The 143,749-nt window shown below is 39.4% G+C and overlaps 22 protein-coding genes across 22 annotated transcripts; 14 read left to right on the forward strand and 8 right to left on the reverse strand.

Moving 5' to 3' along the window:
- Window positions 1-21,755: 21,755 nt before the first annotated feature.
- LOC142150853 (histone H4-like) lies at window positions 21,756-22,043 on the forward strand. Its single transcript, XM_075206028.1, has one exon. It carries the CDS (start codon window positions 21,756-21,758, stop codon window positions 22,041-22,043), a length of 288 nt encoding a protein of 95 aa, XP_075062129.1.
- A 588-nt stretch (window positions 22,044-22,631) lies between these two features.
- LOC142150253 (histone H3) lies at window positions 22,632-25,368 on the reverse strand. Its single transcript, XM_075205462.1, has 2 exons — window positions 25,262-25,368; window positions 22,632-23,163 (listed from the first exon to the last, which is right to left on the reverse strand). The coding sequence occupies exon 2, from the start codon at window positions 23,148-23,150 to the stop codon at window positions 22,740-22,742; it is 411 nt and encodes a 136-aa protein (XP_075061563.1). The 5' UTR covers window positions 23,151-23,163; window positions 25,262-25,368; the 3' UTR covers window positions 22,632-22,739.
- LOC142150252 (histone H1B-like) lies at window positions 24,534-25,351 on the forward strand. The gene has a single exon (XM_075205461.1). The coding sequence runs from the start codon at window positions 24,557-24,559 to the stop codon at window positions 25,148-25,150; it is 594 nt and encodes a 197-aa protein (XP_075061562.1). The 5' UTR covers window positions 24,534-24,556; the 3' UTR covers window positions 25,151-25,351.
- A 1,434-nt stretch (window positions 25,369-26,802) lies between the features above and the next one.
- Window positions 26,803-27,351, forward strand: LOC142150254 (histone H2B 1.1-like). The gene has a single exon (XM_075205463.1). It carries the CDS (start codon window positions 26,823-26,825, stop codon window positions 27,201-27,203), a length of 381 nt encoding a protein of 126 aa, XP_075061564.1. The 5' UTR covers window positions 26,803-26,822; the 3' UTR covers window positions 27,204-27,351.
- A 1,335-nt stretch (window positions 27,352-28,686) lies between these two features.
- Window positions 28,687-29,018, forward strand: LOC142150255 (histone H4). Its single transcript, XM_075205464.1, has one exon. The coding sequence runs from the start codon at window positions 28,707-28,709 to the stop codon at window positions 29,016-29,018; it is 312 nt and encodes a 103-aa protein (XP_075061565.1). The 5' UTR covers window positions 28,687-28,706.
- Window positions 29,019-30,298: 1,280 nt separating this feature from the next.
- LOC142150256 (histone H2B 1.1-like) lies at window positions 30,299-30,736 on the reverse strand. The gene has a single exon (XM_075205466.1). The coding sequence runs from the start codon at window positions 30,730-30,732 to the stop codon at window positions 30,352-30,354; it is 381 nt and encodes a 126-aa protein (XP_075061567.1). The 5' UTR covers window positions 30,733-30,736; the 3' UTR covers window positions 30,299-30,351.
- Window positions 30,737-31,030: 294 nt separating this feature from the next.
- LOC142150854 (histone H2A type 1-like) lies at window positions 31,031-71,632 on the forward strand. Its single transcript, XM_075206030.1, has 2 exons — window positions 31,031-31,341; window positions 71,481-71,632. The coding sequence occupies exons 1-2, from the start codon at window positions 31,047-31,049 to the stop codon at window positions 71,630-71,632; spliced, it is 447 nt and encodes a 148-aa protein (XP_075062131.1). The 5' UTR covers window positions 31,031-31,046.
- Window positions 71,633-75,122: 3,490 nt separating this feature from the next.
- Window positions 75,123-75,434, forward strand: LOC142150855 (histone H4). Its single transcript, XM_075206031.1, has one exon. It carries the CDS (start codon window positions 75,123-75,125, stop codon window positions 75,432-75,434), a length of 312 nt encoding a protein of 103 aa, XP_075062132.1.
- Window positions 75,435-76,022: 588 nt separating this feature from the next.
- Window positions 76,023-78,759, reverse strand: LOC142150258 (histone H3). The gene is made up of 2 exons (XM_075205468.1): window positions 78,653-78,759; window positions 76,023-76,554 (listed from the first exon to the last, which is right to left on the reverse strand). The coding sequence occupies exon 2, from the start codon at window positions 76,539-76,541 to the stop codon at window positions 76,131-76,133; it is 411 nt and encodes a 136-aa protein (XP_075061569.1). The 5' UTR covers window positions 76,542-76,554; window positions 78,653-78,759; the 3' UTR covers window positions 76,023-76,130.
- Window positions 77,742-78,742, forward strand: LOC142150257 (histone H1-like). The gene has a single exon (XM_075205467.1). It carries the CDS (start codon window positions 77,855-77,857, stop codon window positions 78,539-78,541), a length of 687 nt encoding a protein of 228 aa, XP_075061568.1. The 5' UTR covers window positions 77,742-77,854; the 3' UTR covers window positions 78,542-78,742.
- Window positions 78,760-79,321: 562 nt separating the features above from the next.
- LOC142150259 (histone H2A type 1-like) lies at window positions 79,322-79,932 on the reverse strand. The gene has a single exon (XM_075205469.1). The coding sequence runs from the start codon at window positions 79,915-79,917 to the stop codon at window positions 79,525-79,527; it is 393 nt and encodes a 130-aa protein (XP_075061570.1). The 5' UTR covers window positions 79,918-79,932; the 3' UTR covers window positions 79,322-79,524.
- Window positions 79,933-80,212: 280 nt separating this feature from the next.
- Window positions 80,213-80,762, forward strand: LOC142150260 (histone H2B 1.1-like). The gene has a single exon (XM_075205470.1). It carries the CDS (start codon window positions 80,234-80,236, stop codon window positions 80,612-80,614), a length of 381 nt encoding a protein of 126 aa, XP_075061571.1. The 5' UTR covers window positions 80,213-80,233; the 3' UTR covers window positions 80,615-80,762.
- Window positions 80,763-82,118: 1,356 nt separating this feature from the next.
- Window positions 82,119-82,430, forward strand: LOC142150856 (histone H4). The gene has a single exon (XM_075206032.1). The coding sequence runs from the start codon at window positions 82,119-82,121 to the stop codon at window positions 82,428-82,430; it is 312 nt and encodes a 103-aa protein (XP_075062133.1).
- Window positions 82,431-83,703: 1,273 nt separating this feature from the next.
- Window positions 83,704-84,141, reverse strand: LOC142150261 (histone H2B 1.1-like). The gene has a single exon (XM_075205471.1). The coding sequence runs from the start codon at window positions 84,135-84,137 to the stop codon at window positions 83,757-83,759; it is 381 nt and encodes a 126-aa protein (XP_075061572.1). The 5' UTR covers window positions 84,138-84,141; the 3' UTR covers window positions 83,704-83,756.
- A 294-nt stretch (window positions 84,142-84,435) lies between these two features.
- Window positions 84,436-84,895, forward strand: LOC142150262 (histone H2A type 1-like). The gene has a single exon (XM_075205473.1). It carries the CDS (start codon window positions 84,452-84,454, stop codon window positions 84,842-84,844), a length of 393 nt encoding a protein of 130 aa, XP_075061574.1. The 5' UTR covers window positions 84,436-84,451; the 3' UTR covers window positions 84,845-84,895.
- Window positions 84,896-99,665: 14,770 nt separating this feature from the next.
- LOC142150859 (histone H4) lies at window positions 99,666-99,977 on the forward strand. The gene has a single exon (XM_075206033.1). It carries the CDS (start codon window positions 99,666-99,668, stop codon window positions 99,975-99,977), a length of 312 nt encoding a protein of 103 aa, XP_075062134.1.
- Window positions 99,978-100,562: 585 nt separating this feature from the next.
- On the reverse strand, window positions 100,563-103,302 carry LOC142150264 (histone H3). Its single transcript, XM_075205475.1, has 2 exons — window positions 103,196-103,302; window positions 100,563-101,097 (listed from the first exon to the last, which is right to left on the reverse strand). The coding sequence occupies exon 2, from the start codon at window positions 101,082-101,084 to the stop codon at window positions 100,674-100,676; it is 411 nt and encodes a 136-aa protein (XP_075061576.1). The 5' UTR covers window positions 101,085-101,097; window positions 103,196-103,302; the 3' UTR covers window positions 100,563-100,673.
- LOC142150263 (histone H1-like) lies at window positions 102,285-103,285 on the forward strand. The gene has a single exon (XM_075205474.1). It carries the CDS (start codon window positions 102,398-102,400, stop codon window positions 103,082-103,084), a length of 687 nt encoding a protein of 228 aa, XP_075061575.1. The 5' UTR covers window positions 102,285-102,397; the 3' UTR covers window positions 103,085-103,285.
- A 562-nt stretch (window positions 103,303-103,864) lies between the features above and the next one.
- Window positions 103,865-104,475, reverse strand: LOC142150265 (histone H2A type 1-like). Its single transcript, XM_075205476.1, has one exon. It carries the CDS (start codon window positions 104,458-104,460, stop codon window positions 104,068-104,070), a length of 393 nt encoding a protein of 130 aa, XP_075061577.1. The 5' UTR covers window positions 104,461-104,475; the 3' UTR covers window positions 103,865-104,067.
- A 2,185-nt stretch (window positions 104,476-106,660) lies between these two features.
- On the forward strand, window positions 106,661-106,972 carry LOC142150860 (histone H4). Its single transcript, XM_075206034.1, has one exon. The coding sequence runs from the start codon at window positions 106,661-106,663 to the stop codon at window positions 106,970-106,972; it is 312 nt and encodes a 103-aa protein (XP_075062135.1).
- Window positions 106,973-108,288: 1,316 nt separating this feature from the next.
- Window positions 108,289-108,697, reverse strand: LOC142150266 (histone H2B 1.1-like). The gene has a single exon (XM_075205477.1). The coding sequence runs from the start codon at window positions 108,691-108,693 to the stop codon at window positions 108,313-108,315; it is 381 nt and encodes a 126-aa protein (XP_075061578.1). The 5' UTR covers window positions 108,694-108,697; the 3' UTR covers window positions 108,289-108,312.
- A 294-nt stretch (window positions 108,698-108,991) lies between these two features.
- Window positions 108,992-109,716, forward strand: LOC142150861 (histone H2A type 1-like). Its single transcript, XM_075206035.1, has 2 exons — window positions 108,992-109,302; window positions 109,598-109,716. The coding sequence occupies exons 1-2, from the start codon at window positions 109,008-109,010 to the stop codon at window positions 109,714-109,716; spliced, it is 414 nt and encodes a 137-aa protein (XP_075062136.1). The 5' UTR covers window positions 108,992-109,007.
- Window positions 109,717-143,749: the final 34,033 nt, after the last annotated feature.

The following is a 143,749-nucleotide window of genomic DNA, read 5'->3' on the forward strand; positions in this document are numbered from 1 at the left end:
CCTGCAGTCCAGAAATATTAGTACTGCAATATTTACCTACGGTCACTGTTCCTGCAGTCCAGAAATATTATTACTGCAATATTTACCTACGTTCACTGTTCTTGCAGTCCAGAAATAATAGTACTGCAAAATTAAAATACATTCACTGTTTTTGCAGTCCAGAAATATTAGTACTGCAATATTTACCTATGCTCGCTGTTCTTGCCGTCCAGAAATATTAGTACTGCAATATTTACCTATGTTAACTGTTCTTGCAGTCCAGAAATATTAGTACTAAAAAATTTAAATACGTTCACTGTTCTTGCAGGCCAGAAATATTAGTACTGCAATAATTACCTACGTTTACTTGTCTTGCAGTCCAGAAATATTAGTACTGCAAAATTAAAATACGTTCACTGTTCTTACAGTCCAGAAATATTAGTACTGCAATATTTACCTATGTTCACTGTTCTTGCAGTCCAGAAATATTAGTACTGCAATAATTACCTATGTTAACTGTTCTTGCAGTCCAGAAATATTTGTACTGTAAAATGTAAATATGTTCACTGTTCTTGCAGGCCAGAAATATTAGTACTGCAATATACACCTATGTTCACTGTTCTTGCAGTCCAGAAATATTAGTACTGGGATATTTACCTACGGTCACTGTTCTTGCAGTCCAGAAATATTAGTACTGCAATATATATACCTATGTTCACTGTTCTTGCAGGCCAGAAATATTGGTGCTGCAATATGTACCTACGGTGACTGTTCCTGCAGTCCAGAAATATTAGTACTGCAATATTCACCTACGGTCACTGTCCCTGCAGTCCAGAAATATTAGTACTGGAATATACACCTATGTTCACTGTTCTTGCAGTCCAGAAATATTAGTACTGGAATATTTACCTACGGTCACTGTTCTTGCAGGCCAGAAATATTAGTACTGCAATATACACCTATGTTCACTGTTCTTGCAGTCCAGAAATATTAGTACTGCAATATTTACCTATGGTCACTGTTCCTGCAGTCCAGAAATATTAGTACTGCAATATTTACCTACGTTCACTATTATTGCAGGCCAGAAATATTAGTACTGCAATATTTACCTACGTCCACTGTTCTTGCAGACCAGAAATAATAGTACTGCAAAATTAAAATACATTCACTGTTTTTGCAGTCCAGAAATATTAGTACTGCAATATTTACCTATGCTCACTGTTCTTGCCGTCCAGAAATATTAGTACTGCAATATTTACCTATGTTCACTGTTCTTGCAGTCATGAAATATTATGCAAAATAAAATATGTTCACTGTTCTTGCAGTCCAGAAATATTATTACTGCAATATTCACCTATGCTCGCTGTTCTTGTCGTCCAGAAATATTAGTACTGCAATATTTACCTACGTTCACTGTTCTTGCAGGCCAGAAATATTAGTACTGCAATAATTACCTACGTTTGCTTGTCTTGCAGTCCAGAAATATTAGTACTGCAAAATTAAAATACGTTCACTGTTCTCACAGTCCAGAAATATTAGTACTGCAATATTTACCTATGTTCACTGTTCTTGCAGTCCAGAAATATTAGTACTGCAATAATTACCTATGTTAACTGTTCTTGCAGTCCAGAAATATTTGTACTGTAAAATGTAAATATGTTCACTGTTCTTGCAGGCCAGACATATTAGTACTGCAATATACACCTATGTTCACTGTTCTTGCAGTCCAGAAATATTAGTACTGGAATATTTACCTACGGTCACTGTTCTTGCAGTCCAGAAATATTAGTACTGCAATAATTACCTATGTTAACTGTTCTTGCAGTCCAGAAATATTAGTACTGTAAAATGTAAATATGTTCACTGTTCTTGCAGGCCAGAAATATTAGTACTGCAATATACACCTATGTTCACTGTTCTTGCAGGCCAGAAATATTGGTACTGCAATATTTACCTACGGTCACTGTTCCTGCAGTCCAGAAATATTAGTACTTAAATATTTACCTACGTTCACTGTTCTTGCAGTCCAGAAATATTAGTACTGCAATATTTACCTACGGTCACTGTTCTTGCAGTCCAGAAATATTAGTACTGCAATATTTACCTATGGTCACTGTTCCTGCAGTCCAGAAATATTAGTACTGCAATATTTACCTATGTTCACTATTATTGCAGGCCAGAAATATTAGTACTGCAATATTTACCTACGTCCACTGTTCTTGCAGACCAGAAATAATAGTACTGCAATATTTACCTATGTTCACTGTTCTTGCAGTCATGAAATATTATGCAAAATAAAATATGTTCACTGTTCTTGCAGTCCAGAAATATTAGTACTAAACAATTTAAATACGTTCACTGTTCTTGCAGGCCAGAAATATTAGTACTGCAATAATTACCTACGTTCACTTGTCTTGAAGTCCAGAAATATTAGTACTGCAAAATTAAAATACTTTCACTGTTCTTACAGTCCAGAAATATTAGTACTACAATATTTACATATGTTCACTTTTCTTGCAGTCCAGAAATATTAGTACTGCAATAATTACATACGTTACCTGTTCTTGCAGTCCAGAAATATTAGTACTGTAAAATGTAAATATGTTCACTGTTTTTGCAGGCCAGAAATATTAGTACTGCAATATATACCTATGTTCACTGCTCTTGCAGGCCAGAAATATTGGTACTGTAATATTTACCTACGGTGACTGTTCCTGCAGTCCAGAAATATTAGTACTGCAATATTTACCTACGGTCACTGTCCCTGCAGTCCAGAAATATTAGTACTGCAATATTTACCTACGTTCACTGTTCTTGCAGTCCAGAAACATTAGTACTGCAATATATACCTACGTTCACTGTTCTTGCAGGCCAGAAATATTAGTACTGCAATATTTACCTACGGTGACTGTTCCTGCAGTCCAGAAATATTAGTACTGCAATATTTACCTACGGTCACTGTTCCTGCAGTCCAGAAATATTATTACTGCAATATTTACCTACGTTCACTGTTCTTGCAGTCCAGAAATAATAGTACTGCAAAATAAAATACATTCACTGTTTTTGCAGTCCAGAAATATTAGTACTGCAATATTTACCTATGCTCGCTGTTCTTGCCGTCCAGAAATATTAGTACTGCAATATTTACCTATGTTAACTGTTCTTGCAGTCCAGAAATATTAGTACTAAAAAATTTAAATACGTTCACTGTTCTTGCAGGCCAGAAATATTAGTACTGCAATAATTACCTACGTTTACTTGTCTTGCAGTCCAGAAATATTAGTACTGCAAAATTAAAATACGTTCACTGTTCTTACAGTCCAGAAATATTAGTACTGCAATATTTACCTATGTTCACTGTTCTTGCAGTCCAGAAATATTAGTACTGCAATAATTACCTATGTTAACTGTTCTTGCAGTCCAGAAATATTTGTACTGTAAAATGTAAATATGTTCACTGTTCTTGCAGGCCAGAAATATTAGTACTGCAATATACACCTATGTTCACTGTTCTTGCAGTCCAGAAATATTAGTACTGGGATATTTACCTACGGTCACTGTTCTTGCAGTCCAGAAATATTAGTACTGCAATATATATACCTATGTTCACTGTTCTTGCAGGCCAGAAATATTGGTGCTGCAATATGTACCTACGGTGACTGTTCCTGCAGTCCAGAAATATTAGTACTGCAATATTCACCTACGGTCACTGTCCCTGCAGTCCAGAAATATTAGTACTGGAATATACACCTATGTTCACTGTTCTTGCAGTCCAGAAATATTAGTACTGGAATATTTACCTACGGTCACTGTTCTTGCAGGCCAGAAATATTAGTACTGCAATATACACCTATGTTCACTGTTCTTGCAGTCCAGAAATATTAGTACTGCAATATTTACCTATGGTCACTGTTCCTGCAGTCCAGAAATATTAGTACTGCAATATTTACCTACGTTCACTATTATTGCAGGCCAGAAATATTAGTACTGCAATATTTACCTACGTCCACTGTTCTTGCAGACCAGAAATAATAGTACTGCAAAATTAAAATACATTCACTGTTTTTGCAGTCCAGAAATATTAGTACTGCAATATTTACCTATGCTCACTGTTCTTGCCGTCCAGAAATATTAGTACTGCAATATTTACCTATGTTCACTGTTCTTGCAGTCATGAAATATTATGCAAAATAAAATATGTTCACTGTTCTTGCAGTCCAGAAATATTATTACTGCAATATTCACCTATGCTCGCTGTTCTTGTCGTCCAGAAATATTAGTACTGCAATATTTACCTACGTTCACTGTTCTTGCAGGCCAGAAATATTAGTACTGCAATAATTACCTACGTTTGCTTGTCTTGCAGTCCAGAAATATTAGTACTGCAAAATTAAAATACGTTCACTGTTCTCACAGTCCAGAAATATTAGTACTGCAATATTTACCTATGTTCACTGTTCTTGCAGTCCAGAAATATTAGTACTGCAATAATTACCTATGTTAACTGTTCTTGCAGTCCAGAAATATTTGTACTGTAAAATGTAAATATGTTCACTGTTCTTGCAGGCCAGACATATTAGTACTGCAATATACACCTATGTTCACTGTTCTTGCAGTCCAGAAATATTAGTACTGGAATATTTACCTACGGTCACTGTTCTTGCAGTCCAGAAATATTAGTACTGCAATAATTACCTATGTTAACTGTTCTTGCAGTCCAGAAATATTAGTACTGTAAAATGTAAATATGTTCACTGTTCTTGCAGGCCAGAAATATTAGTACTGCAATATACACCTATGTTCACTGTTCTTGCAGGCCAGAAATATTGGTACTGCAATATTTACCTACGGTCACTGTTCCTGCAGTCCAGAAATATTAGTACTTAAATATTTACCTACGTTCACTGTTCTTGCAGTCCAGAAATATTAGTACTGCAATATTTACCTACGGTCACTGTTCTTGCAGTCCAGAAATATTAGTACTGCAATATTTACCTATGGTCACTGTTCCTGCAGTCCAGAAATATTAGTACTGCAATATTTACCTATGTTCACTATTATTGCAGGCCAGAAATATTAGTACTGCAATATTTACCTACGTCCACTGTTCTTGCAGACCAGAAATAATAGTACTGCAATATTTACCTATGTTCACTGTTCTTGCAGTCATGAAATATTATGCAAAATAAAATATGTTCACTGTTCTTGCAGTCCAGAAATATTAGTACTAAACAATTTAAATACGTTCACTGTTCTTGCAGGCCAGAAATATTAGTACTGCAATAATTACCTACGTTCACTTGTCTTGAAGTCCAGAAATATTAGTACTGCAAAATTAAAATACTTTCACTGTTCTTACAGTCCAGAAATATTAGTACTACAATATTTACATATGTTCACTTTTCTTGCAGTCCAGAAATATTAGTACTGCAATAATTACATACGTTACCTGTTCTTGCAGTCCAGAAATATTAGTACTGTAAAATGTAAATATGTTCACTGTTTTTGCAGGCCAGAAATATTAGTACTGCAATATATACCTATGTTCACTGCTCTTGCAGGCCAGAAATATTGGTACTGTAATATTTACCTACGGTGACTGTTCCTGCAGTCCAGAAATATTAGTACTGCAATATTTACCTACGGTCACTGTCCCTGCAGTCCAGAAATATTAGTACTGCAATATTTACCTACGTTCACTGTTCTTGCAGTCCAGAAACATTAGTACTGCAATATATACCTACGTTCACTGTTCTTGCAGGCCAGAAATATTAGTACTGCAATATTTACCTACGGTGACTGTTCCTGCAGTCCAGAAATATTAGTACTGCAATATTTACCTACGGTCACTGTTCCTGCAGTCCAGAAATATTATTACTGCAATATTTACCTACGTTCACTGTTCTTGCAGTCCAGAAATAATAGTACTGCAAAATAAAATACATTCACTGTTTTTGCAGTCCAGAAATATTAGTACTGCAATATTTACCTATGCTCGCTGTTCTTGCCGTCCAGAAATATTAGTACTGCAATATTTACCTATGTTAACTGTTCTTGCAGTCCAGAAATATTAGTACTAAAAAATTTAAATACGTTCACTGTTCTTGCAGGCCAGAAATATTAGTACTGCAATAATTACCTACGTTTACTTGTCTTGCAGTCCAGAAATATTAGTACTGCAAAATTAAAATACGTTCACTGTTCTTACAGTGCAGAAATATTAGTACTGCAATATTTACCTATGTTCACTGTTCTTGCAGTCCAGAAATATTAGTACTGCAATAATTACCTATGTTAACTGTTCTTGCAGTCCAGAAATATTTATACTGTAAAATGTAAATATGTTCACTGTTCTTGCAGGCCAGAAATATTAGTACTGCAATATACACTTATGTTCACTGTTCTTGCTGTCCAGAAATATTAGTACTGGAATATTTACCTACGGTCACTGTTCTTGCAGTCCAGAAATATTAGTACTGCAATATATATACCTATGTTCACTGTTCTTGCAGGCCAGAAATATTGGTGCTGCAATATGTACCTACGGTGACTGTTCCTGCAGTCCAGAAATATTAGTACTGCAATATTCACCTACGGTCACTGTCCCTGCAGTCCAGAAATATTAGTACTGGAATATACACCTATGTTCACTGTTCTTGCAGTCCAGAAATATTAGTACTGGAATATTTACCTACGGTCACTGTTCTTGCAGGCCAGAAATATTAGTACTGCAATATACACCTATGTTCACTGTTCTTGCAGGCCAGAAATATTGGTACTGCAATATTTACCTACGGTCACTGTTCCTGCAGTCCAGAAATATTAGTACTGCAATATTTACCTATGGTCACTGTTCCTGCAGTCCAGAAATATTAGTACTGCAATATTTACCTACGTTCACTATTATTGCAGGCCAGAAATATTAGTACTGCAATATTTACCTACGTCCACTGTTCTTGCAGACCAGAAATAATAGTACTGCAAAATTAAAATACATTCACTGTTTTTGCAGTCCAGAAATATTAGTACTGCAATATTTACCTATGCTCACTGTTCTTGCCGTCCAGAAATATTAGTACTGCAATATTTACCTACGTTCACTGTTCTTGCAGTCCAGAAATATTAGTACTGCAATTTTTACCTACAGTCACTGTCCCTGCAGTCCAGAAATATTAGTACTGCAATATTTACCTACGTTCACTGTTCTTGCAGTCCAGAAACATTAGTACTGCAATATATACCTATGTTCACTGTTCTTGCAGGCCAAAAATATTGGGACTGCAATATTTACCTACGGTGACTGTTCCTGCAGTCCAGAAATATTAGTACTGCAATATTTACCTATGGTCACTGTTCCTGCAGTCCAGAAATATTAGTACTGCAATATTTACCTACGTTCACTATTATTGCAGGCCAGAAATATTAGTACTGCAATATTTACCTACGTCCACTGTTCTTGCAGACCAGAAATAATAGTACTGCAAAATTAAAATACATTCACTGTTTTTGCAGTCCAGAAATATTAGTACTGCAATATTTACATATGCTCACTGTTCTTGCCGTCCAGAAATATTAGTACTGCAATATTTACCTATGTTCACTGTTCTTGCAGTCATAAAATATTATGCAAAATAAAATATGTTCACTGTTCTTGCAGTCCAGAAATATTATTACTGCAATATTCACCTATGCTCGCTGTTCTTGTCGTCCAGAAATATTAGTACTGCAATATTTACCTACGTTCACTGTTCTTGCAGGCCAGAAATATTAGTACTGCAATAATTACCTACGTTTGCTTGTCTTGCAGTCCAGAAATATTAGTACTGCAAAATTAAAATACGTTCACTGTTCTCACAGTCCAGAAATATTAGTACTGCAATATTTACCTATGTTCACTGTTCTTGCAGTCCAGAAATATTAGTACTGCAATAATTACCTATGTTAACTGTTCTTGCAGTCCAGAAATATTTGTACTGTAAAATGTAAATATGTTCACTGTTCTTGCAGGCCAGACATATTAGTACTGCAATATACACCTATGTTCACTGTTCTTGCAGTCCAGAAATATTAGTACTGGAATATTTACCTACGGTCACTGTTCTTGCAGTCCAGAAATATTAGTACTGCAATATATACCTATGTTCACTGTTCTTGCAGTCCAGAAATATTAGTACTGCAATATATACCTATGTTCATTGCTCTTGCAGGCCAGAAATATTGGTACTGCAATATTTACCTACGGTGACTGTTCCTGCAGTCCAGAAATATTAGTACTGCAATATTTACCTACGGTCACTGTCCCTGCAGTCCAGAAATATTAGTACTGCAATATTTACCTACGTTCACTGTTCTAGCAGTCCAGAAACATTAGTACTGCAATATATACCTACGTTCACTGTTCTTGCAGGCCAGAAATATTAGTACTGCAATATTTACCTACGGTGACTGTTCCTGCAGTCCAGAAATATTAGTACTGCAATATTTACCTACGGTCACTGTTCCTGCAGTCCAGAAATATTATTACTGCAATATTTACCTACGTTCACTGTTCTTGCAGTCCAGAAATAATAGTACTGCAAAATTAAAATACATTCACTGTTTTTGCAGTCCAGAAATATTAGTACTGCAATATTTACCTATGCTCGCTGTTCTTGCCGTCCAGAAATATTAGTACTGCAATATTTACCTATGTTAACTGTTCTTGCAGTCCAGAAATATTAGTACTAAAAAATTTAAATACGTTCACTGTTCTTGCAGGCCAGAAATATTAGTACTGCAATAATTACCTACGTTTACTTGTCTTGCAGTCCAGAAATATTAGTACTGCAAAATTAAAATACGTTCACTGTTCTTACAGTCCAGAAATATTAGTACTGCAATATTTACCTATGTTCACTGTTCTTGCAGTCCAGAAATATTAGTACTGCAATAATTACCTATGTTAACTGTTCTTGCAGTCCAGAAATATTTGTACTGTAAAATGTAAATATGTTCACTGTTCTTGCAGGCCAGAAATATTAGTACTGCAATATACACCTATGTTCACTGTTCTTGCAGTCCAGAAATATTAGTACTGGGATATTTACCTACGGTCACTGTTCTTGCAGTCCAGAAATATTAGTACTGCAATATATATACCTATGTTCACTGTTCTTGCAGGCCAGAAATATTGGTGCTGCAATATGTACCTACGGTGACTGTTCCTGCAGTCCAGAAATATTAGTACTGCAATATTCACCTACGGTCACTGTCCCTGCAGTCCAGAAATATTAGTACTGGAATATACACCTATGTTCACTGTTCTTGCAGTCCAGAAATATTAGTACTGGAATATTTACCTACGGTCACTGTTCTTGCAGGCCAGAAATATTAGTACTGCAATATACACCTATGTTCACTGTTCTTGCAGTCCAGAAATATTAGTACTGCAATATTTACCTATGGTCACTGTTCCTGCAGTCCAGAAATATTAGTACTGCAATATTTACCTACGTTCACTATTATTGCAGGCCAGAAATATTAGTACTGCAATATTTACCTACGTCCACTGTTCTTGCAGACCAGAAATAATAGTACTGCAAAATTAAAATACATTCACTGTTTTTGCAGTCCAGAAATATTAGTACTGCAATATTTACCTATGCTCACTGTTCTTGCCGTCCAGAAATATTAGTACTGCAATATTTACCTATGTTCACTGTTCTTGCAGTCATGAAATATTATGCAAAATAAAATATGTTCACTGTTCTTGCAGTCCAGAAATATTATTACTGCAATATTCACCTATGCTCGCTGTTCTTGTCGTCCAGAAATATTAGTACTGCAATATTTACCTACGTTCACTGTTCTTGCAGGCCAGAAATATTAGTACTGCAATAATTACCTACGTTTGCTTGTCTTGCAGTCCAGAAATATTAGTACTGCAAAATTAAAATACGTTCACTGTTCTCACAGTCCAGAAATATTAGTACTGCAATATTTACCTATGTTCACTGTTCTTGCAGTCCAGAAATATTAGTACTGCAATAATTACCTATGTTAACTGTTCTTGCAGTCCAGAAATATTTGTACTGTAAAATGTAAATATGTTCACTGTTCTTGCAGGCCAGACATATTAGTACTGCAATATACACCTATGTTCACTGTTCTTGCAGTCCAGAAATATTAGTACTGGAATATTTACCTACGGTCACTGTTCTTGCAGTCCAGAAATATTAGTACTGCAATAATTACCTATGTTAACTGTTCTTGCAGTCCAGAAATATTAGTACTGTAAAATGTAAATATGTTCACTGTTCTTGCAGGCCAGAAATATTAGTACTGCAATATACACCTATGTTCACTGTTCTTGCAGGCCAGAAATATTGGTACTGCAATATTTACCTACGGTCACTGTTCCTGCAGTCCAGAAATATTAGTACTTAAATATTTACCTACGTTCACTGTTCTTGCAGTCCAGAAATATTAGTACTGCAATATTTACCTACGGTCACTGTTCTTGCAGTCCAGAAATATTAGTACTGCAATATTTACCTATGGTCACTGTTCCTGCAGTCCAGAAATATTAGTACTGCAATATTTACCTATGTTCACTATTATTGCAGGCCAGAAATATTAGTACTGCAATATTTACCTACGTCCACTGTTCTTGCAGACCAGAAATAATAGTACTGCAATATTTACCTATGTTCACTGTTCTTGCAGTCATGAAATATTATGCAAAATAAAATATGTTCACTGTTCTTGCAGTCCAGAAATATTAGTACTAAACAATTTAAATACGTTCACTGTTCTTGCAGGCCAGAAATATTAGTACTGCAATAATTACCTACGTTCACTTGTCTTGAAGTCCAGAAATATTAGTACTGCAAAATTAAAATACTTTCACTGTTCTTACAGTCCAGAAATATTAGTACTACAATATTTACATATGTTCACTTTTCTTGCAGTCCAGAAATATTAGTACTGCAATAATTACATACGTTACCTGTTCTTGCAGTCCAGAAATATTAGTACTGTAAAATGTAAATATGTTCACTGTTTTTGCAGGCCAGAAATATTAGTACTGCAATATATACCTATGTTCACTGCTCTTGCAGGCCAGAAATATTGGTACTGTAATATTTACCTACGGTGACTGTTCCTGCAGTCCAGAAATATTAGTACTGCAATATTTACCTACGGTCACTGTCCCTGCAGTCCAGAAATATTAGTACTGCAATATTTACCTACGTTCACTGTTCTTGCAGTCCAGAAACATTAGTACTGCAATATATACCTACGTTCACTGTTCTTGCAGGCCAGAAATATTAGTACTGCAATATTTACCTACGGTGACTGTTCCTGCAGTCCAGAAATATTAGTACTGCAATATTTACCTACGGTCACTGTTCCTGCAGTCCAGAAATATTATTACTGCAATATTTACCTACGTTCACTGTTCTTGCAGTCCAGAAATAATAGTACTGCAAAATAAAATACATTCACTGTTTTTGCAGTCCAGAAATATTAGTACTGCAATATTTACCTATGCTCGCTGTTCTTGCCGTCCAGAAATATTAGTACTGCAATATTTACCTATGTTAACTGTTCTTGCAGTCCAGAAATATTAGTACTAAAAAATTTAAATACGTTCACTGTTCTTGCAGGCCAGAAATATTAGTACTGCAATAATTACCTACGTTTACTTGTCTTGCAGTCCAGAAATATTAGTACTGCAAAATTAAAATACGTTCACTGTTCTTACAGTGCAGAAATATTAGTACTGCAATATTTACCTATGTTCACTGTTCTTGCAGTCCAGAAATATTAGTACTGCAATAATTACCTATGTTAACTGTTCTTGCAGTCCAGAAATATTTATACTGTAAAATGTAAATATGTTCACTGTTCTTGCAGGCCAGAAATATTAGTACTGCAATATACACTTATGTTCACTGTTCTTGCTGTCCAGAAATATTAGTACTGGAATATTTACCTACGGTCACTGTTCTTGCAGTCCAGAAATATTAGTACTGCAATATATATACCTATGTTCACTGTTCTTGCAGGCCAGAAATATTGGTGCTGCAATATGTACCTACGGTGACTGTTCCTGCAGTCCAGAAATATTAGTACTGCAATATTCACCTACGGTCACTGTCCCTGCAGTCCAGAAATATTAGTACTGGAATATACACCTATGTTCACTGTTCTTGCAGTCCAGAAATATTAGTACTGGAATATTTACCTACGGTCACTGTTCTTGCAGGCCAGAAATATTAGTACTGCAATATACACCTATGTTCACTGTTCTTGCAGGCCAGAAATATTGGTACTGCAATATTTACCTACGGTCACTGTTCCTGCAGTCCAGAAATATTAGTACTGCAATATTTACCTATGGTCACTGTTCCTGCAGTCCAGAAATATTAGTACTGCAATATTTACCTACGTTCACTATTATTGCAGGCCAGAAATATTAGTACTGCAATATTTACCTACGTCCACTGTTCTTGCAGACCAGAAATAATAGTACTGCAAAATTAAAATACATTCACTGTTTTTGCAGTCCAGAAATATTAGTACTGCAATATTTACCTATGCTCACTGTTCTTGCCGTCCAGAAATATTAGTACTGCAATATTTACCTACGTTCACTGTTCTTGCAGTCCAGAAATATTAGTACTGCAATTTTTACCTACAGTCACTGTCCCTGCAGTCCAGAAATATTAGTACTGCAATATTTACCTACGTTCACTGTTCTTGCAGTCCAGAAACATTAGTACTGCAATATATACCTATGTTCACTGTTCTTGCAGGCCAAAAATATTGGGACTGCAATATTTACCTACGGTGACTGTTCCTGCAGTCCAGAAATATTAGTACTGCAATATTTACCTATGGTCACTGTTCCTGCAGTCCAGAAATATTAGTACTGCAATATTTACCTACGTTCACTATTATTGCAGGCCAGAAATATTAGTACTGCAATATTTACCTACGTCCACTGTTCTTGCAGACCAGAAATAATAGTACTGCAAAATTAAAATACATTCACTGTTTTTGCAGTCCAGAAATATTAGTACTGCAATATTTACATATGCTCACTGTTCTTGCCGTCCAGAAATATTAGTACTGCAATATTTACCTATGTTCACTGTTCTTGCAGTCATAAAATATTATGCAAAATAAAATATGTTCACTGTTCTTGCAGTCCAGAAATATTATTACTGCAATATTCACCTATGCTCGCTGTTCTTGTCGTCCAGAAATATTAGTACTGCAATATTTACCTACGTTCACTGTTCTTGCAGGCCAGAAATATTAGTACTGCAATAATTACCTACGTTTGCTTGTCTTGCAGTCCAGAAATATTAGTACTGCAAAATTAAAATACGTTCACTGTTCTCACAGTCCAGAAATATTAGTACTGCAATATTTACCTATGTTCACTGTTCTTGCAGTCCAGAAATATTAGTACTGCAATAATTACCTATGTTAACTGTTCTTGCAGTCCAGAAATATTTGTACTGTAAAATGTAAATATGTTCACTGTTCTTGCAGGCCAGACATATTAGTACTGCAATATACACCTATGTTCACTGTTCTTGCAGTCCAGAAATATTAGTACTGGAATATTTACCTACGGTCACTGTTCTTGCAGTCCAGAAATATTAGTACTGCAATATATACCTATGTTCACTGTTCTTGCAGGCCAGAAATATTGGTGCTGCAATATGTACCTACGGTGACTGTTCCTGCAGTCCAGAAATATTAGTACTGCAGTATTCACCTACGGTCACTGTCCCTGCAGTCCAGAAATATTAGTACTGCAATATTTACCTACGTTCACTGTTCTTGCAGTCCAGAAACATTAGTACTGCAATATATACCTATGTTCACTGTTCTTGCAGGCCAAAAATATTGGGACTGCAATATTTACCTACAGTGACTGTTCCTGCAGTCCAGAAATATTAGTACTGCAATATTTACCTACGATCACTGTTCCTGCAGTCCAGAAATATTAGTACTGCAATATTTACCTACGTTCACTATTATTGCAGGCCAGAAATATTAGTACTGCAATATTTACCTACGTCCACTGTTCTTGCAGTCCAGAAATAATAGTACTGCAAAATTAAAATACATTCACTGTTTTTGCAGTCCAGAAATATTAGTACTGCAATATTTTCCTATGCTCTCTGTTCTTGCTGTCCAGAAATATTAGTACTGCAATATTTACCTATGTTAACTGTTCTTGCAGTCCAGAAATATTAGTACCAACAATTTAAATAATTTCACTGTTCTTGCAGGCCAGAAATATTAGTACTGCAATAATTACCTACGTTCACTTGTCTTGCAGTCCAGAAATATTAGTACTGCAAAATTAAAATACGTTCACTGTTCTTACAGTCCAGAAATATTATTACTGCAATAATTACCTATGTTAACTGTTCTTGCAGTCCAGAAATATTAGTACTGTAAAATGTAAATATGTTCACTGTTCTTGCAGGCCAGAAATATTAGTACTGCAATATACACCTATGTTCACTGTTCTTGCAGGCCAGAAATATTGGTACTGCAATATTTACCTACGGTCACTGTTCCTGCAGTCCAGAAATATTAGTACTTAAATATTTACCTACGTTCACTGTTCTTGCAGTCCAGAAATATTAGTACTGAAATATTTACGTACGTTCACTGTTCTTGCAGTCCAGAAATATTAGTACTGCAATATTTATGTACGTTCACTGTTCTTGCAGTCCAGAAATATTAGTACTGCAATATTTACCTACATGCACTGTTCTTGCAGTCCAAAAATATTAGTACTGCAATATTTACGTACGTTCACTGTACTTGCAGTCCAGAAATATTAGTACTGCAATATTTACGTACGTTCACTGTTCTTGCAGTCCAGAAATATTAGTACTGCAATATTTACCTACATGCACTGTTCTTGCAGTCCAGAAATATTAGTACTGCAATATTTACCTACATGCACTGTTCTTGCAGTCCAAAAATATTAGTACTGCAATATTTACGTACGTTCACTGTACTTGCAGTCCAGAAATATTAGTACTGCAATATTTACGTACGTTCACTGTTCTTGCAGTCCAGATATATTAGTACTGCAAAATTAAAATACTTTCACTGTTCTTGCAGTGCAGAAATGTTAGTACTGCAATATTTACCTACGTTCACTGTTCTTGCAGTCCAGAAATAATAGTACTGCAAAATTAAAATACTTTCACTGTTCTTGCAGTGCAGAAATATTAGTACTGCAATATTTACTCACGTTCACTGTTCTTGCAGTCCAGAAATATTAGTACTGCAATATTTTCCTACGTTCACTGTTCTTGCAGTCCAGAAATATTATGCAAAATTGAAATACGCTCACTGTTCTTGCAGGCCAGAAATATTGGTACCAGAAATTAAACTATAATGGAGTACACAAATTTGGAGGATAAAGTAGGGAAAGATCAAGACCCACTTCCTCTTAATGCTGAAGCTGCTGCCATTAGTCATGACATAGACGATGAAATGCCATCAACGTTGTCTGCCAAGGCCGATTACCAATCTCCTAGTAGAGGGCATGTAAAATCCAAAAACCCAAAGTTCACTAAAATTAGCAAAAAAAGGAAATTAAAAACATCTGAAAAGAAACGTAAACTTGCCAATATGCCATTTACGACACAGAGTGGCAAGGAACGGCTTAGGCCCTGGCCCGTGTTAAGGATAAATGATTTAGCTTCACCCAAGGATCTAAGCCCTCCTCCTCCCCCCCCTCCAAAAAAAAATTAAGAGAGTTAAGCTGTCATCAACAGCACAGCAAACAACTTTGCCTTTTAAACAGATGACATCACAAATCCCCAAGGCGAGTCCAAGGGTGTTAGTGGTTGTGAAGCCTGACCTTCCCATCACTGTACGGGAAGAGGTGGCTCCTACCACCATTTGCAGCACGCCCTCTGCATATGCTGGAAGGATCACCCACAGTGTAGATCCAGGTTTGGATAATGAAGGTGTCAATGTTGTACACCGGGATAAGGATATTGATGTAGCTGGCGCTGAGGAGGAACTTAACGAGGAGGATGCTCAATTGGTTATCTTAAATGAGCCACCAGGGGGGGGGGGGGGGGGGACAGTTGTTGTCCATGGGAAGAAAAAGCCCATTGTCATGCCTGGCCAGAAGACCAAGAAATCCACCTCTTCGGTCTGGAATTATTTATATCCCAATCCGGACAAGAAATGTATGGCCATAGGTAAAGCTCAATTAAGCAGGGGTAAGAATCTTGGCCACCTAGGGACACCCTCCCTCATATGTCACCTGAATAACCTTCATAATTCAGTGTTTAGTTCAGGAACTGTGGCTAGGACCGTCAGCAGTCTAGGGACACCTAAATCCCTTGGTCCTGATGTATGCACACCAGCAAAACCCTCCTCGTCAATTTCCAACACAATCTCGATCAGCTGCATTGGATGCTGTCACAAATGAAAAAATGGTAGAGGATTACTTTGCTGACACCATCCAAGTAGACATGTCACACAGTCCATATTCTTACTGGCAGGAAAAAAAAGGCAGTTTGGAAGCCCCTGTACAAACTGGCTGTATTTTACCTTAGTTGCCCCCCCTCCAGTGTGTACTCGGAAAGAGTTTTTAGTGCAGCGGGAACCTGGTCAGTGAGCGGCGAAGGAGGTTGCTTCCTCAGAACGTTAAAAAAAATGATGTTCATAAAAATGAATTATCAATTCCTCAATCAAGTACAGCACTGCCCTCCAGATAGTACAGAGGGACCTGTGGTTGTGGAGTCCAGCGGGGACAAATTGATAATGTGTGAGGAGGAGGAAGTACACACTGTAGGGGGAGAGGAATCAGAGGTTGAGGATGAGGACGACATCTTGCCTCAGTAGAGCCTGTTTAGTTTGTACAGGGAGAGATGAATAGCTTTTTTGGTGTTGGGGCCCAAACAAACCAATCATTTCAGCCACAGTTGTTTGGTAGGCCCTGTCGCTGAAATGATTGGTTTGTTAAAGTGTGCATGTCCTATTTCAACAACATAAGGGTGGGTGGGAGGGCCCAAGGACAATTCCATCTTGCACCTCTTTTTTTGGCATTATGTGCTCTTTGGAGCCTAGTTTTTCAAACTGCCATCCAGTCTGCCACTGCAGTGCCACTACTAGATGGGCCACGTGTTTGTGCCGCCCACTTGTGCCGCTTAGCTTAGACATCCAGCTATCTCGGTGCAACCTTTTGGCCTTAAAACAATATTGAGAGATGTGAGGTGTTTAGAATAGACTGGAAATCAGTGGAAATTATTGTTATTGAATGTTATAGAGGTTAATAATAGCGTAGGAGTGAAAAACAACAAAAAAAAAAACAAAAAAAAAAACAGTTTTTATTCTTAAAAAAAAATAAAAATTCAGAGCCGAAAACCCTAAATCAGAACCAAAACCTTGAGTCGGGTGTTTTGGCAAAACAAATCAGAACCCAAAACCTAAAGCTAATCAGAACTCAAAACACTAAAAGTGGCCGGTGCACACCCTTATTATTAAATGTGAATTGTATTCATTTTACTTAATTTCAAATGTAGGGCTGGTTGCAGGGAGGGAGGCCTAATTATTAAAGGGGGTGCTATGGATTTATTAATGGAACTGTTTGGGGACTCCTAAACTTTATGTACCCGTTCCCCCCCCCCCCCCCCCATATAGGGCCCCGACATCCCAGAATCCACACAAGCAGCAACTGATCTAAAGACACCAGCAGCCGCAGGTGGTGGAATGTGACAAGATCAGGTAGGAGAGAGCACGACCATCTGCCAACTGTCCTGAAGATGATGGGGCAGCGCAGAATTTGGGTGACTGTCTCGCTTAGTCAGAATTTGGTCTGTCTGCAAGGACAGTGGGGAGGTAAGTCCTGCTTCACACTGTACTGCTCGTGATATCAGAGATGCGTGCACCTATCAGTAGTGCACACAGTATTGCCTGTTTATTTGTCTAAAATGAAGACCATATCAGACAATAGGGGACACCCCTGTCTTAAGTGCCCCAGGCCCACCAGAACCTTAATCCAGCTCTGACCACAGGGATATCCGCAAACAGGCACCACATGGGGGTGTATTAATTATCTTTGATTCCTCACGGTCTTGCCATACTCAGGTTCACCTATCCATAGGCACCGATCGGCACAACACCCTGCCAGAAACCAGCACAAAACACACAAGAACAAACAAGCAGCAAAGACAGAGACCACTCACCTGGAGCGTCATGTCTCTTTGATGGCCGTGTACTCTGCTTCTCAGCAGCTGTGAGGGCAAAACACAGAAACACAAATAGTACAATTGGGGTAACAGTGCGTATACCCCTCTTACTTACATGCAGACAGCTTGGTGTAAACATGGTGGTGACAGTGGATTCTATGCTAGTGGGCACGTATCTCTAAACGGATCTTACGAGCGAGGGGAACAGTCCCTGGTGGTTAGTGGTGATACAGACGTAGGCATAGTGCCAAATTATTATATGGCTACAGGCTCTAAGCCTGACTCACGTGCCCAACCTAGGCTCTAAACCTAATAAATGCAGGACAGGCTCCAAGCCTGAATCCACCCCGGCCCCCAGGGTCATGGCCTGGCCAATTGTACCCCAAATATTAATGTCTTGAAATACACCTAAAAAGCCCCCGGGCCTTGTACATGACTATCTACTCCACGGTCCTAGTGCCTATAGATGTGCCCACATTATGTAAATCATAGTTACCTGCTCCGCGCAGGAATCAGATGTTCTCCAACCGTTTCCACTTCTTCCAGTCCTTCCAGCCAATGGTGCCTCTTCTCCTGTTCGGTGCTGAAATTGATTGAAGTGACTCTGTCCTCTTCAGGCTGCGCTGGACTCAGCAAAATTCAAATGGTCGACTAAGAGCCGGGACTGGCTGGTCATTGATTGGCTGACCGCTATCATGTTCAGATTCGCTGTTGTCAATCCCGGTGAGAGCGTACGGGAGCCCAGACTTACCTGCCCTTGATCAGAGGTCTAGTAAGCAGAATCCTCTTCTTTTTTAACCTCCTTGTTGGCTCCAGTGCTGTCTTCCTCAGGATACCCTTCTACACTGAGACTTACAGTACCGCAACAGTTTAATTTGTGTATCTCTTCCCTCAGTTTTGAATTTCAGTAAAGGAGAGTTTGGTGGTCTGGGTATGATGGTGTATTCTTCAGCCTCATCAATGGTCCATCCAAATGCAGCCCGAATTAAACTTTTATTTATTTCAGTGATAAAAATTGTAAATACAATATTTAGATTTAGCAGTGAATTAATGGGAAGAAAAAAACTAGAAGAGTATTTCTATACCTCTTAAACATGAAATTAGTATAAATAATGTGATACTAAAACCCTTCCTCTCCTGTTTTGTGTCGTCTCTGAAACTATATTACTTTGCTTTTAAATGGAAAAAAAAGTGTTGTTTAATTTTATAATGGTGCTTTAATGCTTATAAAGTTCTTGTGAAACTTGAAACAAACACGTTATAAAGTAGAAACACCATTCATGAGAGAAATTACTTCTCAGCTAGTTTAGTATTACAACATCGCCACCTGCTGTCCAATAAGCTACTTGTGGCTGAGATGTCCGCTTTATTATAGAGCCCGCTTTCCCGGCAACCCTTGTCAATGCCGAGCTGCATTCTGGGAGATGTAGTTTGGATAGAAGGCGGAAGGAATTGGAAGCAGGTAATGTAATAAAGTGTTATTGTGTGCGCACAAGGAAGGGCCATGGTCACCTCACATTGGGGCACATTTATCAATCATCGGCAAAAATGAACAATAGTTATCAATCCTTATCGGATGGATAAGGATTGAACTATTTCTCAGATTTATTAAAAACGGATCACAGAAGCAGCAGTTGCGATAAACTGCTGTTCCTGTGATAAAAAAAAATCACACTTACCCCGCCTCTTCCGAATGCGGTGTCCACGGATCTCCTCCAGGTGTTCTTCATTTTTCTTTACTCTGGAACTGCGCATGTGCAGTTCGAAAAACTGCACATGCGCAAAAAAAAACATCCCCGATCTGTCTCTGCAACTATAGTTGCAGAGACAGCGGTGAATGACAGCGAGGGATCATGTGATCCCTCCACACATGCGCTGTCCAGCTCTGCTCTTCGGACCAGAGCTGACAGCACTGAAATCTGACAGCACTGAAATCTGACATTTATGATAATAAGCGCCAGCTTCAGCTGGCGTACATTATCAAGACAAGTTTCCCCCCAAAAAATAGTTTTTTTCGGAACATGTTAGATTACGGCCAAGAGAAGTCACCATACTATTCGGTGACTGCTCCCAAAAACGTAGAGGAGTGCAAAGCAGCATATATCCACGATATCTGCTACGATGCACCCTTTATAAATATGCGGAGGACACAGAGGGACCTTAATTTCACGGTAAGAGCACTATTGTGCTTTCTTAAATATGCCCCATTGGCTTTGGAAGTGCTGGGACGTCCCCAGCCTGCTCCCCTAAAAACATCCCTTAGGTGCTGCACACACCGGCCACTAGTACTTGTGACATTGAAGGGGCATCACTCAGTGGGACATATCTCCCAACTGTCACCGAATCAGGACAAAAGTCCTTAAATGTGGGACGGCAGGACTGTCCCTCCAGAATCAATTGCTTCCATGGTGTTGGTGGTTATCACGTTGAACAACCCGGCCAGTGTGGTAAACAGCCCGGCTGACATGTTGATCTCATCTGGAGGGACAGATTGCTGCTCGGTATGTTCTTAGTATGTTGATCACTCCCATGTGAAACAGGCTTGTAAAACATGACAGGTCCTCTTTAAATTACACCCTTCATGTATGCAGTGAGGCAGCCATGTTGTTTCCTGAACTAATATTCATGAGAATACAAGATATCAAGTGACCAGTAGGTAGTGACCACTGAGGCCTGAAGTACAGAGATTCCTCTTGTTCCTAATTAATTGATGTTGCACTGAAGGCTGCATTGTTCATGTATATTGGTTTACCCCCAACATGTCTGTATCCACTGTGTGCAGGTGGAGACCACTGTAAGATGCAGTTTGACTTGTGATCAAAAACTTGTTTATGTATCTTGAGAGATCTCAAGCTATAACATTAATTAAAAATAATATATAGTAATATGTGTTTGTTACTTTGCAGCCTGTGTTACAGAATGAATGGACAGTGCTGAGTCAAGGTACCTTCAATATGGGCATGAGAGGCTGCAAGCAGACTAAATATACATCTCAACTATGCCCAGCACCCTGCTCTTGGTGTTGAAAAATAATTAAGAGAAGGAATTTGATAAAGCCAGAGAAGTACACAGATGCCAGCGAACATATTTTGCTCAGCTTACTTTGTAGAGGATTAGTCTTTGGGTTTTTACTACAAATACTACATTGTGAACTATCATAATGATTATCTTGTAGCTTAAACCACTAGAATGTTTTACATTTACATAATATGCAGTCAAACAACCAAAAACCGCGCACACAGCCATGTACAATCGATCAACTAAAGGAGACATTAAATTGCTTTACTTCGTAAGCTATACACTGCAAACAATAGGAGCGACTGAGCGGGAATTTTAAATTCGCAAACGGTTGAGCGCTCAGCGAATCAGTGATAAGGGGGGAACCGAAGCCCGCGTCACACAACGTACAAAGAACCGCTGCCTACTGGACACGCCCCCTTCCTCTTATGTCCCCTATCAGGTCCGACCCAGCTGCATAAAAGAAGCTTGTTGCGCAGCTAAACTGTATCAGTTGGAACATTTTTGACTGAAAGTTACATCATGTCTGGACGCGGTAAAGGAGGCAAGGGGCACAGGAAGGTTCTCCGTGATAACATCCAGGGCATCACTAAACCAGCTATCCGTCGTTTAGCTCGTAGGGGAGGTGTGAAGCGCATCTCTGGGCTCATCTACGAGGAAACCCGCGGTGTCTTGAAGGTCTTCCTGGAGAATGTGATCCGTGATGCCGTCACTTACACAGAGCACGCAAAGAGAAAGACTGTCACAGCCATGGATGTCGTGTATGCCCTGAAACGTCAGGGTCGCACTCTGTACGGATTCGGAGGCTAATTTCTTTGTCTATCCCATTACAAACCACAAAGGCCCTTCTAAGGGCCGCCCACTATGTCTGTAAAGAGCTGTACGACTAATGTCCAGGACCGTGAGAGGTTTAGCTCCCTAATATCACGTTACACACACACCTATGATTACTTGTTTCTGCACAATACTGTGATTATCGACGCCATCGTTCAGTCTGTAATTTATATTAGCTATAATGGGGCCACATCGATTTCATCCCGTGTATAAATTGAGCGGTCTAATCTGTTTACAGCATGCGTCTACTAATTTATACCCCCACATGCTGCTTGCCATATTTGGGTGGATGTGCAAGTGAATCACTACCCCGGAACCCGCTTGCTCTTTGGAGCCACCCACCTTTTCCCGAGATATTGTGTAAAAGGCTGTTGGCTTTGGGAGGGGAATGTTGACGGATTCCCGTGAATTGCACAGTATTACCAGAGGGAACAAAGGAAACGAGTCAGACGTGGACAACAACGGCCCAGTGTTAATTATCTAATCGCGCTGATCATATAGAATATGTGTAATTAGAATCCACATCGGCAAACAAAATGCAGAGATTTTACACATAGATAATAACTTCTGATTAAAATGTTACTACACAGAATAATGCTGCAGCTCGTTTAGAGAAAGATTTGGTGGCTCTGAAAAGAGCCTTTGTGCTGTGTGTAAGTCAGTGCCGAGTCCTTATGCCCTCTCCCCTCGGATCCTGCGGGCCAGCTGGATGTCTTTGGGCATGATGGTCACCCTCTTAGCGTGGATGGCGCACAGGTTGGTGTCCTCGAAGAGCCCCACCAGATAAGCCTCGCTGGCCTCTTGCAGAGCCATGACAGCCGAGCTCTGGAAGCGCAGGTCGGTCTTGAAGTCCTGGGCGATCTCCCGCACCAAGCGCTGGAAGGGCAGCTTGCGGATCAACAGCTCAGTGGACTTCTGGTAGCGGCGGATCTCCCTCAGAGCGACGGTGCCTGGCCGGTAACGGTGAGGTTTCTTCACACCACCGGTAGCTGGGGCGCTCTTCCGGGCGGCTTTAGTTGCCAGCTGCTTGCGGGGAGCTTTCCCACCGGTGGACTTACGAGCGGTCTGCTTGGTCCTGGCCATAGTTCTACTGATTCTATAAAGAATATAAGATGCAGATTCTTAACAATCCTATTTATACAGTGTGCTGCAATGCAATTGGATGAGTTAAGAACGCCCTTCAAATTGATTGGCTTAAAAACTGCGTCTTAACTTTCAAAATGCCCGCCTAAATTCTTTGCTTATTACTTGACTCGTAATTTTTAATATTATATATTATTATAACTTAAGAAGGCCTGGCAAGCTCTCGAATTAAATGATGTGTAATAATAAAAAATTAAGTGTTTCCAGTCACGATAATTACAATGTATGTAAAAAAGCTATCCACATTGACCACACGGGGGTGCCATTGCATCACATTCAGCGAAGACGAGAGGGATAATAACTAGGGATAGTAAAAGGATTCGAACCACGTCAGGGAATATAATCACTTTTGTAGATCTATATTTATGCCTTGTTGATAATGACAAACACGGGTTTTAAATTATCGATCTGAAATCACTGTGCAATTATTTGTATTTGTGATCCAATGTTTTCCTGCTCTTCTTGGAGTCTCCACGGCCGAGGCCTCTGCTGGAGGCTTTGATTGTTTCAGACATTTTTCCCGCACAAAACCAAACCACTGGTGACCTGGGGTCACTATATATCCGAATACGTAGGTGGCTATAATAGCCCTGGACAATGCCTTTTCATTACATCAGGTGGTTTGCTTAGCAAAAATTCGATTAATGTCCCCTTCCTCCCAATGCCAACTGAAGGGGATGAAGGGAAGCTGGACAAGTTACCAGCAGTTCCCGCAGACCGCAAGGGGTTGTTGAGATGACCTGAACACAACAAGCTGTGTTTGTCTGTGAACATCTGCAGTCGTTTCTACCTGTGGCAGCTGACTATCTCAAGCTCTAGGCTGCTGGTAATCATCTATTGAGAGTTATCTGGTAGGACCCTGCCATTAATGTATGGATAAGAGAGATGAGACCCGTTGTAGATGGTAAAGAGGTCGGATATGTTTTTAGTACCTTTGATAAGCTTACTCAGCAGCAAATGTCAGCACATGATTTACAGCTGACAAGCTGGAGAACGAGCAGACACTATCATATGTCCTATAAAGGTCTCATTACTTCCCTCAAAAGAAACACAAAAGAGATCGCAGACATCCTGGAACTGCAGAGAAGGAATAGTGGGCGTGGCTTCGCTATCCACCAATAAACACAGCGGCTGGTTCTTTATCTCAGCCAATGGCCGCATATCCCTGAGCTGTATATAAATTCTTGGTTGAACAAGTCCTACAACTAAACGTGTCAGTTTGAGCATAGAGTCATAGTCATTTGTATTGGAGGATGTCTGAGCCAGTCCCAGCCGCAGCGCCTGCTGCTCCAGCAGAGGCCCCCGCCAAGAGTAAGCGGCCCAAGAAAGCAGCTTCAGCAGGATCCATGAAGAGCAGCAAAGCGTCCGGTCCCAGCGTGTCTGAGCAGATTGTAAAGGTGGCAGCTGCATCCAAGGAGCGTAATGGGATTTCCCTGGCCGCTGTGAAGAAAGCTCTGGCTGCCGGAGGATACGATGTGGAGAAGAACAACAGCCGCCTGAAGTTGGCGATCAAGAGCTTGGTGACCAAAGAAACCCTCATCCAGGTGAAAGGCAGCGGTGCCTCCGGCTCCTTTAAGCTGAACAAGAAACAGTTGGACAGCAAGGACAAGGCGGTGAAGAAGGCAGCAGTGGCCAAAGCCAAGAAAGTATCCAAGTCCCCCAAGAAGGCTCCGAGCGCATCCAAGAGCCCTAAAAAGGCGAAAAAACCGGCAGTTGCCAAGAAGGCTGCAAAAAGCCCAAAGAAGCCAAAAGTCGCTGTGAAATCCAAGAAGGTGGCCAAGAGCCCGGCCAAGAAGGCAGCGAAGCCTAAAGTGACCAAGAGCCCGGCCAAGAAGGCGGCTAAGCCTAAAGTGGCCAAGAAGGCAGCGAAGCCTAAAGTGACCAAGAGCCCGGCTAAGAAAGCAGCGAAGCCCAAGAAGACAGCTCCTAAGAAGAAGTAAAACTGCAGATCCGCACTCCGGTGCCCCGTTACACAAAGGCTCTTTTGAGAGCCACCCACTCGGTCTTGACTGAGCTATAATGTACCCCCCCATCCATCCTCTATCTTTTACCCTGTGGTGGTGACTGCTTCTGGCTCAACAAAGCAGATGTGAACCCCTTATGGTCCCCGGTAACAAATACCTCCAGACATCTGACTAGTTTACACACACATTGATAGTTACATACACATGACGTCAGTGCACCGTGACAATGGTTATTTTCTATAAGCAATTATGTCGCTCTTCTACACCCCGTGTGTAGCTTCATAAACCGTTTACTGCCCCTGAACAAAATGAGCAAAGGACGGAAACTCCTTATGTTTATATTACGGGATTATTTTCTTACTAGGTCATACGCTATACAACTGCTACCTATTGGACGGTTATGTCAGATTATTTAAATCCAGTGATTATCATCAAGTATTTGTTATCGACACCATAGGAAGCTTGTATTGGTCTCCGATTCACTGTGCTGACAAGTGTCATACACCGTAGTAACGTATCTCTTATATACTATTACTGTGTGTAAATCAATACTACCACCGTGTGATCAGTAGTGACGTCTGCCGTTTATCAGATACATTGTAATTTTTAAGATTGTTTACAATAAATGGTTTTCTAGTCTTTCAACTTTAATTCGGGAGCCTGTCAGGTCTTACGTAGGTAAAATTCTAATAGTAATATTATCGCTTCAGATTTAAGTGGTAAGCAAAATATAAAGCAGGCGTTCTGAAGGACGCAAGGAATATTAAATGAAAGTTTGAAGGACTGAACAGCAGAATCTGAGGAGAAAAGGCTGTTTCTCGTCTAGCTCAATAGTAAAACTGTCAGTGAGCTTCCGACTATCCAGATAAAGCAATAAGTAATGTATAAAGCTCTCGCAAGAAAATGTGGGTGGCCCTGAAAAGAGCCTTTGTGTTGTGGGGGTGTCAGTGGGGAGTAAATCACTTGCTCTTAGCTGCCTTGTGGCTCTCGGTCTTCTTGGGCAGCAGCACGGCCTGGATGTTGGGCAGGACGCCTCCCTGGGCGATCGTCACCCCACCGAGCAGCTTGTTTAGCTCTTCATCGTTGCGCACAGCCAGCTGCAGGTGGCGGGGGATGATGCGGGTCTTCTTGTTATCACGGGCGGCATTTCCTGCCAACTCCAGAATCTCAGCCGTTAGGTACTCGAGCACGGCGGCCAGATAGACAGGAGCTCCGGCTCCCACACGCTCGGCATAATTACCCTTTCTCAAAAGACGGTGAACACGTCCAACTGGAAACTGAAGCCCAGCCCGAGATGAGCGAGTCTTGGCCTTGTTTGCCTCTACCAGACATTTTCAGTTGCGTATTTCGTAATAAACTACTGTGATTAAACTCCTCCCTCATCCTTTTATTTATACCTTTCAGTGACAAACTCCTGCATCTCTGATTGGTCTGTTTTCGGACTAGCCAATGCAGCTGATGTTCAGGTATCCACCAATCCGTATAAGATAGAGGTGGGTATGATATTGAAACACATCACATGACATGACTAGCCAATAGCATATAGAGCTGGATATAAGTCTTATTTACATGGGCTGCCTATAAATAGGGCGATTGTGGGAGGTGCAAGTAATAGTCGCTGACTCACTGACCAGTATTTGTTTTAAGAATGCCTGATCCAGCAAAGTCTGCTCCTGCGGCCAAAAAGGGCTCCAAGAAAGCCGTGACCAAGACCCAGAAGAAAGACGGGAAGAAGCGTAGAAAGACCAGGAAGGAGAGTTATGCTATCTACGTGTACAAGGTGCTGAAGCAGGTCCACCCTGATACCGGCATCTCCTCCAAGGCCATGGGTATCATGAACTCCTTTGTTAATGACATTTTTGAGCGCATCGCAGGAGAAGCCTCCCGCCTGGCTCACTACAACAAGCGCTCCACCATCACCTCCCGGGAGATCCAGACCGCTGTGCGTCTACTGCTGCCCGGTGAGCTGGCCAAGCACGCCGTGTCTGAGGGCACCAAGGCCGTCACCAAGTACACCAGCGCCAAGTAATCTGCAAATTCCTCCTTTCCGAGTTGCCACAAAGGCTCTTTTAAGAGCCACCCAAATCTTCTTAATCGAGGCTATGACACTTGTTGGATCCCGCTGCTCTTTGTGTTCCTTGCAAACACAAGCCCACGTGCAGCTCTTACTGTCCGGGTACCCGTCTATAAACATAACGTGTTCGCTTTCAGCAAACATGAATGAAATGCCTTTTAGATCTCGTATGTCAGTAAATCATTCTGTCCTTACCTTCTGTTACCAAACTGCACCTGGCTGCTCTCTAACTGCCCCGTGCTCCCTGCTGCATCTAGGCGGCTAGAAGGAACTCTGACCCGACTAGTATCAGCTGCCTGACCGGTATTTAGCGCCTCTAGAGCAGGCTGTGCTGTCCGGGCTTCTCATTAGAAATCTGTTGACCACTGGCTATAGTTCTTCTGCAGACCAGGTACCGGTGCCAACACAACATATTTAATTCTGTCGGCTCTCATAAAGCATACAATATACATTAGTAACAATACATTGTGGCACATACACTGGCGAAACTAAGGGAGGAATAACCTTTATTAAAACACAGTGGTGGTCACCTCCCAGTCATCTGCGGACTAAATGGGCAATCCCGGATAGCCAGCAAGCACAGAAAGGTCTCAACCTGGACACATTTAAGAATTCTAAATGCGTGAAATTAGACATTACAAACAAGGTACTTTCAATATGGGGTACAGGGATTGCTGAACAGTCAGTACTGCCCAGCATCCTGCTCTCGCCACATGAGAGCGTTACTTCACCAGAGCTTGCGGTGTTTTGAAAATAACCATTGAAGTCCAGTTGTTTTTTTTTATATCTTTATATCATTACAGATGTTGCTGTCATTTGACATACACTAGGCTGGTTCTACGCTTTAAAAAGTCAATTTCAGGCAGAAATCCTCATTCTAATGCATTATTCAAATAAGTCATATTATATTTAGTGTTTTTATTTGTGGCTGCAGTTAAAAATGTACAGAGCCTGTCACTAGTAAATTCAAAGGTATTTAAAGGAATACAAGATTAGATCCAACTGAAACACGACAGATAACTACACTGCTACCACCTTATATTACAAATATATTATTACTTTCATCATCAATATATGTTAACAACCGACCAGTGTTATAGATTGCAGATTAAAACTCTAAAATGTGTAATTTCTACATAATAAAATGCCGTCACACAACTTGAAAAAAACAGACAGATAACCATTCAGCTAAAATGAGAAACTAAATTAAATAAGATCATAAGCTAAACACTACAATGACTATAAGCGACGCGGCGGGAATTTTAAAATCTTTAACGGCTGCTCGTTCAGCCAATCGGCAAGGGGAACGAAAGCCACATGTAGCAATAATTATCAAATGACACGCCCATTTCTTCCTCTATACTTTGTGTCCTTTCAGGTCCGACTTAACTGTATTAAAGAAGTTTGCTGTACAACCAATTCACATCAGTTGATTAGGCAACGCCAGCAGTGCAAATCATGTCTGGACGCGGTAAAGGAGGCAAGGGGCTCGGGAAAGGCGGTGCTAAGAGGCACAGGAAGGTGCTCCGTGATAACATCCAGGGCATCACTAAACCAGCTATCCGTCGTTTAGCTCGTAGGGGAGGTGTGAAGCGCATCTCTGGGCTCATCTACGAGGAGACCCGCGGTGTCCTGAAGGTCTTCCTGGAGAATGTGATCCGTGATGCCGTCACTTACACAGAGCACGCAAAGAGAAAGACTGTCACAGCCATGGATGTCGTGTATGCCCTGAAACGTCAGGGTCGCACTCTGTACGGGTTTGGAGGTTAATTTCTCTGTATCCCATTACACACAAAGGCTCTTTTAAGAGCCACCCACTCAGTCTTCAAAGAGCTGTAAGTTTACTATTATGCCCATGATTACTGGAGGAATAGGTCTGTAGCATTTTAAGATACTACAGCATATCACCCCACGGCTTTGTTACACGTAGATCCAATACATGAGTGAATAGTGACACCATCACTCGCAGCCTGTTCTGAGTGCGGGAGTTACACCGCAGACATCCGTCTCAACCATTGTATAAAGTAGGCGAAGACCACTAATCTATGCTTTTACAACGTGTAGTCAAATGAGCGTAAATCCCAGCTGTGGAACGGGTTTACATGTTGGGGGACGAGTACAGGGAAACGTAACCAGGAGACTTTCAAAAAATACAAAGCAACATAATAAACGGGGTAATAATACAAAGGGTGTCATAGCATCGATTGAGAAAGACATTATATTCTTCCTGCCCCATACCAGCCAAAATGAAAAAATATTGATTACCACCTCGTATCCAGAAGCAGTGGTTCTTTCAGGGTGGGTTTCCCACAGGAATTGAGAAATACGTATCCTGGGGAAATTATAAAGACTCTACAGGGAAAATCTTGTGGCAAGACCCTAGCGTACCATCCCCCTATCCACGAACTAATTGGTAATGTGAGTGTTGCAATGGTGCGTTAAACATTTTCTCTGCACATATGTCAGCACGGAGGGAGGAGACTGGGAGAAGACCCTGCAACAGCTCCTCTTTACATTTAACGAGGTATCTCAGGAGTCCACCAAGTTTTCTCTATTCAAGAGTCTATATGGGCGGCGAGTGATGCATCCATTAGATACGAGAAAGCTGGGAAAGCCCCTTTTTCAATCGCTTAGGTCTCCACTATGTACGGTTTCGGAGGCCAATTTCTTTGCCATGTTGAAAAACAAAAAGGCTCTTTTGAGAGCCTCCCACTCAATCTTCAAAGAGTTGTAGTATGTCCATGTCCTAGAGCACAAACATACCCCCATATACCACTTATTTCATCTAGATTCTACGCATGGCAGTTTTAGAACATCTATTACTCAAGACCTGTTATTCACGTTATTAAAAGACCTTGGGCTGCACAGCGTTACAAATATCGGCCCTTACATGATCTGAAGGGAAATGCTAGGCAGTGATTAAAGCGTAAGGAACAATATGTGGGGTATTGCAAGAACGAGTAGCTTGAAATGTGATGGTTTCGCGGAGATAAAAAACACCACAAAGAACATGCGGGATCTAGCAAATGTCATAGCCTCGATTGAGAAGATTTGGGTGGCTCTTAAAAGAGCCTTTGTGTTATCTTAGAACAGAGATTGCAGATTACTTGGCGCTGGTGTACTTGGTGACGGCCTTGGTGCCCTCAGACACGGCGTGCTTTGCCAGCTCACCGGGCAGCAGTAGACGCACAGCGGTCTGGATCTCCCGGGAGGTGATGGTGGAGCGCTTGTTGTAGTGAGCCAGGCGGGAGGCTTCGCCTGCGATGCGCTCAAAAATGTCATTAACAAAGGAGTTCATGATACCCATGGCCTTGGAGGAGATGCCGGTATCAGGGTGGACCTGCTTCAGCACCTTGTACACGTAGATAGCATAACTCTCCTTCCTGGTCTTTCTACGCTTCTTCCCATCTTTCTTCTGGGTCTTGGTCACGGCTTTCTTGGAGCCCTTTTTGGCCGCAGGTGCAGACTTGGCTGGTTCAGGCATTGCAATAACAAGATCTCGACAGAGTGTAAAGAAACTATTGCTAGCACCGCCCACAATCGCTGTATTTATAGGCAGTCTATGTAAATTAACCTTATCTTCAGCTCTAGGCGCTATTGGTTAGTTCTGTCACGGGATCTTTAGAAAAGCTATACCCCTTCTCCCTGTGCTGATTGGTGAGTGCCCGAACATTTTTGTCACTGGCCAGTCTGAAAACGGACCAATCACAGATGCAGTCGTTTGTTTTTCGAACATATAAATAAAGGAATGAAGGCGGAGTTTGCTACTCGTGTGTATTGAATTAACCTGAGCATAACATGTCTGGTAGAGGCAAACAAGGCGGTAAGACCCGGGCTAAGGCCAAGACTCGCTCATCTCGGGCCGGTCTTCAGTTTCCTGTTGGCCGTGTTCACCGTCTTTTGAGGAAGGGGAACTATGCTCATCGTGTGGGAGCCGGAGCTCCTGTCTATCTGGCCGCCGTGCTCGAGTACCTGACGGCTGAGATTCTGGAGTTGGCTGGAAATGCCGCCCGTGATAACAAGAAGACCCGTATCATCCCCCGCCACCTGCAGCTGGCTGTGCGCAACGACGAAGAGCTAAACAAGCTGCTCGGTGGGGTGACGATCGCCCAGGGAGGCGTCCTGCCCAACATCCAGGCCGTGCTGCTGCCCAAGAAGACCGAGAGCCACAAGGCAGCTAAGAGCAAGTGATTTACTCCCCACTGACACCCCCACAACACAAAGGCTCTTTTCAGAGCCACCCACGTTTTCTTACTAGAGCTCTATACACATTACTATTCGTTTTATCTGGGTAATCAAAGGTTCCCTGGTAGTTCTACTTTTGAGCCAGATACGGTTTCCCACAATTTTCCCACAATTTAGCTGTCCCGTTTCATACACATTTTCAGCTCTAAATTATGCACGTAGCCTTTATTCTCATTGGAACTGCTCCATGGATCCTTTCAACCACATATATCAGCGGCTTCGTGTAGTAGAAAGCAGTGAGATGGGGTCTCACTTGCTGTAGAGAGAGCATTAGGTGGCTCCGAGAAGAGCCTTTGTGCTGTGTATAAAGGAGTGACGAGAAGCTGCTCTTTCCCCTTAGATTTCGAGGGCCAGCCATTCAAAATTGATTGATTTAAACACATTTCATTGGCTCTTTCAAATGCGTGTAATTTTTGCTTACTAGATAAATCTGAATTAATCCGATTACAGGCAGGCTCTCGAATTAAAATTGGTTACAGTATAAAGTATTATACATGCTACCAGACCTAAAAATGACGATGTATCTGAAAAGGAAAAACACAGGCAGCTATCAATACTGACCACACGGTGATGCTATTGTTCCACATAACTTTTATAGATGAGAGAGATGCTAGATTGACACTTGAAAGTACAGGGAATCGGAGAACAACAGGCAATACAAGCTTCCTATAGCTTGATGACTCATACTTATTTATAATGATAATCACTAGATTTTAATAATAAATCTTACATGACTGCAATTTCTGACCTTCAGATAAAGTATTGCAACAACATCTGCACTCGCACAATCATATATTGTAGCAAAGAACTTTGTATCGGTAGATTTTGTTTTATAAACTTCCTAAAACTCACCAACAATAATTTAACAATGTCGTGCAAATTTGGAAGTGTGTTCACACTCACCACCGTCCTTCGAAAATGTGCTGATAGTTCCACCAACTGTGATGCCTTTTGTGTTTGTGCATATTTAAACATATGGTGTTGTGTAAAAGTACAACATAAGCACACTTAGATACAATGATCACTTCATAGAGAATCAGTAATAAACGTTCTATATGTGCTCTATTTGTTCCACTATCCAAGTGTATATAACATGAACTGTAAACCCATGTACAAATATATAATCTCAATAAGGTCTCTTACTGGTGTGCTAGGTGTCCTCACACACACACACACACACATATAGTCAAAGTCGTATAATTGGATGAACGAAAGTATTGGTTTAATATTGGTTTGCCGTGCAATTGCGAAGAGTACGCCACGTAACACGTGGCGTGATGCGATCGCACTGTAACATACGCACGCACACACTCGCATTACAACATTTAGTTATTTATACCAAATTTCAGCCCTTTTTGATTTTTTTTTCCCCACACACACTAAGAATTTAGTAGGTCAGTGTATAACTCTGCCCAGCAGGTGGCGCCGCAACTTTTTTTTTTTTTTTACACACAGACGCCACCTAGCATTTATATATATATATATATATATATATATATATATATATATATATATATATATATATATATATATATAATATGTACACTTCAGTGATACTCAAGGTTCAGGTTGTGGGAAAGGTGGCATGTCTGGTATCATACTGAAACCCTATTCATCAGCAGCTGTCCGGTGCAGTCGGCGAAGAGATCACACATTGCATACTTTAGTTATTGATATTAGGGAATACACCTTTGTATGATGCTGGCTATGAAAGGAGCAGACCCCCCTGGATAGACGACCCCCACCTTTGGATTCATTAGATTGAATCAGCCTATGATCTGTTTACCCTGGACCCACACAACGTCTGGACCTATAGAAACAATCTACGTCATCTCTATTGTTCAAGTGTAACACTGTACTGTATATAATCATAGCTGCACACCCTTTGGCTCTCAGTCAACTCTGACACAGTATTCTAACAGATATACTGTCCACCAGGTCCCGTGGGTGCGCAGCGAGCGCATGCGATAGCATTGGTATGTACTTATCTTTTGGTATTGGCTGTGCTGTACTGTACTTTATCATAATATAATCATGTATTGAATTGTTGACTATTTACATCTGCTAAAATAAACCACCTTGTGCTTTGGAAACACATACAATTGATTGGCCAATGCTTATTTTAAAACAATAGAATTACTTTAATAATTGGGGGCTCGTGAGTTTAGGAGTTACGTTATCGGCAGGTATGCAACGCTTACGGTATTCGGTTCCTCAACAAAGGGTGGATTGACAGACGCGTCACATAACAGGAAAGAACGCAATGTGTTTAAGACCTGTGGTTCACTTTGTATTGCGAAACCGAATGTCTGTTGTTGCATAGACTGAAGGAACGCTAATTTGAATCTAGGGACAAGAAAGAAAAATGTTTATTTTTATTGTCGTTTTGCGTTTTAAAGGGTACTGCATTGCCTAGTGTATGTGTGCTTCCTGTTTAGCGTGTATGAACTTCCGGTATTGTTGCCACGTGTGTAAACAGTCATGATCATAGTCTGTTAGCTATGCATAGTGTAATCACTTGGTAAAATCTCTGAAAAGATAGTGCCATTGTTTGGGAAATTTATTTTCTGTACAGAAAACAAAGGTTATGTGTGTGTATGTGAATGAATACATAAAGGCAAAAATATACTGGTAACTATAGGCAACTATAGGTTTTTACACGCAGGGCCGCCGAGAGGGGGGGGGGGCGGGTACAGTTTACCCGGGCCCGGCCATGCCAGGGGGCCCGGGCCGGGCCCTCGCTGCTAATAAAATTTATTTATTTTCTTATTTTATTTTTCTCTCTTGCGGTATTTTTTTTTTAACTTTTTTTTTTTTTCTTCGCGCGGGGGGGGGGGGGGGGGGGGGTCTTGGGTTTCTTGGGAGCTGTAAGAAAAAATAAATAATAATAAAAAAAAATACTCACGTGATCGCGCGGCGCCGTGTCCCTCCTCTCCTCCATTCACACTGACTGCCGGGCGTGACGTCATCAAGTCACGCCTGTCAGTCAGTGAGGAGCGCCACAGCCAGCATGAAGAAAGAAGACAGAAGAGCAGAAAAGAAAAGAAAGAAGTTGACAAAAGGTAAGTAAAGAAACGGAGAGGCTAGGGGAGGAAAACAGGGAGGGACAGTACTATAAAGAAAGGGGACAGAGAAACAGAGGAGGAAAAAAAGGAGAGAGCCACAGAGTAATAAAAAAAAAAGTGGGAGAGAGGAACAGAGGAGGAAAAAAAGGAGAGAGCCACAGGGGAATAAAAAAAAAATGGGAGAGAGGAACAGAGGAGGAAAAAAAGGAGAGAGCCACAGGGGAATAAAAAAAAAATTGGGGAGAGAGGAACAGAGGAGGGAAAAAAAGTGGGAGAGAGGAACAGAGGAGGACAAAAAAGGAGAGAGCCACAGAGGAATAAAAAAAAATTGGGGAGAGAGGAACAGAGGAGGGAAAAAAAGTGGGAGAGAGGAACAGAGGAATAAAAAAAGTGGGAGAGAGGCACAAAGTAAAAAAGAAGGGGGAAAAGCAGCATGGAGGTCGCAGTGTGAGCATAAGGGGGTACAGTGTAGTTGTGATGAAGGGGCACAGTAATGTGTGTGATGGCACAGGGGGCTTGTTGCAATGTAGTGTGTGTGAGGTAGGTGGCGGCTAATTAATGGGCGCTATTTTGTTTGTAGGGTGATGGTGAGGCAATTTAATAGTAGGGACTATTAATTTAAGATGGGGTGGTTTGGGGGCTATTGAATCTTGGGGTGAGTTTAGGGAGAATGAGGTCTATTTATTAAATGTGACTATGAATTATTTAATGGCAGTGATGGTTGCGGGAAATAGGTATTGCTGGGGCTGTTTGCAGGAAGTGAAATAGGTTTATTTATTAAATGTGAATACTATTATTTTAATGTTTGGGCTGGAGGAAGGCCTAATTATTAATCGTGAGTGCTATTGATTTAAGGCCGGGACTGGCTGTAATTTTCTAAATGTAGCCATTTTTTTTTCAAAATAGGTCCTTCAACATTCCTGGATCCGGACAAGCCACAACTAAAGAAACCAGCAGCCACAGGTGGAGAAAGTGAGAAGAACAGGTAGGAGAGAGCAGCACAGTGTGTGAAATGTTGTGATTCTAGTAGGGACAATACCAATTTTTGGTGAATGTTGTGCCCAATGTAAGGTGTAGGCCAAGACTGAACTGTTTGTGTACACACTGCATTGTTTGTATACTACACTGTGGTGGTAGATGTCCTGAAAGTCAGGAGTGCTTGAACATATGTGACGCTCCGGCGAATTGAGAGCCTAGTGGTTTTTATGTTAGCCACGCCCCAATGGCACGTTTGCCACGCCCCCAAATGCATGACCACACCTCCCAAAATTTTTGCACCGCCAATCACAATGTTCACAGATAACTAGTATCTCTGAGCAGTGCGGTTTGACCGCATGGCAGGGCCTTGATTAAGTATTGGGAGGGCAGTGTGGAACTATTTAAAATTGATAGCGCTTTTGTTCAGGTGTGTCTGACGGGGCATGGTAAAAAAGGTGACCTGACAACAAAGGTTCTGTTCTAGGGCTGAGCAGGATATAAAGAAACCTTTGTGTGAGTGGTGTTCTGTTCTAACAAAAAGCAGGTGATAAAGACACACCACAGAGCATGCATAGCATACTCAAAACGAAAATAGCAGGTTTTCGCGGCATTCCCAAATATTAATCGCAAAGCTTACAGATAGTTAGTATCCGTAAGCGGTGCGGTCGGACCGCATGGTTGATTTAGTGCAGCCGTGATTGCGACTTGGGAGATGTGGGAGGAAATACGCTGCAACCACTGATATTCTTGATTGATATCGGTTGCTAACAGTGGTAAAGTACTCAAACTAGGAAGGGCATTGATATCTTTAAGGGGACATGCCTGTTGAAAACGTCCACGAATAAAAAAAAATCTCTAGTAAGCTCTGTTTGAAAGGAGAACAGGTAAAAGTATTTTTTGTGTAGCGTTGAGAAATAGGTTGTTTTGATATTGGATGCGAAGCAAACGCTAGAGATAGTTCATGTTGTGCTGCCTAATGAATGGCCGGTTGGTTCTGCAAAGTATGTTATCTATAATAAATATGGTGCGTATGCAACGGCATACTGCGACAAATGGGTCAAGATGACCCGGGAGTGTGTGAAACCTTTCCCAAACATAGGTAGTCTTGACTCAGAGGTGTTAAATAATGTTAGAGATAAAGTGTGGTTGATTAAATCAACAAAAACGAGAATTGAACATGATGACTGTTTAAATTTGTGGCAACAAGAAGGGTACACGTGACACGGGAGTGCGTGGTCAGCGGAAGTAAGCGTACCGGAAACAAGTATTACGGAAGTGTGCGTTGCAAAGCGTGGCAAACTGAGCGCAAACACGCCCCCGACAAATTCGGTCGGGGCGGATAGTACCAAAAATGTGAAAACTGTAACTAGTAACTTGTATAATGTCTTAAGTAATGTTTTAAAGGAAGAAAATGTACCCACAGTCATTTCAGCCATTGCCCATGCCAGTAACATACACGGACAAGGAAAGGGAATGGTTCCACCAGCAGGGGCAGTAGCTGAAATTGGTGAGAATAATGTAAAGGTTATCAAAGGGGGAGACATTCATTGTACTGCAACAGCGATTCCAGCAACTAGTTCAGAACATAGTGATTTGGTAGGCTTATATCCTGTCCGCACAACAGCAGTTCCCAATGGGAAAGCGGACAGAGATGGTGTAGTTCCCATGAAACAGGTAGCCATGTATTTTCCATGGGCTAAGACGGAACTATTTACAATTATGTCTGATTTCCCTGATCCTAGAAAAGATTTGGCCAAGTGTCAGAAATTTATTAGACATTTAGGTAATGCACATGAGCCTACTAATAAAGATTGGCGAGTGTTGTTTAGAGCTTGTCTTCCTCTCGATACTGATGTACAAAAGTTCATTAAGGGTTGTAGGTTGGAGAAGGATAAACCCTTAACTGAGGATGACAATCAGGATAATATTGGACGTATAATCACAGAGTTGGCCATATATTTTCCAGTGACTATGGAATGGGGCAAAATATATGCCATCAAACAAAAAGGTAATGAGAATACAACTGATTATTTTTCAAGGGCTCTAGCGGCCATGATTAAGTACACAGGAATATTGGATATAAGGGTGAATCCACTTTACAGAAAGGTAGCTGTTGCAGTACTAATGGATGGCCTCCGGGAGGATCTAAGGACCTGGATAAAAACCTCTTTTCCTAATTGGAGAGGTCTCACGGTAAATGATATTAGAGAGCATGCTATAGAACATGATAATATATGTAAAAAGGAAAAAGCACAGAGTGATAGGTTAATGATGTTGCGTATCCAGGCGTTAGAAAAACTACATCCACAACCTCAGAATTATAAAAACCACTATAAAGGGACGCAAGAAACAGAAATCTTTGAAGTGTTTTAACTGTCTTAAGAAGGGACATTTGAGGAAAGATTGTAAAGAAAATATTAGAGCCAAGGCTAGGAAATTAGGACCAGGCAAGGCAAGTAATAATCTGTGGTAAGTAGTAATGTGTACTTTTAGAAGAAATAAACTGATTTTAAAAGGTAATTGTTGTTATTTTTGCTTGTTTTGTTTTATGTTGTCAAATGTTTGCTCTCCTAATCGCTAGCCGATGGTAAAGAATGAAAATTTTTGTTCTGTTTGCTGTTTTAAGATAACTATCTTGTTTTTCTTCTCACAGATAAGGGTATACAGAAGATATATAGACTTAGGGCTAGATTTACTAACAGGCATGTTTGTAAACCCGCCGACTTTCGGCGGGTTTGGCGGCAGTTTAGCCATCACTGGATTTACTAAGGCTAAACCCGCCGTCCAAACGGCCAGAAATGATGTTTCCAAACCCGCCTCTGTATAAAGCGCCATGACGGTTTCAACAATGTTCAACATTTAAAATACGTCCACTGTTCTTGCAGGCCAGAAATATTAGTACTGCAATATTTACCTACGTTCACTGTTCTTGCAGTCCAGAAATATTATGCAAAATTTAAATACGTTCACTGTTCTTGCAGGCCAGAAATATTAGTACTGCAATATATACCTATGTTTACTGTTTTTGCAGTCCAGAAATATTAATACTTATTCACCTACGTTCACTGTTCTTGCAGGCCAGAAATATTAGTACTGCAATATTTATTTACGTTCACTGTTCTTGCAGTCCAGAAATAATAGTACTGCAAAATTAAAATACATTCACTGTTTTTGCAGTCCAGAAATATTAGTACTGCAATATTTACCTATGTTCACTGTTCTTGCAGTCATGAAATATTATGCAAAATAAAATATGTTCACGGTTCTTGCAGTCCAGAAATATTAGTACTGCAACATTAAAATACTTTCACTGTTCTTACAGTCCAGAAATATTAGTACTACAATATTTACATATGTTCACTTTTCTTGCAGTCCAGAAATATTAGTACTGCAATAATTACATACGTTACCTGTTCTTGCAGTCCAGAAATATTAGTACTGTAAAATGTAAATATGTTCACTGTTTTTGAAGGCCAGAAATATTAGTACTGCAATATTTACCTACGGTGACTGTTCTTGCAGTCCAGAAATATTAGTACTGCAATATTTACCTACGGTCACTGTTGTTGCAGTCCAGAAATATTAGTACTGCAATGTATACCTATGTTCACTGCTCTTGCAGGCCAGAAATATTGGTACTGCAATATTTACCTACGGTGACTGTTCCTGCAGTCCAGAAATATTAGTACTGCAATATTTACCTACGTTCACTTGTCTTGCAGTCCAGAAATATTAGTACTGCAAAATTAAAATACGTTCACTGTTCTTACAGTCCAGAAATATTAGTACTGCAATATTTACCTATGTTCACTGTTCTTGCAGTCCAGAAATATTAGTACTGTAAAATGTAAATATGTTCACTGTTCTTGCAGGCCAGAAATATTAGTACTGCAATATACACCTATGTTCACTGTTCTTGCAGTCCAGAAATATTAGTACTGAAATATTTACCTACGGTCACTGTTCTTGCAGTGCAGAAATATTAGTACTGCAATATACACCTATGTTCACTGTTCTTGCAGTCCAGAAATATTAGTACTGAAATATTTATTTACGTTCACTGTTCTTGCAGTCCAGAAATAATAGTACTGCAAAATTAAAATACATTCACTGTTTTTGCAGTCCAGAAATATTAGTACTGCAATATTTACCTATGTTCACTGTTCTTGCAGTCATGAAATATTATGCAAAATAAAATATGTTCACTGTTCTTGCAGTCCAGAAATATTATTACTGCAATATTCACCTATGCTCGCTGTTCTTGCAGTCCAGAAATATTAGTACTAAAAAATTTAAATACGTTCACTGTTCTTGCAGGCCAGAAATATTAGTACTGCAATAATTACCTACGTTCACTTGTCTTGCAGTCCAAAAATATTAGTACTGCAAAATTAAAATACGTTCACTGTTCTTACAGTCCAGAAATATTAGTACTGCAATATTTACCTACGTGCACTGTTCTTGCAGTCCAGAAATATTAGTACTGCAATATTTACGTCCGTTCACTGTTCTTGCAGTCCAGAAATATTAATACTGCAATATTTACTTACGTTCACTGTTCTTGCAGGCCAGAAATATTAGTACTGCAATATTTACCTACGATCACTGTTCTTGCAGTCCAGAAATAATAGTACTGCAAAATTAAAATACATTCACTGTTTTTGCAGTCCAGAAATATTAGTACTGCAATATTTACCTATGTTCACTGTTCTTGCAGTCATGAAATATTATGCAAAATAAAATATGTTCACTGTTCTTGCAGTCCAGAAATATTATCACTGCAATATTCACCTATGCTCGCTGTTCTTGCCGTCCAGAAATATTAGTACTGCAATATTTACCTATGTTAACTGTTCTTGCAGTCCAGAAATATTAGTACTAAAAAAATTTAAATACGTTCACTGTTCTTGCAGTCCAGAAATATTAGTACTGAAATATTTATTTACGTTCACTGTTCTTGCAGTCCAGAAATAATAGTACTGCAAAATTAAAATACATTCACTGTTTTTGCAGTCCAGAAATATTAGTACTGCAATATTTACCTATGTTCACTGTTCTTGCAGTCATGAAATATTATGCAAAATAAAATATGTTCACTGTTCTTGCAGTCCAAAAATATTATTACTGCAATATTCACCTATGCTCGCTGTTCTTGCAGTCCAGAAATATTAGTACTAAAAAATTTAAATACGTTCACTGTTCTTGCAGGCCAGAAATATTAGTACTGCAATAATTACCTACGTTCACTTGTCTTGCAGTCCAAAAATATTAGTACTGCAAAATTAAAATACGTTCACTGTTCTTACAGTCCAGAAATATTAGTACTGCAATATTTACCTACGTGCACTGTTCTTGCAGTCCAGAAATATTAGTACTGCAATATTTACGTCTGTTCACTGTTCTTGCAGTCCAGAAATATTAATACTGCAATATTTACTTACGTTCACTGTTCTTGCAGGCCAGAAATATTAGTACTGCAATATTTACCTATGTTCACTGTTCTTGCAGTCATGAAATATTATGCAAAATAAAATATGTTCACTGTTCTTGCAGTCCAGAAATATTATTACTGCAATATTCACCTATGCTCGCTGTTCTTGCCGTCCAGAAATATTAGTACTGCAATATTTACCTATGTTAACTGTTCTTGCAGTCCAGAAATATTAGTACTAAAAAATTAAAATACGTTCACTATTCTTGCAGGCCAGAAATATTAGTACTGCAATAATTACCTACGTTCACTTGTCTTGCAGTCCAGAAATATTAGTACTGCAAAATTAAAATACGTTCACTGTTCTTACAGTCCAGAAATATTAGTACTGCAATATTTACCTACGTTCACTGTTCTTGCAGTCCAGAAATATTAATACTGCAATATTTACCTACGTTCACTGTTCTTGCAGGCCAGAAATATTAGTACTGCAATATTTACCTACGGTGACTGTTCCTGCAGTCCAGAAATATTAGTACTGCAATATTTACCTACGTTCACTGTTCTTGCAGTCCAGAAACATTAGTACTGCAATATATACCTATGTTCACTGTTCTTGCAGGCCAAAAATATTGGGACTGTAATATTTACCTACGGTGACTGTTCCTGCAGTCCAGAAATATTAGTACTGCAATATTTACCTATGGTCACTGTTCCTGCAGTCCAGAAATATTAGTACTGCAATATTTACCTACGTTCACTATTATTGCAGGCCAGAAATATTAGTACTGCAATATTTACCTACGTCCACTGTTCTTGCAGACCAGAAATAATAGTACTGCAAAATTAAAATACATTCACTGTTTTTGCAGTCCAGAAATATTAGTACTGCAATATTTACCTATGCTCACTGTTCTTGCCGTCCAGAAATATTAGTACTGCAATATTTACCTATGTTAAATGTTCTTGCAGTCCAGAAATATTTGTACTGTAAAATGTAAATATGTTCACTGTTCTTGCAGGCCAGAAATATTAGTACTGCAATATACACCTATGTTCACTGTTCTTGCAGTCCAGAAATATTAGTACTGAAATATTTACCTACGGTCACTGTCCCTGCAGTCCAGAAATATTAGTACTGCAATATTTACCTACGGTCACTGTCCCTGCAGTCCAGAAATATTAGTACTGCAATATTTACCTACGTTCACTGTTCTTGCAGTCCAGAAACATTAGTACTGCAATATATACCTATGTTCACTGTTCTTGCAGGCCAAAAATATTGGGACTGCAATATTTACCTACGGTGACTGTTCCTGCAGTCCAGAAATATTAGTACTGCAATATTTACCTATGGTCACTGTTCCTGCAGTCCAGAAATATTAGTACTGCAATATTTACCTATGTTCACTATTATTGCAGGCCAGAAATATTAGTACTGCAATATTTACCTACGTCCACTGTTCTTGCAGACCAGAAATAATAGTACTGCAAAATTAAAATACATTCACTGTTTTTGCAGTCCAGAAATATTAGTACTGCAATATTTACCTATGCTCACTGTTCTTGCCGTCCAGAAATATTAGTACTGCAATATTTACCTATGTTCACTGTTCTTGCAGTCATGAAATATTATGCAAAATAAAATATGTTCACTGTTCTTGCAGTCCAGAAATATTATTACTGCAATATTCACCTATGCTCGCTGTTCTTGTCGTCCAGAAATATTAGTACTGCAATATTTACCTACGTTCACTGTTCTTGCAGGCCAGAAATATTAGTACTGCAATATTTACCTACGTTCACTGTTTTTGCAGGCCAGAAATATTAGTACTGCAATATTTACCTACGGTCACTGTCCCTGCAGTCCAGAAATATTAGTACTGCAATATTTACCTACGTTCACTGTTCTTGCAGTCCAGAAACATTAGTACTGCAATATATACCTACGTTCACTGTTCTTGCAGGCCAGAAATATTAGTACTGCAATATTTACCTACGGTGACTGTTCCTGCAGTCCAGAAATATTAGTACTGCAATATTTACCTATGCTCGCTGTTCTTGCCGTCCAGAAATATTAGTACTGCAATATTTACCTATGTTAACTGTTCTTGCAGTCCAGAAATATTAGTACTAAAAAATTTAAATACGTTCACTGTTCTTGCAGGCCAGAAATATTAGTACTGCAATAATTACCTACGTTTACTTGTCTTGCAGTCCAGAAATATTAGTACTGCAAAATTAAAATACGTTCACTGTTCTTACAGTCCAGAAATATTAGTACTGCAATATTTACCTATGTTCACTGTTCTTGCAGTCCAGAAATATTAGTACTGTAAAATGTAAATATGTTCACTGTTCTTGCAGGCCAGAAATATTAGTACTGCAATATACACCTATGTTCACTGTTCTTGCAGTCCAGAAATATTAGTACTGAAATATTTACCTACGGTCACTGTTCTTGCAGTCCAGAAATATTAGTACTGCAATATACACCTATGTTCACTGTTCTTGCAGTCCAGAAATATTAGTACTGAAATATTTATTTACGTTCACTGTTCTTGCAGTCCAGAAATAATAGTACTGCAAAATTAAAATACATTCACTGTTTTTGCAGTCCAGAAATATTAGTACTGCAATATTTACCTATGTTCACTGTTCTTGCAGTCATGAAATATTATGCAAAATAAAATATGTTCACTGTTCTTGCAGTCCAGAAATATTATTACTGCAATATTCACCTATGCTCGCTGTTCTTGCAGTCCAGAAATATTAGTACTAAAAAATTTAAATACGTTCACTGTTCTTGCAGGCCAGAAATATTAGTACTGCAATAATTACCTACGTTCACTTGTCTTGCAGTCCAAAAATATTAGTACTGCAAAATTAAAATACGTTCACTGTTCTTACAGTCCAGAAATATTAGTACTGCAATATTTACCTACGTGCACTGTTCTTGCAGTCCAGAAATATTAGTACTGCAATATTTACGTCCGTTCACTGTTCCTGCAGTCCAGAAATATTAATACTGCAATATTTACTTACGTTCACTGTTCTTGCAGGCCAGAAATATTAGTACTGCAATATTTACCTACGATCACTGTTCTTGCAGTCCAGAAATAATAGTACTGCAAAACTAAAATACATTCACTGTTTTTGCAGTCCAGAAATATTAGTACTGCAATATTTACCTATGTTCACTGTTCTTGCAGTCATGAAATATTATGCAAAATAAAATATGTTCACTGTTCTTGCAGTCCAGAAATATTATTACTGCAATATTCACCTATGCTCGCTGTTCTTGCCGTCCAGAAATATTAGTACTGCAATATTTACCTATGTTAACTGTTCTTGCAGTCCAGAAATATTAGTACTAAAAAAATTTAAATACGTTCACTGTTCTTGCAGTCCAGAAATATTAGTACTGAAATATTTATTTACGTTCACTGTTCTTGCAGTCCAGAAATAATAGTACTGCAAAATTAAAATACATTCACTGTTTTTGCAGTCCAGAAATATTAGTACTGCAATATTTACCTATGTTCACTGTTCTTGCAGTCATGAAATATTATGCAAAATAAAATATGTTCACTGTTCTTGCAGTCCAAAAATATTATTACTGCAATATTCACCTATGCTCGCTGTTCTTGCAGTCCAGAAATATTAGTACTAAAAAATTTAAATACGTTCACTGTTCTTGCAGGCCAGAAATATTAGTACTGCAATAATTACCTACGTTCACTTGTCTTGCAGTCCAAAAATATTAGTACTGCAAAATTAAAATACGTTCACTGTTCTTACAGTCCAGAAATATTAGTACTGCAATATTTACCTACGTGCACTGTTCTTGCAGTCCAGAAATATTAGTACTGCAATATTTACGTCTGTTCACTGTTCTTGCAGTCCAGAAATATTAATACTGCAATATTTACTTACGTTCACTGTTCTTGCAGGCCAGAAATATTAGTACTGCAATATTTACCTATGTTCACTGTTCTTGCAGTCATGAAATATTATGCAAAATAAAATATGTTCACTGTTCTTGCAGTCCAGAAATATTATTACTGCAATATTCACCTATGCTCGCTGTTCTTGCCGTCCAGAAATATTAGTACTGCAATATTTACCTATGTTAACTGTTCTTGCAGTCCAGAAATATTAGTACTAAAAAATTAAAATACGTTCACTATTCTTGCAGGCCAGAAATATTAGTACTGCAATAATTACCTACGTTCACTGTTCTTACAGTCCAGAAATATTAGTACTGCAATATTTACCTACGTTCACTGTTCTTGCAGTCCAGAAATATTAATACTGCAATATTTACCTACGTTCACTGTTCTTGCAGGCCAGAAATATTAGTACTGCAATATTTACCTATGGTCACTGTTCCTGCAGTCCAGAAATATTAGTACTGCAATATTTACCTACGTTCACTATTATTGCAGGCCAGAAATATTAGTACTGCAATATTTACCTACGTCCACTGTTCTTGCAGACCAGAAATAATAGTACTGCAAAATTAAAATACATTCACTGTTTTTGCAGTCCAGAAATATTAGTACTGCAATATTTACCTGTGCTCACTGTTCTTGCCGTCCAGAAATATTAGTACTGCAATATTTACCTATGTTAAATGTTCTTGCAGTCCAGAAATATTTGTACTGTAAAATGTAAATATGTTCACTGTTCTTGCAGGCCAGAAATATTAGTACTGCAATATACACCTATGTTCACTGTTCTTGCAGTCCAGAAATATTAGTACTGAAATATTTACCTACGGTCACTGTCCCTGCAGTCCAGAAATATTAGTACTGCAATATTTACCTACGGTCACTGTCCCTGCAGTCCAGAAATATTAGTACTGCAATATTTACCTACGTTCACTGTTCTTGCAGTCCAGAAACATTAGTACTGCAATATATACCTATGTTCACTGTTCTTGCAGGCCAAAAATATTGGGACTGCAATATTTACCTACGTCCACTGTTCTTGCAGTCCAGAAATAATAGTACTGCAAAATTAAAATACATTCACTGTTTTTGCAGTCCAGAGATATTAGTACTGCAATATTTACCTATGCTCTCTGTTCTTGCTGTCCAGAAATATTAGTACTGCAATATTTACCTATGTTAACTGTTCTTGCAGTCCAGAAATATTATTACCAACAATTTAAATAATTTCACTGTTCTTGCAGGCCAGAAATATTAGTACTGCAATAATTACCTACGTTCACTTGTCTTGCAGTCCAGAAATATTAGTACTGCAAAATTAAAATACGTTCACTGTTCTTACAGTCCAGAAATATTATTACTGCAATAATTACCTATGTTAACTGTTCTTGCAGTCCAGAAATATTAGTACTGTAAAATGTAAATATGTTCACTGTTCTTGCAGGCCAAAAATATTGGGACTGCAATATTTACCTACGGTGACTGTTCCTGCAGTCCAGAAATATTAGTACTGCAATATTTACCTATGGTCACTGTTCCTGCAGTCCAGAAATATTAGTACTGCAATATTTACCTACGTTCACTATTATTGCAGGCCAGAAATATTAGTACTGCAATATTTACCTACATCCACTGTTCTTGCAGACCAGAAATAATAGTACTGCAAAATTAAAATACATTCACTGTTTTTGCAGTCCAGAAATATTAGTACTGCAATATTTACCTATGCTCACTGTTCTTGCCGTCCAGAAATATTAGTACTGCAATATTTACCTATGTTCACTGTTCTTGCAGTCATGAAATATTATGCAAAATAAAATATGTTCACTGTTCTTGCAGTCCAGAAATATTATTACTGCAATATTCACCTATGCTCGCTGTTCTTGTCGTCCAGAAATATTAGTACTGCAATATTTACCTACGTTCACTGTTCTTGCAGGCCAGAAATATTAGTACTGCAATATTTACCTAAGTTCACTCTTCTTGCAGTACAGAAATATTAGTACTGCAATATTTACCTATGTTCACTGTTTTTGCAAGCCAGAAATATTAGTACTGCAATATTTACCTACGTTCACTGTTCTTGCAGTCCAGCAATATTAGTACTGCAATATTTACCTATGTTAACTGTTCTTGCAGTCCAGAAATAATAGTACTGCAAAATTAAAATACATTCACTGTTTTTGCAGTCCAGAAATATTAGTACTGCAATATTTACCTATGCTCACTGTTCTTGCCGTCCAGAAATATTAGTACTGCAATATTTACCTATGTTAAATGTTCTTGCAGTCCAGAAATATTTGTACTGTAAAATGTAAATATGTTCACTGTTCTTGCAGGCCAGAAATATTAGTACTGCAATATACACCTATGTTCACTGTTCTTGCAGTCCAGAAATATTAGTACTGAAATATTTACCTACGGTCACTGTCCCTGCAGTCCAGAAATATTAGTACTGCAATATTTACCTACGTTCACTGTTCTTGCAGTCCAGAAACATTAGTACTGCAATATATACCTATGTTCACTGTTCTTGCAGGCCAAAAATATTGGGACTGCAATATTTACCTACGGTGACTGTTCCTGCAGTCCAGAAATATTAGTACTGCAATATTTACCTATGGTCACTGTTCCTGCAGTCCAGAAATATTAGTACTGCAATATTTACCTATGTTCACTATTATTGCAGGCCAGAAATATTAGTACTGCAATATTTACCTACGTCCACTGTTCTTGCAGACCAGAAATAATAGTACTGCAAAATTAAAATACATTCACTGTTTTTGCAGTCCAGAAATATTAGTACTGCAATATTTACCTATGCTCACTGTTCTTGCCGTCCAGAAATATTAGTACTGCAATATTTACCTATGCTCGCTGTTCTTGCAGTCCAGAAATATTAGTACAAAAAAATTTAAATACGTTCACTGTTCTTGCAGGCCAGAAATATTAGTACTGCAATAATTACCTACGTTCACTTGTCTTGCAGTCCAAAAATATTAGTACTGCAATATTCACCTATGCTCGCTGTTCTTGCAGTCCAGAAATATTAGTACTAAAAAATTTAAATACGTTCACTGTTCTTGCAGGCCAGAAATATTAGTACTGCAATAATTACCTACGTTCACTTGTCTTGCAGTCCAAAAATATTAGTACTGCAAAATTAAAATACGTTCACTGTTCTTACAGTCCAGAAATATTAGTACTGCAATATTTACCTACGTGCACTGTTCTTGCAGTCCAGAAATATTATGCAAAATAAAATATGTTCACTGTTCTTGCAGTCCAAAAATATTATTACTGCAATATTCACCTATGCTCGCTGTTCTTGCAGTCCAGAAATATTAGTACTAAAAAATTTAAATACGTTCACTGTTCTTGCAGGCCAGAAATATTAGTACTGCAATAATTAGTACTGCAATATTTACCTATGTTCACTGTTCTTGCAGTCATGAAATATTATGCAAAATAAAATATGTTCACTGTTCTTGCAGTCCAGAAATATTATTACTGCAATATTCACCTATGCTCGCTGTTCTTGCCGTCCAGAAATATTAGTACTGCAATATTTACCTATGTTAACTGTTCTTGCAGTCCAGAAATATTAGTACTAAAAAAATTTAAATACGTTCACTGTTCTTGCAGTCCAGAAATATTAGTACTGAAATATTTATTTACGTTCACTGTTCTTGCAGTCCAGAAATAATAGTACTGCAAAATTAAAATACATTCACTGTTTTTGCAGTCCAGAAATATTAGTACTGCAATATTTACCTATGTTCACTGTTCTTGCAGTCATGAAATATTATGCAAAATAAAATATGTTCACTGTTCTTGCAGTCCAAAAATATTATTACTGCAATATTCACCTATGCTCGCTGTTCTTGCAGTCCAGAAATATTAGTACTAAAAAATTTAAATACGTTCACTGTTCTTGCAGGCCAGAAATATTAGTACTGCAATAATTACCTACGTTCACTTGTCTTGCAGTCCAAAAATATTAGTACTGCAAAATTAAAATACGTTCACTGTTCTTACAGTCCAGAAATATTAGTACTGCAATATTTACCTACGTGCACTGTTCTTGCAGTCCAGAAATATTAGTACTGCAATATTTACGTCTGTTCACTGTTCTTGCAGTCCAGAAATATTAATACTGCAATATTTACTTACGTTCACTGTTCTTGCAGGCCAGAAATATTAGTACTGCAATATTTACCTATGTTCACTGTTCTTGCAGTCATGAAATATTATGCAAAATAAAATATGTTCACTGTTCTTGCAGTCCAGAAATATTATTACTGCAATATTCACCTATGCTCGCTGTTCTTGCCGTCCAGAAATATTAGTACTGCAATATTTACCTATGTTAACTGTTCTTGCAGTCCAGAAATATTAGTACTAAAAAATTAAAATACGTTCACTATTCTTGCAGGCCAGAAATATTAGTACTGCAATAATTACCTACGTTCACTGTTCTTACAGTCCAGAAATATTAGTACTGCAATATTTACCTACGTTCACTGTTCTTGCAGTCCAGAAATATTAATACTGCAATATTTACCTACGTTCACTGTTCTTGCAGGCCAGAAATATTAGTACTGCAATATTTACCTACGGTGACTGTTCCTGCAGTCCAGAAATATTAGTACTGCAATATTTACCTACGTTCACTGTTCTTGCAGTCCAGAAACATTAGTACTGCAATATATACCTATGTTCACTGTTCTTGCAGGCCAAAAATATTGGGACTGTAATATTTACCTACGGTGACTGTTCCTGCAGTCCAGAAATATTAGTACTGCAATATTTACCTATGGTCACTGTTCCTGCAGTCCAGAAATATTAGTACTGCAATATTTACCTACGTTCACTATTATTGCAGGCCAGAAATATTAGTACTGCAATATTTACCTACGTCCACTGTTCTTGCAGACCAGAAATAATAGTACTGCAAAATTAAAATACATTCACTGTTTTTGCAGTCCAGAAATATTAGTACTGCAATATTTACCTGTGCTCACTGTTCTTGCCGTCCAGAAATATTAGTACTGCAATATTTACCTATGTTAAATGTTCTTGCAGTCCAGAAATATTTGTACTGTAAAATGTAAATATGTTCACTGTTCTTGCAGGCCAGAAATATTAGTACTGCAATATACACCTATGTTCACTGTTCTTGCAGTCCAGAAATATTAGTACTGAAATATTTACCTACGGTCACTGTCCCTGCAGTCCAGAAATATTAGTACTGCAATATTTACCTACGGTCACTGTCCCTGCAGTCCAGAAATATTAGTACTGCAATATTTACCTACGTTCACTGTTCTTGCAGTCCAGAAACATTAGTACTGCAATATATACCTATGTTCACTGTTCTTGCAGGCCAAAAATATTGGGACTGCAATATTTACCTACGTCCACTGTTCTTGCAGTCCAGAAATAATAGTACTGCAAAATTAAAATACATTCACTGTTTTTGCAGTCCAGAGATATTAGTACTGCAATATTTACCTATGCTCTCTGTTCTTGCTGTCCAGAAATATTAGTACTGCAATATTTACCTATGTTAACTGTTCTTGCAGTCCAGAAATATTATTACCAACAATTTAAATAATTTCACTGTTCTTGCAGGCCAGAAATATTAGTACTGCAATAATTACCTACGTTCACTTGTCTTGCAGTCCAGAAATATTAGTACTGCAAAATTAAAATACGTTCACTGTTCTTACAGTCCAGAAATATTATTACTGCAATAATTACCTATGTTAACTGTTCTTGCAGTCCAGAAATATTAGTACTGTAAAATGTAAATATGTTCACTGTTCTTGCAGGCCAAAAATATTGGGACTGCAATATTTACCTACGGTGACTGTTCCTGCAGTCCAGAAATATTAGTACTGCAATATTTACCTATGGTCACTGTTCCTGCAGTCCAGAAATATTAGTACTGCAATATTTACCTACGTTCACTATTATTGCAGGCCAGAAATATTAGTACTGCAATATTTACCTACATCCACTGTTCTTGCAGACCAGAAATAATAGTACTGCAAAATTAAAATACATTCACTGTTTTTGCAGTCCAGAAATATTAGTACTGCAATATTTACCTATGCTCACTGTTCTTGCCGTCCAGAAATATTAGTACTGCAATATTTACCTATGTTCACTGTTCTTGCAGTCATGAAATATTATGCAAAATAAAATATGTTCACTGTTCTTGCAGTCCAGAAATATTATTACTGCAATATTCACCTATGCTCGCTGTTCTTGTCGTCCAGAAATATTAGTACTGCAATATTTACCTACGTTCACTGTTCTTGCAGGCCAGAAATATTAGTACTGCAATATTTACCTAAGTTCACTCTTCTTGCAGTACAGAAATATTAGTACTGCAATATTTACCTATGTTCACTGTTTTTGCAAGCCAGAAATATTAGTACTGCAATATTTACCTACGTTCACTGTTCTTGCAGTCCAGCAATATTAGTACTGCAATATTTACCTATGTTAACTGTTCTTGCAGTCCAGAAATAATAGTACTGCAAAATTAAAATACATTCACTGTTTTTGCAGTCCAGAAATATTAGTACTGCAATATTTACCTATGCTCACTGTTCTTGCCGTCCAGAAATATTAGTACTGCAATATTTACCTATGTTAAATGTTCTTGCAGTCCAGAAATATTTGTACTGTAAAATGTAAATATGTTCACTGTTCTTGCAGGCCAGAAATATTAGTACTGCAATATACACCTATGTTCACTGTTCTTGCAGTCCAGAAATATTAGTACTGAAATATTTACCTACGGTCACTGTCCCTGCAGTCCAGAAATATTAGTACTGCAATATTTACCTACGGTCACTGTCCCTGCAGTCCAGAAATATTAGTACTGCAATATTTACCTACGTTCACTGTTCTTGCAGTCCAGAAACATTAGTACTGCAATATATACCTATGTTCACTGTTCTTGCAGGCCAAAAATATTGGGACTGCAATATTTACCTACGGTGACTGTTCCTGCAGTCCAGAAATATTAGTACTGCAATATTTACCTATGGTCACTGTTCCTGCAGTCCAGAAATATTAGTACTGCAATATTTACCTATGTTCACTATTATTGCAGGCCAGAAATATTAGTACTGCAATATTTACCTACGTCCACTGTTCTTGCAGACCAGAAATAATAGTACTGCAAAATTAAAATACATTCACTGTTTTTGCAGTCCAGAAATATTAGTACTGCAATATTTACCTATGCTCACTGTTCTTGCCGTCCAGAAATATTAGTACTGCAATATTTACCTATGTTCACTGTTCTTGCAGTCATGAAATATTATGCAAAATAAAATATGTTCACTGTTCTTGCAGTCCAGAAATATTATTACTGCAATATTCACCTATGCTCGCTGTTCTTGTCGTCCAGAAATATTAGTACTGCAATATTTACCTACGTTCACTGTTCTTGCAGGCCAGAAATATTAGTACTGCAATATTTACCTACGTTCACTGTTTTTGCAGGCCAGAAATATTAGTACTGCAATATTTACCTACGGTCACTGTCCCTGCAGTCCAGAAATATTAGTACTGCAATATTTACCTACGTTCACTGTTCTTGCAGTCCAGAAACATTAGTACTGCAATATATACCTACGTTCACTGTTCTTGCAGGCCAGAAATATTAGTACTGCAATATTTACCTACGGTGACTGTTCCTGCAGTCCAGAAATATTAGTACTGCAATATTTACCTATGCTCGCTGTTCTTGCCGTCCAGAAATATTAGTACTGCAATATTTACCTATGTTAACTGTTCTTGCAGTCCAGAAATATTAGTACTAAAAAATTTAAATACGTTCACTGTTCTTGCAGGCCAGAAATATTAGTACTGCAATAATTACCTACGTTTACTTGTCTTGCAGTCCAGAAATATTAGTACTGCAAAATTAAAATACGTTCACTGTTCTTACAGTCCAGAAATATTAGTACTGCAATATTTACCTATGTTCACTGTTCTTGCAGTCCAGAAATATTAGTACTGTAAAATGTAAATATGTTCACTGTTCTTGCAGGCCAGAAATATTAGTACTGCAATATACACCTATGTTCACTGTTCTTGCAGTCCAGAAATATTAGTACTGAAATATTTACCTACGGTCACTGTTCTTGCAGTCCAGAAATATTAGTACTGCAATATACACCTATGTTCACTGTTCTTGCAGTCCAGAAATATTAGTACTGAAATATTTATTTACGTTCACTGTTCTTGCAGTCCAGAAATAATAGTACTGCAAAATTAAAATACATTCACTGTTTTTGCAGTCCAGAAATATTAGTACTGCAATATTTACCTATGTTCACTGTTCTTGCAGTCATGAAATATTATGCTAAATAAAATATGTTCACTGTTCTTGCAGTCCAGAAATATTATTACTGCAATATTCACCTATGCTCGCTTTTCTTGCAGTCCAGAAATATTAGTACTAAAAAATTTAAATACGTTCACTGTTCTTGCAGGCCAGAAATATTAGTACTGCAATAATTACCTACGTTCACTTGTCTTGCAGTCCAAAAATATTAGTACTGCAAAATTAAAATACGTTCACTGTTCTTACAGTCCAGAAATATTAGTCCTGCAATATTTACCTACGTGCACTGTTCTTGCAGTCCAGAAATATTAGTACTGCAATATTTACGTCCGTTCACTGTTCCTGCAGTCCAGAAATATTAATACTGCAATATTTACTTACGTTCACTGTTCTTGCAGGCCAGAAATATTAGTACTGCAATATTTACCTACGATCACTGTTCTTGCAGTCCAGAAATAATAGTACTGCAAAACTAAAATACATTCACTGTTTTTGCAGTCCAGAAATATTAGTACTGCAATATTTACCTATGTTCACTGTTCTTGCAGTCATGAAATATTATGCAAAATAAAATATGTTCACTGTTCTTGCAGTCCAGAAATATTATTACTGCAATATTCACCTATGCTCGCTGTTCTTGCCGTCCAGAAATATTAGTACTGCAATATTTACCTATGTTAACTGTTCTTGCAGTCCAGAAATATTAGTACTAAAAAAATTTAAATACGTTCACTGTTCTTGCAGTCCAGAAATATTAGTACTGAAATATTTATTTACGTTCACTGTTCTTGCAGTCCAGAAATAATAGTACTGCAAAATTAAAATACATTCACTGTTTTTGCAGTCCAGAAATATTAGTACTGCAATATTTACCTATGTTCACTGTTCTTGCAGTCATGAAATATTATGCAAAATAAAATATGTTCACTGTTCTTGCAGTCCAAAAATATTATTACTGCAATATTCACCTATGCTCGCTGTTCTTGCAGTCCAGAAATATTAGTACTAAAAAATTTAAATACGTTCACTGTTCTTGCAGGCCAGAAATATTAGTACTGCAATAATTACCTACGTTCACTTGTCTTGCAGTCCAAAAATATTAGTACTGCAAAATTAAAATACGTTCACTGTTCTTACAGTCCAGAAATATTAGTACTGCAATATTTACCTACGTGCACTGTTCTTGCAGTCCAGAAATATTAGTACTGCAATATTTACGTCTGTTCACTGTTCTTGCAGTCCAGAAATATTAATACTGCAATATTTACTTACGTTCACTGTTCTTGCAGGCCAGAAATATTAGTACTGCAATATTTACCTATGTTCACTGTTCTTGCAGTCATGAAATATTATGCAAAATAAAATATGTTCACTGTTCTTGCAGTCCAGAAATATTATTACTGCAATATTCACCTATGCTCGCTGTTCTTGCCGTCCAGAAATATTAGTACTGCAATATTTACCTATGTTAACTGTTCTTGCAGTCCAGAAATATTAGTACTAAAAAATTAAAATACGTTCACTATTCTTGCAGGCCAGAAATATTAGTACTGCAATAATTACCTACGTTCACTGTTCTTACAGTCCAGAAATATTAGTACTGCAATATTTACCTACGTTCACTGTTCTTGCAGTCCAGAAATATTAATACTGCAATATTTACCTACGTTCACTGTTCTTGCAGGCCAGAAATATTAGTACTGCAATATTTACCTACGGTGACTGTTCCTGCAGTCCAGAAATATTAGTACTGCAATATTTACCTACGTTCACTGTTCTTGCAGTCCAGAAACATTAGTACTGCAATATATACCTATGTTCACTGTTCTTGCAGGCCAAAAATATTGGGACTGTAATATTTACCTACGGTGACTGTTCCTGCAGTCCAGAAATATTAGTACTGCAATATTTACCTATGGTCACTGTTCCTGCAGTCCAGAAATATTAGTACTGCAATATTTACCTACGTTCACTATTATTGCAGGCCAGAAATATTAGTACTGCAATATTTACCTACGTCCACTGTTCTTGCAGACCAGAAATAATAGTACTGCAAAATTAAAATACATTCACTGTTTTTGCAGTCCAGAAATATTAGTACTGCAATATTTACCTGTGCTCACTGTTCTTGCCGTCCAGAAATATTAGTACTGCAATATTTACCTATGTTAAATGTTCTTGCAGTCCAGAAATATTTGTACTGTAAAATGTAAATATGTTCACTGTTCTTGCAGGCCAGAAATATTAGTACTGCAATATACACCTATGTTCACTGTTCTTGCAGTCCAGAAATATTAGTACTGAAATATTTACCTACGGTCACTGTCCCTGCAGTCCAGAAATATTAGTACTGCAATATTTACCTACGGTCACTGTCCCTGCAGTCCAGAAATATTAGTACTGCAATATTTACCTACGTTCACTGTTCTTGCAGTCCAGAAACATTAGTACTGCAATATATACCTATGTTCACTGTTCTTGCAGGCCAAAAATATTGGGACTGCAATATTTACCTACGTCCACTGTTCTTGCAGTCCAGAAATAATAGTACTGCAAAATTAAAATACATTCACTGTTTTTGCAGTCCAGAGATATTAGTACTGCAATATTTACCTATGCTCTCTGTTCTTGCTGTCCAGAAATATTAGTACTGCAATATTTACCTATGTTAACTGTTCTTGCAGTCCAGAAATATTATTACCAACAATTTAAATAATTTCACTGTTCTTGCAGGCCAGAAATATTAGTACTGCAATAATTACCTACGTTCACTTGTCTTGCAGTCCAGAAATATTAGTACTGCAAAATTAAAATACGTTCACTGTTCTTACAGTCCAGAAATATTATTACTGCAATAATTACCTATGTTAACTGTTCTTGCAGTCCAGAAATATTAGTACTGTAAAATGTAAATATGTTCACTGTTCTTGCAGGCCAAAAATATTGGGACTGCAATATTTACCTACGGTGACTGTTCCTGCAGTCCAGAAATATTAGTACTGCAATATTTACCTATGGTCACTGTTCCTGCAGTCCAGAAATATTAGTACTGCAATATTTACCTACGTTCACTATTATTGCAGGCCAGAAATATTAGTACTGCAATATTTACCTACATCCACTGTTCTTGCAGACCAGAAATAATAGTACTGCAAAATTAAAATACATTCACTGTTTTTGCAGTCCAGAAATATTAGTACTGCAATATTTACCTATGCTCACTGTTCTTGCCGTCCAGAAATATTAGTACTGCAATATTTACCTATGTTCACTGTTCTTGCAGTCATGAAATATTATGCAAAATAAAATATGTTCACTGTTCTTGCAGTCCAGAAATATTATTACTGCAATATTCACCTATGCTCGCTGTTCTTGTCGTCCAGAAATATTAGTACTGCAATATTTACCTACGTTCACTGTTCTTGCAGGCCAGAAATATTAGTACTGCAATATTTACCTAAGTTCACTCTTCTTGCAGTACAGAAATATTAGTACTGCAATATTTACCTATGTTCACTGTTTTTGCAAGCCAGAAATATTAGTACTGCAATATTTACCTACGTTCACTGTTCTTGCAGTCCAGCAATATTAGTACTGCAATATTTACCTATGTTAACTGTTCTTGCAGTCCAGAAATAATAGTACTGCAAAATTAAAATACATTCACTGTTTTTGCAGTCCAGAAATATTAGTACTGCAATATTTACCTATGCTCACTGTTCTTGCCGTCCAGAAATATTAGTACTGCAATATTTACCTATGTTAAATGTTCTTGCAGTCCAGAAATATTTGTACTGTAAAATGTAAATATGTTCACTGTTCTTGCAGGCCAGAAATATTAGTACTGCAATATACACCTATGTTCACTGTTCTTGCAGTCCAGAAATATTAGTACTGAAATATTTACCTACGGTCACTGTCCCTGCAGTCCAGAAATATTAGTACTGCAATATTTACCTACGGTCACTGTCCCTGCAGTCCAGAAATATTAGTACTGCAATATTTACCTACGTTCACTGTTCTTGCAGTCCAGAAACATTAGTACTGCAATATATACCTATGTTCACTGTTCTTGCAGGCCAAAAATATTGGGACTGCAATATTTACCTACGGTGACTGTTCCTGCAGTCCAGAAATATTAGTACTGCAATATTTACCTATGGTCACTGTTCCTGCAGTCCAGAAATATTAGTACTGCAATATTTACCTACGTTCACTATTATTGCAGGCCAGAAATATTAGTACTGCAATATTTACCTACATCCACTGTTCTTGCAGACCAGAAATAATAGTACTGCAAAATTAAAATACATTCACTGTTTTTGCAGTCCAGAAATATTAGTACTGCAATATTTACCTATGCTCACTGTTCTTGCCGTCCAGAAATATTAGTACTGCAATATTTACCTATGTTCACTGTTCTTGCAGTCATGAAATATTATGCAAAATAAAATATGTTCACTGTTCTTGCAGTCCAGAAATATTATTGCTGCAATATTCACCTATGCTCGCTGTTCTTGTCGTCCAGAAATATTAGTACTGCAATATTTACCTACGTTCACTGTTCTTGCAGGCCAGAAATATTAGTACTGCAATATTTACCTAAGTTCACTCTTCTTGCAGTACAGAAATATTAGTACTGCAATATTTACCTATGTTCACTGTTTTTGCAAGCCAGAAATATTAGTACTGCAATATTTACCTACGTTCACTGTTCTTGCAGTCCAGCAATATTAGTACTGCAATATTTACCTATGTTAACTGTTCTTGCAGTCCAGAAATAATAGTACTGCAAAATTAAAATACATTCACTGTTTTTGCAGTCCAGAAATATTAGTACTGCAATATTTACCTATGCTCACTGTTCTTGCCGTCCAGAAATATTAGTACTGCAATATTTACCTATGTTAAATGTTCTTGCAGTCCAGAAATATTTGTACTGTAAAATGTAAATATGTTCACTGTTCTTGCAGGCCAGAAATATTAGTACTGCAATATACACCTATGTTCACTGTTCTTGCAGTCCAGAAATATTAGTACTGAAATATTTACCTACGGTCACTGTCCCTGCAGTCCAGAAATATTAGTACTGCAATATTTACCTACGGTCACTGTCCCTGCAGTCCAGAAATATTAGTACTGCAATATTTACCTACGTTCACTGTTCTTGCAGTCCAGAAACATTAGTACTGCAATATATACCTATGTTCACTGTTCTTGCAGGCCAAAAATATTGGGACTGCAATATTTACCTACGGTGACTGTTCCTGCAGTCCAGAAATATTAGTACTGCAATATTTACCTATGGTCACTGTTCCTGCAGTCCAGAAATATTAGTACTGCAATATTTACCTATGTTCACTATTATTGCAGGCCAGAAATATTAGTACTGCAATATTTACCTACGTCCACTGTTCTTGCAGACCAGAAATAATAGTACTGCAAAATTAAAATACATTCACTGTTTTTGCAGTCCAGAAATATTAGTACTGCAATATTTACCTATGCTCACTGTTCTTGCCGTCCAGAAATATTAGTACTGCAATATTTACCTATGTTCACTGTTCTTGCAGTCATGAAATATTATGCAAAATAAAATATGTTCACTGTTCTTGCAGTCCAGAAATATTATTACTGCAATATTCACCTATGCTCGCTGTTCTTGTCGTCCAGAAATATTAGTACTGCAATATTTACCTACGTTCACTGTTCTTGCAGGCCAGAAATATTAGTACTGCAATATTTACCTACGTTCACTGTTTTTGCAGGCCAGAAATATTAGTACTGCAATATTTACCTACGGTCACTGTCCCTGCAGTCCAGAAATATTAGTACTGCAATATTTACCTACGTTCACTGTTCTTGCAGTCCAGAAACATTAGTACTGCAATATATACCTACGTTCACTGTTCTTGCAGGCCAGAAATATTAGTACTGCAATATTTACCTACGGTGACTGTTCCTGCAGTCCAGAAATATTAGTACTGCAATATTTACCTATGCTCGCTGTTCTTGCCGTCCATAAATATTAGTACTGCAATATTTACCTATGTTAACTGTTCTTGCAGTCCAGAAATATTAGTACTAAAAAATTTAAATACGTTCACTGTTCTTGCAGGCCAGAAATATTAGTACTGCAATAATTACCTACGTTTACTTGTCTTGCAGTCCAGAAATATTAGTACTGCAAAATTAAAATACGTTCACTGTTCTTACAGTCCAGAAATATTAGTACTGCAATATTTACCTATGTTCACTGTTCTTGCAGTCCAGAAATATTAGTACTGTAAAATGTAAATATGTTCACTGTTCTTGCAGGCCAGAAATATTAGTACTGCAATATACACCTATGTTCACTGTTCTTGCAGTCCAGAAATATTAGTACTGAAATATTTACCTACGGTCACTGTTCTTGCAGTCCAGAAATATTAGTACTGCAATATACACCTATGTTCACTGTTCTTGCAGTCCAGAAATATTAGTAGTGAAATATTTATTTACGTTCACTGTTCTTGCAGTCCAGAAATAATAGTACTGCAAAATTAAAATACATTCACTGTTTTTGCAGTCCAGAAATATTAGTACTGCAATATTTACCTATGTTCACTGTTCTTGCAGTCATGAAATATTATGCAAAATAAAATATGTTCACTGTTCTTGCAGTCCAGAAATATTATTACTGCAATATTCACCTATGCTCGCTGTTCTTGCAGTCCAGAAATATTAGTACTAAAAAATTTAAATACGTTCACTGTTCTTGCAGGCCAGAAATATTAGTACTGCAATAATTACCTACGTTCACTTGTCTTGCAGTCCAAAAATATTAGTACTGCAAAATTAAAATACGTTCACTGTTCTTACAGTCCAGAAATATTAGTACTGCAATATTTACCTACGTGCACTGTTCTTGCAGTCCAGAAATATTAGTACTGCAATATTTACGTCCGTTCACTGTTCCTGCAGTCCAGAAATATTAATACTGCAATATTTACTTACGTTCACTGTTCTTGCAGGCCAGAAATATTAGTACTGCAATATTTACCTACGATCACTGTTCTTGCAGTCCAGAAATAATAGTACTGCAAAACTAAAATACATTCACTGTTTTTGCAGTCCAGAAATATTAGTACTGCAATATTTACCTATGTTCACTGTTCTTGCAGTCATGAAATATTATGCAAAATAAAATATGTTCACTGTTCTTGCAGTCCAGAAATATTATTACTGCAATATTCACCTATGCTCGCTGTTCTTGCCGTCCAAAAATATTAGTACTGCAATATTTACCTATGTTAACTGTTCTTGCAGTCCAGAAATATTAGTACTAAAAAATTTTAAATACGTTCACTGTTCTTGCAGTCCAGAAATATTAGTACTGAAATATTTATTTACGTTCACTGTTCTTGCAGTCCAGAAATAATAGTACTGCAAAATTAAAATACATTCACTGTTTTTGCAGTCCAGAAATATTAGTACTGCAATATTTACCTATGTTCACTGTTCTTGCAGTCATGAAATATTATGCAAAATAAAATATGTTCACTGTTCTTGCAGTCCAAAAATATTATTACTGCAATATTCACCTATGCTCGCTGTTCTTGCAGTCCAGAAATATTAGTACTAAAAAATTTAAATACGTTCACTGTTCTTGCAGGCCAGAAATATTAGTACTGCAATAATTACCTACGTTCACTTGTCTTGCAGTCCAAAAATATTAGTACTGCAAAATTAAAATACGTTCACTGTTCTTACAGTCCAGAAATATTAGTACTGCAATATTTACCTACGTGCACTGTTCTTGCAGTCCAGAAATATTAGTACTGCAATATTTACGTCTGTTCACTGTTCTTGCAGTCCAGAAATATTAATACTGCAATATTTACTTACGTTCACTGTTCTTGCAGGCCAGAAATATTAGTACTGCAATATTTACCTATGTTCACTGTTCTTGCAGTCATGAAATATTATGCAAAATAAAATATGTTCACTGTTCTTGCAGTCCAGAAATATTATTACTGCAATATTCACCTATGCTCGCTGTTCTTGCCGTCCAGAAATATTAGTACTGCAATATTTACCTATGTTAACTGTTCTTGCAGTCCAGAAATATTAGTACTAAAAAATTAAAATACGTTCACTATTCTTGCAGGCCAGAAATATTAGTACTGCAATAATTACCTACGTTCACTGTTCTTACAGTCCAGAAATATTAGTACTGCAATATTTACCTACGTTCACTGTTCTTGCAGTCCAGAAATATTAATACTGCAATATTTACCTACGTTCACTGTTCTTGCAGGCCAGAAATATTAGTACTGCAATATTTACCTACGGTGACTGTTCCTGCAGTCCAGAAATATTAGTACTGCAATATTTACCTACGTTCACTGTTCTTGCAGTCCAGAAACATTAGTACTGCAATATATACCTATGTTCACTGTTCTTGCAGGCCAAAAATATTGGGACTGTAATATTTACCTACGGTGACTGTTCCTGCAGTCCAGAAATATTAGTACTGCAATATTTACCTATGGTCACTGTTCCTGCAGTCCAGAAATATTAGTACTGCAATATTTACCTACGTTCACTATTATTGCAGGCCAGAAATATTAGTACTGCAATATTTACCTATGTCCACTGTTCTTGCAGACCAGAAATAATAGTACTGCAAAATTAAAATACATTCACTGTTTTTGCAGTCCAGAAATATTAGTACTGCAATATTTACCTGTGCTCACTGTTCTTGCCGTCCAGAAATATTAGTACTGCAATATTTACCTATGTTAAATGTTCTTGCAGTCCAGAAATATTTGTACTGTAAAATGTAAATATGTTCACTGTTCTTGCAGGCCAGAAATATTAGTACTGCAATATACACCTATGTTCACTGTTCTTGCAGTCCAGAAATATTAGTACTGAAATATTTACCTACGGTCACTGTCCCTGCAGTCCAGAAATATTAGTACTGCAATATTTACCTACGGTCACTATCCCTGCAGTCCAGAAATATTAGTACTGCAATATTTACCTACGTTCACTGTTCTTGCAGTCCAGAAACATTAGTACTGCAATATATACCTATGTTCACTGTTCTTGCAGGCCAAAAATATTGGGACTGCAATTTTTACCTACGTCCACTGTTCTTGCAGTCCAGAAATAATAGTACTGCAAAATTAAAATACATTCACTGTTTTTGCAGTCCAGAGATATTAGTACTGCAATATTTACCTATGCTCTCTGTTCTTGCTGTCCAGAAATATTAGTACTGCAATATTTACCTATGTTAACTGTTCTTGCAGTCCAGAAATATTATTACCAACAATTTAAATAATTTCACTGTTCTTGCAGGCCAGAAATATTAGTACTGCAATAATTACCTACGTTCACTTGTCTTGCAGTCCAGAAATATTAGTACTGCAAAATTAAAATACGTTCACTGTTCTTACAGTCCAGAAATATTATTACTGCAATAATTACCTATGTTAACTGTTCTTGCAGTCCAGAAATATTAGTACTGTAAAATGTAAATATGTTCACTGTTCTTGCAGGCCAAAAATATTGGGACTGCAATATTTACCTACGGTGACTGTTCCTGCAGTCCAGAAATATTAGTACTGCAATATTTACCTATGGTCACTGTTCCTGCAGTCCAGAAATATTAGTACTGCAATATTTACCTACGTTCACTATTATTGCAGGCCAGAAATATTAGTACTGCAATATTTACCTACATCCACTGTTCTTGCAGACCAGAAATAATAGTACTGCAAAATTAAAATACATTCACTGTTTTTGCAGTCCAGAAATATTAGTACTGCAATATTTACCTATGCTCACTGTTCTTGCCGTCCAGAAATATTAGTACTGCAATATTTACCTATGTTCACTGTTCTTGCAGTCATGAAATATTATGCAAAATAAAATATGTTCACTGTTCTTGCAGTCCAGAAATATTATTACTGCAATATTCACCTATGCTCGCTGTTCTTGTCGTCCAGAAATATTAGTACTGCAATATTTACCTACGTTCACTGTTCTTGCAGGCCAGAAATATTAGTACTGCAATATTTACCTAAGTTCACTCTTCTTGCAGTACAGAAATATTAGTACTGCAATATTTACCTATGTTCACTGTTTTTGCAAGCCAGAAATATTAGTACTGCAATATTTACCTACGTTCACTGTTCTTGCAGTCCAGCAATATTAGTACTGCAATATTTACCTATGTTAACTGTTCTTGCAGTCCAGAAATATTAGTACTAAACAATTTAAATACGTTCACTGTTCTTGCAGGCCAGAAATATTAGTACTGCAATAATTACCTACGTTCACTTGTCTTGAAGTCCAGAAATATTAGTACTGCAAAATTAAAATACTTTCACTGTTCTTACAGTCCAGAAATATTAGTACTACAATATTTACATATGTTCACTTTTCTTGCAGTCCAGAAATATTAGTACTGCAATAATTACATACGTTACCTGTTCTTGCAGTCCAGAAATATTAGTACTGTAAAATGTAAATATGTTCACTGTTTTTGCAGGCCAGAAATATTAGTACTGCAATATTTACCTACGGTGACTGTTCTTGCAGTCCAGAAATATTAGTACTGCAATATTTACCTACGTTCACTGTTCTTGCAGTCCAGAAACATTAGTACTGCAATATATACCTATGTTCACTGTTCTTGCAGGCCAAAAATATTGGGACTGCAATTTTTACCTACGTCCACTGTTCTTGCAGTCCAGAAATAATAGTACTGCAAAATTAAAATACATTCACTGTTTTTGCAGTCCAGAGATATTAGTACTGCAATATTTACCTATGCTCTCTGTTCTTGCTGTCCAGAAATATTAGTACTGCAATATTTACCTATGTTCACTGTTCTTGCAGTCCAGAAATATTATTACCAACAATTTAAATAATTTCACTGTTCTTGCAGGCCAGAAATATTAGTACTGCAATAATTACCTACGTTCACTTGTCTTGCAGTCCAGAAATATTAGTACTGCAAAATTAAAATACGTTCACTGTTCTTACAGTCCAGAAATATTATTACTGCAATAATTACCTATGTTAACTGTTCTTGCAGTCCAGAAATATTAGTACTGTAAAATGTAAATATGTTCACTGTTCTTGCAGGCCAAAAATATTGGGACTGCAATATTTACCTACGGTGACTGTTCCTGCAGTCCAGAAATATTAGTACTGCAATATTTACCTATGGTCACTGTTCCTGCAGTCCAGAAATATTAGTACTGCAATATTTACCTACGTTCACTATTATTGCAGGCCAGAAATATTAGTACTGCAATATTTACCTACATCCACTGTTCTTGCAGACCAGAAATAATAGTACTGCAAAATTAAAATACATTCACTGTTTTTGCAGTCCAGAAATATTAGTACTGCAATATTTACCTATGCTCACTGTTCTTGCCGTCCAGAAATATTAGTACTGCAATATTTACCTATGTTCACTGTTCTTGCAGTCATGAAATATTATGCAAAATAAAATATGTTCACTGTTCTTGCAGTCCAGAAATATTATTACTGCAATATTCACCTATGCTCGCTGTTCTTGTCGTCCAGAAATATTAGTACTGCAATATTTACCTACGTTCACTGTTCTTGCAGGCCAGAAATATTAGTACTGCAATATTTACCTAAGTTCACTCTTCTTGCAGTACAGAAATATTAGTACTGCAATATTTACCTATGTTCACTGTTTTTGCAAGCCAGAAATATTAGTACTGCAATATTTACCTACGTTCACTGTTCTTGCAGTCCAGCAATATTAGTACTGCAATATTTACCTATGTTAACTGTTCTTGCAGTCCAGAAATATTAGTACTAAACAATTTAAATACGTTCACTGTTCTTGCAGGCCAGAAATATTAGTACTGCAATAATTACCTACGTTCACTTGTCTTGAAGTCCAGAAATATTAGTACTGCAAAATTAAAATACTTTCACTGTTCTTACAGTCCAGAAATATTAGTACTACAATATTTACATATGTTCACTTTTCTTGCAGTCCAGAAATATTAGTACTGCAATAATTACATACGTTACCTGTTCTTGCAGTCCAGAAATATTAGTACTGTAAAATGTAAATATGTTCACTGTTTTTGCAGGCCAGAAATATTAGTACTGCAATATTTACCTACGGTGACTGTTCTTGCAGTCCAGAAATATTAGTACTGCAATATTTACCTACGATCACTGTTCCTGCAGTCCAGAAATATTAGTACTGCAATATTTACCTACGTTCACTATTATTGCAGGCCAGAAATATTAGTACTGCAATATTTACCTACGTCCACTGTTCTTGCAGTCCAGAAATAATAGTACTGCAAAATTAAAATACATTCACTGTTTTTGCAGTCCAGAAATATTAGTACTGCAATATTTTCCTATGCTCTCTGTTCTTGCTGTCCAGAAATATTAGTACTGCAATATTTACCTATGTTAACTGTTCTTGCAGTCCAGAAATATTAGTACCAACAATTTAAATAATTTCACTGTTCTTGCAGGCCAGAAATATTAGTACTGCAATAATTACCTACGTTCACTTGTCTTGCAGTCCAGAAATATTAGTACTGCAAAATTAAAATACGTTCACTGTTCTTACAGTCCAGAAATATTATTACTGCAATAATTACCTATGTTAACTGTTCTTGCAGTCCTAAAATATTAGTACTGTAAAATGTAAATATGTTCACTGTTCTTGCAGGCCAGAAATATTGGTACTGCAATATTTACGTACGTTCACTGTACTTGCAGTCCAGAAATATTAGTACTTAAATATTTACCTACGTTCACTGTTCTTGCAGTCCAGAAATATTAGTACTGAAATATTTACGTACGTTCACTGTTCTTGCAGTCCAGAAATATTAGTACTGCAATATTTATGTACGTTCACTGTTCTTGCAGTCCAGAAATATTAGTACTGCAATATTTACCTACATGCACTGTTCTTGCAGTCCAGAAATATTAGTACTGCAATATTTACGTACGTTCACTGTACTTGCAGTCCAGAAATATTAGTACTGCAATATTTACGTATGTTCACTGTTCTTGCAGTCCAGATATATTAGTACTGCAAAATTAAAATACTTTCACTGTTCTTGCAGTGCAGAAATATTAGTACTGCAATATTTACCTACGTTCACTGTTCTTGCAGTCCAGAAATAATAGTACTGCAAAATTAAAATACTTTCACTGTTCTTGCAGTGCAGAAATATTAGTACTGCAATATTTACTCACGTTCACTGTTCTTGCAGTCCAGAAATATTAGTACTGCAATATTTTCCTACGTTCACTGTTCTTGCAGTCCAGAAATATTATGCAAAATTGAAATACGCTCACTGTTCTTGCAGGCCAGAAATATTGGTACCAGAAATTAAACTATAATGGAGTACACAAATTTGGAGGATAAAGTAGGGAAAGATCAAGACCCACTTCCTCTTAATGCTGAAGCTGCTGCCATTAGTCATGACATAGACAATGAAATGCCATCAACGTTGTCTGCCAAGGCCGATTACCAATCTCCTAGTAGAGGGCATGTAAAATCCAAAAACCCAAAGTTCACTAAAATTAGCAAAAAAAGGAAATTAAAAACATCTGAGGAGAAACGTAAACTTGCCAATATGCCATTTACGACACAGAGTGGCAAGGAACGGCTTAGGCCCTGGCCCGTGTTAAGGATAAATGATTTAGCTTCACCCAAGGATCTAAGCCCTCCTCCTCCCCCCCCTCCAAAAAAAAATTAAGAGAGTTAAGCTGTCATCAACAGCACAGCAAACAACTTTGCCTTTTAAACAGATGACATCACAAATCCCCAAGGCGAGTCCAAGGGTGTTAGTGGTTGTGAAGCCTGACCTTCCCATCACTGTACGGGAAGAGGTGGCTCCTACCACCATTTGCAGCACGCCCTCTGCATATGCTGGAAGGATCACCCACAGTGTAGATCCAGGTTTGGATAATGAAGGTGTCAATGTTGTACACCGGGATAAGGATATTGATGTAGCTGGCGCTGAGGAGGAACTTAACGAGGAGGATGCTGAATTGGTTATCTTAAATGAGCCACCAGGGGGGGGGGGGGACAGTTGTTGTCCATGGGAAGAAAAAGCCCATTGTCATGCCTGGCCAGAAGACCAAGAAATCCACCTCTTCGGTCTGGAATTATTTATATCCCAATCCGGACAAGAAATGTATGGCCATAGGTAAAGCTCAATTAAGCAGGGGTAAGGATCTTGGCCACCTAGGGACACCCTCCCTCATATGTCACCTGAATAACCTTCATAATTCAGTGTTTAGTTCAGGAACTGTGGCTAGGACCGTCAGCAGTCTAGGGACACCTAAATCCCTTGGTCCTGATGTATGCAGGGCCGCCGAGAGGGGGGGGAGCGGGTACATTTTACCCGGGCCCGGGCTTGCCAGGGGGCCCGGGCCGGGCCTTAGATGCAAATTTGTTTGTTTTTTTTTGTTGGTTTTTTTTTTCATCTTCCGTCTTTTCATTTTAATTTTTTTTTTCCGCGGGAGGGGGAGGGGGAGGGGGGGGGCGGGGGTCGGTCCGGCAAGATCGTTGGTGGGGGGAGCTGGGACAAAAAAAACAAACAAAAAAAAATTAATACTCACGTGATCGGCGCCGCGTCCCTCCTCGTTCTTCTCTGCACCATTCACACTGACTGTCGGGCGTGATGTCATCAAGTCACGCCCGTCAGTCAGTGAGGAGCGCCGCAGCCAGCATGAAGACAGAAGAGAAGAGAAGAAAAGAAAGAAGCTGACAAAGGTAAGCAAAGAAATGGAGAGGCAAGAGGAGGAAAGAACAGAAAGGGACAGTACTATAAAGAAGGGGAAGAGAGGCACAGAGGAAAATAAAATGGAAAGAGAGGCACAAAGGAAAATAAAATGGGAAGAGAGCCACAAAGGAAAATAAAAGGGGAAGAGAGGCACAAAGGAAAATAAAATGGGAAGAGAGGCACAGAGAAAAATAAAATGGGAAGAGAGGCACAAAGGAAAATAAAATGGGAAGAGAGGCACAGAGAAAAATAAAATGGGAAGAGAGGCACAGAGAAAAATAAAATGGGAAGAGAGGCACAAAGGAAAATAAAATGGGAAGAGAGGCACAAAGGAAAATAAAATGGGAAGAGTGGCACAGAGAAAAATAAAATGGGAAGAGAGGCACAGAGAAAAATAAAATGGGAAGAGAGGCACAGAGAAAAATAAAATGGGAAGAGAGGCACAAAGGAAAATAAAATGGGAAGAGAGCCACAAAGGAAAATAAAAGGGGAAGAGAGGCACAAAGGAAAATAAAATGGGAAGAGAGGCACAAAGGAAAATAAAAGGGGCAGTGAGGCACAAAGGAAAATAAAAGGGAAAGAGAGGCACAGAGGAAAATAATAGGGGGAGAGAGGCGCAGAGGGAAAAAGAAGGGGGGAGAGCAGCATGGAGGGCGCAGTGTGAGCATAAGGGGGCACAGTGTAGTTGTGAAGAAGGGGCACAATAATGTGTGTGTAATGGCACAGGGGGGCTTTTTGCAATGTAGTGTGTGTGAGGTAGGTGGTGGCTAATTAATAGGTGCTATTTTGTTTGTAGGGTGATGGTGAGGCAATTTAATAGTGGGGACTATTAATTTAAGATGGGGAGGTTTGGGGGCTATTGAATGTTGGGGTGATTTTGGGGAGAATGAGGTCTATTTATTAAATGTGACTATGAATTATTTAATGGCAGTGATGCTTGCGGGAAATAGGTATTGCTGGGGCTGTTTGCAGGAAGGGGAATAGGTTTATTTATTAAATGTGAATACTATTATTTTAATGTTGGGGCTGGAGGAAGGCCTAATTATCAATTGTGGGTGCTATTGATTTAACGCCGGGGCTGGCTGTAATTTTCTAAATGTATCCATTTTTTTCCAAATAGACCCTTCAACATTGCAGGATCCGGACAAGCCGCAACAAAAGAAACCTGCAGCCACAGGTGGAGAAAGTGAGAAGAACAGGTAGGAGAGAGCAGCACAGTGTGTGAAATGCTATGATTCTAGTAGGGACAATACCAATTTTTGGTGAGTGTTGTGCCCAATGTAAGGTGCAGGCCAAGACTGAACTGTTTCTGTACACACTGCATTCTTTGTATACTACACTGTGGTGCCAGATGTCCTGAAAGTCAGGAGTGCTTGGACATATGTGACGCTCCAGCGAATTGAGAGCCTAGTGATTTTGATGTTAGCCACGCCCCAATGGCGCATTTACCACGCCCCCAAATGCTTGAACACACCTCCGAAAAATTGTGCGCGTCGTTAGGCTAGCCACGCCCCAACGGTGCATTGACACGCCCCTAAATGTATGACCACACCCCCAAATTTTTTGGCGCTTACTCGACTATGAGGGGGGCCCCATGAATTTGTTGTACCCGGGCCCTGAATTCCTCTTGGCAGCCCTGGATGTATGCACACCAGCAAAACCCTCCTCGTCAATTTCCAACACAATCTCGATCAGCTGCATTGGATGCTGTCACAAATTAAAAAATGGTGGAGGATTACTTTGCTGACACCATCCAAGTAGACATGTCACACAGTCCATATTCTTACTGGCAGGAAAAAAAAGGCAGTTTGGAAGCCCCTGTACAAACTGGCTGTATTTTATCTTAGTTGTCCCCCCTCCAGTGTGTACTCGGAAAGAGTTTTTAGCGCAGCGGGGAACCTGGTCAGTGAGCGGCGAAGGAGGTTGCTTCCTCAGAACGTTAAAAAAAATGATGTTCATAAAAATGAATTATCAATTCCTCAATCAAGTACAGCACTGCCCTCCAGATAGTACAGAGGGACCTGTGGTTGTGGAGTCCAGCGGGGACAAATTGATAATGTGTGAGGAGGAGGAAGTACACACTGTAGGGGGAGAGGAATCAGAGGTTGAGGATGAGGACGACATCTTGCCTCAGTAGAGCCTGTTTAGTTTGTACAGGGAGAGATGAATAGCTTTTTTGGTGTTGGGGCCCAAACAAACCAATCATTTCAGCCACAGTTGTTTGGTAGGCCCTGTCGCTGAAATGATTGGTTTGTTAAAGTGTGCATGTCCTATTTCAACAACATAAGGGTGGGTGGGAGGGCCCAAGGACAATTCCATCTTGCACCTCTTTTTTTTGGCATTATGTGCTCTTTGGAGCCTAGTTTTTCAAACTGCCATCCAGTCTGCCACTGCAGTGCCACTACTAGATGGGCCACGTGTTTGTGCCGCCCACTTGTGCCGCTTAGCTTAGACATCCAGCTATCTCGGTGCAACCTTTTGGCCTTAAAACAATATTGAGAGGTGTGAGGTGTTTAGAATAGACTGGAAATCAGTGGAAATTATTGTTATTGAATGTTATAGAGGTTAATAATAGCGTAGGAGTGAAAAACAACAAAAAAAAAAACAGTTTTTATTCTTAAAAAAAAATAAAAATTCAGAGCCGAAAACCCTAAATCAGAACCAAAACCTTGAGTCGGGTGTTTTGGCAAAACAAATCAGAACCCAAAACCTAAAGCTAATCAGAACTCAAAACACTAAAAGTGGCCGGTGCACACCCTTATTATTAAATGTGAATTGTATTCATTTTACTTAATTTCAAATGTAGGGCTGGTTGCAGGGAGGGAGGCCTAATTATTAAAGGGGGTGCTATGGATTTATTAATGGAACTGTTTGGGGACTCCTAAACTTTATGTACCCGTTCCCCCCCCCCCCCCCCCCCCCCCCCCCCATATAGGGCCCCGACATCCCAGAATCCACACAAGCAGCAACTGATCTAAAGACACCAGCAGCCGCAGGTGGTGGAATGTGACAAGAGCAGGTAGGAGAGAGCACGACCATCTGCCAACTGTCCTGAAGATGATGGGGCAGCGCAGAATTTGGGTGACTGTCTCGCTTAGTCAGAATTTGGTCTGTCTGCAAGGACAGTGGGGAGGTAAGTCCTGCTTCACACTGTACTGCTCGTGATATCAGAGATGCGTGCACCTATCAGTAGTGCACACAGTATTGCCTGTTTATTTGTCTAAAATGAAGACCATATCAGACAATAGGGGACACCCCTGTCTTAAGTGCCCCAGGCCCACCAGAACCTTAATCCAGCTCTGACCACAGGGATATCCGCAAACAGGCACCACATGGGGGTGTATTAATTATCTTTGATTCCTCACGGTCTTGCCATACTCAGGTTCACCTATCCATAGGCACCGATCGGCAAAACACCCTGCCAGAAACCAGCACAAAACACACAAGAACAAACAAGCAGCAAAGACAGAGACCACTCACCTGGAGCGTCAGGTCTCTTTGATGGCCGTGTACTCTGCTTCTCAGCAGCTGTGAGGGCAAAACACAGAAACACAAATAGTACAATTGGGGTAACAGTGCGTATACCCCTCTTACTTACATGCGGACAGCTTGGTGTAAACATGGTGGTGACAGTGGATTCTATGCTAGTGGGCACGTATCTCTAAACGGATCTTACGAGCGAGGGGAACAGTCCCTGGTGGTTAGTGGTGATACAGACGTAGGCATAGTGCCAAATTATTATATGGCTACAGGCTCTAAGCCTGACTCACGTGCCCAACCTAGGCTCTAAACCTAATAAATGCAGGACAGGCTCCAAGCCTGAATCCACCCCGGCCCCCAGGGTCATGGCCTGGCCAATTGTACCCCAAATATTAATGTCTTGAAATACACCTAAAAAGCCCCCGGGCCTTGTACATGACTATCTACTCCACGGTCCTAGTGCCTATAGATGTGCCCACATTATGTAAATCATAGTTACCTGCTCCGCGCAGGAATCAGATGTTCTCCAACCGTTTCCACTTCTTCAAGTCCTTCCAGCCAATGGTGCCTCTTCTCCTGTTCGGTGCTGAAATTGATTGAAGTGACTCTGTCCTCTTCAGGCTGCGCTGGACTCAGCAAAATTCAAATGGTCGACTAAGAGCCGGGACTGGCTGGCCATTGATTGGCTGACCGCTATCATGTTCAGATTCGCTGTTGTCAATCCCGGTGAGAGCGTACGGGAGCCCAGACTTACCTGCCCTTGATCAGAGGTCTAGTAAGCAGAATCCTCTTCTTTTTTAACCTCCTTGTTGGCTCCAGTGCTGTCTTCCTCAGGATACCCTTCTACACTGAGACTTACAGTACCGCAACAGTTTAATTTGTGTATCTCTTCCCTCAGTTTTGAATTTCAGTAAAGGAGAGTTTGGTGGTCTGGGTATGATGGTGTATTCTTCAGCCTCATCAATTGTCCATCCAAATGCAGCCCGAATTAAAGTTTTATTTATTTCAGTGATAAAAATTGTAAATACAATATTTAGATTTAGCAGTGAATTAATGGGAAGAAAAAAACTAGAAGAGTATTTCTATACCTCTTAAACATGAAATTAGTATAAATAATGTGATACTAAAACCCTTCCTCTCCTGTTTTGTGTCGTCTCTGAAACTATATTACTTTGCTTTTAAATGGAAAAAAAAGTGTTGTTTAATTTTATAATGGTGCTTTAATGCTTATAAAGTTCTTGTGAAACTTGAAACAAACACGTTATAAAGTAGAAACACCATTCATGAGAGAAATTACTTCTCAGCTAGTTTAGTATTACAACATCGCCACCTGCTGTCCAATAAGCTACTTGTGGCTGAGATGTCCGCTTTATTATAGAGCCCGCTTTCCCGGCAACCCTTGTCAATGCCGAGCTGCATTCTGGGAGATGTAGTTTGGATAGAAGGCGGAAGGAATTGGAAGCAGGTAATGTAATAAAGTGTTATTGTGTGCGCACAAGGAAGGGCCATGGTCACCTCACATTGGGGCACATTTATCAATCATCGGCAAAAATGAACAATAGTTATCAATCCTTATCGCATGGATAAGGATTGAACTATTTCTCAGATTTATTAAAAACGGATCACAGAAGCAGCAGTTGCGATAAACTGCTGTTCCTGTGATAAAAAAAAAATCGCACTTACCCCGCCTCTTCCGAATGCGGTGTCCACGGATCTCCTCCAGGTGTTCTTCATTTTTCTTTACTCTGGAACTGCGCATGTGCAGTTCGAAAAACTGCACATGCGCAAAAAAAAACATCCCCGATCTGTCTCTGCAACTATAGTTGCAGAGACAGCGGTGAATGACAGCGAGGGATCATGTGATCCCTCCACACATGCGCTGTCCAGCTCTGCTCTTCGGACCAGAGCTGACAGCACTGAAATCTGACAGCACTGAAATCTGACATTTATGATAATAAGCGCCAGCTTCAGCTGGCGTACATTATCAAGACAAGTTTCCCCCCAAAAAATAGTTTTTTTCGGAACATGTTAGATTACGGCCAAGAGAAGTCACCATACTATTCGGTGACTGCTCCCAAAAACGTAGAGGAGTGCAAAGCAGCATATATCCACGATATCTGCTACGATGCACCCTTTATAAATATGCGGAGGACACAGAGGGACCTTAATTTCACGGTAAGAGCACTATTGTGCTTTCTTAAATATGCCCCATTGGCTTTGGAAGTGCTGGGACGTCCCCAGCCTGCTCCCCTAAAAACATCCCTTAGGTGCTGCACACACCGGCCACTAGTACTTGTGACATTGAAGGGGCATCACTCAGTGGGACATATCTCCCAACTGTCACCGAATCAGGACAAAAGTCCTTAAACGTGGGACGGCAGGACTGTCCCTCCAGAATCAATTGCTTCCATGGTGTTGGTGGTTATCACGTTGAACAACCCAGCCAGTGTGGTAAACAGCCCGGCTGACATGTTGATCTCATCTGGAGGGACAGATCGCTGCTCGGTATGTTCTTAGTATGTTGATCACTCCCATGTGAAACAGGCTTGTAAAACATGACAGATCCTCTTTAAATTACACCCTTCATGTATGCAGTGAGGCAGCCATGTTGTTTCCTGAACTAATATTCATGAGAATACAAGATATCAAGTGACCAGTAGGTAGTGACCACTGAGGCCTGAAGTACAGAGATTCCTCTTGTTCCTAATTAATTGATGTTGCACTGAAGGCTGCATTGTTCATGTATATTGGTTTACCCCCAACATGTCTGTATCCACTGTGTGCAGGTGGAGACCACTGTAAGATGCAGTTTGACTTGTGATCAAAAACTTGTTTATGTATCTTGAGAGATCTCAAGCTATAAAATTAATTAAAAATAATATATAGTAATATGTGTTTGTTACTTTGCAGCCTGTGTTACAGAATGAATGGACAGTGCTGAGTCAAGGTACCTTCAATATGGGCATGAGAGGCTGCAAGCAGACTAAATATACATCTCAACTATGCCCAGCACCCTGCTCTTGGTGTTGAAAAATAATTAAGAGAAGGAATTTGATAAAGCCAGAGAAGTACACAGATGCCAGCGAACATATTTTGCTCAGCTTACTTTGTAGAGGATTAGTCTTTGGGTTTTTACTACAAATACTACATTGTGAACTATCATAATGATTATCTTGTAGCTTAAACCACTAGAATGTTTTACATTTACATAATATGCAGTCAAACAACCAAAAACCGCGCACACAGCCATGTACAATCGATCAACTAAAGGAGACATTAAATTGCTTTACTTCGTAAGCTATACACTGCAAACAATAGGAGCGACTGAGCGGGAATTTTAAATTCGCAAACGGTTGAGCGCTCAGCGAATCAGTGATAAGGGGGGAACCGAAGCCCGCGTCACACAACGTACAAAGAACCGCTGCCTACTGGACACGCCCCCTTCCTCTTATGTCCCCTATCAGGTCCGACCCAGCTGCATAAAAGAAGCTTGTTGCGCAGCTAAACTGTATCAGTTGGAACATTTTTGACTGAAAGTTACATCATGTCTGGACGCGGTAAAGGAGGCAAGGGGCTCGGGAAAGGCGGTGCTAAGAGGCACAGGAAGGTTCTCCGTGATAACATCCAGGGCATCACTAAACCAGCTATCCGTCGTTTAGCTCGTAGGGGAGGTGTGAAGCGCATCTCTGGGCTCATCTACGAGGAAACCCGCGGTGTCTTGAAGGTCTTCCTGGAGAATGTGATCCGTGATGCCGTCACTTACACAGAGCACGCAAAGAGAAAGACTGTCACAGCCATGGATGTCGTGTATGCCCTGAAACGTCAGGGTCGCACTCTGTACGGATTCGGAGGCTAATTTCTTTGTCTATCCCATTACAAACCACAAAGGCCCTTCTAAGGGCCGCCCACTATGTCTGTAAAGAGCTGTACGACTAATGTCCAGGACCGTGAGAGGTTTAGCTCCCTAATATCACGTTACACACACACCTATGATTACTTGTTTCTGCACAATACTGTGATTATCGACGCCATCGTTCAGTCTGTAATTTATATTAGCTATAATGGGGCCACATCGATTTCATCCCGTGTATAAATTGAGCGGTCTAATCTGTTTACAGCATGCGTCTACTAATTTATACCCCCACATGCTGCTTGCCATATTTGGGTGGATGTGCAAGTGAATCACTACCCCGGAACCCGCTTGCTCTTTGGAGCCACCCACCTTTTCCCGAGATATTGTGTAAAAGGCTGTTGGCTTTGGGAGGGGAATGTTGACGGATTCCCGTGAATTGCACAGTATTACCAGAGGGAACAAAGGAAACGAGTCAGACGTGGACAACAACGGCCCAGTGTTAATTATCTAATCGCGCTGATCATATAGAATATGTGTAATTAGAATCCACATCGGCAAACAAAATGCAGAGATTTTACACATAGATAATAACTTCTGATTAAAATGTTACTACACAGAATAATGCTGCAGCTCGTTTAGAGAAAGATTTGGTGGCTCTGAAAAGAGCCTTTGTGCTGTGTGTAAGTCAGTGCCGAGTCCTTATGCCCTCTCCCCTCGGATCCTGCGGGCCAGCTGGATGTCTTTGGGCATGATGGTCACCCTCTTAGCGTGGATGGCGCACAGGTTGGTGTCCTCGAAGAGCCCCACCAGATAAGCCTCGCTGGCCTCTTGCAGAGCCATGACAGCCGAGCTCTGGAAGCGCAGGTCGGTCTTGAAGTCCTGGGCGATCTCCCGCACCAAGCGCTGGAAGGGCAGCTTGCGGATCAACAGCTCAGTGGACTTCTGGTAGCGGCGGATCTCCCTCAGAGCGACGGTGCCTGGCCGGTAACGGTGAGGTTTCTTCACACCACCGGTAGCTGGGGCGCTCTTCCGGGCGGCTTTAGTTGCCAGCTGCTTGCGGGGAGCTTTCCCACCGGTGGACTTACGAGCGGTCTGCTTGGTCCTGGCCATAGTTCTACTGATTCTATAAAGAATATAAGATGCAGATTCTTAACAATCCTATTTATACAGTGTGCTGCAATGCAATTGGATGAGTTAAGAACGCCCTTCAAATTGATTGGCTTAAAAACTGCGTCTTAACTTTCAAAATGCCCGCCTAAATTCTTTGCTTATTACTTGACTCGTAATTTTTAATATTATATATTATTATAACTTAAGAAGGCCTGGCAAGCTCTCGAATTAAATGATGTGTAATAATAAAAAATTAAGTGTTTCCAGTCACGATAATTACAATGTATGTAAAAAAGCTATCCACATTGACCACACGGGGGTGCCATTGCATCACATTCAGCGAAGACGAGAGGGATAATAACTAGGGATAGTAAAAGGATTCGAACCACGTCAAGGAATATAATCACTTTTGTAGATCTATATTTATGCCTTGTTGATAATGACAAACACGGGTTTTAAATTATCGATCTGAAATCACTGTGCAATTATTTGTATTTGTGATCCAATGTTTTCCTGCTCTTCTTGGAGTCTCCACGGCCGAGGCCTCTGCTGGAGGCTTTGATTGTTTCAGACATTTTTCCCGCACAAAACCAAACCACTGGTGACCTGGGGTCACTATATATCCGAATACGTAGGTGGCTATAATAGCCCTGGACAATGCCTTTTCATTACATCAGGTGGTTTGCTTAGCAAAAATTCGATTAATGTCCCCTTCCTCCCAATGCCAACTGAAGGGGATGAAGGGAAGCTGGACAAGTTACCAGCAGTTCCCGCAGACCGCAAGGGGTTGTTGAGATGACCTGAACACAACAAGCTGTGTTTGTCTGTGAACATCTGCAGTCGTTTCTACCTGTGGCAGCTGACTATCTCAAGCTCTAGGCTGCTGGTAATCATCTATTGAGAGTTATCTGGTAGGACCCTGCCATTAATGTATGGATAAGAGAGATGAGACCCGTTGTAGATGGTAAAGAGGTCGGATATGTTTTTAGTACCTTTGATAAGCTTACTCAGCAGCAAATGTCAGCACATGATTTACAGCTGACAAGCTGGAGAACGAGCAGACACTATCATATGTCCTATAAAGGTCTCATTACTTCCCTCAAAAGAAACACAAAAGAGATCGCAGACATCCTGGAACTGCAGAGAAGGAATAGTGGGCGTGGCTTCGCTATCCACCAATAAACACAGCGGCTGGTTCTTTATCTCAGCCAATGGCCGCATATCCCTGAGCTGTATATAAATTCTTGGTTGAACAAGTCCTACAACTAAACGTGTCAGTTTGAGCATAGAGTCATAGTCATTTGTATTGGAGGATGTCTGAGCCAGTCCCAGCCGCAGCGCCTGCTCCTCCAGCAGAGGCCCCCGCCAAGAGTAAGCGGCCCAAGAAAGCAGCTTCAGCAGGATCCATGAAGAGCAGCAAAGCGTCCGGTCCCAGCGTGTCTGAGCAGATTGTAAAGGTGGCAGCTGCATCCAAGGAGCGTAATGGGATTTCCCTGGCCGCTGTGAAGAAAGCTCTGGCTGCCGGAGGATACGATGTGGAGAAGAACAACAGCCGCCTGAAGTTGGCGATCAAGAGCTTGGTGACCAAAGAAACCCTCATCCAGGTGAAAGGCAGCGGTGCCTCCGGCTCCTTTAAGCTGAACAAGAAACAGTTGGACAGCAAGGACAAGGCGGTGAAGAAGGCAGCAGTGGCCAAAGCCAAGAAAGTATCCAAGTCCCCCAAGAAGGCTCCGAGCGCATCCAAGAGCCCTAAAAAGGCGAAAAAACCGGCAGTTGCCAAGAAGGCTGCAAAAAGCCCAAAGAAGCCAAAAGTCGCTGTGAAATCCAAGAAGGTGGCCAAGAGCCCGACCAAGAAGGCAGCGAAGCCTAAAGTGACCAAGAGCCCGGCCAAGAAGGCGGCTAAGCCTAAAGTGGCCAAGAAGGCAGCGAAGCCTAAAGTGACCAAGAGCCCGGCTAAGAAAGCAGCGAAGCCCAAGAAGACAGCTCCTAAGAAGAAGTAAAACTGCAGATCCGCACTCCGGTGCCCCGTTACACAAAGGCTCTTTTGAGAGCCACCCACTCGGTCTTGACTGAGCTATAATGTACCCCCCCATCCATCCTCTATCTTTTACCCTGTGGTGGTGACTGCTTCTGGCTCAACAAAGCAGATGTGAACCCCTTATGGTCCCCGGTAACAAATACCTCCAGACATCTGACTAGTTTACACACACATTGATAGTTACATACACATAACGTCAGTGCACCGTGACAATGGTTATTTTCTATAAGCAATTATGTCGCTCTTCTACACCCCGTGTGTAGCTTCATAAACCGTTTACTGCCCCTGAACAAAATGAGCAAAGGACGGAAACTCCTTATGTTTATATTACGGTATTATTTTCTTACTAGGTCATACGCTATACAACTGCTACCTATTGGACGGTTATGTCAGATTATTTAAATCCAGTGATTATCATCAAGTATTTGTTATCGACACCATAGGAAGCTTGTATTGGTCTCCGATTCACTGTGCTGACAAGTGTCATACACCGTAGTAACGTATCTCTTATATACTATTACTGTGTGTAAATCAATACTACCACCGTGTGATCAGTAGTGACGTCTGCCGTTTATCAGATACATTGTAATTTTTAAGATTGTTTACAATAAATGGTTTTCTAGTCTTTCAACTTTAATTCGGGAGCCTGTCAGGTCTTACGTAGGTAAAATTCTAATAGTAATATTATCGCTTCAGATTTAAGTGGTAAGCAAAATATAAAGCAGGCGTTCTGAAGGACGCAAGGAATATTAAATGAAAGTTTGAAGGACTGAACAGCAGAATCTGAGGAGAAAAGGCTGTTTCTCGTCTAGCTCAATAGTAAAACTGTCAGTGAGCTTCCGACTATCCAGATAAAGCAATAAGTAATGTATAAAGCTCTCGCAAGAAAATGTGGGTGGCCCTGAAAAGAGCCTTTGTGTTGTGGGGGTGTCAGTGGGGAGTAAATCACTTGCTCTTAGCTGCCTTGTGGCTCTCGGTCTTCTTGGGCAGCAGCACGGCCTGGATGTTGGGCAGGACGCCTCCCTGGGCGATCGTCACCCCACCGAGCAGCTTGTTTAGCTCTTCATCGTTGCGCACAGCCAGCTGCAGGTGGCGGGGGATGATACGGGTCTTCTTGTTATCACGGGCGGCATTTCCTGCCAACTCCAGAATCTCAGCCGTTAGGTACTCGAGCACGGCGGCCAGATAGACAGGAGCTCCGGCTCCCACACGCTCGGCATAATTACCCTTTCTCAAAAGACGGTGAACACGTCCAACTGGAAACTGAAGCCCAGCCCGAGATGAGCGAGTCTTGGCCTTAGCCCGGGTCTTTCCGCCTTGTTTGCCTCTACCAGACATTTTCAGTTGCGTATTTCGTAATAAACTACTGTGATTAAACTCCTCCCTCATCCTTTTATTTATACCTTTCAGTGACAAACTCCTGCATCTCTGATTGGTCTGTTTTCGGACTAGCCAATGCAGCTGATGTTCAGGTATCCACCAATCCGTATAAGATAGAGGTGGGTATGATATTGAAACACATCACATGACATGACTAGCCAATAGCATATAGAGCTGGATATAAGTCTTATTTACATGGCCTGCCTATAAATAGGGCGATTGTGGGAGGTGCAAGTAATAGTCGCTGACTCACTGACCAGTATTTGTTTTAAGAATGCCTGATCCAGCAAAGTCTGCTCCTGCGGCCAAAAAGGGCTCCAAGAAAGCCGTGACCAAGACCCAGAAGAAAGATGGGAAGAAGCGTAGAAAGACCAGGAAGGAGAGTTATGCTATCTACGTGTACAAGGTGCTGAAGCAGGTCCACCCTGATACCGGCATCTCCTCCAAGGCCATGGGTATCATGAACTCCTTTGTTAATGACATTTTTGAGCGCATCGCAGGAGAAGCCTCCCGCCTGGCTCACTACAACAAGCGCTCCACCATCACCTCCCGGGAGATCCAGACCGCTGTGCGTCTACTGCTGCCCGGTGAGCTGGCCAAGCACGCCGTGTCTGAGGGCACTAAGGCCGTCACCAAGTACACCAGCGCCAAGTAATCTGCAAATTCCTCCTTTCCGAGTTGCCACAAAGGCTCTTTTAAGAGCCACCCAAATCTTCTTAATCGAGGCTATGACACTTGTTGGATCCCGCTGCTCTTTGTGTTCCTTGCAAACACAAGCCCACGTGCAGCTCTTACTGTCCGGGTACCCGTCTATAAACATAACGTGTTCGCTTTCAGCAAACATGAATGAAATGCCTTTTAGATCTCGTATGTCAGTAAATCATTCTGTCCTTACCTTCTGTTACCAAACTGCACCTGGCTGCTCTCTAACTGCCCCGTGCTCCCTGCTGCATCTAGGCGGCTAGAAGGAACTCTGACCCGACTAGTGTCAGCTGCCTGACCGGTATTTAGCGCCTCTAGAGCAGGCTGTGCTGTCCGGGCTTCTCATTAGAAATCTGTTGACCACTGGCTATAGTTCTTCTGCAGACCAGGTACCGGTGCCAACACAACATATTTAATTCTGTCGGCTCTCATAAAGCATACAATATACATTAGTAACAATACATTGTGGCACATACACTGGCGAAACTAAGGGAGGAATAACCTTTATTAAAACACAGTGGTGGTCACCTCCCAGTCATCTGCGGACTAAATGGGCAATCCCGGATAGCCAGCAAGCACAGAAAGGTCTCAACCTGGACACATTTAAGAATTCTAAATGCGTGAAATTAGACATTACAAACAAGGTACTTTCAATATGGGGTACAGGGATTGCTGCACAGTCAGTACTGCCCAGCATCCTGCTCTCGCCACATGAGAGCGTTACTTCACCAGAGCTTGCGGTGTTTTGAAAATAACCATTGAAGTCCAGTTGTTTTTTTTTTATATCTTTATATCATTACAGATGTTGCTGTCATTTGACATACACTAGGCTGGTTCTACGCTTTAAAAAGTCAATTTCAGGCAGAAATCCTCATTCTAATGCATTATTCAAATAAGTCATATTATATTTAGTGTTTTTATTTGTGGCTGCAGTTAAAAATGTACAGAGCCTGTCACTAGTAAATTCAAAGGTATTTAAAGGAATACAAGATTAGATCCAACTGAAACACGACAGATAACTACACTGCTACCACCTTATATTACAAATATATTATTACTTTCATCATCAATATATGTTAACAACCGACCAGTGTTATAGATTGCAGATTAAAACTCTAAAATGTGTAATTTCTACATAATAAAATGCCGTCACACAACTTGAAAAAAACAGACAGATAACCATTCAGCTAAAATGAGAAACTAAATTAAATAAGATCATAAGCTAAACACTACAATGACTATAAGCGACGCGGCGGGAATTTTAAAATCTTTAACGGCTGCTCGTTCAGCCAATCGGCAAGGGGAACGAAAGCCACATGTAGCAATAATTATCAAATGACACGCCCATTTCTTCCTCTATACTTTGTGTCCTTTCAGGTCCGACTTAACTGTATTAAAGAAGTTTGCTGTACAACCAATTCACATCAGTTGATTAGGCAACGCCAGCAGTGCAAATCATGTCTGGACGCGGTAAAGGAGGCAAGGGGCTCGGGAAAGGCGGTGCTAAGAGGCACAGGAAGGTGCTCCGTGATAACATCCAGGGCATCACTAAACCAGCTATCCGTCGTTTAGCTCGTAGGGGAGGTGTGAAGCGCATCTCTGGGCTCATCTACGAGGAGACCCGCGGTGTCCTGAAGGTCTTCCTGGAGAATGTGATCCGTGATGCCGTCACTTACACAGAGCACGCAAAGAGAAAGACTGTCACAGCCATGGATGTCGTGTATGCCCTGAAACGTCAGGGTCGCACTCTGTACGGGTTTGGAGGTTAATTTCTCTGTATCCCATTACACACAAAGGCTCTTTTAAGAGCCACCCACTCAGTCTTCAAAGAGCTGTAAGTTTACTATTATGCCCATGATTACTGGAGGAATAGGTCTGTAGCATTTTAAGATACTACAGCATATCACCCCACGGCTTTGTTACACGTAGATCCAATACATGAGTGAATAGTGACACCATCACTCGCAGCCTGTTCTGAGTGCGGGAGTTACACCGCAGACATCCGTCTCAACCATTGTATAAAGTAGGCGAAGACCACTAATCTATGCTTTTACAACGTGTAGTCAAATGAGCGTAAATCCCAGCTGTGGAACGGGTTTACATGTTGGGGGACGAGTACAGGGAAACGTAACCAGGAGACTTTCAAAAAATACAAAGCAACATAATAAACGGGGTAATAATACAAAGGGTGTCATAGCATCGATTGAGAAAGACATTATATTCTTCCTGCCCCATACAAGCCAAAATGAAAAAAATATTGATTACCACCTCGTATCTAGAAGCAGTGGTTCTTTCAGGGTGGGTTTCCCACAGGAATTGAGAAATACGTATCCTGGGGAAATTATAAAGACTCTACAGGGAAAATCTTGTGGTAAGACCCTAGCATACCATCCCCCTATCCACGAACTAATTGGTAATGTGATTGGTGTTGCAATGGTGCGTTAAACATTTTCTCTGCACATATGTCAGCACGGAGGGAGGAGACCCTGCAACAGCTCCTCTTTACATTTAACGAGGTATCTCAGGAGTCCACCAAGTTTTCTCTATTCAAGAGTCTATATGGGCGGCGAGTGATGCATCCATTAGATACGAGAAAGCTGGGAAAGCCCCTTTTTCAATCGCTTAGGTCTCCACTATGTACGGTTTCGGAGGCCAATTTCTTTGCCATGTTGAAAAACAAAAAGGCTCTTTTGAGAGCCACCCACTCAATCTTCAAAGAGTTGTAGTATGTCCATGTCCTAGAGCACAAACATACCCCCATATACCACTTATTTCATCTAGATTCTACGCATGGCAGTTTTAGAACATCTATTACTCAAGACCTGTTATTCACGTTATTAAAAGACCTTGGGCTGCACAGCGTTACAAATATCGGCCCTTACATGATCTGAAGGGAAATGCTAGGCAGTGATTAAAGCGTAAGGAACAATATGTGGGGTATTGCAAGAACGAGTAGCTTGAAATGTGATGGTTTCGCGGAGATACAAAACACCACAAAGAACATGCGGGATCTAGCAAATGTCATAGCCTCGATTGAGAAGATTTGGGTGGCTCTTAAAAGAGCCTTTGTGTTATCTTAGAACAGAGATTGCAGATTACTTGGCGCTGGTGTACTTGGTGACGGCCTTGGTGCCCTCAGACACGGCGTGCTTTGCCAGCTCACCGGGCAGCAGTAGACGCACAGCGGTCTGGATCTCCCGGGAGGTGATGGTGGAGCGCTTGTTGTAGTGAGCCAGGCGGGAGGCTTCGCCTGCGATGCGCTCAAAAATGTCATTAACAAAGGAGTTCATGATACCCATGGCCTTGGAGGAGATGCCGGTATCAGGGTGGACCTGCTTCAGCACCTTGTACACGTAGATAGCATAACTCTCCTTCCTGGTCTTTCTACGCTTCTTCCCATCTTTCTTCTGGGTCTTGGTCACGGCTTTCTTGGAGCCCTTTTTGGCCGCAGGTGCAGACTTGGCTGGTTCAGGCATTGCAATAACAAGATCTCGACAGAGTGTAAAGAAACTATTACTAGCACCGCCCACAATCGCTGTATTTATAGGCAGTCTATGTAAATTAACCTTATCTTCAGCTCTAGGCGCTATTGGTTAGTTCTGTCACGGGATCTTTAGAAAAGCTATACCCCTTCTCCCTGTGCTGATTGGTGAGTGCCCGAACATTTTTGTCACTGGCCAGTCTGAAAACGGACCAATCACAGATGCAGTCGTTTGTTTTTCGAACATATAAATAAAGGAATGAAGGCGGAGTTTGCTACTCGTGTGTATTGAATTAACCTGAGCATAACATGTCTGGTAGAGGCAAACAAGGCGGTAAGACCCGGGCTAAGGCCAAGACTCGCTCATCTCGGGCCGGTCTTCAGTTTCCTGTTGGCCGTGTTCACCGTCTTTTGAGGAAGGGGAACTATGCTCATCGTGTGGGAGCCGGAGCTCCTGTCTATCTGGCCGCCGTGCTCGAGTACCTGACGGCTGAGATTCTGGAGTTGGCTGGAAATGCCGCCCGTGATAACAAGAAGACCCGCATCATCCCCCGCCACCTGCAGCTGGCTGTGCGCAACGATGAAGAGCTAAACAAGCTGCTCGGTGGGGTGACGATCGCCCAGGGAGGCGTCCTGCCCAACATCCAGGCCGTGCTGCTGCCCAAGAAGACCGAGAGCCACAAGGCAGCTAAGAGCAAGTGATTTACTCCCCACTGACACCCCCACAACACAAAGGCTCTTTTCAGAGCCACCCACGTTTTCTTACTAGAGCTCTATACACATTACTATTCGTTTTATCTGGGTAATCAAAGGTTCCCTGGTAGTTCTACTTTTGAGCCAGATACGGTTTCCCACAATTTAGCTGTCCCGTTTCATACACATTTTCAGCTCTAAATTATGCACGTAGCCTTTATTCTCATTGGAACTGCTCCATGGATCCTTTCAACCACATATATCAGCGGCTTCGTGTAGTAGAAAGCAGTGAGATGGGGTCTCACTTGCTGTAGAGAGAGGATTAGGTGGCTCCGAGAAGAGCCTTTGTGCTGTGTATAAAGGAGTGACGAGAAGCTGCTCTTTCCCCTTAGATTTCGAGGGCCAGCCATTCAAAATTGATTGATTTAAACACATTTCATTGGCTCTTTCAAATGCGTGTAATTTTTGCTTACTAGATAAATCTGAATTAATCCGATTACAGGCAGGCTCTCGAATTAAAATTGGTTACAGTATAAAGTATTATACATGCTACCAGACCTAAAAATGACGATGTATCTGAAAAGGAAAAACACAGGCAGCTATCAATACTGACCACACGGTGATGCTATTGTTCCACATAACTTTTATAGATAAGAGAGAGATGCTAGATTGACACTTGAAAGTACAGGGAATCGGAGAACAACAGGCAATACAAGCTTCCTATAGCTTGATGACTCATACTTATTTATAATGATAATCACTAGATTTTAATAATAAATCTTACATGACTGCAATTTCTGACCTTCAGATAAAGTATTGCAACAACATCTGCACTCGCACAATCATATATTGTAGCAAAGCACTTTGTATCGGTAGATTTTGTTTTATAAACTTCCTAAAACTCACCAACAATAATTTAACAATGTCGTGCAAATTTGGAAGTGTGTTCACACTCACCACCGTCCTTCGAAAATGTGCTGATAGTTCCACCAACTGTGATGCCTTTTGTGTTTGTGCATATTTAAACATATGATGTTGTGTAAAAGTACAACATAAGCACACTTAGATACAATGATCACTTCATAGAGAATCAGTAATAAACGTTCTATATGTGCTCTATTTGTTCCACTATCCAAGTGTATATAACATGAACTGTAAACCCATGTACAAATATATAATCTCAATAAGGTCTCTTACTGGTGTGCTAGGTGTCCTCACACACACACACATATAGTCAAAGTCGTATAATTGGATGAACGAAAATATTGGTTTAATATTGGTTTGCCGTGCAATTGCGAAGAGTACGCCACGTAACACGTGGCGTGATGCGATCGCACTGTAACATACGCACGCACACACTCGCATTACAACATTTAGTTATTTATACCAAATTTCAGCCCTTTTTTGTTTTTTTTTCCCCACACACACTAAGAATTTAGTAGGTCAGTGTATAACTCTGCCCAGCAGGTGGCGCCGCAACTTTTTTTTTTTTTTACACACAGACGCCACTAAGCATTTATATATATATATATATATATATATATATATATATATATATATATATATATATATATATATATATATATATATTATATGTACACTTCAGTGATACTCAAGGTTCAGGTTGTGGGAAAGGTGGCATGTCTGGTATCATACTGAAACCCTATTCATCAGCAGCTGTCCGGTGCAGTCGGCGAAGAGATCACACATTGCATACTTTAGTTATTGATATTAGGGAATACACCTTTGTATGATGCTGGCTATGAAAGGAGCAGACCCCCCTGGATAGACGACCCCCACCTTTGGATTCATTAGATTGAATCAGCCTATGATCTGTTTACCCTGGACCCACACAACGTCTGGACCTATAGAAACAATCTACGTCATCTCTATTGTTCAAGTGTAACACTGTACTGTATATAATCATAGCTGCACACCCTTTGGCTCTCAGTCAACTCTGACACAGTATTCTAACAGATATACTGTCCACCAGGTCCCGTGGGTGCGCAGCGAGCGCATGCGATAGCATTGGTATGTACTTATCTTTTGGTATTGGCTGTGCTGTACTGTACTTTATCATAATATAATCATGTATTGAATTGTTGACTATTTACATCTAATAAAATAAACCACCTTGTGCTTTGGAAACACATACAATTGATTGGGCAATGCTTATTTTAAAACAATAGAATTACTTTAATAATTGGGGGCTCGTGAGTTTAGGAGTTACGTTATCGGCAGGTATGCAACGCTTACGGTATTCGGTTCCTCAACAAAGGGTGGATTGACAGACGCGTCACATAACAGGAAAGAACACAATGTGTTTAAGACCTGTGGTTCACTTTGTATTGCGAAACCGAATGTCTGTTGTTGCATAGACTGAAGGAACGCTAATTTGAATCTAGGGACAAGAAAGAAAAATGTTTATTTTTATTGTCGTTTTGCGTTTTAAAGGGTACTGCATTGCCTAGTGTATGTGTGCTTCCTGTTTAGCGTGTATGAACTTCCGGTATTGTTGCCACGTGTGTAAACAGTCATGATCATAGTCTGTTAGCTATGCATAGTGTAATCACTTGGTAAAATCTCTGAAAAGATAGTGCCATTGTTTGGGAAATTTATTTTCTGTACAGAAAACAAAGGTTATGTGTGTGTATGTGAATGAATACATAAAGGCAAAAATATACTGGTAACTATAGGCAACTATAGGTTTTTACACGCAGGGCCACCGAGAGGGGGGGGGGAGCGGGTACAGTTTACCCGGGCCCGGCCATGCCAGGGGGCCCGGGCCGGGCCCTCGCTGCTAATAAAATTTATTTAATTTATTTATTTTCTTATTTTATTTTTCTCTCTTGCGGTATTTTTTTTTTTACTTTTTTTTTTTTTTTCGCGGGGGGGGGGGGTCTTGGGTTTCTTGGGAGCTGTAAGAAAAAATAAATAATAATTAAAAAAATACTCACGTGATCGCGCGGCGCCGTGTCCCTCCTCTCCTCCATTCACACTGACTGCCGGGCGTGACGTCATCAAGTCACGCCTGTCAGTCAGTGAGGAGCGCCACAGCCAGCATGAAGAAAGAAGACAGAAGAGGAGACAGAAGAGCAGAAAAGAAAAGAAAGAAGTTGACAAAAGGTAAGTAAAGAAACGGAGAGGCTAGGGGAGGAAAACAGGGAGGGACAGTACTATAAAGAAAGGGGACAGAGAAACAGAGGAGGAAAAAAAGGAGAGAGCCACAGAGTAATAAAAAAAAAGTGGGAGAGAGGAACAGAGGAGGAAAAAAAGGAGAGAGCCACAGGGGAATAAAAAAAAAAATTGGGGAGAGAGGAACAGAGGAGGGAAAAAAAGTGGGAGAGAGGTACAGAGGAGGAAAAAAAAGTGGGAGAGAGGAACAGAGGAGGAAAAAAAAGTGGGAGAGAGGAACAGAGGAGGAAAAAAAGTGGGAGAGAGGAACAGAGGAATAAAAAAAGTGGGAGAGAGGCACAAAGTAAAAAAGAAGGGGGAAAAGCAGCATGGAGGTCGCAGTGTGAGCATAAGGGGGTACAGTGTAGTTGTGATGAAGGGGCACAGTAATGTGTGTGATGGCACAGGGGGCTTGTTGCAATGTAGTGTGTGTGAGGTAGGTGGCGGCTAATTAATGGGCGCTATTTTGTTTGTAGGGTGATGGTGAGGCAATTTAATAGTAGGGACTATTAATTTAAGATGGGGTGGTTTGGGGGCTATTGAATCTTGGGGTGAGTTTAGGGAGAATGAGGTCTATTTATTAAATGTGACTATGAATTATTTAATGGCAGTGATGGTTGCGGGAAATAGGTATTGCTGGGGCTGTTTGCAGGAAGTGAAATAGGTTTATTTATTAAATGTGAATACTATTATTTTAATGTTGGGGCTGGAGGAAGGCCTAATTATTAATCGTGAGTGCTATTGATTTAAGGCCGGGGCTGGCTGTAATTTTCTAAATGTAGCCATTTTTTTTTTCAAAATAGGTCCTTCAACATTCCTGGATCCGGACAAGCCACAACTAAAGAAACCAGCAGCCACAGGTGGAGAAAGTGAGAAGAACAGGTAGGAGAGAGCAGCACAGTGTGTGAAATGTTGTGATTCTAGTAGGGACAATACCAATTTTTGGTGAATGTTGTGCCCAATGTAAGGTGTAGGCCAAGACTGAACTGTTTGTGTACACACTGCATTGTTTGTATACTACACTGTGGTGGTAGATGTCCTGAAAGTCAGGAGTGCTTGAACATATGTGACGCTCCGGCGAATTGAGAGCCTAGTGGTTTTTATGTTAGCCACGCCCCAATGGCACGTTTGCCACGCCCCCAAATGCATGACCACACCTCCCAAAATTTTTGCACCGCCATTTGGCTAGCCACGCCCCTGAATGTATGACCATACACCTAATTTTTTTTGCGCCGCCATGAGGCGGCGCAAAAACATTTGGGGTCTTACTTGAATATGAGGGGGGCCCCATGAATTTGTTGTACCCGGGCCCTGAATTCTTCTTGGCAGCCCTAATTACACGTGTGCCTAATACTAATCACAATGTTCACAGATAACTAGTATCTCTGAGCAGTGCGGTTTGACCGCATGGCAGGGCCTTGATTAAGTATTGGGAGGGCAGTGTGGAACTATTTAAAATTGATAGCGCTTTTGTTCAGGTGTGTCTGACGGGGCATGGTAAAAAAGGTGACCTGACAACAAAGGTTCTGTTCTAGGGCTGAGCAGGATATAAAGAAACCTTTGTGTGAGTGGTGTTCTGTTCTAACAAAAAGCAGGTGATAAAGACACACCACAGAGCATGCATAGCATACTCAAAACGAAAATAGCAGGTTTTCGCGGCATTCCCAAATATTAATCGCAAAGCTTACAGATAGTTAGTATCCGTAAGCGGTGCGGTCGGACCGCATGGTTGATTTAGTGCAGCCGTGATTGCGACTTGGGAGATGTGGGAGGAAATACGCTGCAACCACTGATATTCTTGATTGATATCGGTTGCTAACAGTGGTAAAGTACTCAAACTAGGAAGGGCATTGATATCTTTAAGGGGACATGCCTGTTGAAAACGTCCACGAATAAAAAAAATCTCTAGTAAGCTCTGTTTGAAAGGAGAACAGGTAAAAGTATTTTTTGTGTAGCGTTGAGAAATAGGTTGTTTTCATAATGGATGCGAAGCAAACGCTAGAGATAGTTCATGTTGTGCTGCCTAATGAATGGCCGGTTGGTTCTGCAAAGTATGTTATCTATAATAAATACGGTGCGTATGCAACGGCATACTGCGACAAATGGGTCAAGATGACCCGGGAGTGTGTGAAACCTTTCCCAAACATAGGTAGTCTTGACTCAGAGGTGTTAAATAATGTTAGAGATAAAGTGTGGTTGATTAAATCAACAAAAACGAGAATTGAACATGATGACTGTTTAAATTTGTGGCAACAAGAAGGGTACACGTGACACGGGAGCGCGTGGTCAGCGGAAGTAAGCGTACCGGAAACAAGTATTACGGAAGTGTGCGTTGCAAAGCGTGGAAAACTGAGCGCAAACACGCCCCCGACAAATTCGGTCGGGGCGGATAGTACCAAAAATGTGAAAACTGTAACTAGTAACTTGTATAATGTCTTAAGTAATGTTTTAAAGGAAGAAAATGTACCCACAGTCATTTCAGCCATTGCCCATGCCAGTAACATACACGGACAAGGAAAGGGAATGGTTCCACCAGCAGGGGCAGTAGCTGAAATTGGTGAGAATAATGTAAAGGTTATCAAAGGGGAAGACATTCATTGTACTGCAACAGCGATTCCAGCAACTAGTTCAGAACATAGTGATTTGGTAGGCTTATATCCTGTCCGCACAACAGCAGTTCCCAATGGGAAAGCGGACAGAGATGGTGTAGTTCCCATGAAACAGGTAGCCATGTATTTTCCATGGACTAAGACGGAACTATTAACAATTATGTCTGATTTCCCTGATCCTAGAAAAGATTTGGCCAAGTGTCAGAAATTTATTAGACATTTAGGTAATGCACATGAGCCTACTAATAAGGATTGGCGAGTGTTGTTTAGAGCTTGTCTTCCTCTCGATACTGATGTACAAAAGTTCATTAAGGGTTGTAGGTTAGAGAAGGATAAACCCTTAACTGAGGATGACAATCAGGATAATATTGGACGTATAATCACAGAGTTGGACATATATTTTCCAGTGACTATGGAATGGGGCAAAATATATGCCATCAAACAAAAAGGTAATGAGAATACAACTGATTATTTTTCAAGGGCTCTAGCGGCCATGATTAAGTACACAGGAATATTGGATATAAGGGTGAATCCACTTTACAGAAAGATAGCTGTTGCAGTACTAATGGACGGCCTCCGGGAGGATCTAAGGACCTGGATAAAAACCTCTTTTCCTAATTGGAGAGGTCTCACGGTAAATGATATTAGAGAGCATGCTATAGAACATGATAATATATGTAAAAAGGAAAAAGCACAGAGTGATAGGTTAATGATGTTGCGTATCCAGGCGTTAGAAAAACTACATCCACAACCTCAGAATTATAAAAACCACTATAAAGGGACGCAAGAAACAGAAATCTTTGAAGTGTTTTAACTGTCTTAAGAAGGGACATTTGAGGAAAGATTGTAAAGAAAATATTAGAGCCAAGGCTAGGAAATTAGGACCAGGCAAGGCAAGTAATAATCTGTGGAAAGTAGTAATGTGTACTTTTAGAAGAAATAAACTGATTTTAAAAGGTAATTGTTGTTATTTTTGCTTGTTTTGTTTTATGTTGTCAAATGTTTGCTCTCCTAATCGCTAGCCGATGGTAAAGAATGAAAATTTTTGTTCTGTTTGCTGTTTTAAGATAACTATCTTGTTTTTCTTCTCACAGATAAGGGTATACAGAAGATATATAGACTTAGGGCTAGATTTACTAACAGGCATGTTTGTAAACCCGCCGACTTTCGGCGGGTTTGGCGGCAGTTTAGCTATCACTGGATTTACTAAGGCTAAACCCGCCGTCCAAACGGCCAGAAATGATGTTTCCAAACCCGCCTCTGTATAAAGCGCCATGACGGTTTCAACAATGTTCAACATTTAAAATACGTCCACTGTTCTTGCAGGCCAGAAATATTAGTACTGCAATATTTACCTACGTTTACTGTTTTTGCAGTCCAGAAATATTAGTACTTATTCACCTACGTTCACTGTTCTTGCAGGCCAGAAATATTAGTACTGCAATATTTATTTACGTTCACTGTTCTTGCAGTCCAGAAATAATAGTACTGCAAAATTAAAATACATTCACTGTTTTTGCAGTCCAGAAATATTAGTACTGCAATATTTACCTATGTTCACTGTTCTTGCAGTCATGAAATATTATGCAAAATAAAATATGTTCACTGTTCTTGCAGTCCAGAAATATTAGTACTGCAAAATTAAAATACTTTCACTGTTCTTACAGTCCAGAAATATTAGTACTACAATATTTACATATGTTCACTTTTCTTGCAGTCCAGAAATATTAGTACTGCAATAATTACATACGTTACCTGTTCTTGCAGTCCAGAAATATTAGTACTGTAAAATGTAAATATGTTCACTGTTTTTGAAGGCCAGAAATATTAGTACTGCAATATTTACCTACGGTGACTGTTCTTGCAGTCCAGAAATATTAGTACTGCAATATTTACCTACGGTCACTGTTGTTGCAGTCCAGAAATATTAGTACTGCAATATATACCTATGTTCACTGCTCTTGCAGGCCAGAAATATTGGTACTGCAATATTTACCTACGGTGACTGTTCCTGCAGTCCAGAAATATTAGTACTGCAATATTTACCTACGGTCACTGTCCCTGCAGTCAAGAAATATTAGTACTGCAATATTTACCTACGTTCACTGTTCTTGCAGTCCAGAAACATTAGTACTGCAATATATACCTATGTTCACTGTTCTTGCAGGCCAAAAATATTGGTACTGCAATATTTACCTACATGCACTGTTCTTACAGTCCAAAAATATTAGTACTGCAATATTTACGTACGTTCACTGTACTTGCATTCCAGAAATATTAGTACTGCAATATTTACGTACGCTCACTGTTCTTGCAGTCCAGAAATATTAGTACTGCAATATTTACGTACGTTCACTGTTCTTGCAGTCCAGATATATTAGTACTGCAAAATTAAAATACTTTCACTGTTCTTGCAGTGCAGAAATATTAGTACTGCAATATTTACCTACGTTCACTGTTCTTGCAGTCCAGAAATAATAGTACTGCAAAATTAAAATACTTTCACTGTTCTTGCAGTGCAGAAATATTAGTACTGCAATATTTACCTACGTTCACTGTTCTTGCAGTCCAGAAATATTAGTACTGCAATATTTTCCTACGTTCACTGTTCTTGCAGTCCAGAAATATTATGCAAAATTGAAATACGCTCACTGTTCTTGCAGGCCAGAAATATTGGTACCAGAAATTAAACTATAATGGAGTACACAAATTTGGAGGATAAAGTAGGGAAAGATCAAGACCCACTTCCTCTTAATGCTGAAGCTGCTGCCATTAGTCATGACATAGACAATGAAATGCCATCAATGTTGTCTGCCAAGGCCGATTACCAATCTCCTAGTAGAGGGCATGTAAAATCCAAAAACCCAAAGTTCACTAAAATTAGCAAAAAAAGGAAATTAAAAACATCTGAGGAGAAACGTAAACTTGCCAATATGCCATTTACGACACAGAGTGGCAAGGAACGGCTTAGGCCCTGGCCCGTGTTAAGGATAAATGATTTAGCTTCACCCAAGGATCTAAGCCCTCCTCCTCCCCCCCCTCCAAAAAAAAATTAAGAGAGTTAAGCTGTCATCAACAGCACAGCAAACAACTTTGCCTTTTAAACAGATGACATCACAAATCCCCAAGGCGAGTCCAAGGGTGTTAGTGGTTGTGAAGCCTGACCTTCCCATCACTGTACGGGAAGAGGTGGCTCCTACCACCATTTGCAGCACGCCCTCTGCATATGCTGGAAGGATCACCCACAGTGTAGATCCAGGTTTGGATAATGAAGGTGTCAATGTTGTACACCGGGATAAGGATATTGATGTAGCTGGCGCTGAGGAGGAACTTAACGAGGAGGATGCTGAATTGGTTATCTTAAATGAGCCACCAGGGGGGGGGGGGGGGGACAGTTGTTGTACATGGGAAGAAAAAGCCCATTGTCATGCCTGGCCAGAAGACCAAGAAATCCACCTCTTCGGTCTGGAATTATTTATATCCCAATCCGGACAAGAAATGTATGGCCATAGGTAAAGCTCAATTAAGCAGGGGTAAGGATCTTGGCCACCTAGGGACACCCTCCCTCATATGTCACCTGAATAACCTTCATAATTCAGTGTTTAGTTCAGGAACTGTGGCTAGGACCGTCAGCAGTCTAGGGACACCTAAATCCCTTGGTCCTGATGTATGCACACCAGCAAAACCCTCCTCGTCAATTTCCAACACAATCTCGATCAGCTGCATTGGATGCTGTCAAAAATGAAAAAATGGTGGAGGATTACTTTGCTGACACCATCCAAGTAGACATGTCACACAGTCCATATTCTTACTGGCAGGAAAAAAAAGGCAGTTTGGAAGCCCCTGTACAAACTGGCTGTATTTTACCTTAGTTGTCCCCCCTCCAGTGTGTACTCGGAAAGAGTTTTTAGCGCAGCGGGGAACCTGGTCAGTGAGCGGCGAAGGAGGTTGCTTCCTCATAACGTTAAAAAAAAATGATGTTCATAAAAATGAATTATCAATTCCTCAATCAAGTACAGCACTGCCCTCCAGATAGTACAGAGGGACCTGTGGTTGTGGAGTCCAGCGGGGACAAATTGATAATGTGTGAGGAGGAGGAAGTACACAATGTAGGGGGAGAGGAATCAGAGGTTGAGGATGAGGACGACATCTTGCCTCAGTAGAGCCTGTTTAGTTTGTACAGGGAGAGATGAATAGCTTTTTTGGTGTTGGGGCCCAAACAAACCAATCATTTCAGCCACAGTTGTTTGGTAGGCCCTGTCGCTGAAATGATTGGTTTGTTAAAGTGTGCATGTCCTATTTCAACAACATAAGGGTGGGTGGGAGGGCCCAAGGACAATTCCATCTTGCACCTCTTTTTTTGGCATTATGTGCTCTTTGGAGCCTAGTTTTTCAAACTGCCATCCAGTCTGCCACTGCAGTGCCACTACTAGATGGGCCACGTGTTTGTGCCGCCCACTTGTGCCGCTTAGCTTAGACATCCAGCTATCTCGGTGCAACCTTTTGGCCTTAAAACAATATTGAGAGGTGTGAGGTGTTTAGAATAGACTGGAAATCAGTGGAAATTATTGTTATTGAATGTTATAGAGGTTAATAATAGCGTAGGAGTGAAAAACAACAAAAAAAAAAAACAAACAGTTTTTATTCTTAAAAAAAAATAAAAATTCAGAGCCGAAAACCCTAAATCAGAACCAAAACCTTGAGTCGGGTGTTTTGGCAAAACAAATCAGAACCCAAAACCTAAAGCTAATCAGAACTCAAAACACTAAAAGTGGCCGGTGCACACCCTTATTATTAAATGTGAATTGTATTCATTTTACTTAATTTCAAATGTAGGGCTGGTTGCAGGGAGGGAGGCCTAATTATTAAAGGGGGTGCTATGGATTTATTAATAGAACTGTTTGGGGACTCCTAAACTTTATGTACCCGTTCCCCACACCCCCCCCCCCCCCCCATATAGGGCCCCGACATCCCAGAATCCACACAAGCAGCAACTGATCTAAAGACACCAGCAGCCGCAGGTGGTGGAATGTGACAAGATCAGGTAGGAGAGAGCACGACCATCTGCCAACTGTCCTGAAGATGATGGGGCAGCGCAGAATTTGGGTGACTGTCTCGCTTAGTCAGAATTTGGTCTGTCTGCAAGGACAGTGGGGAGGTAAGTCCTGCTTCACACTGTACTGCTCGTGATATCAGAGATGCGTGCACCTATCAGTAGTGCACACAGTATTGCCTGTTTATTTGTCTAAAATGAAGACCATATCAGACAATAGGGGACACCCCTGTCTTAAGTGCCCCAGGCCCACCAGAACCTTAATCCAGCTCTGACCACAGGGATATCCGCAAACAGGCACCACATGGGGGTGTATTAATTATCTTTGATTCCTCACGGTCTTGCCATACTCAGGTTCACCTATCCATAGGCACCGATCGGCAAAACACCCTGCCAGAAACCAGCACAAAACACACAAGAACAAACAAGCAGCAAAGACAGAGACCAATCACCTGGAGCGTCATGTCTCTTTGATGGCCGTGTACTCTGCTTCTCAGCAGCTGTGAGGGCAAAACACAGAAACACAAATAGTACAATTGGGGTAACAGTGCGTATACCCCTCTTACTTACATGCGGACAGCTTGGTGTAAACATGGTGGTGACAGTGGATTCTATGCTAGTGGGCACGTATCTCTAAACGGATCTTACGAGCGAGGGGAACAGTCCCTGGTGGTTAGTGGTGATACAGACGTAGGCATAGTGCCAAATTATTATATGGCTACAGGCTCTAAGCCTGACTCACGTGCCCAACCTAGGCTCTAAACCTAATAAATGCAGGACAGGCTCCAAGCCTGAATCCACCCCGGCCCCCAGGGTCATGGCCTGGCCAATTGTACCCCAAATATTAATGTCTTGAAATACACCTAAAAAGCCCCCGGGCCTTGTACATGACTATCTACTCCACGGTCCTAGTGCCTATAGATGTGCCCACATTATGTAAATCATAGTTACCTGCTCCGCGCAGGAATCAGATGTTCTCCAACCGTTTCCACTTCTTCCAGTCCTTCCAGCCAATGGTGCCTCTTCTCCTGTTCGGTGCTGAAATTGATTGAAGTGACTCTGTCCTCTTCAGGCTGCGCTGGACTCAGCAAAATTCAAATGGTCGACTAAGAGCCGGGACTGGCTGGCCATTGATTGGCTGACCGCTATCATGTTCAGATTCGCTGTTGTCAATCCCGGTGAGAGCGTACGGGAGCCCAGACTTACCTGCCCTTGATCAGAGGTCTAGTAAGCAGAATCCTCTTCTTTTTTAACCTCCTTGTTGGCTCCAGTGCTGTCTTCCTCAGGATACCCTTCTACACTGAGACTTACAGTACCGCAACAGTTTAATTTGTGTATCTCTTCCCTCAGTTTTGAATTTCAGTAAAGGAGAGTTTGGTGGTCTGGGTATGATGGTGTATTCTTCAGCCTCATCAATGGTCCGTCCAAATGCAGCCCGAATTAAACTTTTATTTATTTCAGTGATAAAAATTGTAAATACAATATTTAGATTTAGCAGTGAATTAATGGGAAGAAAAAAACTAGAAGAGTATTTCTATACCTCTTAAACATGAAATTAGTATAAATAATGTGATACTAAAACCCTTCCTCTCCTGTTTTGTGTCGTCTCTGAAACTATATTACTTTGCTTTTAAATGGAAAAAAAAGTGTTGTTTAATTTTATAATGGTGCTTTAATGCTTATAAAGTTCTTGTGAAACTTGAAACAAACACGTTATAAAGTAGAAACACCATTCATGAGAGAAATTACTTCTCAGCTAGTTTAGTATTACAACATCGCCACCTGCTGTCCAATAAGCTACTTGTGGCTGAGATGTCCGCTTTATTATAGAGCCCGCTTTCCCGGCAACCCTTGTCAATGCCGAGCTGCATTCTGGGAGATGTAGTTTGGATAGAAGGCGGAAGGAATTGGAAGCAGGTAATGTAATAAAGTGTTATTGTGTGCGCACAAGGAAGGGCCATGGTCACCTCACATTGGGGCACATTTATCAATCATCGGCAAAAATGAACAATAGTTATCAATCCTTATCGCATGGATAAGGATTGAACTATTTCTCAGATTTATTAAAAACGGATCACAGAAGCAGCAGTTGCGATAAACTGCTGTTCCTGTGATAAAAAAAAATCACACTTACCCCGCCTCTTCCGAATGCGGTGTCCACGGATCTCCTCCAGGTGTTCTTCATTTTTCTTTACTCTGGAACTGCGCATGTGCAGTTCGAAAAACTGCACATGCGCAAAAAAAACCATCCCCGATCTGTCTCTGCAACTATAGTTGCAGAGACAGCGGTGAATGACAGCGAGGGATCATGTGATCCCTCCACACATGCGCTGTCCAGCTCTGCTCTTCGGACCAGAGCTGACAGCACTGAAATCTGACAGCACTGAAATCTGACATTTATGATAATAAGCGCCAGCTTCAGCTGGCGTACATTATCAAGACAAGTTTCCCCCCAAAAAATAGTTTTTTTCGGAACATGTTAGATTACGGCCAAGAGAAGTCACCATACTATTCGGTGACTGCTCCCAAAAACGTAGAGGAGTGCAAAGCAGCATATATCCACGATATCTGCTACGATGCACCCTTTATAAATATGCGGAGGACACAGAGGGACCTTAATTTCACGGTAAGAGCACTATTGTGCTTTCTTAAATATGCCCCATTGGCTTTGGAAGTGCTGGGACGTCCCCAGCCTGCTCCCCTAAAAACATCCCTTAGGTGCTGCACACACCGGCCACTAGTACTTGTGACATTGAAGGGGCATCACTCAGTGGGACATATCTCCCAACTGTCACCGAATCAGGACAAAAGTCCTTAAATGTGGGACGGCAGGACTGTCCCTCCAGAATCAATTGCTTCCATGGTGTTGGTGGTTATCACGTTGAACAACCCGGCCAGTGTGGTAAACAGCCCGGCTGACATGTTGATCTCATCTGGAGGGACAGATCGCTGCTCGGTATGTTCTTAGTATGTTGATCACTCCCATGTGAAACAGGCTTGTAAAACATGACAGGTCCTCTTTAAATTACACCCTTCATGTATGCAGTGAGGCAGCCATGTTGTTTCCTGAACTAATATTCATGAGAATACAAGATATCAAGTGACCAGTAGGTAGTGACCACTGAGGCCTGAAGTACAGAGATTCCTCTTGTTCCTAATTAATTGATGTTGCACTGAAGGCTGCATTGTTCATGTATATTGGTTTACCCCCAACATGTCTGTATCCACTGTGTGCAGGTGGAGACCACTGTAAGATGCAGTTTGACTTGTGATCAAAAACTTGTTTATGTATCTTGAGAGATCTCAAGCTATAAAATTAATTAAAAATAATATATAGTAATATGTGTTTGTTACTTTGCAGCCTGTGTTACAGAATGAATGGACAGTGCTGAGTCAAGGTACCTTCAATATGGGCATGAGAGGCTGCAAGCAGACTAAATATACATCTCAACTATGCCCAGCACCCTGCTCTTGGTGTTGAAAAATAATTAAGAGAAGGAATTTGATAAAGCCAGAGAAGTACACAGATGCCAGCGAACATATTTTGCTCAGCTTACTTTGTAGAGGATTAGTCTTTGGGTTTTTACTACAAATACTACATTGTGAACTATCATAATGATTATCTTGTAGCTTAAACCACTAGAATGTTTTACATTTACATAATATGCAGTCAAACAACCAAAAACCGCGCACACAGCCATGTACAATCGATCAACTAAAGGAGACATTAAATTGCTTTACTTCGTAAGCTATACACTGCAAACAATAGGAGCGACTGAGCGGGAATTTTAAATTCGCAAACGGTTGAGCGCTCAGCGAATCAGTGATAAGGGGGGAACCGAAGCCCGCGTCACACAACGTACAAAGAACCGCTGCCTACTGGACACGCCCCTTCCTCTTATGTCCCCTATCAGGTCCGACCCAGCTGCATAAAAGAAGCTTGTTGCGCAGCTAAACTGTATCAGTTGGAACATTTTTGACTGAAAGTTACATCATGTCTGGACGCGGTAAAGGAGGCAAGGGGCTCGGGAAAGGCGGTGCTAAGAGGCACAGGAAGGTTCTCCGTGATAACATCCAGGGCATCACTAAACCAGCTATCCGTCGTTTAGCTCGTAGGGGAGGTGTGAAGCGCATCTCTGGGCTCATCTACGAGGAAACCCGCGGTGTCTTGAAGGTCTTCCTGGAGAATGTGATCCGTGATGCCGTCACTTACACAGAGCACGCAAAGAGAAAGACTGTCACAGCCATGGATGTCGTGTATGCCCTGAAACGTCAGGGTCGCACTCTGTACGGATTCGGAGGCTAATTTCTTTGTCTATCCCATTACAAACCACAAAGGCCCTTCTAAGGGCCGCCCACCATGTCTGTAAAGAGCTGTACGACTAATGTCCAGGACCGTGAGAGGTTTAGCTCCCTAATATCACGTTACACACACACCTATGATTACTTGTTTCTGCACAATACTGTGATTATCGACGCCATCGTTCAGTCTGTAATTTATATTAGCTATAATGGGGCCACATCGATTTCATCCCGTGTATAAATTGAGCGGTCTAATCTGTTTACAGCATGCGTCTACTAATTTATACCCCCACATGCTGCTTGCCATATTTGGGTGGATGTGCAAGTGAATCACTACCCCGGAACCCGCTTGCTCTTTGGAGCCACCCACCTTTTCCCGAGATATTGTGTAAAAGGCTGTTGGCTTTGGGAGGGGAATGTTGACGGATTCCCGTGAATTGCACAGTATTACCAGAGGGAACAAAGGAAACGAGTCAGACGTGGACAACAACGGCCCAGTGTTAATTATCTAATCGCGCTAATCATATAGAATATGTGTAATTAGAATCCACATCGGCAAACAAAATGCAGAGATTTTACACATAGATAATAACTTCTGATTAAAATGTTACTACACAGAATAATGCTGCAGCTCGTTTAGAGAAAGATTTGGTGGCTCTGAAAAGAGCCTTTGTGCTGTGTGTAAGTCAGTGCCGAGTCCTTATGCCCTCTCCCCTCGGATCCTGCGGGCCAGCTGGATGTCTTTGGGCATGATGGTCACCCTCTTAGCGTGGATGGCGCACAGGTTGGTGTCCTCGAAGAGCCCCACCAGATAAGCCTCGCTGGCCTCTTGCAGAGCCATGACAGCCGAGCTCTGGAAGCGCAGGTCGGTCTTGAAGTCCTGGGCGATCTCCCGCACCAAGCGCTGGAAGGGCAGCTTGCGGATCAACAGCTCAGTGGACTTCTGGTAGCGGCGGATCTCCCTCAGAGCGACGGTGCCTGGCCGGTAACGGTGAGGTTTCTTCACACCACCGGTAGCTGGGGCGCTCTTCCGGGCGGCTTTAGTTGCCAGCTGCTTGCGGGGAGCTTTCCCACCGGTGGACTTACGAGCGGTCTGCTTGGTCCTGGCCATAGTTCTACTGATTCTATAAAGAATATAAGATGCAGATTCTTAACAATCCTATTTATACAGTGTGCTGCAATGCAATTGGATGAGTTAAGAACGCCCTTCAAATTGATTGGCTTAAAAACTGCGTCTTAACTTTCAAAATGCCCGCCTAAATTCTTTGCTTATTACTTGACTCGTAATTTTTAATATTATATATTATTATAACTTAAGAAGGCCTGGCAAGCTCTCGAATTAAATGATGTGTAATAATAAAAAATTAAGTGTTTCCAGTCACGATAATTACAATGTATGTAAAAAAGCTATCCACATTGACCACACGGGGGTGCCATTGCATCACATTCAGCGAAGACGAGAGGGATAATAACTAGGGATAGTAAAAGGATTCGAACCACGTCAGGGAATATAATCACTTTTGTAGATCTATATTTATGCCTTGTTGATAATGACAAACACGGGTTTTAAATTATCGATCTGAAATCACTGTGCAATTATTTGTATTTGTGATCCAATGTTTTCCTGCTCTTCTTGGAGTCTCCACGGCCGAGGCCTCTGCTGGAGGCTTTGATTGTTTCAGACATTTTTCCCGCACAAAACCAAACCACTGGTGACCTGGGGTCACTATATATCCGAATACGTAGGTGGCTATAATAGCCCTGGACAATGCCTTTTCATTACATCAGGTGGTTTGCTTAGCAAAAATTCGATTAATGTTCCCTTCCTCCCAATGCCAACTGAAGGGGATGAAGGGAAGCTGGACAAGTTACCAGCAGTTCCCGCAGACCGCAAGGGGTTGTTGAGATGACCTGAACACAACAAGCTGTGTTTGTCTGTGAACATCTGCAGTCGTTTCTACCTGTGGCAGCTGACTATCTCAAGCTCTAGGCTGCTGGTAATCATCTATTGAGAGTTATCTGGTAGGACCCTGCCATTAATGTATGGATAAGAGAGATGAGACCCGTTGTAGATGGTAAAGAGGTCGGATATGTTTTTAGTACCTTTGATAAGCTTACTCAGCAGCAAATGTCAGCACATGATTTACAGCTGACAAGCTGGAGAACGAGCAGACACTATCATATGTCCTATAAAGGTCTCATTACTTCCCTCAAAAGAAACACAAAAGAGATCGCAGACATCCTGGAACTGCAGAGAAGGAATAGTGGGCGTGGCTTCGCTATCCACCAATAAACACAGCGGCTGGTTCTTTATCTCAGCCAATGGCCGCATATCCCTGAGCTGTATATAAATTCTTGGTTGAACAAGTCCTACAACTAAACGTGTCAGTTTGAGCATAGAGTCATAGTCATTTGTATTGGAGGATGTCTGAGCCAGTCCCAGCCGCAGCGCCTGCTCCTCCAGCAGAGGCCCCCGCCAAGAGTAAGCGGCCCAAGAAAGCAGCTTCAGCAGGATCCATGAAGAGCAGCAAAGCGTCCGGTCCCAGCGTGTCTGAGCAGATTGTAAAGGTGGCAGCTGCATCCAAGGAGCGTAATGGGATTTCCCTGGCCGCTGTGAAGAAAGCTCTGGCTGCCGGAGGATACGATGTGGAGAAGAACAACAGCCGCCTGAAGTTGGCGATCAAGAGCTTGGTGACCAAAGAAACCCTCATCCAGGTGAAAGGCAGCGGTGCCTCCGGCTCCTTTAAGCTGAACAAGAAACAGTTGGACAGCAAGGACAAGGCGGTGAAGAAGGCAGCAGTGGCCAAAGCCAAGAAAGTATCCAAGTCCCCCAAGAAGGCTCCGAGCGCATCCAAGAGCCCTAAAAAGGCGAAAAAACCGGCAGTTGCCAAGAAGGCTGCAAAAAGCCCAAAGAAGCCAAAAGTCGCTGTGAAATCCAAGAAGGTGGCCAAGAGCCCGACCAAGAAGGCAGCGAAGCCTAAAGTGACCAAGAGCCCGGCCAAGAAGGCGGCTAAGCCTAAAGTGGCCAAGAAGGCAGCGAAGCCTAAAGTGACCAAGAGCCCGGCTAAGAAAGCAGCGAAGCCCAAGAAGACAGCTCCTAAGAAGAAGTAAAACTGCAGATCCGCACTCCGGTGCCCCGTTACACAAAGGCTCTTTTGAGAGCCACCCACTCGGTCTTGACTGAGCTATAATGTACCCCCCCATCCATCCTCTATCTTTTACCCTGTGGTGGTGACTGCTTCTGGCTCAACAAAGCAGATGTGAACCCCTTATGGTCCCCGGTAACAAATACCTCCAGACATCTGACTAGTTTACACACACATTGATAGTTACATACACATAACGTCAGTGCACCGTGACAATGGTTATTTTCTATAAGCAATTATGTCGCTCTTCTACACCCCGTGTGTAGCTTCATAAACCGTTTACTGCCCCTGAACAAAATGAGCAAAGGACGGAAACTCCTTATGTTTATATTACGGTATTATTTTCTTACTAGGTCATACGCTATACAACTGCTACCTATTGGACGGTTATGTCAGATTATTTAAATCCAGTGATTATCATCAAGTATTTGTTATCGACACCATAGGAAGCTTGTATTGGTCTCCGATTCACTGTGCTGACAAGTGTCATACACCGTAGTAACGTATCTCTTATATACTATTACTGTGTGTAAATCAATACTACCACCGTGTGATCAGTAGTGACGTCTGCCGTTTATCAGATACATTGTAATTTTTAAGATTGTTTACAATAAATGGTTTTCTAGTCTTTCAACTTTAATTCGGGAGCCTGTCAGGTCTTACGTAGGTAAAATTCTAATAGTAATATTATCGCTTCAGATTTAAGTGGTAAGCAAAATATAAAGCAGGCGTTCTGAAGGACGCAAGGAATATTAAATGAAAGTTTGAAGGACTGAACAGCAGAATCTGAGGAGAAAAGGCTGTTTCTCGTCTAGCTCAATAGTAAAACTGTCAGTGAGCTTCCGACTATCCAGATAAAGCAATAAGTAATGTATAAAGCTCTCGCAAGAAAATGTGGGTGGCCCTGAAAAGAGCCTTTGTGTTGTGGGGGTGTCAGTGGGGAGTAAATCACTTGCTCTTAGCTGCCTTGTGGCTCTCGGTCTTCTTGGGCAGCAGCACGGCCTGGATGTTGGGCAGGACGCCTCCCTGGGCGATCGTCACCCCACCGAGCAGCTTGTTTAGCTCTTCATCGTTGCGCACAGCCAGCTGCAGGTGGCGGGGGATGATGCGGGTCTTCTTGTTATCACGGGCGGCATTTCCTGCCAACTCCAGAATCTCAGCCGTTAGGTACTCGAGCACGGCGGCCAGATAGACAGGAGCTCCGGCTCCCACACGCTCGGCATAATTACCCTTTCTCAAAAGACGGTGAACACGTCCAACTGGAAACTGAAGCCCAGCCCGAGATGAGCGAGTCTTGGCCTTAGCCCGGGTCTTTCCGCCTTGTTTGCCTCTACCAGACATTTTCAGTTGCGTATTTCGTAATAAACTACTGTGATTAAACTCCTCCCTCATCCTTTTATTTATACCTTTCAGTGACAAACTCCTGCATCTCTGATTGGTCTGTTTTCGGACTAGCCAATGCAGCTGATGTTCAGGTATCCACCAATCCGTATAAGATAGAGGTGGGTATGATATTGAAACACATCACATGACATGACTAGCCAATAGCATATAGAGCTGGATATAAGTCTTATTTACATGGGCTGCCTATAAATAGGGCGATTGTGGGAGGTGCAAGTAATAGTCGCTGACTCACTGACTAGTATTTGTTTTAAGAATGCCTGATCCAGCAAAGTCTGCTCCTGCGGCCAAAAAGGGCTCCAAGAAAGCCGTGACCAAGACCCAGAAGAAAGATGGGAAGAAGCGTAGAAAGACCAGGAAGGAGAGTTATGCTATCTACGTGTACAAGGTGCTGAAGCAGGTCCACCCTGATACCGGCATCTCCTCCAAGGCCATGGGTATCATGAACTCCTTTGTTAATGACATTTTTGAGCGCATCGCAGGAGAAGCCTCCCGCCTGGCTCACTACAACAAGCGCTCCACCATCACCTCCCGGGAGATCCAGACCGCTGTGCGTCTACTGCTGCCCGGTGAGCTGGCCAAGCACGCCGTGTCTGAGGGCACTAAGGCCGTCACCAAGTACACCAGCGCCAAGTAATCTGCAAATTCCTCCTTTCCGAGTTGCCACAAAGGCTCTTTTAAGAGCCACCCAAATCTTCTTAATCGAGGCTATGACACTTGTTGGATCCCGCTGCTCTTTGTGTTCCTTGCAAACACAAGCCCACGTGCAGCTCTTACTGTCCGGGTACCCGTCTATAAACATAACGTGTTCGCTTTCAGCAAACATGAATGAAATGCCTTTTAGATCTCGTATGTCAGTAAATCATTCTGTCCTTACCTTCTGTTACCAAACTGCACCTGGCTGCTCTCTAACTGCCCCGTGCTCCCTGCTGCATCTAGGCGGCTAGAAGGAACTCTGACCCGACTAGTGTCAGCTGCCTGACCGGTATTTAGCGCCTCTAGAGCAGGCTGTGCTGTCCGGGCTTCTCATTAGAAATCTGTTGACCACTGGCTATAGTTCTTCTGCAGACCAGGTACCGGTGCCAACACAACATATTTAATTCTGTCGGCTCTCATAAAGCATACAATATACATTAGTAACAATACATTGTGGCACATACACTGGCGAAACTAAGGGAGGAATAACCTTTATTAAAACACAGTGGTGGTCACCTCCCAGTCATCTGCGGACTAAATGGGCAATCCCGGATAGCCAGCAAGCACAGAAAGGTCTCAACCTGGACACATTTAAGAATTCTAAATGCGTGAAATTAGACATTACAAACAAGGTACTTTCAATATGGGGTACAGGGATTGCTGCACAGTCAGTACTGCCCAGCATCCTGCTCTCGCCACATGAGAGCGTTACTTCACCAGAGCTTGCGGTGTTTTGAAAATAACCATTGAAGTCCAGTTGTTTTTTTTTATATCTTTATATCATTACAGATGTTGCTGTCATTTGACATACACTAGGCTGGTTCTACGCTTTAAAAAGTCAATTTCAGGCAGAAATCCTCATTCTAATGCATTATTCAAATAAGTCATATTATATTTAGTGTTTTTATTTGTGGCTGCAGTTAAAAATGTACAGAGCCTGTCACTAGTAAATTCAAAGGTATTTAAAGGAATACAAGATTAGATCCAACTGAAACACGACAGATAACTACACTGCTACCACCTTATATTACAAATATATTATTACTTTCATCATCAATATATGTTAACAACCGACCAGTGTTATAGATTGCAGATTAAAACTCTAAAATGTGTAATTTCTACATAATAAAATGCCGTCACACAACTTGAAAAAAACAGACAGATAACCATTCAGCTAAAATGAGAAACTAAATTAAATAAGATCATAAGCTAAACACTACAATGACTATAAGCGACGCGGCGGGAATTTTAAAATCTTTAACGGCTGCTCGTTCAGCCAATCGGCAAGGGGAACGAAAGCCACATGTAGCAATAATTATCAAATGACACGCCCATTTCTTCCTCTATACTTTGTGTCCTTTCAGGTCCGACTTAACTGTATTAAAGAAGTTTGCTGTACAACCAATTCACATCAGTTGATTAGGCAACGCCAGCAGTGCAAATCATGTCTGGACGCGGTAAAGGAGGCAAGGGGCTCGGGAAAGGCGGTGCTAAGAGGCACAGGAAGGTGCTCCGTGATAACATCCAGGGCATCACTAAACCAGCTATCCGTCGTTTAGCTCGTAGGGGAGGTGTGAAGCGCATCTCTGGGCTCATCTACGAGGAGACCCGCGGTGTCCTGAAGGTCTTCCTGGAGAATGTGATCCGTGATGCCGTCACTTACACAGAGCACGCAAAGAGAAAGACTGTCACAGCCATGGATGTCGTGTATGCCCTGAAACGTCAGGGTCGCACTCTGTACGGGTTTGGAGGTTAATTTCTCTGTATCCCATTACACACAAAGGCTCTTTTAAGAGCCACCCACTCAGTCTTCAAAGAGCTGTAAGTTTACTATTATGCCCATGATTACTGGAGGAATAGGTCTGTAGCATTTTAAGATACTACAGCATATCACCCCACGGCTTTGTTACACGTAGATCCAATACATGAGTGAATAGTGACACCATCACTCGCAGCCTGTTCTGAGTGCCGGAGTTACACCGCAGACATCCGTCTCAACCATTGTATAAAGTAGGCGAAGACCACTAATCTATGCTTTTACAACGTGTAGTCAAATGAGCGTAAATCCCAGCTGTGGAACGGGTTTACATGTTGGGGGACGAGTACAGGGAAACGTAACCAGGAGACTTTCAAAAAATACAAAGCAACATAATAAACGGGGTAATAATACAAAGGGTGTCATAGCATCGACTGAGAAAGACATTATATTCTTCCTGCCCCATACCAGCCAAAATGAAAAAAATATTGATTACCACCTCGTATCTAGAAGCAGTGGTTCTTTCAGGGTGGGTTTCCCACAGGAATTGAGAAATACGTATCCTGGGGAAATTATAAAGACTCTACAGGGAAAATCTTGTGGTAAGACCCTAGCGTACCATCCCCCTATCCACGAACTAATTGGTAATGTGATTGGTGTTGCAATGGTGCGTTAAACATTTTCTCTGCACATATGTCAGCACGGAGGGAGGAGACTGGGAGAAGACCCTGCAACAGCTCCTCTTTACATTTAACGAGGTATCTCAGGAGTCCACCAAGTTTTCTCTATTCAAGAGTCTATATGGGCGGCGAGTGATGCATCCATTAGATACGAGAAAGCTGGGAAAGCCCCTTTTTCAATCGCTTAGGTCTCCACTATGTACGGTTTCGGAGGCCAATTTCTTTGCCATGTTGAAAAACAAAAAGGCTCTTTTGAGAGCCACCCACTCAATCTTCAAAGAGTTGTAGTATGTCCATGTCCTAGAGCACAAACATACCCCCATATACCACTTATTTCATCTAGATTCTACGCATGGCAGTTTTAGAACATCTATTACTCAAGACCTGTTATTCACGTTATTAAAAGACCTTGGGCTGCACAGTGTTACAAATATCGGCCCTTACATGATCTGAAGGGAAATGCTAGGCAGTGATTAAAGCGTAAGGAACAATATGTGGGGTATTGCAAGAACGAGTAGCTTGAAATGTGATGGTTTCGCGGAGATACAAAACACCACAAAGAACATGCGGGATCTAGCAAATGTCATAGCCTCGATTGAGAAGATTTGGGTGGCTCTTAAAAGAGCCTTTGTGGCAACTCGGAAAGGAGGAATTTGCAGATTACTTGGCGCTGGTGTACTTGGTGACGGCCTTAGTGCCCTCAGACACGGCGTGCTTGGCCAGCTCACCGGGCAGCAGTAGACGCACAGCGGTCTGGATCTCCCGGGAGGTGATGGTGGAGCGCTTGTTGTAGTGAGCCAGGCGGGAGGCTTCGCCTGCGATGCGCTCAAAAATGTCATTAACAAAGGAGTTCATGATACCCATGGCCTTGGAGGAGATGCCGGTATCAGGGTGGACCTGCTTCAGCACCTTGTACACGTAGATAGCATAACTCTCCTTCCTGGTCTTTCTACGCTTCTTCCCATCTTTCTTCTGGGTCTTGGTCACGGCTTTCTTGGAGCCCTTTTTGGCCGCAGGTGCAGACTTGGCTGGTTCAGGCATTGCAATAACAAGATCTCGACAGAGTGTAAAGAAACTATTACTAGCACCGCCCACAATCGCTGTATTTATAGGCAGTCTATGTAAATTAACCTTATCTTCAGCTCTAGGCGCTATTGGTTAGTTCTGTCACGGGATCTTTAGAAAAGCTATACCCCTTCTCCCTGTGCTGATTGGTGAGTGCCCGAACATTTTTGTCACTGGCCAGTCTGAAAACGGACCAATCACAGATGCAGTCGTTTGTTTTTCGAACATATAAATAAAGGAATGAAGGCGGAGTTTGCTACTCGTGTGTATTGAATTAACCTGAGCATAACATGTCTGGTAGAGGCAAACAAGGCGGTAAGACCCGGGCTAAGGCCAAGACTCGCTCATCTCGGGCCGGTCTTCAGTTTCCTGTTGGCCGTGTTCACCGTCTTTTGAGGAAGGGGAACTATGCTCATCGTGTGGGAGCCGGAGCTCCTGTCTATCTGGCCGCCGTGCTCGAGTACCTGACGGCTGAGATTCTGGAGTTGGCTGGAAATGCCGCCCGTGATAACAAGAAGACCCGTATCATCCCCCGCCACCTGCAGCTGGCTGTGCGCAACGACGAAGAGCTAAACAAGCTGCTCGGTGGGGTGACGATCGCCCAGGGAGGCGTCCTGCCCAACATCCAGGCCGTGCTGCTGCCCAAGAAGACCGAGAGCCACAAGGCAGCTAAGAGCAAGTGATTTACTCCCCACTGACACCCCCACAACACAAAGGCTCTTTTCAGAGCCACCCACGTTTTCTTACTAGAGCTCTATACACATTACTATTCGTTTTATCTGGGTAATCAAAGGTTCCCTGGTAGTTCTACTTTTGAGCCAGATACGGTTTCCCACAATTTTCCCACAATTTAGCTGTCCCGTTTCATACACATTTTCAGCTCTAAATTATGCACGTAGCCTTTATTCTCATTGGAACTGCTCCATGGATCCTTTCAACCACATATATCAGCGGCTTCGTGTAGTAGAAAGCAGTGAGATGGGGTCTCACTTGCTGTAGAGAGAGCATTAGGTGGCTCCGAGAAGAGCCTTTGTGCTGTGTATAAAGGAGTGACGAGAAGCTGCTCTTTCCCCTTAGATTTCGAGGGCCAGCCATTCAAAATTGATTGATTTAAACACATTTCATTGGCTCTTTCAAATGCGTGTAATTTTTGCTTACTAGATAAATCTGAATTAATCCGATTACAGGCAGGCTCTCGAATTAAAATTGGTTACAGTATAAAGTATTATACATGCTACCAGACCTAAAAATGACGATGTATCTGAAAAGGAAAAACACAGGCAGCTATCAATACTGACCACACGGTGATGCTATTGTTCCACATAACTTTTATAGATGAGAGAGATGCTAGATTGACACTTGAAAGTACAGGGAATCGGAGAACAACAGGCAATACAAGCTTCCTATAGCTTGATGACTCATACTTATTTATAATGATAATCACTAGATTTTAATAATAAATCTTACATGACTGCAATTTCTGACCTTCAGATAAAGTATTGCAACAACATCTGCACTCGCACAATCATATATTGTAGCAAAGAACTTTGTATCGGTAGATTTTGTTTTATAAACTTCCTAAAACTCACCAACAATAATTTAACAATGTCGTGCAAATTTGGAAGTGTGTTCACACTCACCACCGTCCTTCGAAAATGTGCTGATAGTTCCACCAACTGTGATGCCTTTTGTGTTTGTGCATATTTAAACATATGGTGTTGTGTAAAAGTACAACATAAGCACACTTAGATACAATGATCACTTCATAGAGAATCAGTAATAAACGTTCTATATGTGCTCTATTTGTTCCACTATCCAAGTGTATATAACATGAACTGTAAACCCATGTACAAATATATAATCTCAATAAGGTCTCTTACTGGTGTGCTAGGTGTCCTCACACACACACACACACACATATAGTCAAAGTCGTATAATTGGATGAACGAAAGTATTGGTTTAATATTGGTTTGCCGTGCAATTGCGAAGAGTACGCCACGTAACACGTGGCGTGATGCGATCGCACTGTAACATACGCACGCACACACTCGCATTACAACATTTAGTTATTTATACCAAATTTCAGCCCTTTTTGATTTTTTTTTCCCCACACACACTAAGAATTTAGTAGGTCAGTGTATAACTCTGCCCAGCAGGTGGCGCCGCAACTTTTTTTTTTTTTTTACACACAGACGCCACCTAGCATTTATATATATATATATATATATATATATATATATATATATATATATATATATATATATATAATATGTACACTTCAGTGATACTCAAGGTTCAGGTTGTGGGAAAGGTGGCATGTCTGGTATCATACTGAAACCCTATTCATCAGCAGCTGTCCGGTGCAGTCGGCGAAGAGATCACACATTGCATACTTTAGTTATTGATATTAGGGAATACACCTTTGTATGATGCTGGCTATGAAAGGAGCAGACCCCCCTGGATAGACGACCCCCACCTTTGGATTCATTAGATTGAATCAGCCTATGATCTGTTTACCCTGGACCCACACAACGTCTGGACCTATAGAAACAATCTACGTCATCTCTATTGTTCAAGTGTAACACTGTACTGTATATAATCATAGCTGCACACCCTTTGGCTCTCAGTCAACTCTGACACAGTATTCTAACAGATATACTGTCCACCAGGTCCCGTGGGTGCGCAGCGAGCGCATGCGATAGCATTGGTATGTACTTATCTTTTGGTATTGGCTGTGCTGTACTGTACTTTATCATAATATAATCATGTATTGAATTGTTGACTATTTACATCTGCTAAAATAAACCACCTTGTGCTTTGGAAACACATACAATTGATTGGCCAATGCTTATTTTAAAACAATAGAATTACTTTAATAATTGGGGGCTCGTGAGTTTAGGAGTTACGTTATCGGCAGGTATGCAACGCTTACGGTATTCGGTTCCTCAACAAAGGGTGGATTGACAGACGCGTCACATAACAGGAAAGAACGCAATGTGTTTAAGACCTGTGGTTCACTTTGTATTGCGAAACCGAATGTCTGTTGTTGCATAGACTGAAGGAACGCTAATTTGAATCTAGGGACAAGAAAGAAAAATGTTTATTTTTATTGTCGTTTTGCGTTTTAAAGGGTACTGCATTGCCTAGTGTATGTGTGCTTCCTGTTTAGCGTGTATGAACTTCCGGTATTGTTGCCACGTGTGTAAACAGTCATGATCATAGTCTGTTAGCTATGCATAGTGTAATCACTTGGTAAAATCTCTGAAAAGATAGTGCCATTGTTTGGGAAATTTATTTTCTGTACAGAAAACAAAGGTTATGTGTGTGTATGTGAATGAATACATAAAGGCAAAAATATACTGGTAACTATAGGCAACTATAGGTTTTTACACGCAGGGCCGCCGAGAGGGGGGGGGGCGGGTACAGTTTACCCGGGCCCGGCCATGCCAGGGGGCCCGGGCCGGGCCCTCGCTGCTAATAAAATTTATTTATTTTCTTATTTTATTTTTCTCTCTTGCGGTATTTTTTTTTTAACTTTTTTTTTTTTTCTTCGCGCGGGGGGGGGGGGGGGGGGGGGTCTTGGGTTTCTTGGGAGCTGTAAGAAAAAATAAATAATAATAAAAAAAAATACTCACGTGATCGCGCGGCGCCGTGTCCCTCCTCTCCTCCATTCACACTGACTGCCGGGCGTGACGTCATCAAGTCACGCCTGTCAGTCAGTGAGGAGCGCCACAGCCAGCATGAAGAAAGAAGACAGAAGAGCAGAAAAGAAAAGAAAGAAGTTGACAAAAGGTAAGTAAAGAAACGGAGAGGCTAGGGGAGGAAAACAGGGAGGGACAGTACTATAAAGAAAGGGGACAGAGAAACAGAGGAGGAAAAAAAGGAGAGAGCCACAGAGTAATAAAAAAAAAAGTGGGAGAGAGGAACAGAGGAGGAAAAAAAGGAGAGAGCCACAGGGGAATAAAAAAAAAATGGGAGAGAGCAACAGCGGAGGAAAAAAAGGAGAGAGCCACAGGGGAATAAAAAAAAAATTGGGGAGAGAGGAACAGAGGAGGGAAAAAAAGTGGGAGAGAGGAACAGAGGAGGACAAAAAAGGAGAGAGCCACAGAGGAATAAAAAAAAATTGGGGAGAGAGGAACAGAGGAGGGAAAAAAAGTGGGAGAGAGGAACAGAGGAATAAAAAAAGTGGGAGAGAGGCACAAAGTAAAAAAGAAGGGGGAAAAGCAGCATGGAGGTCGCAGTGTGAGCATAAGGGGGTACAGTGTAGTTGTGATGAAGGGGCACAGTAATGTGTGTGATGGCACAGGGGGCTTGTTGCAATGTAGTGTGTGTGAGGTAGGTGGCGGCTAATTAATGGGCGCTATTTTGTTTGTAGGGTGATGGTGAGGCAATTTAATAGTAGGGACTATTAATTTAAGATGGGGTGGTTTGGGGGCTATTGAATCTTGGGGTGAGTTTAGGGAGAATGAGGTCTATTTATTAAATGTGACTATGAATTATTTAATGGCAGTGATGGTTGCGGGAAATAGGTATTGCTGGGGCTGTTTGCAGGAAGTGAAATAGGTTTATTTATTAAATGTGAATACTATTATTTTAATGTTTGGGCTGGAGGAAGGCCTAATTATTAATCGTGAGTGCTATTGATTTAAGGCCGGGACTGGCTGTAATTTTCTAAATGTAGCCATTTTTTTTTCAAAATAGGTCCTTCAACATTCCTGGATCCGGACAAGCCACAACTAAAGAAACCAGCAGCCACAGGTGGAGAAAGTGAGAAGAACAGGTAGGAGAGAGCAGCACAGTGTGTGAAATGTTGTGATTCTAGTAGGGACAATACCAATTTTTGGTGAATGTTGTGCCCAATGTAAGGTGTAGGCCAAGACTGAACTGTTTGTGTACACACTGCATTGTTTGTATACTACACTGTGGTGGTAGATGTCCTGAAAGTCAGGAGTGCTTGAACATATGTGACGCTCCGGCGAATTGAGAGCCTAGTGGTTTTTATGTTAGCCACGCCCCAATGGCACGTTTGCCACGCCCCCAAATGCATGACCACACCTCCCAAAATTTTTGCACCGCCAATCACAATGTTCACAGATAACTAGTATCTCTGAGCAGTGCGGTTTGACCGCATGGCAGGGCCTTGATTAAGTATTGGGAGGGCAGTGTGGAACTATTTAAAATTGATAGCGCTTTTGTTCAGGTGTGTCTGACGGGGCATGGTAAAAAAGGTGACCTGACAACAAAGGTTCTGTTCTAGGGCTGAGCAGGATATAAAGAAACCTTTGTGTGAGTGGTGTTCTGTTCTAACAAAAAGCAGGTGATAAAGACACACCACAGAGCATGCATAGCATACTCAAAACGAAAATAGCAGGTTTTCGCGGCATTCCCAAATATTAATCGCAAAGCTTACAGATAGTTAGTATCCGTAAGCGGTGCGGTCGGACCGCATGGTTGATTTAGTGCAGCCGTGATTGCGACTTGGGAGATGTGGGAGGAAATACGCTGCAACCACTGATATTCTTGATTGATATCGGTTGCTAACAGTGGTAAAGTACTCAAACTAGGAAGGGCATTGATATCTTTAAGGGGACATGCCTGTTGAAAACGTCCACGAATAAAAAAAAATCTCTAGTAAGCTCTGTTTGAAAGGAGAACAGGTAAAAGTATTTTTTGTGTAGCGTTGAGAAATAGGTTGTTTTGATATTGGATGCGAAGCAAACGCTAGAGATAGTTCATGTTGTGCTGCCTAATGAATGGCCGGTTGGTTCTGCAAAGTATGTTATCTATAATAAATACGGTGCGTATGCAACGGCATACTGCGACAAATGGGTCAAGATGACCCGGGAGTGTGTGAAACCTTTCCCAAACATAGGTAGTCTTGACTCAGAGGTGTTAAATAATGTTAGAGATAAAGTGTGGTTGATTAAATCAACAAAAACGAGAATTGAACATGATGACTGTTTAAATTTGTGGCAACAAGAAGGGTACACGTGACACGGGAGTGCGTGGTCAGCGGAAGTAAGCGTACCGGAAACAAGTATTACGGAAGTGTGCGTTGCAAAGCGTGGCAAACTGAGCGCAAACACGCCCCCGACAAATTCGGTCGGGGCGGATAGTACCAAAAATGTGAAAACTGTAACTAGTAACTTGTATAATGTCTTAAGTAATGTTTTAAAGGAAGAAAATGTACCCACAGTCATTTCAGCCATTGCCCATGCCAGTAACATACACGGACAAGGAAAGGGAATGGTTCCACCAGCAGGGGCAGTAGCTGAAATTGGTGAGAATAATGTAAAGGTTATCAAAGGGGGAGACATTCATTGTACTGCAACAGCGATTCCAGCAACTAGTTCAGAACATAGTGATTTGGTAGGCTTATATCCTGTCCGCACAACAGCAGTTCCCAATGGGAAAGCGGACAGAGATGGTGTAGTTCCCATGAAACAGGTAGCCATGTATTTTCCATGGGCTAAGACGGAACTATTTACAATTATGTCTGATTTCCCTGATCCTAGAAAAGATTTGGCCAAGTGTCAGAAATTTATTAGACATTTAGGTAATGCACATGAGCCTACTAATAAAGATTGGCGAGTGTTGTTTAGAGCTTGTCTTCCTCTCGATACTGATGTACAAAAGTTCATTAAGGGTTGTAGGTTGGAGAAGGATAAACCCTTAACTGAGGATGACAATCAGGATAATATTGGACGTATAATCACAGAGTTGGCCATATATTTTCCAGTGACTATGGAATGGGGCAAAATATATGCCATCAAACAAAAAGGTAATGAGAATACAACTGATTATTTTTCAAGGGCTCTAGCGGCCATGATTAAGTACACAGGAATATTGGATATAAGGGTGAATCCACTTTACAGAAAGGTAGCTGTTGCAGTACTAATGGATGGCCTCCGGGAGGATCTAAGGACCTGGATAAAAACCTCTTTTCCTAATTGGAGAGGTCTCACGGTAAATGATATTAGAGAGCATGCTATAGAACATGATAATATATGTAAAAAGGAAAAAGCACAGAGTGATAGGTTAATGATGTTGCGTATCCAGGCGTTAGAAAAACTACATCCACAACCTCAGAATTATAAAAACCACTATAAAGGGACGCAAGAAACAGAAATCTTTGAAGTGTTTTAACTGTCTTAAGAAGGGACATTTGAGGAAAGATTGTAAAGAAAATATTAGAGCCAAGGCTAGGAAATTAGGACCAGGCAAGGCAAGTAATAATCTGTGGTAAGTAGTAATGTGTACTTTTAGAAGAAATAAACTGATTTTAAAAGGTAATTGTTGTTATTTTTGCTTGTTTTGTTTTATGTTGTCAAATGTTTGCTCTCCTAATCGCTAGCCGATGGTAAAGAATGAAAATTTTTGTTCTGTTTGCTGTTTTAAGATAACTATCTTGTTTTTCTTCTCACAGATAAGGGTATACAGAAGATATATAGACTTAGGGCTAGATTTACTAACAGGCATGTTTGTAAACCCGCCGACTTTCGGCGGGTTTGGCGGCAGTTTAGCCATCACTGGATTTACTAAGGCTAAACCCGCCGTCCAAACGGCCAGAAATGATGTTTCCAAACCCGCCTCTGTATAAAGCGCCATGACGGTTTCAACAATGTTCAACATTTAAAATACGTCCACTGTTCTTGCAGGCCAGAAATATTAGTACTGCAATATTTACCTACGTTCACTGTTCTTGCAGTCCAGAAATATTATGCAAAATTTAAATACGTTCACTGTTCTTGCAGGCCAGAAATATTAGTACTGCAATATATACCTATGTTTACTGTTTTTGCAGTCCAGAAATATTAATACTTATTCACCTACGTTCACTGTTCTTGCAGGCCAGAAATATTAGTACTGCAATATTTATTTACGTTCACTGTTCTTGCAGTCCAGAAATAATAGTACTGCAAAATTAAAATACATTCACTGTTTTTGCAGTCCAGAAATATTAGTACTGCAATATTTACCTATGTTCACTGTTCTTGCAGTCATGAAATATTATGCAAAATAAAATATGTTCACGGTTCTTGCAGTCCAGAAATATTAGTACTGCAACATTAAAATACTTTCACTGTTCTTACAGTCCAGAAATATTAGTACTACAATATTTACATATGTTCACTTTTCTTGCAGTCCAGAAATATTAGTACTGCAATAATTACATACGTTACCTGTTCTTGCAGTCCAGAAATATTAGTACTGTAAAATGTAAATATGTTCACTGTTTTTGAAGGCCAGAAATATTAGTACTGCAATATTTACCTACGGTGACTGTTCTTGCAGTCCAGAAATATTAGTACTGCAATATTTACCTACGGTCACTGTTGTTGCAGTCCAGAAATATTAGTACTGCAATGTATACCTATGTTCACTGCTCTTGCAGGCCAGAAATATTGGTACTGCAATATTTACCTACGGTGACTGTTCCTGCAGTCCAGAAATATTAGTACTGCAATATTTACCTACGTTCACTTGTCTTGCAGTCCAGAAATATTAGTACTGCAAAATTAAAATACGTTCACTGTTCTTACAGTCCAGAAATATTAGTACTGCAATATTTACCTATGTTCACTGTTCTTGCAGTCCAGAAATATTAGTACTGTAAAATGTAAATATGTTCACTGTTCTTGCAGGCCAGAAATATTAGTACTGCAATATACACCTATGTTCACTGTTCTTGCAGTCCAGAAATATTAGTACTGAAATATTTACCTACGGTCACTGTTCTTGCAGTGCAGAAATATTAGTACTGCAATATACACCTATGTTCACTGTTCTTGCAGTCCAGAAATATTAGTACTGAAATATTTATTTACGTTCACTGTTCTTGCAGTCCAGAAATAATAGTACTGCAAAATTAAAATACATTCACTGTTTTTGCAGTCCAGAAATATTAGTACTGCAATATTTACCTATGTTCACTGTTCTTGCAGTCATGAAATATTATGCAAAATAAAATATGTTCACTGTTCTTGCAGTCCAGAAATATTATTACTGCAATATTCACCTATGCTCGCTGTTCTTGCAGTCCAGAAATATTAGTACTAAAAAATTTAAATACGTTCACTGTTCTTGCAGGCCAGAAATATTAGTACTGCAATAATTACCTACGTTCACTTGTCTTGCAGTCCAAAAATATTAGTACTGCAAAATTAAAATACGTTCACTGTTCTTACAGTCCAGAAATATTAGTACTGCAATATTTACCTACGTGCACTGTTCTTGCAGTCCAGAAATATTAGTACTGCAATATTTACGTCCGTTCACTGTTCTTGCAGTCCAGAAATATTAATACTGCAATATTTACTTACGTTCACTGTTCTTGCAGGCCAGAAATATTAGTACTGCAATATTTACCTACGATCACTGTTCTTGCAGTCCAGAAATAATAGTACTGCAAAATTAAAATACATTCACTGTTTTTGCAGTCCAGAAATATTAGTACTGCAATATTTACCTATGTTCACTGTTCTTGCAGTCATGAAATATTATGCAAAATAAAATATGTTCACTGTTCTTGCAGTCCAGAAATATTATCACTGCAATATTCACCTATGCTCGCTGTTCTTGCCGTCCAGAAATATTAGTACTGCAATATTTACCTATGTTAACTGTTCTTGCAGTCCAGAAATATTAGTACTAAAAAAATTTAAATACGTTCACTGTTCTTGCAGTCCAGAAATATTAGTACTGAAATATTTATTTACGTTCACTGTTCTTGCAGTCCAGAAATAATAGTACTGCAAAATTAAAATACATTCACTGTTTTTGCAGTCCAGAAATATTAGTACTGCAATATTTACCTATGTTCACTGTTCTTGCAGTCATGAAATATTATGCAAAATAAAATATGTTCACTGTTCTTGCAGTCCAAAAATATTATTACTGCAATATTCACCTATGCTCGCTGTTCTTGCAGTCCAGAAATATTAGTACTAAAAAATTTAAATACGTTCACTGTTCTTGCAGGCCAGAAATATTAGTACTGCAATAATTACCTACGTTCACTTGTCTTGCAGTCCAAAAATATTAGTACTGCAAAATTAAAATACGTTCACTGTTCTTACAGTCCAGAAATATTAGTACTGCAATATTTACCTACGTGCACTGTTCTTGCAGTCCAGAAATATTAGTACTGCAATATTTACGTCTGTTCACTGTTCTTGCAGTCCAGAAATATTAATACTGCAATATTTACTTACGTTCACTGTTCTTGCAGGCCAGAAATATTAGTACTGCAATATTTACCTATGTTCACTGTTCTTGCAGTCATGAAATATTATGCAAAATAAAATATGTTCACTGTTCTTGCAGTCCAGAAATATTATTACTGCAATATTCACCTATGCTCGCTGTTCTTGCCGTCCAGAAATATTAGTACTGCAATATTTACCTATGTTAACTGTTCTTGCAGTCCAGAAATATTAGTACTAAAAAATTAAAATACGTTCACTATTCTTGCAGGCCAGAAATATTAGTACTGCAATAATTACCTACGTTCACTTGTCTTGCAGTCCAGAAATATTAGTACTGCAAAATTAAAATACGTTCACTGTTCTTACAGTCCAGAAATATTAGTACTGCAATATTTACCTACGTTCACTGTTCTTGCAGTCCAGAAATATTAATACTGCAATATTTACCTACGTTCACTGTTCTTGCAGGCCAGAAATATTAGTACTGCAATATTTACCTACGGTGACTGTTCCTGCAGTCCAGAAATATTAGTACTGCAATATTTACCTACGTTCACTGTTCTTGCAGTCCAGAAACATTAGTACTGCAATATATACCTATGTTCACTGTTCTTGCAGGCCAAAAATATTGGGACTGTAATATTTACCTACGGTGACTGTTCCTGCAGTCCAGAAATATTAGTACTGCAATATTTACCTATGGTCACTGTTCCTGCAGTCCAGAAATATTAGTACTGCAATATTTACCTACGTTCACTATTATTGCAGGCCAGAAATATTAGTACTGCAATATTTACCTACGTCCACTGTTCTTGCAGACCAGAAATAATAGTACTGCAAAATTAAAATACATTCACTGTTTTTGCAGTCCAGAAATATTAGTACTGCAATATTTACCTATGCTCACTGTTCTTGCCGTCCAGAAATATTAGTACTGCAATATTTACCTATGTTAAATGTTCTTGCAGTCCAGAAATATTTGTACTGTAAAATGTAAATATGTTCACTGTTCTTGCAGGCCAGAAATATTAGTACTGCAATATACACCTATGTTCACTGTTCTTGCAGTCCAGAAATATTAGTACTGAAATATTTACCTACGGTCACTGTCCCTGCAGTCCAGAAATATTAGTACTGCAATATTTACCTACGGTCACTGTCCCTGCAGTCCAGAAATATTAGTACTGCAATATTTACCTACGTTCACTGTTCTTGCAGTCCAGAAACATTAGTACTGCAATATATACCTATGTTCACTGTTCTTGCAGGCCAAAAATATTGGGACTGCAATATTTACCTACGGTGACTGTTCCTGCAGTCCAGAAATATTAGTACTGCAATATTTACCTATGGTCACTGTTCCTGCAGTCCAGAAATATTAGTACTGCAATATTTACCTATGTTCACTATTATTGCAGGCCAGAAATATTAGTACTGCAATATTTACCTACGTCCACTGTTCTTGCAGACCAGAAATAATAGTACTGCAAAATTAAAATACATTCACTGTTTTTGCAGTCCAGAAATATTAGTACTGCAATATTTACCTATGCTCACTGTTCTTGCCGTCCAGAAATATTAGTACTGCAATATTTACCTATGTTCACTGTTCTTGCAGTCATGAAATATTATGCAAAATAAAATATGTTCACTGTTCTTGCAGTCCAGAAATATTATTACTGCAATATTCACCTATGCTCGCTGTTCTTGTCGTCCAGAAATATTAGTACTGCAATATTTACCTACGTTCACTGTTCTTGCAGGCCAGAAATATTAGTACTGCAATATTTACCTACGTTCACTGTTTTTGCAGGCCAGAAATATTAGTACTGCAATATTTACCTACGGTCACTGTCCCTGCAGTCCAGAAATATTAGTACTGCAATATTTACCTACGTTCACTGTTCTTGCAGTCCAGAAACATTAGTACTGCAATATATACCTACGTTCACTGTTCTTGCAGGCCAGAAATATTAGTACTGCAATATTTACCTACGGTGACTGTTCCTGCAGTCCAGAAATATTAGTACTGCAATATTTACCTATGCTCGCTGTTCTTGCCGTCCAGAAATATTAGTACTGCAATATTTACCTATGTTAACTGTTCTTGCAGTCCAGAAATATTAGTACTAAAAAATTTAAATACGTTCACTGTTCTTGCAGGCCAGAAATATTAGTACTGCAATAATTACCTACGTTTACTTGTCTTGCAGTCCAGAAATATTAGTACTGCAAAATTAAAATACGTTCACTGTTCTTACAGTCCAGAAATATTAGTACTGCAATATTTACCTATGTTCACTGTTCTTGCAGTCCAGAAATATTAGTACTGTAAAATGTAAATATGTTCACTGTTCTTGCAGGCCAGAAATATTAGTACTGCAATATACACCTATGTTCACTGTTCTTGCAGTCCAGAAATATTAGTACTGAAATATTTACCTACGGTCACTGTTCTTGCAGTCCAGAAATATTAGTACTGCAATATACACCTATGTTCACTGTTCTTGCAGTCCAGAAATATTAGTACTGAAATATTTATTTACGTTCACTGTTCTTGCAGTCCAGAAATAATAGTACTGCAAAATTAAAATACATTCACTGTTTTTGCAGTCCAGAAATATTAGTACTGCAATATTTACCTATGTTCACTGTTCTTGCAGTCATGAAATATTATGCAAAATAAAATATGTTCACTGTTCTTGCAGTCCAGAAATATTATTACTGCAATATTCACCTATGCTCGCTGTTCTTGCAGTCCAGAAATATTAGTACTAAAAAATTTAAATACGTTCACTGTTCTTGCAGGCCAGAAATATTAGTACTGCAATAATTACCTACGTTCACTTGTCTTGCAGTCCAAAAATATTAGTACTGCAAAATTAAAATACGTTCACTGTTCTTACAGTCCAGAAATATTAGTACTGCAATATTTACCTACGTGCACTGTTCTTGCAGTCCAGAAATATTAGTACTGCAATATTTACGTCCGTTCACTGTTCCTGCAGTCCAGAAATATTAATACTGCAATATTTACTTACGTTCACTGTTCTTGCAGGCCAGAAATATTAGTACTGCAATATTTACCTACGATCACTGTTCTTGCAGTCCAGAAATAATAGTACTGCAAAACTAAAATACATTCACTGTTTTTGCAGTCCAGAAATATTAGTACTGCAATATTTACCTATGTTCACTGTTCTTGCAGTCATGAAATATTATGCAAAATAAAATATGTTCACTGTTCTTGCAGTCCAGAAATATTATTACTGCAATATTCACCTATGCTCGCTGTTCTTGCCGTCCAGAAATATTAGTACTGCAATATTTACCTATGTTAACTGTTCTTGCAGTCCAGAAATATTAGTACTAAAAAAATTTAAATACGTTCACTGTTCTTGCAGTCCAGAAATATTAGTACTGAAATATTTATTTACGTTCACTGTTCTTGCAGTCCAGAAATAATAGTACTGCAAAATTAAAATACATTCACTGTTTTTGCAGTCCAGAAATATTAGTACTGCAATATTTACCTATGTTCACTGTTCTTGCAGTCATGAAATATTATGCAAAATAAAATATGTTCACTGTTCTTGCAGTCCAAAAATATTATTACTGCAATATTCACCTATGCTCGCTGTTCTTGCAGTCCAGAAATATTAGTACTAAAAAATTTAAATACGTTCACTGTTCTTGCAGGCCAGAAATATTAGTACTGCAATATTTACCTATGGTCACTGTTCCTGCAGTCCAGAAATATTAGTACTGCAATATTTACCTACGTTCACTATTATTGCAGGCCAGAAATATTAGTACTGCAATATTTACCTACGTCCACTGTTCTTGCAGACCAGAAATAATAGTACTGCAAAATTAAAATACATTCACTGTTTTTGCAGTCCAGAAATATTAGTACTGCAATATTTACCTGTGCTCACTGTTCTTGCCGTCCAGAAATATTAGTACTGCAATATTTACCTATGTTAAATGTTCTTGCAGTCCAGAAATATTTGTACTGTAAAATGTAAATATGTTCACTGTTCTTGCAGGCCAGAAATATTAGTACTGCAATATACACCTATGTTCACTGTTCTTGCAGTCCAGAAATATTAGTACTGAAATATTTACCTACGGTCACTGTCCCTGCAGTCCAGAAATATTAGTACTGCAATATTTACCTACGGTCACTGTCCCTGCAGTCCAGAAATATTAGTACTGCAATATTTACCTACGTTCACTGTTCTTGCAGTCCAGAAACATTAGTACTGCAATATATACCTATGTTCACTGTTCTTGCAGGCCAAAAATATTGGGACTGCAATATTTACCTACGTCCACTGTTCTTGCAGTCCAGAAATAATAGTACTGCAAAATTAAAATACATTCACTGTTTTTGCAGTCCAGAGATATTAGTACTGCAATATTTACCTATGCTCTCTGTTCTTGCTGTCCAGAAATATTAGTACTGCAATATTTACCTATGTTAACTGTTCTTGCAGTCCAGAAATATTATTACCAACAATTTAAATAATTTCACTGTTCTTGCAGGCCAGAAATATTAGTACTGCAATAATTACCTACGTTCACTTGTCTTGCAGTCCAGAAATATTAGTACTGCAAAATTAAAATACGTTCACTGTTCTTACAGTCCAGAAATATTATTACTGCAATAATTACCTATGTTAACTGTTCTTGCAGTCCAGAAATATTAGTACTGTAAAATGTAAATATGTTCACTGTTCTTGCAGGCCAAAAATATTGGGACTGCAATATTTACCTACGGTGACTGTTCCTGCAGTCCAGAAATATTAGTACTGCAATATTTACCTATGGTCACTGTTCCTGCAGTCCAGAAATATTAGTACTGCAATATTTACCTACGTTCACTATTATTGCAGGCCAGAAATATTAGTACTGCAATATTTACCTACATCCACTGTTCTTGCAGACCAGAAATAATAGTACTGCAAAATTAAAATACATTCACTGTTTTTGCAGTCCAGAAATATTAGTACTGCAATATTTACCTATGCTCACTGTTCTTGCCGTCCAGAAATATTAGTACTGCAATATTTACCTATGTTCACTGTTCTTGCAGTCATGAAATATTATGCAAAATAAAATATGTTCACTGTTCTTGCAGTCCAGAAATATTATTACTGCAATATTCACCTATGCTCGCTGTTCTTGTCGTCCAGAAATATTAGTACTGCAATATTTACCTACGTTCACTGTTCTTGCAGGCCAGAAATATTAGTACTGCAATATTTACCTAAGTTCACTCTTCTTGCAGTACAGAAATATTAGTACTGCAATATTTACCTATGTTCACTGTTTTTGCAAGCCAGAAATATTAGTACTGCAATATTTACCTACGTTCACTGTTCTTGCAGTCCAGCAATATTAGTACTGCAATATTTACCTATGTTAACTGTTCTTGCAGTCCAGAAATAATAGTACTGCAAAATTAAAATACATTCACTGTTTTTGCAGTCCAGAAATATTAGTACTGCAATATTTACCTATGCTCACTGTTCTTGCCGTCCAGAAATATTAGTACTGCAATATTTACCTATGTTAAATGTTCTTGCAGTCCAGAAATATTTGTACTGTAAAATGTAAATATGTTCACTGTTCTTGCAGGCCAGAAATATTAGTACTGCAATATACACCTATGTTCACTGTTCTTGCAGTCCAGAAATATTAGTACTGAAATATTTACCTACGGTCACTGTCCCTGCAGTCCAGAAATATTAGTACTGCAATATTTACCTACGTTCACTGTTCTTGCAGTCCAGAAACATTAGTACTGCAATATATACCTATGTTCACTGTTCTTGCAGGCCAAAAATATTGGGACTGCAATATTTACCTACGGTGACTGTTCCTGCAGTCCAGAAATATTAGTACTGCAATATTTACCTATGGTCACTGTTCCTGCAGTCCAGAAATATTAGTACTGCAATATTTACCTATGTTCACTATTATTGCAGGCCAGAAATATTAGTACTGCAATATTTACCTACGTCCACTGTTCTTGCAGACCAGAAATAATAGTACTGCAAAATTAAAATACATTCACTGTTTTTGCAGTCCAGAAATATTAGTACTGCAATATTTACCTATGCTCACTGTTCTTGCCGTCCAGAAATATTAGTACTGCAATATTTACCTATGTTCACTGTTCTTGCAGTCATGAAATATTATGCAAAATAAAATATGTTCACTGTTTTTGCAGTCCAGAAATATTATTACTGCAATATTCACCTATGCTCGCTGTTCTTGTCGTCCAGAAATATTAGTACTGCAATATTTACCTACGTTCACTGTTCTTGCAGGCCAGAAATATTAGTACTGCAATATTTACCTACGTTCACTGTTTTTGCAGGCCAGAAATATTAGTACTGCAATATTTACCTACGGTCACTGTCCCTGCAGTCCAGAAATATTAGTACTGCAATATTTACCTACGTTCACTGTTCTTGCAGTCCAGAAACATTAGTACTGCAATATATACCTACGTTCACTGTTCTTGCAGGCCAGAAATATTAGTACTGCAATATTTACCTACGGTGACTGTTCCTGCAGTCCAGAAATATTAGTACTGCAATATTTACCTATGCTCGCTGTTCTTGCCGTCCAGAAATATTAGTACTGCAATATTTACCTATGTTAACTGTTCTTGCAGTCCAGAAATATTAGTACTAAAAAATTTAAATACGTTCACTGTTCTTGCAGGCCAGAAATATTAGTACTGCAATAATTACCTACGTTTACTTGTCTTGCAGTCCAGAAATATTAGTACTGCAAAATTAAAATACGTTCACTGTTCTTACAGTCCAGAAATATTAGTACTGCAATATTTACCTATGTTCACTGTTCTTGCAGTCCAGAAATATTAGTACTGTAAAATGTAAATATGTTCACTGTTCTTGCAGGCCAGAAATATTAGTACTGCAATATACACCTATGTTCACTGTTCTTGCAGTCCAGAAATATTAGTACTGAAATATTTACCTACGGTCACTGTTCTTGCAGTCCAGAAATATTAGTACTGCAATATACACCTATGTTCACTGTTCTTGCAGTCCAGAAATATTAGTACTGAAATATTTATTTACGTTCACTGTTCTTGCAGTCCAGAAATAATAGTACTGCAAAATTAAAATACATTCACTGTTTTTGCAGTCCAGAAATATTAGTACTGCAATATTTACCTATGTTCACTGTTCTTGCAGTCATGAAATATTATGCTAAATAAAATATGTTCACTGTTCTTGCAGTCCAGAAATATTATTACTGCAATATTCACCTATGCTCGCTTTTCTTGCAGTCCAGAAATATTAGTACTAAAAAATTTAAATACGTTCACTGTTCTTGCAGGCCAGAAATATTAGTACTGCAATAATTACCTACGTTCACTTGTCTTGCAGTCCAAAAATATTAGTACTGCAAAATTAAAATACGTTCACTGTTCTTACAGTCCAGAAATATTAGTCCTGCAATATTTACCTACGTGCACTGTTCTTGCAGTCCAGAAATATTAGTACTGCAATATTTACGTCCGTTCACTGTTCCTGCAGTCCAGAAATATTAATACTGCAATATTTACTTACGTTCACTGTTCTTGCAGGCCAGAAATATTAGTACTGCAATATTTACCTACGATCACTGTTCTTGCAGTCCAGAAATAATAGTACTGCAAAACTAAAATACATTCACTGTTTTTGCAGTCCAGAAATATTAGTACTGCAATATTTACCTATGTTCACTGTTCTTGCAGTCATGAAATATTATGCAAAATAAAATATGTTCACTGTTCTTGCAGTCCAGAAATATTATTACTGCAATATTCACCTATGCTCGCTGTTCTTGCCGTCCAGAAATATTAGTACTGCAATATTTACCTATGTTAACTGTTCTTGCAGTCCAGAAATATTAGTACTAAAAAAATTTAAATACGTTCACTGTTCTTGCAGTCCAGAAATATTAGTACTGAAATATTTATTTACGTTCACTGTTCTTGCAGTCCAGAAATAATAGTACTGCAAAATTAAAATACATTCACTGTTTTTGCAGTCCAGAAATATTAGTACTGCAATATTTACCTATGTTCACTGTTCTTGCAGTCATGAAATATTATGCAAAATAAAATATGTTCACTGTTCTTGCAGTCCAAAAATATTATTACTGCAATATTCACCTATGCTCGCTGTTCTTGCAGTCCAGAAATATTAGTACTAAAAAATTTAAATACGTTCACTGTTCTTGCAGGCCAGAAATATTAGTACTGCAATAATTACCTACGTTCACTTGTCTTGCAGTCCAAAAATATTAGTACTGCAAAATTAAAATACGTTCACTGTTCTTACAGTCCAGAAATATTAGTACTGCAATATTTACCTACGTGCACTGTTCTTGCAGTCCAGAAATATTAGTACTGCAATATTTACGTCTGTTCACTGTTCTTGCAGTCCAGAAATATTAATACTGCAATATTTACTTACGTTCACTGTTCTTGCAGGCCAGAAATATTAGTACTGCAATATTTACCTATGTTCACTGTTCTTGCAGTCATGAAATATTATGCAAAATAAAATATGTTCACTGTTCTTGCAGTCCAGAAATATTATTACTGCAATATTCACCTATGCTCGCTGTTCTTGCCGTCCAGAAATATTAGTACTGCAATATTTACCTATGTTAACTGTTCTTGCAGTCCAGAAATATTAGTACTAAAAAATTAAAATACGTTCACTATTCTTGCAGGCCAGAAATATTAGTACTGCAATAATTACCTACGTTCACTGTTCTTACAGTCCAGAAATATTAGTACTGCAATATTTACCTACGTTCACTGTTCTTGCAGTCCAGAAATATTAATACTGCAATATTTACCTACGTTCACTGTTCTTGCAGGCCAGAAATATTAGTACTGCAATATTTACCTACGGTGACTGTTCCTGCAGTCCAGAAATATTAGTACTGCAATATTTACCTACGTTCACTGTTCTTGCAGTCCAGAAACATTAGTACTGCAATATATACCTATGTTCACTGTTCTTGCAGGCCAAAAATATTGGGACTGTAATATTTACCTACGGTGACTGTTCCTGCAGTCCAGAAATATTAGTACTGCAATATTTACCTATGGTCACTGTTCCTGCAGTCCAGAAATATTAGTACTGCAATATTTACCTACGTTCACTATTATTGCAGGCCAGAAATATTAGTACTGCAATATTTACCTACGTCCACTGTTCTTGCAGACCAGAAATAATAGTACTGCAAAATTAAAATACATTCACTGTTTTTGCAGTCCAGAAATATTAGTACTGCAATATTTACCTGTGCTCACTGTTCTTGCCGTCCAGAAATATTAGTACTGCAATATTTACCTATGTTAAATGTTCTTGCAGTCCAGAAATATTTGTACTGTAAAATGTAAATATGTTCACTGTTCTTGCAGGCCAGAAATATTAGTACTGCAATATACACCTATGTTCACTGTTCTTGCAGTCCAGAAATATTAGTACTGAAATATTTACCTACGGTCACTGTCCCTGCAGTCCAGAAATATTAGTACTGCAATATTTACCTACGGTCACTGTCCCTGCAGTCCAGAAATATTAGTACTGCAATATTTACCTACGTTCACTGTTCTTGCAGTCCAGAAACATTAGTACTGCAATATATACCTATGTTCACTGTTCTTGCAGGCCAAAAATATTGGGACTGCAATATTTACCTACGTCCACTGTTCTTGCAGTCCAGAAATAATAGTACTGCAAAATTAAAATACATTCACTGTTTTTGCAGTCCAGAGATATTAGTACTGCAATATTTACCTATGCTCTCTGTTCTTGCTGTCCAGAAATATTAGTACTGCAATATTTACCTATGTTAACTGTTCTTGCAGTCCAGAAATATTATTACCAACAATTTAAATAATTTCACTGTTCTTGCAGGCCAGAAATATTAGTACTGCAATAATTACCTACGTTCACTTGTCTTGCAGTCCAGAAATATTAGTACTGCAAAATTAAAATACGTTCACTGTTCTTACAGTCCAGAAATATTATTACTGCAATAATTACCTATGTTAACTGTTCTTGCAGTCCAGAAATATTAGTACTGTAAAATGTAAATATGTTCACTGTTCTTGCAGGCCAAAAATATTGGGACTGCAATATTTACCTACGGTGACTGTTCCTGCAGTCCAGAAATATTAGTACTGCAATATTTACCTATGGTCACTGTTCCTGCAGTCCAGAAATATTAGTACTGCAATATTTACCTACGTTCACTATTATTGCAGGCCAGAAATATTAGTACTGCAATATTTACCTACATCCACTGTTCTTGCAGACCAGAAATAATAGTACTGCAAAATTAAAATACATTCACTGTTTTTGCAGTCCAGAAATATTAGTACTGCAATATTTACCTATGCTCACTGTTCTTGCCGTCCAGAAATATTAGTACTGCAATATTTACCTATGTTCACTGTTCTTGCAGTCATGAAATATTATGCAAAATAAAATATGTTCACTGTTCTTGCAGTCCAGAAATATTATTACTGCAATATTCACCTATGCTCGCTGTTCTTGTCGTCCAGAAATATTAGTACTGCAATATTTACCTACGTTCACTGTTCTTGCAGGCCAGAAATATTAGTACTGCAATATTTACCTAAGTTCACTCTTCTTGCAGTACAGAAATATTAGTACTGCAATATTTACCTATGTTCACTGTTTTTGCAAGCCAGAAATATTAGTACTGCAATATTTACCTACGTTCACTGTTCTTGCAGTCCAGCAATATTAGTACTGCAATATTTACCTATGTTAACTGTTCTTGCAGTCCAGAAATAATAGTACTGCAAAATTAAAATACATTCACTGTTTTTGCAGTCCAGAAATATTAGTACTGCAATATTTACCTATGCTCACTGTTCTTGCCGTCCAGAAATATTAGTACTGCAATATTTACCTATGTTAAATGTTCTTGCAGTCCAGAAATATTTGTACTGTAAAATGTAAATATGTTCACTGTTCTTGCAGGCCAGAAATATTAGTACTGCAATATACACCTATGTTCACTGTTCTTGCAGTCCAGAAATATTAGTACTGAAATATTTACCTACGGTCACTGTCCCTGCAGTCCAGAAATATTAGTACTGCAATATTTACCTACGGTCACTGTCCCTGCAGTCCAGAAATATTAGTACTGCAATATTTACCTACGTTCACTGTTCTTGCAGTCCAGAAACATTAGTACTGCAATATATACCTATGTTCACTGTTCTTGCAGGCCAAAAATATTGGGACTGCAATATTTACCTACGGTGACTGTTCCTGCAGTCCAGAAATATTAGTACTGCAATATTTACCTATGGTCACTGTTCCTGCAGTCCAGAAATATTAGTACTGCAATATTTACCTATGTTCACTATTATTGCAGGCCAGAAATATTAGTACTGCAATATTTACCTACGTCCACTGTTCTTGCAGACCAGAAATAATAGTACTGCAAAATTAAAATACATTCACTGTTTTTGCAGTCCAGAAATATTAGTACTGCAATATTTACCTATGCTCACTGTTCTTGCCGTCCAGAAATATTAGTACTGCAATATTTACCTATGTTCACTGTTCTTGCAGTCATGAAATATTATGCAAAATAAAATATGTTCACTGTTCTTGCAGTCCAGAAATATTATTACTGCAATATTCACCTATGCTCGCTGTTCTTGTCGTCCAGAAATATTAGTACTGCAATATTTACCTACGTTCACTGTTCTTGCAGGCCAGAAATATTAGTACTGCAATATTTACCTACGTTCACTGTTTTTGCAGGCCAGAAATATTAGTACTGCAATATTTACCTACGGTCACTGTCCCTGCAGTCCAGAAATATTAGTACTGCAATATTTACCTACGTTCACTGTTCTTGCAGTCCAGAAACATTAGTACTGCAATATATACCTACGTTCACTGTTCTTGCAGGCCAGAAATATTAGTACTGCAATATTTACCTACGGTGACTGTTCCTGCAGTCCAGAAATATTAGTACTGCAATATTTACCTATGCTCGCTGTTCTTGCCGTCCAGAAATATTAGTACTGCAATATTTACCTATGTTAACTGTTCTTGCAGTCCAGAAATATTAGTACTAAAAAATTTAAATACGTTCACTGTTCTTGCAGGCCAGAAATATTAGTACTGCAATAATTACCTACGTTTACTTGTCTTGCAGTCCAGAAATATTAGTACTGCAAAATTAAAATACGTTCACTGTTCTTACAGTCCAGAAATATTAGTACTGCAATATTTACCTATGTTCACTGTTCTTGCAGTCCAGAAATATTAGTACTGTAAAATGTAAATATGTTCACTGTTCTTGCAGGCCAGAAATATTAGTACTGCAATATACACCTATGTTCACTGTTCTTGCAGTCCAGAAATATTAGTACTGAAATATTTACCTACGGTCACTGTTCTTGCAGTCCAGAAATATTAGTACTGCAATATACACCTATGTTCACTGTTCTTGCAGTCCAGAAATATTAGTACTGAAATATTTATTTACGTTCACTGTTCTTGCAGTCCAGAAATAATAGTACTGCAAAATTAAAATACATTCACTGTTTTTGCAGTCCAGAAATATTAGTACTGCAATATTTACCTATGTTCACTGTTCTTGCAGTCATGAAATATTATGCTAAATAAAATATGTTCACTGTTCTTGCAGTCCAGAAATATTATTACTGCAATATTCACCTATGCTCGCTTTTCTTGCAGTCCAGAAATATTAGTACTAAAAAATTTAAATACGTTCACTGTTCTTGCAGGCCAGAAATATTAGTACTGCAATAATTACCTACGTTCACTTGTCTTGCAGTCCAAAAATATTAGTACTGCAAAATTAAAATACGTTCACTGTTCTTACAGTCCAGAAATATTAGTCCTGCAATATTTACCTACGTGCACTGTTCTTGCAGTCCAGAAATATTAGTACTGCAATATTTACGTCCGTTCACTGTTCCTGCAGTCCAGAAATATTAATACTGCAATATTTACTTACGTTCACTGTTCTTGCAGGCCAGAAATATTAGTACTGCAATATTTACCTACGATCACTGTTCTTGCAGTCCAGAAATAATAGTACTGCAAAACTAAAATACATTCACTGTTTTTGCAGTCCAGAAATATTAGTACTGCAATATTTACCTATGTTCACTGTTCTTGCAGTCATGAAATATTATGCAAAATAAAATATGTTCACTGTTCTTGCAGTCCAGAAATATTATTACTGCAATATTCACCTATGCTCGCTGTTCTTGCCGTCCAGAAATATTAGTACTGCAATATTTACCTATGTTAACTGTTCTTGCAGTCCAGAAATATTAGTACTAAAAAAATTTAAATACGTTCACTGTTCTTGCAGTCCAGAAATATTAGTACTGAAATATTTATTTACGTTCACTGTTCTTGCAGTCCAGAAATAATAGTACTGCAAAATTAAAATACATTCACTGTTTTTGCAGTCCAGAAATATTAGTACTGCAATATTTACCTATGTTCACTGTTCTTGCAGTCATGAAATATTATGCAAAATAAAATATGTTCACTGTTCTTGCAGTCCAAAAATATTATTACTGCAATATTCACCTATGCTCGCTGTTCTTGCAGTCCAGAAATATTAGTACTAAAAAATTTAAATACGTTCACTGTTCTTGCAGGCCAGAAATATTAGTACTGCAATAATTACCTACGTTCACTTGTCTTGCAGTCCAAAAATATTAGTACTGCAAAATTAAAATACGTTCACTGTTCTTACAGTCCAGAAATATTAGTACTGCAATATTTACCTACGTGCACTGTTCTTGCAGTCCAGAAATATTAGTACTGCAATATTTACGTCTGTTCACTGTTCTTGCAGTCCAGAAATATTAATACTGCAATATTTACTTACGTTCACTGTTCTTGCAGGCCAGAAATATTAGTACTGCAATATTTACCTATGTTCACTGTTCTTGCAGTCATGAAATATTATGCAAAATAAAATATGTTCACTGTTCTTGCAGTCCAGAAATATTATTACTGCAATATTCACCTATGCTCGCTGTTCTTGCCGTCCAGAAATATTAGTACTGCAATATTTACCTATGTTAACTGTTCTTGCAGTCCAGAAATATTAGTACTAAAAAATTAAAATACGTTCACTATTCTTGCAGGCCAGAAATATTAGTACTGCAATAATTACCTACGTTCACTGTTCTTACAGTCCAGAAATATTAGTACTGCAATATTTACCTACGTTCACTGTTCTTGCAGTCCAGAAATATTAATACTGCAATATTTACCTACGTTCACTGTTCTTGCAGGCCAGAAATATTAGTACTGCAATATTTACCTACGGTGACTGTTCCTGCAGTCCAGAAATATTAGTACTGCAATATTTACCTACGTTCACTGTTCTTGCAGTCCAGAAACATTAGTACTGCAATATATACCTATGTTCACTGTTCTTGCAGGCCAAAAATATTGGGACTGTAATATTTACCTACGGTGACTGTTCCTGCAGTCCAGAAATATTAGTACTGCAATATTTACCTATGGTCACTGTTCCTGCAGTCCAGAAATATTAGTACTGCAATATTTACCTACGTTCACTATTATTGCAGGCCAGAAATATTAGTACTGCAATATTTACCTACGTCCACTGTTCTTGCAGACCAGAAATAATAGTACTGCAAAATTAAAATACATTCACTGTTTTTGCAGTCCAGAAATATTAGTACTGCAATATTTACCTGTGCTCACTGTTCTTGCCGTCCAGAAATATTAGTACTGCAATATTTACCTATGTTAAATGTTCTTGCAGTCCAGAAATATTTGTACTGTAAAATGTAAATATGTTCACTGTTCTTGCAGGCCAGAAATATTAGTACTGCAATATACACCTATGTTCACTGTTCTTGCAGTCCAGAAATATTAGTACTGAAATATTTACCTACGGTCACTGTCCCTGCAGTCCAGAAATATTAGTACTGCAATATTTACCTACGGTCACTGTCCCTGCAGTCCAGAAATATTAGTACTGCAATATTTACCTACGTTCACTGTTCTTGCAGTCCAGAAACATTAGTACTGCAATATATACCTATGTTCACTGTTCTTGCAGGCCAAAAATATTGGGACTGCAATATTTACCTACGTCCACTGTTCTTGCAGTCCAGAAATAATAGTACTGCAAAATTAAAATACATTCACTGTTTTTGCAGTCCAGAGATATTAGTACTGCAATATTTACCTATGCTCTCTGTTCTTGCTGTCCAGAAATATTAGTACTGCAATATTTACCTATGTTAACTGTTCTTGCAGTCCAGAAATATTATTACCAACAATTTAAATAATTTCACTGTTCTTGCAGGCCAGAAATATTAGTACTGCAATAATTACCTACGTTCACTTGTCTTGCAGTCCAGAAATATTAGTACTGCAAAATTAAAATACGTTCACTGTTCTTACAGTCCAGAAATATTATTACTGCAATAATTACCTATGTTAACTGTTCTTGCAGTCCAGAAATATTAGTACTGTAAAATGTAAATATGTTCACTGTTCTTGCAGGCCAAAAATATTGGGACTGCAATATTTACCTACGGTGACTGTTCCTGCAGTCCAGAAATATTAGTACTGCAATATTTACCTATGGTCACTGTTCCTGCAGTCCAGAAATATTAGTACTGCAATATTTACCTACGTTCACTATTATTGCAGGCCAGAAATATTAGTACTGCAATATTTACCTACATCCACTGTTCTTGCAGACCAGAAATAATAGTACTGCAAAATTAAAATACATTCACTGTTTTTGCAGTCCAGAAATATTAGTACTGCAATATTTACCTATGCTCACTGTTCTTGCCGTCCAGAAATATTAGTACTGCAATATTTACCTATGTTCACTGTTCTTGCAGTCATGAAATATTATGCAAAATAAAATATGTTCACTGTTCTTGCAGTCCAGAAATATTATTACTGCAATATTCACCTATGCTCGCTGTTCTTGCCGTCCAGAAATATTAGTACTGCAATATTTACCTATGTTAACTGTTCTTGCAGTCCAGAAATATTAGTACTAAAAAAATTTAAATACGTTCACTGTTCTTGCAGTCCAGAAATATTAGTACTGAAATATTTATTTACGTTCACTGTTCTTGCAGTCCAGAAATAATAGTACTGCAAAATTAAAATACATTCACTGTTTTTGCAGTCCAGAAATATTAGTACTGCAATATTTACCTATGTTCACTGTTCTTGCAGTCATGAAATATTATGCTAAATAAAATATGTTCACTGTTCTTGCAGTCCAGAAATATTATTACTGCAATATTCACCTATGCTCGCTTTTCTTGCAGTCCAGAAATATTAGTACTAAAAAATTTAAATACGTTCACTGTTCTTGCAGGCCAGAAATATTAGTACTGCAATAATTACCTACGTTCACTTGTCTTGCAGTCCAAAAATATTAGTACTGCAAAATTAAAATACGTTCACTGTTCTTACAGTCCAGAAATATTAGTCCTGCAATATTTACCTACGTGCACTGTTCTTGCAGTCCAGAAATATTAGTACTGCAATATTTACGTCCGTTCACTGTTCCTGCAGTCCAGAAATATTAATACTGCAATATTTACTTACGTTCACTGTTCTTGCAGGCCAGAAATATTAGTACTGCAATATTTACCTACGATCACTGTTCTTGCAGTCCAGAAATAATAGTACTGCAAAACTAAAATACATTCACTGTTTTTGCAGTCCAGAAATATTAGTACTGCAATATTTACCTATGTTCACTGTTCTTGCAGTCATGAAATATTATGCAAAATAAAATATGTTCACTGTTCTTGCAGTCCAGAAATATTATTACTGCAATATTCACCTATGCTCGCTGTTCTTGCCGTCCAGAAATATTAGTACTGCAATATTTACCTATGTTAACTGTTCTTGCAGTCCAGAAATATTAGTACTAAAAAAATTTAAATACGTTCACTGTTCTTGCAGTCCAGAAATATTAGTACTGAAATATTTATTTACGTTCACTGTTCTTGCAGTCCAGAAATAATAGTACTGCAAAATTAAAATACATTCACTGTTTTTGCAGTCCAGAAATATTAGTACTGCAATATTTACCTATGTTCACTGTTCTTGCAGTCATGAAATATTATGCAAAATAAAATATGTTCACTGTTCTTGCAGTCCAAAAATATTATTACTGCAATATTCACCTATGCTCGCTGTTCTTGCAGTCCAGAAATATTAGTACTAAAAAATTTAAATACGTTCACTGTTCTTGCAGGCCAGAAATATTAGTACTGCAATAATTACCTACGTTCACTTGTCTTGCAGTCCAAAAATATTAGTACTGCAAAATTAAAATACGTTCACTGTTCTTACAGTCCAGAAATATTAGTACTGCAATATTTACCTACGTGCACTGTTCTTGCAGTCCAGAAATATTAGTACTGCAATATTTACGTCTGTTCACTGTTCTTGCAGTCCAGAAATATTAATACTGCAATATTTACTTACGTTCACTGTTCTTGCAGGCCAGAAATATTAGTACTGCAATATTTACCTATGTTCACTGTTCTTGCAGTCATGAAATATTATGCAAAATAAAATATGTTCACTGTTCTTGCAGTCCAGAAATATTATTACTGCAATATTCACCTATGCTCGCTGTTCTTGCCGTCCAGAAATATTAGTACTGCAATATTTACCTATGTTAACTGTTCTTGCAGTCCAGAAATATTAGTACTAAAAAATTAAAATACGTTCACTATTCTTGCAGGCCAGAAATATTAGTACTGCAATAATTACCTACGTTCACTGTTCTTACAGTCCAGAAATATTAGTACTGCAATATTTACCTACGTTCACTGTTCTTGCAGTCCAGAAATATTAATACTGCAATATTTACCTACGTTCACTGTTCTTGCAGGCCAGAAATATTAGTACTGCAATATTTACCTACGGTGACTGTTCCTGCAGTCCAGAAATATTAGTACTGCAATATTTACCTACGTTCACTGTTCTTGCAGTCCAGAAACATTAGTACTGCAATATATACCTATGTTCACTGTTCTTGCAGGCCAAAAATATTGGGACTGTAATATTTACCTACGGTGACTGTTCCTGCAGTCCAGAAATATTAGTACTGCAATATTTACCTATGGTCACTGTTCCTGCAGTCCAGAAATATTAGTACTGCAATATTTACCTACGTTCACTATTATTGCAGGCCAGAAATATTAGTACTGCAATATTTACCTACGTCCACTGTTCTTGCAGACCAGAAATAATAGTACTGCAAAATTAAAATACATTCACTGTTTTTGCAGTCCAGAAATATTAGTACTGCAATATTTACCTGTGCTCACTGTTCTTGCCGTCCAGAAATATTAGTACTGCAATATTTACCTATGTTAAATGTTCTTGCAGTCCAGAAATATTTGTACTGTAAAATGTAAATATGTTCACTGTTCTTGCAGGCCAGAAATATTAGTACTGCAATATACACCTATGTTCACTGTTCTTGCAGTCCAGAAATATTAGTACTGAAATATTTACCTACGGTCACTGTCCCTGCAGTCCAGAAATATTAGTACTGCAATATTTACCTACGGTCACTGTCCCTGCAGTCCAGAAATATTAGTACTGCAATATTTACCTACGTTCACTGTTCTTGCAGTCCAGAAACATTAGTACTGCAATATATACCTATGTTCACTGTTCTTGCAGGCCAAAAATATTGGGACTGCAATATTTACCTACGTCCACTGTTCTTGCAGTCCAGAAATAATAGTACTGCAAAATTAAAATACATTCACTGTTTTTGCAGTCCAGAGATATTAGTACTGCAATATTTACCTATGCTCTCTGTTCTTGCTGTCCAGAAATATTAGTACTGCAATATTTACCTATGTTAACTGTTCTTGCAGTCCAGAAATATTATTACCAACAATTTAAATAATTTCACTGTTCTTGCAGGCCAGAAATATTAGTACTGCAATAATTACCTACGTTCACTTGTCTTGCAGTCCAGAAATATTAGTACTGCAAAATTAAAATACGTTCACTGTTCTTACAGTCCAGAAATATTATTACTGCAATAATTACCTATGTTAACTGTTCTTGCAGTCCAGAAATATTAGTACTGTAAAATGTAAATATGTTCACTGTTCTTGCAGGCCAAAAATATTGGGACTGCAATATTTACCTACGGTGACTGTTCCTGCAGTCCAGAAATATTAGTACTGCAATATTTACCTATGGTCACTGTTCCTGCAGTCCAGAAATATTAGTACTGCAATATTTACCTACGTTCACTATTATTGCAGGCCAGAAATATTAGTACTGCAATATTTACCTACATCCACTGTTCTTGCAGACCAGAAATAATAGTACTGCAAAATTAAAATACATTCACTGTTTTTGCAGTCCAGAAATATTAGTACTGCAATATTTACCTATGCTCACTGTTCTTGCCGTCCAGAAATATTAGTACTGCAATATTTACCTATGTTCACTGTTCTTGCAGTCATGAAATATTATGCAAAATAAAATATGTTCACTGTTCTTGCAGTCCAGAAATATTATTACTGCAATATTCACCTATGCTCGCTGTTCTTGTCGTCCAGAAATATTAGTACTGCAATATTTACCTACGTTCACTGTTCTTGCAGGCCAGAAATATTAGTACTGCAATATTTACCTAAGTTCACTCTTCTTGCAGTACAGAAATATTAGTACTGCAATATTTACCTATGTTCACTGTTTTTGCAAGCCAGAAATATTAGTACTGCAATATTTACCTACGTTCACTGTTCTTGCAGTCCAGCAATATTAGTACTGCAATATTTACCTATGTTAACTGTTCTTGCAGTCCAGAAATAATAGTACTGCAAAATTAAAATACATTCACTGTTTTTGCAGTCCAGAAATATTAGTACTGCAATATTTACCTATGCTCACTGTTCTTGCCGTCCAGAAATATTAGTACTGCAATATTTACCTATGTTAAATGTTCTTGCAGTCCAGAAATATTTGTACTGTAAAATGTAAATATGTTCACTGTTCTTGCAGGCCAGAAATATTAGTACTGCAATATACACCTATGTTCACTGTTCTTGCAGTCCAGAAATATTAGTACTGAAATATTTACCTACGGTCACTGTCCCTGCAGTCCAGAAATATTAGTACTGCAATATTTACCTACGGTCACTGTCCCTGCAGTCCAGAAATATTAGTACTGCAATATTTACCTACGTTCACTGTTCTTGCAGTCCAGAAACATTAGTACTGCAATATATACCTATGTTCACTGTTCTTGCAGGCCAAAAATATTGGGACTGCAATATTTACCTACGGTGACTGTTCCTGCAGTCCAGAAATATTAGTACTGCAATATTTACCTATGGTCACTGTTCCTGCAGTCCAGAAATATTAGTACTGCAATATTTACCTACGTTCACTATTATTGCAGGCCAGAAATATTAGTACTGCAATATTTACCTACATCCACTGTTCTTGCAGACCAGAAATAATAGTACTGCAAAATTAAAATACATTCACTGTTTTTGCAGTCCAGAAATATTAGTACTGCAATATTTACCTATGCTCACTGTTCTTGCCGTCCAGAAATATTAGTACTGCAATATTTACCTATGTTCACTGTTCTTGCAGTCATGAAATATTATGCAAAATAAAATATGTTCACTGTTCTTGCAGTCCAGAAATATTATTGCTGCAATATTCACCTATGCTCGCTGTTCTTGTCGTCCAGAAATATTAGTACTGCAATATTTACCTACGTTCACTGTTCTTGCAGGCCAGAAATATTAGTACTGCAATATTTACCTAAGTTCACTCTTCTTGCAGTACAGAAATATTAGTACTGCAATATTTACCTATGTTCACTGTTTTTGCAAGCCAGAAATATTAGTACTGCAATATTTACCTACGTTCACTGTTCTTGCAGTCCAGCAATATTAGTACTGCAATATTTACCTATGTTAACTGTTCTTGCAGTCCAGAAATAATAGTACTGCAAAATTAAAATACATTCACTGTTTTTGCAGTCCAGAAATATTAGTACTGCAATATTTACCTATGCTCACTGTTCTTGCCGTCCAGAAATATTAGTACTGCAATATTTACCTATGTTAAATGTTCTTGCAGTCCAGAAATATTTGTACTGTAAAATGTAAATATGTTCACTGTTCTTGCAGGCCAGAAATATTAGTACTGCAATATACACCTATGTTCACTGTTCTTGCAGTCCAGAAATATTAGTACTGAAATATTTACCTACGGTCACTGTCCCTGCAGTCCAGAAATATTAGTACTGCAATATTTACCTACGGTCACTGTCCCTGCAGTCCAGAAATATTAGTACTGCAATATTTACCTACGTTCACTGTTCTTGCAGTCCAGAAACATTAGTACTGCAATATATACCTATGTTCACTGTTCTTGCAGGCCAAAAATATTGGGACTGCAATATTTACCTACGGTGACTGTTCCTGCAGTCCAGAAATATTAGTACTGCAATATTTACCTATGGTCACTGTTCCTGCAGTCCAGAAATATTAGTACTGCAATATTTACCTATGTTCACTATTATTGCAGGCCAGAAATATTAGTACTGCAATATTTACCTACGTCCACTGTTCTTGCAGACCAGAAATAATAGTACTGCAAAATTAAAATACATTCACTGTTTTTGCAGTCCAGAAATATTAGTACTGCAATATTTACCTATGCTCACTGTTCTTGCCGTCCAGAAATATTAGTACTGCAATATTTACCTATGTTCACTGTTCTTGCAGTCATGAAATATTATGCAAAATAAAATATGTTCACTGTTCTTGCAGTCCAGAAATATTATTACTGCAATATTCACCTATGCTCGCTGTTCTTGTCGTCCAGAAATATTAGTACTGCAATATTTACCTACGTTCACTGTTCTTGCAGGCCAGAAATATTAGTACTGCAATATTTACCTACGGTCACTGTCCCTGCAGTCCAGAAATATTAGTACTGCAATATTTACCTACGTTCACTGTTCTTGCAGTCCAGAAACATTAGTACTGCAATATATACCTACGTTCACTGTTCTTGCAGGCCAGAAATATTAGTACTGCAATATTTACCTACGGTGACTGTTCCTGCAGTCCAGAAATATTAGTACTGCAATATTTACCTATGCTCGCTGTTCTTGCCGTCCATAAATATTAGTACTGCAATATTTACCTATGTTAACTGTTCTTGCAGTCCAGAAATATTAGTACTAAAAAATTTAAATACGTTCACTGTTCTTGCAGGCCAGAAATATTAGTACTGCAATAATTACCTACGTTTACTTGTCTTGCAGTCCAGAAATATTAGTACTGCAAAATTAAAATACGTTCACTGTTCTTACAGTCCAGAAATATTAGTACTGCAATATTTACCTATGTTCACTGTTCTTGCAGTCCAGAAATATTAGTACTGTAAAATGTAAATATGTTCACTGTTCTTGCAGGCCAGAAATATTAGTACTGCAATATACACCTATGTTCACTGTTCTTGCAGTCCAGAAATATTAGTACTGAAATATTTACCTACGGTCACTGTTCTTGCAGTCCAGAAATATTAGTACTGCAATATACACCTATGTTCACTGTTCTTGCAGTCCAGAAATATTAGTAGTGAAATATTTATTTACGTTCACTGTTCTTGCAGTCCAGAAATAATAGTACTGCAAAATTAAAATACATTCACTGTTTTTGCAGTCCAGAAATATTAGTACTGCAATATTTACCTATGTTCACTGTTCTTGCAGTCATGAAATATTATGCAAAATAAAATATGTTCACTGTTCTTGCAGTCCAGAAATATTATTACTGCAATATTCACCTATGCTCGCTGTTCTTGCAGTCCAGAAATATTAGTACTAAAAAATTTAAATACGTTCACTGTTCTTGCAGGCCAGAAATATTAGTACTGCAATAATTACCTACGTTCACTTGTCTTGCAGTCCAAAAATATTAGTACTGCAAAATTAAAATACGTTCACTGTTCTTACAGTCCAGAAATATTAGTACTGCAATATTTACCTACGTGCACTGTTCTTGCAGTCCAGAAATATTAGTACTGCAATATTTACGTCCGTTCACTGTTCCTGCAGTCCAGAAATATTAATACTGCAATATTTACTTACGTTCACTGTTCTTGCAGGCCAGAAATATTAGTACTGCAATATTTACCTACGATCACTGTTCTTGCAGTCCAGAAATAATAGTACTGCAAAACTAAAATACATTCACTGTTTTTGCAGTCCAGAAATATTAGTACTGCAATATTTACCTATGTTCACTGTTCTTGCAGTCATGAAATATTATGCAAAATAAAATATGTTCACTGTTCTTGCAGTCCAGAAATATTATTACTGCAATATTCACCTATGCTCGCTGTTCTTGCCGTCCAAAAATATTAGTACTGCAATATTTACCTATGTTAACTGTTCTTGCAGTCCAGAAATATTAGTACTAAAAAAATTTAAATACGTTCACTGTTCTTGCAGTCCAGAAATATTAGTACTGAAATATTTATTTACGTTCACTGTTCTTGCAGTCCAGAAATAATAGTACTGCAAAATTAAAATACATTCACTGTTTTTGCAGTCCAGAAATATTAGTACTGCAATATTTACCTATGTTCACTGTTCTTGCAGTCATGAAATATTATGCAAAATAAAATATGTTCACTGTTCTTGCAGTCCAAAAATATTATTACTGCAATATTCACCTATGCTCGCTGTTCTTGCAGTCCAGAAATATTAGTACTAAAAAATTTAAATACGTTCACTGTTCTTGCAGGCCAGAAATATTAGTACTGCAATAATTACCTACGTTCACTTGTCTTGCAGTCCAAAAATATTAGTACTGCAAAATTAAAATACGTTCACTGTTCTTACAGTCCAGAAATATTAGTACTGCAATATTTACCTACGTGCACTGTTCTTGCAGTCCAGAAATATTAGTACTGCAATATTTACGTCTGTTCACTGTTCTTGCAGTCCAGAAATATTAATACTGCAATATTTACTTACGTTCACTGTTCTTGCAGGCCAGAAATATTAGTACTGCAATATTTACCTATGTTCACTGTTCTTGCAGTCATGAAATATTATGCAAAATAAAATATGTTCACTGTTCTTGCAGTCCAGAAATATTATTACTGCAATATTCACCTATGCTCGCTGTTCTTGCCGTCCAGAAATATTAGTACTGCAATATTTACCTATGTTAACTGTTCTTGCAGTCCAGAAATATTAGTACTAAAAAATTAAAATACGTTCACTATTCTTGCAGGCCAGAAATATTAGTACTGCAATAATTACCTACGTTCACTGTTCTTACAGTCCAGAAATATTAGTACTGCAATATTTACCTACGTTCACTGTTCTTGCAGTCCAGAAATATTAATACTGCAATATTTACCTACGTTCACTGTTCTTGCAGGCCAGAAATATTAGTACTGCAATATTTACCTACGGTGACTGTTCCTGCAGTCCAGAAATATTAGTACTGCAATATTTACCTACGTTCACTGTTCTTGCAGTCCAGAAACATTAGTACTGCAATATATACCTATGTTCACTGTTCTTGCAGGCCAAAAATATTGGGACTGTAATATTTACCTACGGTGACTGTTCCTGCAGTCCAGAAATATTAGTACTGCAATATTTACCTATGGTCACTGTTC

This window comes from Mixophyes fleayi, chromosome 4 (genome assembly GCF_038048845.1).
Source record: "Mixophyes fleayi isolate aMixFle1 chromosome 4, aMixFle1.hap1, whole genome shotgun sequence".
NCBI lineage: Eukaryota > Metazoa > Chordata > Amphibia > Anura > Limnodynastidae > Mixophyes > Mixophyes fleayi.

Bases quoted from the DNA above. Each gene is read 5' to 3' on its own strand.
- LOC142150258 (XM_075205468.1), bottom strand. From the start codon at position 76,541: ATGGCCAGGACCAAGCAGACCGCTCGTAAGTCCACCGGTGGGAAAGCT.
- LOC142150853 (XM_075206028.1), top strand. From the start codon at position 21,756: ATGTCTGGACGCGGTAAAGGAGGCAAGGGGCACAGGAAGGTTCTCCGT.
- LOC142150256 (XM_075205466.1), bottom strand. From the start codon at position 30,732: ATGCCTGAACCAGCCAAGTCTGCACCTGCGGCCAAAAAGGGCTCCAAG.
- LOC142150252 (XM_075205461.1), top strand. From the start codon at position 24,557: ATGAAGAGCAGCAAAGCGTCCGGTCCCAGCGTGTCTGAGCAGATTGTA.
- LOC142150861 (XM_075206035.1), top strand. From the start codon at position 109,008: ATGTCTGGTAGAGGCAAACAAGGCGGTAAGACCCGGGCTAAGGCCAAG. The intron at 109,303-109,597 runs GTGGGGTGACGA...ACACATTTTCAG, and splicing joins AGAGCTAAACAAGCTGCTCG to CTCTAAATTATGCACGTAGC.
- LOC142150265 (XM_075205476.1), bottom strand. From the start codon at position 104,460: ATGTCTGGTAGAGGCAAACAAGGCGGAAAGACCCGGGCTAAGGCCAAG.
- LOC142150255 (XM_075205464.1), top strand. From the start codon at position 28,707: ATGTCTGGACGCGGTAAAGGAGGCAAGGGGCTCGGGAAAGGCGGTGCT.
- LOC142150854 (XM_075206030.1), top strand. From the start codon at position 31,047: ATGTCTGGTAGAGGCAAACAAGGCGGTAAGACCCGGGCTAAGGCCAAG. The intron at 31,342-71,480 runs GTGGGGTGACGA...TGCCATACTCAG, and splicing joins AGAGCTAAACAAGCTGCTCG to GTTCACCTATCCATAGGCAC.
- LOC142150856 (XM_075206032.1), top strand. From the start codon at position 82,119: ATGTCTGGACGCGGTAAAGGAGGCAAGGGGCTCGGGAAAGGCGGTGCT.
- LOC142150261 (XM_075205471.1), bottom strand. From the start codon at position 84,137: ATGCCTGAACCAGCCAAGTCTGCACCTGCGGCCAAAAAGGGCTCCAAG.
- LOC142150855 (XM_075206031.1), top strand. From the start codon at position 75,123: ATGTCTGGACGCGGTAAAGGAGGCAAGGGGCTCGGGAAAGGCGGTGCT.
- LOC142150266 (XM_075205477.1), bottom strand. From the start codon at position 108,693: ATGCCTGAACCAGCCAAGTCTGCACCTGCGGCCAAAAAGGGCTCCAAG.
- LOC142150259 (XM_075205469.1), bottom strand. From the start codon at position 79,917: ATGTCTGGTAGAGGCAAACAAGGCGGAAAGACCCGGGCTAAGGCCAAG.
- LOC142150262 (XM_075205473.1), top strand. From the start codon at position 84,452: ATGTCTGGTAGAGGCAAACAAGGCGGTAAGACCCGGGCTAAGGCCAAG.
- LOC142150257 (XM_075205467.1), top strand. From the start codon at position 77,855: ATGTCTGAGCCAGTCCCAGCCGCAGCGCCTGCTCCTCCAGCAGAGGCC.
- LOC142150859 (XM_075206033.1), top strand. From the start codon at position 99,666: ATGTCTGGACGCGGTAAAGGAGGCAAGGGGCTCGGGAAAGGCGGTGCT.
- LOC142150253 (XM_075205462.1), bottom strand. From the start codon at position 23,150: ATGGCCAGGACCAAGCAGACCGCTCGTAAGTCCACCGGTGGGAAAGCT.
- LOC142150264 (XM_075205475.1), bottom strand. From the start codon at position 101,084: ATGGCCAGGACCAAGCAGACCGCTCGTAAGTCCACCGGTGGGAAAGCT.
- LOC142150263 (XM_075205474.1), top strand. From the start codon at position 102,398: ATGTCTGAGCCAGTCCCAGCCGCAGCGCCTGCTCCTCCAGCAGAGGCC.
- LOC142150254 (XM_075205463.1), top strand. From the start codon at position 26,823: ATGCCTGATCCAGCAAAGTCTGCTCCTGCGGCCAAAAAGGGCTCCAAG.
- LOC142150860 (XM_075206034.1), top strand. From the start codon at position 106,661: ATGTCTGGACGCGGTAAAGGAGGCAAGGGGCTCGGGAAAGGCGGTGCT.
- LOC142150260 (XM_075205470.1), top strand. From the start codon at position 80,234: ATGCCTGATCCAGCAAAGTCTGCTCCTGCGGCCAAAAAGGGCTCCAAG.